Raw genomic sequence first — 143993 nt, 5'->3', positions numbered from 1 at the left:
AAAAAAAAAAAAAAAAAAAAAAAAAAAGACACAAGATGATGGAAAGCACCTGAACTGGAGGAGTGGCAGGAAGAACAAGAACAGGTTGATATATATAGGAGGCCCGGGTGGATGGCCCTGAAGCTAATGACAAGAGCATACAGAAGGATGGGTGATCACATTCCATGGCTGGGAAGGAGGAAAACAAACGTGCACGTGTTGAGTTGTGGGTGCCTTCTTTCTCCTCTTGCTGGTAAATTTAAGATCTTAGCCTATGGAAATCTATTTCATCTTGACAGTTTTATGGATTTTCCAAGGATGAAACGTTCTGATTTCAAGCAACAAGGATGTTATATTTTGATTCTTACCACCTTAGGTAACTCGTTCAACACGTGAAGCATCACAGACAACACAGTCGTGCTTTGACAATAGTTTAGAATCCTTCATTTTCAAATGCCATTGTGACATTACTCCAACATTGGCCAAATCATCAGCAAAAAGTTATCATGGTTTTGATATTGTCTCTGGAAAACTTTAGAGAGGCAAATGTACTAGAAGAAGAAGAAGAAAGGACCTAACAAAGAATTTGATACAAATGACTTTGTCCCAGGTTGATACTTTGTTTTAGAAGAGAACATGGCTACAACTTAGCTTTGATGCATTATGAATTAACTCCAACGGAAACATTTCTGAAAAACTATGCAGCAACAGTACACAAATACAAAGCAATGTTTGTTGTAGAACTGATGAGCAAACATCATCAGCATTTTTTTTTTTTTTGCGGTACGCAGGCCTCTCACTGCTGTGGCCTCTCCCGTTGCGCAGCACAGGCTCCGGACGCGCAGGATCAGCGGCCATGGCTCACGGGCCCAGCCGCTCCGCGGCATGTGGGATCCTCCCAGATCGGGCACAAACCCGTGTGCCCTGCATCGGCAGGCGGACTCTCAACCACTGCGCCACCAGGGAAGCCCCTCATCAGCATTTTTAATGTACTATATGGAGTGAATCTTTTAAAAGGAGATTCAGCTCCTAAATAAACTTTTCATGGTAAGCAACCCAGGAAGTTAGACTTTGTTATCCTCTTTTCCTGTTCTTCTCAGTGGCCCAGATCATTTAAACTGATAAACAGCAGGGGAACTACACAAAAAGCTCCTGATGAACAGCAGCTAAGGGAGGGCAAGAAAGTAGCAAAATTCAACTATGCTGACACAGATCTTGATGAAAATCCAAAGACTGGCATATGTGGTAGCAACAGTGCCGCAAATGACACAGAAAAGCATTTGCCCAATCCCTTGAGTATATTTTTTGAACACTAATGTTACAAGAATGTATAAAGGATTCCATTTCCTGCCTGATACATTTTTTTCCCAGTTTCTTGCAGGGCCAAATGAAGATCTGGAGACTCTTCATATAATCACATGAGAGGAAGAAGCAAACTAAGGAAGTGGGGTAGGGAGGGGAGAGGGAGATTAAGAGCAATTTGTTCTGGGTTAAAATATTATACATGGGGTAGGATAAGGGTGTCCACATTTCTTAGGCATCCCTTGATTAATGGCATCTGCATTTCATTCTTGGTTGCCAATGCAAATTGCTTCACTTCTCTAAGAAACATTGTCCTCATCAGTCAAACGGAATCAGCACCATTCTGTGAGTAGAGGCTATACTGGTGTCTAATTTGACTGTTTTAGAAATACCTCTATAGCAGTGCCACTCTAAGAACAGTCCACGAAGCAGTAGCATCAATATACATCATCCAGAATTTGTTAGAAATTCTGAATGACAAGCTCTACCCTAGATTTACTGAATGTATCAGAATCTGCATTTTAACAAGATATTCAAGTGAAGTTGATGGTTGATGCACTGCCCTAGAACCAAGCCACTGCTCTGCAAGCTGCCTGTTCCTAGTCCACTACTAGGTAAGTACAAGAATTAGATGCAAGGATTTAAAACTTTCATAGTCATGCGACATTGACACTGACATGTGGCCACATCCAAGGAGCAGTGGACTCATGTCCTTCAAAAGGAATGAGCCAGTGTAGGGTTTCAGCATTTGTGTGGAGAGTTGCATGTGGCACAAGCTGCTACCAGTCATGGACAGAAGATGACAACATCATCATGATGAATTTTAAGAAAGAAAAACTAGTTCTTTGTCACAGAGTCTGAAAAAGGTCAGCAAACTTTTTCTATAGAGGGCCAGATAGTTAATATCTCAAGCTCTGTAGGTTATAAAGTCTCTGTAGCAACTACTTAACTGTCATTTTAAAGCAAAAGCAGCAATGGATGATGCGTAAGCAAATGAGCATGGCTGTGTTCCAATAAAACTTTATTTACCAAAACGGGTGGAAGGAAGATTGGGCCAACAGGCTATATCCTGTGCCAACTCCTATTCTAAAGGATGACTATTGGCCAAATATAATGCCACCAGAAGATTATGCTGAATCCACTTGACACAATACAACCCTCACTTTTAAAAACTGAGGAGGTGATGACACAAATGGCCACTGCCCATTACTTATAATAGGGATTTACCCTACTTGCAGTGGCCATAGAAACAGAACCTGCCCTTCCCCTTTTGTTCCTATAATAGTGGGAAATCCATGAGGACAAGGCCAAATACATCTGGACAACCCTCAGCTGCTACCCTAGCAAAACAAGAGGATCAAAAAGGAAACATCCGGGCTTCCCTGGTGGCGCAGTGGTTGAGAGTCTGCCTGCCGATGCAGGTGACGCGGGTTCGTGCCCCGGTCCGGGAAGATCCCACATGCCGCGGAATGGCTGGGCCCGTGGGCCATGGCCGCTGAGCCCGCGCGTCCAGAGCCTGTGCTCCGCAACGGGAGAGGCCACAGTAGTGAGAGGCCCGCGTACCGCAAAAAAAAAAAAAAAGGAAACATCCGCAGCAGAGAAGGAAAAGTTAAGTCTCCATTCCCCTGTTCAGGGGTCTACAAACTATAGCCATTGATGAATGTCATCTGCCAAATCCAGCTTGCCATCTGGTTTTTGTTCTTTTGTTTTTTTTATTTTGTCTGCGTTGGGTCTTTGTTGCTGCACATGGGCTTTCTCTAGTTGTGGCAAGCAGGGGTCACTCCTCATTGCAGTGCACGGGCCTCTCATCGCGGTGGCTTCCTTTGTTGCGGAGCACGGGTTCTAGGTGCACGGGCCTCAGCAGTTGTGGCTCTCGGGCTCAGTAGCTGTGGCTCGCGGGCTCCAGAGCTCAGGCTCAGCAGCCGTGGCACACGGGCTTAGTTGCTCCGCGGCACGCGGGATCCTCCCAGACCAGAGATCGAGCCCATGTCCCTCACGTTGGAAGGCGGACTCCCATCCACCTGTGCCACCAGGGAAGTCCCTTGCCATCTGTTTTAGTAAATAAAGTTTTATTGGAACAAAGCCATGCCCACTCAATTACATACTAGGCTGCTTTTGAGCTACAGTGTCAGAGCAGAGCAGCAGCAACTGAGACCTAACGGCCCACAAAGCCTAAAATATTCACTATTTAGATCCTTACAGAAAAATTGGAATCTCTGCTGTAGTTCCTGTCATAACTGGCAGCTCCTTGTTCCAGAATGCTCCGAGCAAATGGAGAAGAGGATGGGTTTCTATGTTGCCATTACTAGGATGGCTGCCAATTACTTTCTCTGAAAAACCTTCCTTTGCTAAACAAAGTAGAATAGTCAGGGAGGCTTCTTGCTGAGTTTCTCCCAACTTTCTTGGTGGCTTTCAAGTTCCTTTTAAGTAAGTTCTTTTCCTATTAAAAATATATAGACAGAGTTACTTATTCATGAGGCAGTCTACCAGTCATGTTAAAGGCAGCATTAACTTGGTGCCATTTTACATTAAACTCACACAAAGAATATTAAAAGCCTTGACAGCAAAAAGCTTGACAGGACAGACAATAACAACCTTGCAGCTAGACCTCTGGAACATTTCCAAAGTGGACGAACAGTTGCTAAACAAATGGGTTCTCTCATTTCCCAGAGAACTGGGGGCTGTTTTTGTCAAAACTTCAAAGAATAGAAAGCATCATAAATACATAGAGCAAATTTCCACAAACAAAACCTTCCGGTCTTTGAATTCATTGTAAGTAACACTCCTAACACAGCAGGAAAGTAGGCTGCAACGGTTTGGGTAAAAGCAGAAACCCACCAAAAAAGCTCTGTGTAACATGGTGTTAACAAAACACAGTTGTGTCACTTTTAGCCAGTTGGAAGGAAGCAAGCGCTCCATCAGTTACCTCATGTTTCTCCAGTGGCAACCTTGTAAGTACTACTAGTGCCACCTTATGGTCATCTGGTACTATTGCATGCCCCTAGTCACATGTTGGCCTCATTTTCCCCAAGCCAGTGAATAATGTGTATTGTACAATAGAATCATGGACTCCTGGACTCCTAGAAAAAGACCTCCAAAGATCTCTAGAGCTCTTCACAGGTTACAGAGATCCCAGACCAAGTTGCCTTTGAACTAACTTTTAATACTGCAAATGCTTCTTTGAGACCAGATTAGCCACACTGGAAAGACCAGGATTGCATCTAACTCCACTTCTTGGCTTCAAAAGCTTGAGACTTCTCTGTCAGCAAGAGAGAGAGATGACTGTACTACTAATATCCCACTCACTTGCAGTTCTCCCCCCACCCAAAAGACAGTCAGGCAAAGGGCAGTCATTAGAGAACACAAGACGTACATTACTATTTGGAACCACTTTCCCCTGTTAAAGAGGAAAGGAACTCAGGTTTGGGACAAGACTGCCATGCTCCCATGGCATTAGGGGTCAAATACTGGTTGGACAAGTAGTTGTCCTTGTGTTTTGTAACTCTTGCTGTAGAAATTAGATTAAGTAAATAGAGGGAGTACCCAGCACCTGCTGGGAAAAAAAGCCCACCTACACAACCACAAGAATAGAACTGGTCTCGCTCTTCACACACAGGATGTCTCTGCCTTTCCTGCCTCCATCCTCAATCACACTCCGGATACAGAACAGAGTAGGGCTTAGCCAAGAGGTCTCAAGAAGGAAGATCAGGAAGGGAAGGTTTAAAGCATGACAGGGAGATGAGGCCCAGTGGGAAATATATCAGGGCCTATGGGGAAAACGAGAGTTTCATTGGCTCTTTCTTGACAAAGATGTGGGCCTGGCCTACCTGTGCTAAATCTTTTGCTTCTGATTTGAAAAACATTTGGCTTCCTGAAAAGTAAAAACGATTAGAGGACTTTTCTTAATCCATCTTGTACGTCCTCAGAATTGACATCAACAAGTCACAAAGGGAGCTTCTACCAGTCCTCCCTGGGCAGAGTAATGATAGCAGTGACGCAGGGCCAGTGTGGCCCAGGATCCCCAAGGGGAGGGAGCGGAAGGATGTTCATAGGTATCCTGGGCTCTGTCAGGAAGAGGGAGAAATGCATCCCTCTGAGGAAAAAAAAAAGGCATTTGTCTCAGAGAAAAATGGTTGCACTGGGGGGGAAATGTCATACTTAATGAAGCCAACCAATGGTAAAAGAAGCAAGCTGTAACCTCCTCGGAATGTTAGAAAAACAGTGTTTGTACTGAGAAGATACTGTTATGATTTACATGTATAGCTGTCATTTATTGATGAACACTGTTTTTCTTTAATCATACAGGCATCTATTACCCCTGTTGTACAGACGATGAAACTGAGGTTCAGGAAAGTTCAGTAACTTTTCCAGGGTCAATAGGGAGTCAGTAGGAATAAACCCAGTTCTGTCTCCAAGCGTATGCTCTGTCCACTCTGCCCCCTGTTTCCATGATGATAGAGGTTGGTTTGCTCTCGCAAATAAAGCCTGCACATGAGCACTTGTATTGAAATCCTCACATTTCTGAAACTGAATACCTGAAACACAGATTTCCACGTTGAGATCACAGACCTGCCAAAGCGCTCCTCTACAGCTCTCTCCCCACCCCCAAACTCCCAGCTGAGATGGACCAGAGGGCCCGAGGCTGACTTGAGCAACAGCTCGACCTGCAGCCTGAGCCATGGTAGCTATGCCGACTCTTGCCAAGTCAACAGCCTGAAATGCTGGGCTTCCCTAGTGGCGCAGTGGTTAAGAATCCGCCTGCCAATGCAGGGGACACGGGTTGGAGCCCTGGTCCGGGAAGATCCCACATACCATGGAAAAACTAAATCTTTGCACCACAGCTACTGAGGCCCGCGTGCCTAGAGTCCATGCTCGCAACAAGAGAAGCCACCGCAATGAGAAGCCCACACGCTGCAACAAAGAGTAGCCCCTGCTCGCCACAACTAGAGAAAGCCCGCGCACAGCAACGAAGACCCAACGCAGCCAAAAATAAATAAATTTAAAACAACAGCAAAAAAATATATCAGAAAAGTATTTTTTTTTAAAAAGGAAAAAAAAAGCCTGAAATGCATGGCCCATTCTTAACCCCACACAGTCATCATCTCACTGTCATCTTTTCTGTCTCCTGCACTTTTTACCTGGACTCTTCAGGGCGAGAAAATGGGCTACAACTTACAGCAGGTAGACATTTTACACTGAGCTTTGCCAAAGACTCAGCAGCAGACGCCAGCAGGACCCTCAATGATCGAGAGATAAGGAACATCTCCACAATGACTGGAGAAGATCCCAAAGACAGCACAAAGACCCTGAAAAGGACTAACTACCCTACAATGGTTTCCTTGAGGCCCCCCTCACTGATACCCATATAGCACCCTAGGGAGCAGGAAGCAGAGGGGCAAATCTTTGAAAGGAGGGGAATATCCTTTTCTGGCAGAAGTTTGAATTCTGAATTTGAATAAATATTTATCCAAAAGACATTGAGCTCACCTAACAGACTATTTAAAAACAGAAGAAACTCAATTACCAAGTAAGTTTTAGATTTATTTTTCCTGCTCCCAAATGGAATATAGGATTGAGGACAAGGTGAGATCACTTATGGAAAATAAAGAATACTACTTTTTTTGCACACTTAAGTTGTAATGTGTAAATGTTGTCCCACATGTGCTTGTGTGTTTGTGTTATGTTTTATATCAAATAATCCAATTTCCTTTTTGACGTGGTAAATCCATGCAAAGATTTCAGTAAGGCATTTTTATAAAGTCTCCTATGATATCTTTGTGAACAAGATGGAGAAATGTGGGCTGGATGATAATACGCTTATGTGAATTCTCATGCTGCCTATATTTGTTCCTTTTTGGACACCAAATTTTCAGTGAGACATTGACAAAGTGGATTTTCCTGTAAGAAAATGGTCAGAATGACAAAAAATCTGGTAATCCTATCCTAGGAGGGATGAAATGTTTTATCTTTGAAAAATGAAGACTCTGGGGGAAGCGGGAAGGGGTACGCATCTCTGATGGAATGGAATGAGTATACTCTGCAAGGCAACCGAGGTTCAAATCATGAATCTTCCTTTACTACAAAATGCTTTGTGTCATCCACATGCACTTACCATGCTCTGTATTGTAACTCCACCGTTTGCAACAATGTCTGCAGGGCAGAGTGGGCAATGCAGGACAGTGGGAGACAGAGAGCCAGAGCTAGAGAGAAGGGGGTAAAAAAATGAGAAAACCTGGGAGAAGAATCCACAGCCCCAAGGAGATATTAATATTCACAAAGTAAGTTCATATTATAGATATGGCATTTCTGGAACAATTCCAGATGGAAGGCAACAGGGTTCTATCACAAAGCAGAGGGAATATGGCTTCAGAATGGTCAAGTGGGGTGGAAATGGTAGGAGGACCAAATCTGGAATAGGGCTGTATCCAAGGGAGGTCCTTCTAAGAATTGGTGGGAATGATTACAAATGGGCCAAACCTGGATGTACACCTGGTGAGAAAAGAGCTGGAAAGTAATCCCTTGCCACTCTGGCTATAAGGGAGGATTTCTCAAAAACTCTCCTGAAGGAGAGAGATGTGAAGAAAGTCCAGGAAGAAGGGGATTTGTCTGTCCCAGAGGAGACAGAGAAAGCTGCCCCCTTTCTAGACCAACTGGACCATAGACTTGCCTGAAATTCCTCTTTAGGATGATCATTCCGTTGCCTTAAATGTAAATGTGCCTTAAGAGTTTCTTATCAAAATGCCAGTAACCTTGGGAGAAATAATATATTAAGCATTACAGTGCATTAAGACCTTAATGAGGCTTAGTTCCAGTAGTGACACTCATCTCCAGTAGTGGCAGCAAACTGGGATCCAGACGGCAAGTTTAGGAATCTGCTCTGTCTAGTTTAGATAACTGGTTGGAAGACCAGACGAGGGCATGATGCGTTGCCTGGAGTTGGAGGGTCTTGGCAGGCAGAGCAGCCTGAGAGCCCTGCATATCTAGAAGCAAGGACAGTTGGAGAATGAGGTCCAGGAAACAGGAGAAGGACAACAGAGGGGATGTGTGAGGGTTCCTGAGTCAAACCTCACCCACATCATGGTCCAGCTAAGGGCCATGCCTACCTATTGCTGCTTTATTTCACATCTTTTTGCCAACAGCAAAATGAACATACACTCACTCAGTGAGTTTCTTCCATTATTTGAAAATATTATTATTAATAGAATAACTGAAATAAAACCATTTGTTCATTTATAAAGCATGAAGTCGCTAAGATTAGATGGTTTTATCGATGTCCTTCAAAGCAAAAATTAGACATTTGTCTTTTGCAAAATGCAAAGACTCAGTTTCTCCTTACCTTTTTTTTCACTCCCAGAACCCAGAAAATACTAGAAGAGAGAGAAAGGAGACACCCAGGAAGCCAAACTAAATGCTCCAAAATAAGTGCATTAAAAGCATGCATTTCAACTACATGCTACATGCAAGCCATTTCAGTTCTCCTCATCTTAGAAAATAAGAGGGAAGCCCAGTGGTCTCCTAAAATCAGCTATATCGATAGTTCTCTGAAGAGACAGCTATCAGAAACAGAGAAACACCAAAACTAAGAAAGCTCAACAACCTGGAGTCATCTGCACAGAAAGAACTCTAGTTCTTTCCATGAGGACACTGGAATGTTAAAGTTTACAATTAAAGCAAGGTTATTAAGATAAGATAGAATAGGATTAAATTATTTTAGGAATACCTGCCTTCAGCTAAGTTTCACAACCTTTATTATCTGCATTCTATATTGGTGTCCTTCTAATAATTGAAATTATTTAATATCTTAAATGCATCCCTAGGCATAGAAGAGTTAATAAAGATCAAACAGCCACTGAATTCTCAAGTCTTGGACTGATGAGAGGCAAGTAATCACAGATATGGGGTTGTGGTCGGGAAAAAAAATGTGGAAAGGGTTAATGTGTTACATAAGATCAGACGTGAATGGGACTCAAGTATCTTGCAACAAACACGAAGAAACACAGAGACTTGTAGAGATAACATGATACAAAAAGACTCCAGAGAGAACAGATTAGAGATTCACCAAGCCAACCTATCTGAGACGGCCCCTCACTTCTAACACCAAGGGGTGGAGTGTGAGAGCCCAGAGGCTCCTGAATAAATCAGGTGGCAGGGGCCACTGGATAGGGTCTTCTCATTCCAACTCACCTGCCTAGATCTGACCCTGACTTAGTTACATTCCCATGGGTATTACTCCTATAGAGAATAATCTATAGTCTATCTGAAAAGAGTTCACTCCACCCCACCCAGGGGGGTTGCATCAAAAATACACACTAGCTCATGGAGCGCAATTTGTGAGAGATTCACTGGTATTTCTAGGACTGAGATGGGGAGGACATAGGATATAAAGGATATAAATTCCTATTTAGTCCACACCTTCTCAATAAACATTTTTAGGAAAGCCTATATGAGGAAGATATTAAATATGATTAGCCTCACACAAGTCAGCATGGAAATTCGAAAATCTATCAATTACTAAAAACAGGAAATTTTATTCACCAGGTAGCACTTTCACAAAATACTGTTTTTAAAAATAAACTATTTAACTAGACAAGAAAATTATATGTTTTTAAACAAGATACATTTTGTTAGATGTGATAGACACTTACCGTTGCCTTTCCAGCTTCCATTACACCTTCTTATGCCCTTAATTTTCAGAATTTACCCCTTGCTCTCTTTCAATCCACTGGACTGTTCAGGGCTCCTCAGGCCCCAGAGGAAGTCAGAGACTCAGGCCTAAGGCAACCAGTGCATAGTATTTCCCTACATTATATTGATGGTTGACGAGGGGGTGGGCATGTGATCTAAATCAGTTCAATCAGAGTGAATCCCAGAGGTTTTCCAGGATCACCTGGAAAAGAGGCAGAGGGTAGTGAAGCTCTGAGGCTGGAACAGGTGCAGCAATGCTGCTGCCCACGCAGGGAAGACAATCTGGAAGAAGCAGAAATGGAGAGATGGAGAGAAATGGAGTCCTGGTGATGTAATCTGAGCCCCTTCATCAAACAGCCCTTACTTAATACCTTTCACTTTTGACAGCCATTAAATTCCCCTTTTGCTTAAGCCCATTTGTGTTGGTTTTCTGTTAATAACCACTAAAATCACTGGCTGTAATGATTTCATATAAATGAGATGCTACCCTATGGAAATGTGTATTTATAGAGCCAATATGACTGTGCATCAGTTAACATTTTTCCCTCTTTCTCTAGATTCTGTTTTCCTCTTATGCTAAACCTCAGGAATTGCAAATTCTTCCAGATCATAGGCCTCTCAGCTTTTCCAGCTATAATCTAACACACAATGGAATATTTCTTCTCGCTTTCTTATAACCCCAAAATCAGAATTATTTATTTTCACTGAATTTTCCTTAATTTTTTTCTCACTAAAGTTTTCTTATTTTTTTCTTAAACTTTTCTTAACTTTTTTTCACTGAAATCTACTACAAAACATTTCCTCTAGAATAAAAGTTTTCCCTGAAAACTGCAATGACAGAGAACAATGGGTTTGAAATGGTAGATAATTCAAAAATTCCTCTTACGGATTATTCTCAAAGATAATTATTACATTTGGCCTATATAACATTAAGTTGTATGTAAAATATATAGAAACAGTTTAAAAGGGAAGTAGGGCCCCAATCTAAAACAAGCAAAAAAACAAAAACAAAAAAACCCTGCCTATGAGTAAAAGAGTCAAATGTATTTCAGACATGAGTCCAGCACAAAGGGTTACTCTAAACCAACCACATATTAGGTTGCCAGCTTCAAACCCAAGTCACCCTCCCACCAACCTCAGAGCCAGTTCTGGGATCCCTCAGCAAGGTTAGCCTAATTCCTCTTGGCTCAGCCTGAGCTGGCTCTCTCTCTGCACAGCAGTGTTCACATGCCCTGCGATGGAGAGAGCGAGCCTTCAAAGTGTTTCTTTTTGAACAGGCATAAAGTGCCTATTGAAGCCCAGAAAGCCGCCTCATTGTGGGGCTGACCTCGCCATGCTGCTCACATTCCCCAGAGGTATGGACAGTAGTTAGAGCTGAGGAAATGTCATTCAGCAGTTTTGTGCAAATGAAATTTGAGAAATTTGCACGATACATGTGGAGCCCATTGTTCATATCTAAGCTTGTTAGCTGTTTTCCTCCTGGGAGCACAAAAGCGTTACTGAGAGTAAAAAAGAAATCCCACTGGATGAGGGGAAACCTGAGGGGCCCCCCGAAGGACCCTTCACTGCAGGCCTCATTTCATGCCAAACGACTTCTGCAGAGGCCCACTGAAAGGAGGTCACAGGTATTTACCTTTCTTTCCCGTCTGTTTCAATCAGTTTTACAGAGAAGGAGCGAAAATGCCAATACTCTCCTCATTCTTGAGCCCTCAGTGCATTCATTTTGCAGATTTCTTATGGAAGAGTAGACTTTTAAAACAAGAAAATGTCATTGGAACAAACTTAAGCTTTATCTACAGATACACTGATTTCTTACCTTAGCTACACTGGATTACATCCACCAGTCCTGTCATTTCTTACAAGTGATACTATGTCAGAACAGAATAGTGATTGCATTTATGGCCTAACACACACTTAAACATCACCCACCTCTAATAACACTGCAACAATGCTCACACAGAGAATTGTACAGGGGATGAGAAGAAGACAGAATAATAGTTTATAAGTACAGTTATTTGATTATTCGGTTAACATATGTAAAGAAAAGTATAAATAATCCAAAAGAGTGGATATTCCAAAATCTGTCTATATTTGCCCTTGTATATATGGTTAACTATGTCTGGTAATTAACCTCAATTAATATATTTGTTTTCTTAAATGTTAATTAAATACATACTTTATGCCAGGTACTGTGCTAAGTGCTAAAAAATGAAAAAGAAGTATCTGCTTTCAAAGGTTCTTCCCTGTGGTAAGAAAAACAAGAAAATGGACGAGATTCTATAAAGTTTAAGTAAATAATGTAGAGTATTAAGGGAAATGAACACACATTCAGGTGCAAGTGTTAACAGAACAGGCCACATGGCAAACTGCCAAGAAGCTTCTCAGGATGGACTTACCTTGCTAAATTTGCAGGTACGCGGCCTGGCCTCCTCCCTGGAAAGCTCAGAAATCTGATTTTGTCAGCACACCAAGCATGAATCTGTCTCTGTAACGTTAACTTATATTAACTGAGCTTAACAATACTAATGCATAACCCAGAATTCTAACTAACTAGTTTATAATGAAACTTGCACTGTCACGAGGATTAGGGACAGAGGGCTTGTGATGACACAGCATGTTCATTCTGCTTCTGAAGACAGATCTACCTACACATTCTCAACCTCACTTATATGCAGAAAAATACCTAGATAATTACAGAGTCAAAACTAGGGAAATTACTTGAATGCAACACACATTTGATGACTTCAGGCTATGACACCATGAAGAATCCAACTCCACACTAGTGAGACCTGCTGAGAATACCTGAACAGTAAAGACAGTCACCCTACCCCTGGCCAAGGCAACAGCATGCTTTCCCTGATGACCAACCTACTTCCTCATTAACTCATTTTTTTAATATACTTAATTTTAATGTATGTACATATTTTTATGACTACAGAAAAACTGAGAACAAAATTTAAATTAGCTGTAATCACCTCCTAGATATTGGAATGCATTTCCCCCCAATCTTTATTACATTTGCATAGATAGACAGATAGATGATGAATGTATGTATATATGCACATACATATACATATATATGTATATGTATCCCATGGTAAGCTGGGGGCTCTGGAATGTCATGTCAGCATGGTGTCATACCCAAAGGTATTTCAGTTCAGCATCTAAAATAATTGAAGAGTAACTTAAGTATTTGCAAAAGTCCCTCGCAAAATAAAAGAAAAAGCAGGAGTATATCTAGCAGAAATTCTTAAAAACCCTTTTACCTCATTTGATTTATTCTCTCTCAATTCTCTCCCACCCCAAAAATATATTTAACCCCTTCAAAATTCACCCAGTCTTTTCAAACCAACAAGCTTTCTTGCTTGCTCCTTTTTCTTCTTGGTCTTTCCATTTCCAGTGTAAATATGGCTATTACCCCATCAGCATCAACGCCATTCAGCAACAATTTTCCCCACTAATCTGTAAGCAGAGTAAGGGAAGTAAACATGTCTTTCTTCTTTCCAGATAAGCCCTAGTGCCAAACAGAGTGTGTTAATACGTTTGTGATCACTGACGATACACACACACACACACACACCCATACACACTCACACACACAGGGTTTTACAGAATTGAATTAATCCTCTATATACCTTTGAATCACTTACATTTTACATTGTGAGCAATTTCCAAAGTCATAACAATTTCTTCCTATAGACTTCTTATCAGTTGCATAATATTCCATTACATAACTGTTCCATAATGTCATCATTTCCCAATTTGGATTTTTTCCCCTTTTCTCTGTATAAATAATGCCTCACTAAACATCTTTGCACAAAGCTGTCTCTGATTATTCCCTTAGAATGATTTTCTAGAAGTGGAATCACTGGACTTGACTCAATATGAACTTAAGGTCTCAATACAGACTGCCAAATGGCTTTACAGAACAGTTGCAATTCCAATCCCACAGTACATAAGAGTGCCCTTCTCCCTGAACCCTTATCAGCACAGAGTACTGGGTTTTTTTGCCTTTATCTTTTCAAAACTGAAATTTGGAAAATTTCTTTTAGATATATGGATACCTTCAGTAAAGACTGACTTGAACTTGGAGTCGATATGTATTAAATCTTACATATTACACAGTTAAAGTTTCCAAGGTGACCCTACGTCCTCTATTTCCAAGTTGCTGCCTTAAATTTTTCTGGAACAAGGTGAAGTATAAATGAATAACATTCTCTAAGTTCTGCTTGAGCACCTCACTGCTGCTCCCAGGCAAGATAACTGAGGACTATGAGCAATAGAAACATGTAAGAAAAGCTTTAGGGGGTCATTGAAGGCTTTTTAGAGGAGAAAAATGATCAAAGGGAGTTTTGAACAAAAGCTCTTTAACAGCTAGACCATGGAGGTAAGTGCACATCCTGAATTGTTACATTAGTGGCCCCCAGTGAACCATGTGTCCTGGCATCCAGGTCCTTGTAGAGTCCTTTCCCACACTGACTCTGAACTCAGCCACATGACCTGCTTTGGTCAGGGGAATATCAGCAAATATGACACCATGGAGGCTTTATAAGCACCCATTCATTAGGACTAGCCCGCCATCATGTGAAGAAGCCCAGATGAAAGATCACAAAGAGAGAGAGGATCAGTCATCCCAACTATTCCAACTGAGGCACCAGACACATGAGGAAGGCCATATGAGATCCTCTTATCCCCAGTCAAGCTGCCAGCTAACTGCAGCCGCATGAGTGAGCTCAAGTGAGACCAAAGAAAAAATGTGCAAACAAATCAGAGTTGCTTTCATCCATACATCTAGGGATTTATGCAGCGATTGACAACTGATGCAACACATTCTAGGCATAGTAAATAGCATTCATTCAACATGTATTGAGCACTTGGAGTGCACAGTCCTAAAAGAGAGACTTGCATGTTAATAAAATAACTACACAGTGTGACAAAGGCTGTAATACTTGATAGGTATTACAAACGATAATAAAGGAAGGAGTTCTCTACCCTACTTTGGTTAGTCAGCAGTTTCACAGGAAAAAAGAAAAATACATCAACTTTGTCTTGAAAAATGACCATGCAGACTCAGAAGAAAAAGATAATCATGGGTAGGGGAAATGACAGTGTAGAGATGAAAAATAAAACAGGATGTTCAGGAACCTGCACATTACTTCATCTAGTAAGAGTACAGGTACGTGTTGGAGAGAAGAAAAAGATGAAGGTCTTCAGGCTCAGATGAGAACTAAATAAATTCTTAGTAGCTCCATTTTACAAATATTACGTGGGACAGTCAAAATAGGAGTAAGTTTGTACTCTTAAGCCTACACTAACCTGCCTTTCTAGAATGTCCAGCTTGTTTGGATCTAAATGCATCACTCTTTATACATGTCGCATTTCAGTTTGAGCTTAGGTGATAAGGTATCAAGTTGGGGAGAAGTATTCCGCAGTGATGAATCATATCCCACTCTGGATAGCTCATTCAGCAATAAGGTTATTCCAGTGAATTCCTCATTCTATGTCCAATATCTAACATATAATTCAGCTTGATTTTAGAAATTTTGTCTTAAAATTATAGACATCTGATATGACTTCACCCAACAAACAAATTTTAGACAATTTAGGGAATGGATATAGAGACCCAAATGATATCCAACAAATAACATGAAACCAGCAGCATTAGACTTTGAGTATACTAATTGTCTATACTAATTAAAGAATTAGGTCAAGTTTGTTGTTTTAAACAAGCCACTAAAATTTTTGATACAAAGAAGCTGAGAGTAAAATGAAATAGCATGAGCTAATCCTTAGCTGGGAAGAATTAATTTATTGAGTCTCTAAACTCCATTTCCACGTAAAGGCAGGATTTTATATTAGTAAGAATATAACATAAGAACCAAAAGAATAAAGTAAAGACAAAGTCAAATTCTAATTTGTAAATATATATACTGGGACTGGTTGTCCAATAACTGTTTTATGTGTAAAAGAGAGAGCTATAACTCGCGACCTGGTCTAAGAAAATGTGTTAGGTACAAGCTCAAGAATGGCCCTCCACACAGACACACACTATGAAGATCCATCCCAGAATAGATAGTGCCCCCCTAACCTCATCAGTTGTTGATATGTACAGAGGAGCCTCCCTCTCACTCCAGATAAGGCATGACAGACCAGGCAACAAAATTAGTGAGGGTCAATATAATAAGAGTCAGCAGTTAATCGATTGCAGAAGGAAAGCTTCACTGAAAGGAGCCAGACCTCTGTTTTCTCAGGATAATCAAATGCCTGACTCATGCAGACTCATAAAATTGACTTGTTTTTTTCTCGGTCTAATTGACTGATGCCTGGGTATTACATAAACCTTAGGTGTCCTCAGGATAAGACTTAATACTATACTACTAAAGCCAGACATCTAATTACTTTCATTCCACATGAAAGATAGCCCAGTGAAATGGATGGATATTTTTCCCACCAAGACAAGACCTTTCTTTCAAAGTGTCAGTGAGCTGTGCATAAGCCCTACTGAGGAACATCTTCTGTAAGTCATGCCAATCAGATAAATCTTTAGCTATAAATAGTAAAGATGAAGTTATAACTACGAAACATATTATACGCGTAACTATTACTCTGCATTCTGTTTTGCTTATTCAAAACTGACCCTAATATAGTATTTTACCACTTTAAATCTGATTTTTATAAATCATAGAATATTAGACTTAGGAGGAACTTTAGAACTTTTCTAGCCTAATAAATCACCAAAAAGCAAAACCTCATGTACAATATCTCTGGAAAGCTATACAACTGAACTTTATTATGTTTTTCTCTTGCAAAATTTTTAGTATTTCTGATTTAAGAAATCCTCAGATCAACTCCTATCTTTATATTCAAATATTTTTCAAAAATTTAACTATATATCTTTAAAATAAGTAGTTTCTAAATGTGGTTCTTATCCAATATCTCCAGCAGTTAATATTTTGAGCACATTTTCAAATATATATGTATAAATTACACACATGTGTTTCTTTACTATTAAATCAGTAAAATACATACATCAATATGAATTTTTAATTAAATCATTTAGAAAAATAAAGAGTTCTGTATGACCCATTAAACATAGTAGATTATACATGCACATTTATCACTACTTTGTCCCAACCCCACAAAAGTGACAGTAAAAGATTTAGAGATGACAGAAACCTGAAATCTTGCAAGTAATGGGGGCAGGGGTGGGGGCCTGAGAGAAGTAAAGTGACTAGAAAGTTCAATTCACAATACAGATTTCTTCTAGAAGCACTTAGAAACTAGAGGCACTGTGTAGAAGTTTGGGTTGGAACATGAGGACTGGTTGGAAGATCCCATCTCCACTTTACATAGCTAAATGACTCCCCTCACACCTCACCGCAACCTACACATTCCAGCAAAAGACAGTAAGTTTACTTTCTAGAAAGCTTTGCATGGTTGAGTGAGGCACTGTACTGAGAATGATTAAGTTAAATTCTACACACAGAAAGATGAGCCCTCCAGTCCCCTTCCTTTATTCAGCTACCAGAATGCTAGAAGTCAAGTTTATTCTATCCATGCATGAAACTAGAGATTCCTCTGAGGAAATGGAACTGGTAAACGAACAGCTACACTATTTGGCCATTCCAAAGCGAAAAACCCTGCTCATTGCCTTTCTACCCTATTATGAAGCTCCCCAATAGATAAGCCTCAATTGTACATACAGAAATTTCATTAAGCTATTTAGTGTCTCATTCATTAATATGAACAAAGAGCCAAAGATCACCAGAAATTTGAGAAAGGTCTCTAGCATGAAAAATAGAGATCAAAACTAATAGAGAAAAATAGGCACTCAGAAGAAATAGAGCACAGGTTAAAAACAACAAACTATAGTCAGAGCTCTAACAGAAGCTATCATAACTCTGAAACAAGAATAATGTGTTATAGTCAAAGAATAAACATAGAAAAAGAAAGACTTCTTGGAGATAAAAATGTTAGCCAAAAAATAGTTCAATATAAGGATTGGGAGATAAGAATGACAAAATATACCAGAAAGTAGGACCAAAAAACAGATGGAAAACAGGAAAGAAATAAGAAAATTAAAATCAACATAGAAGTTCCCATATCTAATTAATAGGAGTTCTAAAAAGAGAAAAAGGAAGTAACTAAAACAAAAATAATACAAGAAAAAGTTTTCAGAACTAAAGGATATGAGTGTCTAGATTGAAAGGAACCAAGTACACTGCACAATAAATGAAGAAATATCTACAATAAGACATATAATTGTGAAATTTCAGATCACTGGATGAGAAAGGAACTTTTATAGAAGTTCCCAGAGAAAAACAAAGCATCAGAAATCAACATGACATTGAATTTCTTGATAGCAACTTTGGAACTTGGAAGCAGAGGAAATAATGCCTTATGAAGAAAAAAAAATATTTTTAAACTACAACACTATCTTCATCAAAACTATCAATCAAGGCACTTCAGACATGCAAATTCTTGAAAAGTTTATCTCCCACATGCCTTCTACCAGGAAGTCACTGGAGAATGGGATCCATCAAAATCAGGGAGAAAAGCAACAAAAAGGAAAACATGAGACAAAACAAACTAAGAAATCAACAAAGAAAAGAGGCAAAGGAATTCCAGGATAGTGAAGAAAAGTCAAAGGATGATAGCTATGTAGTAGATCTAGAAAGCAATCAATCCATTGTAATAATAATGTAAATACTGAATGTTAAAGAAAAATTTTACATAATCATACTGAGACAATGGCAGTAAGGCAAGAGTATGAGTAAGCAGAATACAGGAGAACAAAATCCTCATCTTTCCCAACAGAAGTCAACAGGCAATGTCTACAATAGAAAAATCAAGAAATAGTAGTATGGGTGTACTATTTAGAAACATAAAGGTAAGTGGCAAAGGAAAGAGCCTCTGGGGAAAAGGAATAAGGGTAGCAATGGGTGTAACTGGGAAACACTATTTTTCTGTTATAAACTTTTTAATGTTTAAGCTTTGTACATGTATTTCATTCACAAGAAATTAAGTTACAAAGGAAAATTAATAATTCTAATATATTCTTCCTGGAAGTGAGAGGATTATAGACTCTGAGTATGCACATTCCACTTTGGAGACCATCATTTCATACAATAAAACAAATAAGACCTTATTTCAATATAGCAAGTCTTCCTAGGAGCTCTGCAAATGACAAGAGATCACAGAAAAATATAAAATTCAGAGAGAAGGCTCTAGCCTATCTCAAATAATCTATAAACAACATTTCATGTAAAACCAGGTAGCCTATCTAGACTAAGTCAGTTCTAGACATCCAGAAGCCCAGTTCCCTTTCTCTGTACAAAGCAATGATTCTGGTTCCATATTGATTGGAAAAACCACCTGGAGGAACACTAGTTTAAAATGCAAACTCCACAGTCTACATGGCTCCATGGGTTTTTATTTAGTAGAAAGTATAGCACTGGAACCCAGGAATCTGAATTTTTACAATTGCCACAGGTGATTTTATGTCACTGATGCCCAGATCTTAAGAAAGAACATCAAGGTGTTCTTCCTAAATTCCGTATTTTAAGGGTAGGGATTGGCAAACTTCTGTAAGGGACCAGAAAGTTCATATTTTAGGCTTAACCAACCATACAGTTCTACTGCAAGTACTCATCTCCACTGTTGTCGTGTGACAGCAGCCATAGACGATATGTAAACAAATGAATGTGGCTATGTGCCAATAACAATGTAGTTGTGGACACCAAAATTTGGATTTTATACAATTTTGACCTGTTACTAAATATTATTCTTCCTCTGCTTTTTCTCAACCATTTAAAAATGTAAAAGCCATTCTCAATTCCGGGGCCTTACAAAAACAAGTGGAAGACCTGATTTGGCCCTCAAACAGTAGTTCCCTGACCCCAGCTTCAGGGCACTCCACAACCACTAAATGAGCAGTAACACCAAGAGGAGTCCATGTGAGGAAGGAAGCTCCAGAAACCAGAGTCAGAAAAGATCTGTTATTTGACATAAATCAACCATAAAACCTCTAATACAAACAAAGCAAACAGCAAAATTGGTGCTTCCTCCCCTCCACATGTATCCTATTAGGGAGAATAATTTATGACTTCCTCCCACTCCCTGCAGTCTTACCCCATTCTTCCAGAAGCATTCTTTGATGATTATATTAATCTGATTTCACCCAAATAAAAAATACTAGGTGGGAAAGGTGAGCACACAGAGTGATTTCCTCAAAGTCCTTTCTTCTTCCATGATTAGGACTCCCTTCAAGAATCAGGCTTTCAGAGGGATTTCACACTGTCTTCTTAGTTTAACCATATGAATTTTTAGGTTATCTAAGCAAATCAGAGTTTTGGGCATCCAATAATATGCTTAAATTTTAAAGTTCTCTGAATAACCAGCTACCATAATACTGAACAAGGATCTTAGCATCTAAATAAATCATTCATCTTGTCATTAACTTAATATTTATTGTGTGACAATATAGGATGCACAAGTTAATAAGATTATATCATTAAACTAGGAGGTGGCTTACAGAAATTGGTCCCTAAAATTCATTATGGGTTTATAACCCTGATAAATTCTACATCAGTTTATAGGGTTTCAGAAGCTTTTTTTTGACCAGAACATTAAATGATTCTTCTCTCAGGTTTCAGGCTTCCACTAAGATGATCTGGCACCTGTGAGGCTTTCTCTGTCTCACATTTTTTTCCTTTCAAGCACCCACATTTAAATTAACAACAATTTCAATTAAAGACTAGCTTGGAAACATCTGATTTAAGGTTCCCGCCCTTAATGTTTAGTATAAAAATACACAGACCATGCTGACATATATAGCATTACACTGTTTATCATTAATGTATTGTTATTTTAGATTTTTTTTGACTGACTAAATAAGCTTATTAGTGTACGTTTATATCTTCAAGTTATAAATGAGAGTGTTTTGCAGGAATATAATCATTTAAACTTTTCATAAATAAAATTTGCATATTAAGATCTCAAATTACATCTTTGATTTCATCATGAGAGGCAACTGATGATTCCAAAACGTAGTGCAATTTTTGTTTGGTTTGTTATAAGTTGAAAATAAAAAGGAAACGGATACTTCTGCAGTGTTTGCAGGCCTTGGCCAATACTGAAATAATTGCATGGCCTTGGAAATGAACTGTCTACAATCTGCTAGCAGCTCTGCCCCATTTGCCTCTTAGATGCCACTTCACATTCAGATCAAGAGTTTTCTAAAAGTCAATGAAACTGTGATTTACCCCATCTTTTGAGTAATTCTTACTGATTTGATCAATTACTCCACCTTAAAATTCCTTAAGACTCAAAAAATGCTAATGTCAGTACCAGCCAGGAGAGCAGATGTGTAGAAAAGTAAGCAAGAGAAGGCACTGGCATTTCAACTCTATATTCAGTTGCATCTCAGAGGTGCCCAGAATTGTTTCCAATTCAGTGTAAATTCTTCCCTGAAATCCTACAGTCCTACATATTACATACACACATGGGCATTCTCTCCCCTTCCTTCTCTATCCCTCCCTCCCTCTCCCCATTTTCTCTCTTCTTCATTTACTGCTCCACACCCACCCTACTCTTGATGCTCTCCAGAAAAGCTAGCCACTTCAACAGTTTTACATTCACCTAACAAAATGAAAATACTTCCTCAGGTGCACATTCTATAACATATGCTTTTAACATCTTGTCTCAACTTAGGAGTAAAAATTAAAATAAAGCAGAGCATCAAGATCTTACATAAAAACTCTTTAGATTTACATGAAAGCAACAGAAACATAAACACTTTTGCTTTAGTCTCTGGTATGCATCTTCAACATGCCCTACTCCCCCCCGCCCCCGCCGCCAGATATAAACATTCTAGGAAGGTGTAGAGAACAGTGGAAGGTGAGCAGCCTCTGAATCTGTGATCAGTTAGATCCAGTGCCTTGTAGGGCTCCATTAACCCACTGTCTCGTGCTTGTCACTTATGTTCAAGACAGACACTATTCCTTCAAAGCAATTTGCTCATTATTCCTATACAATGAAATTTTTACTCAAGTACTCTAGTTGGAATCAAAATTGTGTAAAATGTTTCAAGTGCAGACAGAAGCAGGAATCAAAATTGTGTAAAATGTTTCAAGTGCAGACAGAAGCAGCAGAATATGTCCTCACTAACCCTGCCTCCACCCCAAGGAACAAAGATTTTGAACAAGCAACTCAGTTCATATAGAAATATGATTGTTTTCCACCAGAAAGCTTATACTAACGCTTCTGGCAAATGTCCATGTCTACAGTAAAAACTGAAAAATCTTAGAAACAATATTCTTGTCACTGTTAATCTGTTCCATTTTTGTACCTTTAGATTAGACAGACATGATGGGAGCAATATATCAGCAGCTATACCTACAGTGGGATTCGAAAACAAAAGGTAGAGGCTCAAATGACCACAGGAGCCAGGCAAGTAACACATGTGACTGTGCTGGGCCAGGGAAAAGTGGAAACTGAAGAATACCTGTCCAAAGGTATGGAGGTCAGGCAACACTGAACTCCATCTGACTGTTGCCACGGAGGAATATAAGCTCCAGGAGGCAAAATCTTTTAATTTTTTGAAAGAAAACAGAAATCTGAATTCTTGAGATTTCCAATATGAAATGCCAGCAACTATTTTTTTTTAATTAAACAATGTGCTGGCTGTAGAAACATTTTATTTCACAGGCGACCAGTCTGTCATATCTATATATCTAAAACAAATTGTTCATCACAACATCTCCAACTCTACCATCAGGAAGCAACTCTCTTGAATGTCTGTAACAAACCTGAGGCAAGAAGTACCACAGAATGATGTCCCACTCACCATCTCCCTTAGGACTAGTGACTGGATGCTTTGGTAAGAGGAACACAAGGTCATGATTAGAAGTGGACTAAGGCAATGTTTGCTCTCTTCTATCAATGGCCACCTTAGTGTGTGAGATAAAGTTGAACTAGGTTGAGAATGCAGGGAAGCTCCACAGAACAGTGGTTAGCCTTCTGTAGAGAGATGATTTAGCAAATACCGAGGGGACAGAACAAGTCCAGATTCTACTGTGTTACACAGCTGTAACCCTAAGGCTTGGATCCCAGCTCCTGATGATGCCAGGGGAAGGGCTGATACATCCTCCAATAATTCATCTTCAAGATCCTACATTCCAAGGGCTGGGGCCCTTGTCCAGAGCCTTTATTTAGCACTGTCACATCTTTGTGCTGTGCTCCAGAAGGTGAAGGTCAATGAGGAACTGAATTCTCCTATTGCTCCTCCCCTCTCTAGGTTTTCTTCAATAGATGCTGTTACAGGCTGGAGTGTACTGTCCAGTCACCCACTCTTTCGATGCCTTTAAATGGACCTAGATGAGGTTTTAGGGAGAAAGCAAGGTCTAGACTTTAGGTGAGAAAGATGAAAAGAAAGCCTTTGAGGTTTAAATATGATCAAGCCCAACTCCCTGGGGTTGAAAGTAAAATGGGGGTTTAGGCAGGACAGAAATCTTGCCACAAATGCAATTAATAACAATTCCCCTTCATCAGAACTCTCAGTAATCAGTAACAGAACAGGGTCCAGTGAAAGCAAGCAAGCTGGGATTCACAACCAACAATGGGAAGTTAATTATTGTTGTTATAGAAAAGAAGACTGATAAAAGCAGAAAATACTGTAACATTACAACTTGCAGCTACATATTCGATATCAGCCAAGATCAGCTAGTAAAGTCTTGATATTGCTCTTGTACATTCCTGCTGTTTCAGGTCAGCATAAAAGTGACTGGTTATAATACTGATCAAAAAATAAGTTTTTGTTGAAAGATATTTTGACCTGTTAAAAGCTTATACAGATGAAGTTATGTTAAGGTACAAAGGTTTGGGCTCCCCAAAAGTTTTAAAGTAAAAGAAAAGATATCCACAATTCTATATGAAGAAATGTTACCTAATTACCTGTAAGATCCATGAAAATTTCAAATGAAAATGTTCATTAAGGTAGATTGGATTATTGGAAGTCAAATTTAGATGAAAGAAAGATGACTGTAAAATAAAATTAACATGAAAAAACGTTAGCAATTATTTTGTCATAGACTTTGAGTAAAAAATTAAGATGATTTTTGGGGGGCCAAAAAATTTAATATTACAGAAAATATTAATCAGTAACTAAACAAATCAGAAGAGATCCCCAACACTCTGAAGCCTTACAATGTCCAAGTGTCCGATGCAAAAGTAATATAAATGTTGACTTTCTTTCAAATCAATGGACACCTTCATGAAGGATTTATACTACAAGAGCAATTAGGCTTGATGTACAAAAATGGTGAAGTGTTTGGGTTTTCTTTTTAACTCAAAAGGAACAAACTACAATTTCTTCACCATATTTTCACAGTAAAACTAGGTCAATTTCCACTTTCATATTCTGCACTGAAGTATTTGAATAATAAATAAACAATCAAGAGATAATTTTCTTACCTTTAAAAATATGAAAAAAATTGATCCATGTTGTGGATGCAATTCCAGATAGATTCCTAAAATATTGTGGAATATATGTATAACATCCTGACCCAATTATTCTGATGGGGATAGTGCTCCTTGGGATATATATATGCAGGTATATTTTTAAAGAAATAACTTCAATAATTTTATAAAAATTTTCTACTGTATTTCATAAAGGAATCTTTGTGACCAGGGGAGGGACTTACTGTTCTCAAGACTGATGGCTACACAAGCCTCTTAGATAGCCTCATCCACCAGAGGGCAGACAGCAGAAGAAAGAAGAACTACAATTCTGCAGGCTGTGGAACAAAAACCACATTCACAGAAAGAGAGACAAGATGAAAAGGCAGAGGGCTATGTATCAGATGAAGGAAGAAGGTAAAATCCCAGAAAAACAACTAAATGAAGTGGAGATAGGCAACCTTCCAGAAAAAGAATTCACAATAATGATAGTGAAGATGATCCAGGACATCGGAAAAAGAATGGAGGCAATGATGGAGAAGATGCAAGAAATGTTTAACAAACATCCAGAAGAATTAGATAACAAACAGATGAACAACAAAATAATTGATATGAAAAATACACTAGAAGGAATCAATAGCAAAATAACTGAGGCAAAAGAACGGATAAGTGACCTGGAAGACAGAATGGTGGAATTCACTGCTGCAGAACAGAATAAAGAAAAAAGAATGAAAAGAAATGAAGACAGCCTAAGAGACCTCTGGGACAACATTAAACACAACAACATTAACATTATAGGGGTCCCAGAACAAGAAGAGAGAGAGAAAGGACCCAAGAAAATATTTGAAGAGGTTATAGTAGAAAATTTCCCTAATATGGGAAAGGAAATAGCCACCCAAGTCCAGGAAGTGTAGAGAGTCCCATACAGGATAAACCCAAGGAGAAACACGCCAAGACACACAGTAATCAAATTGGCAAAAATTAAAGACAAAGAAAAATTATTGAAAGCAGCAAGGAAAAAATGACAAATAACATACAAGGGAACTCCCATAAGGTTAACAGCTGATTTCTCAGCAGAAACTCTACAAGTTAGAAGGGAGTGGCATGATATACTTAAAGTAATGAAAGGGAAGAACCTATAACCAAGATTACTCTACCTGGCAAGGATCTCATTCAGATTCGATGAAGAAATCAAAAGCTTTACAGACCAGCAAAAGCTAAGAGAATTCAGCACCACCAAACCAGCTCTACAACAAATGCTAAAGGAACTTCTCTAAGTGGGAAACACAAGAGAAGAAAAGGACCTAAAAAAAAACAAACCCAAAACAATTAAGAAAATGGTCATAGGAACATACATATCGATAATTATCTTAAACGTGAATGGATTAAATGCTCCAACCAAAAGACACAGGCTTGCTGAATGGATAAAAACACAAGACCCATATATAAGCTGTCTACAAGAGACCCACTTCAGACCTAGGGACACATACAGACTGAAAGTAAGGGAATGGAAAAAGATATTCCATGCAAATGGAAATCAAAAGAAAGCTGCAGTAGCATTATTCATATCAGATAAAATACATTTTAAAATAATGTTACAAGAGACATGGAAGGACACTACATAATGATCAAGGGATCAATCCAAGAAGAAGATATAACAATTATAAATATATATGCACCCAACATAGGAGCACCTCAATATATAAGGCAACTGCTAACAGCTGTAAAAGAGGAAACTGACAGTAACACAATAATAGTGGGGGATTTTAACACCTCACTTACACTAATAGACAGATCATCCAAACAGAAAATGAATAAGGAAACACAAGCTTTAAATGACACAACAGACCAGATATATTTACTTCATATTTACAGGACATTCCATCCCAAAACAGCAGATTACACTTTCTTCTCAAGTGTGTATGGAACATTCTCCAGGATAGATCACATCTTGGGTCACAAATCAATCCTCAGTAAATTTAAGAAATTGAAATCATATCAAGCATCTTTTCTGACCACAACACCATGAGATTAGAAATCAAGTAACAGGGAAAAAAATGTAAGAAATACAAATACATGGAGGCTAAACAATACGTTACTAAATAACCAAGAGATCACTGAAGAAATCAAAGAGGAAATCAAAGAATACCTAGAGAAGAATGATGATGAAAACATGACGATCCAAAATCTATGGAATGCAGCAAAAGCAGTTCTAAGAGGGAAGTTTATAGCTATACAAGCCTACCTCAAGAAACAAGAAAAATCTCAAATAAACAATCTAACCTTACACCTAAAGGAACTAGAGAAAGAAGAACAAACAAAACCCAAAGTTAGCAGAAGGAAAGAAATCATTAAGACCAGAGCAGAAATAAATGAAAAGGAAACAAAGAAAACAATAGCAAAGATCAATGAAATTAAAACGTGGTTCTTTGAGACGATAAACAAAATTGATAAAGCATTAGGCAGACTCATCAAGAAAAAGAGGGAGAACTCAAATCAATAAAATTAGAAATGAAAAAGGAGAAGTTACAACAGACACCGCAGAAATACAAGGGATCCTAAGAGACTACTACAAGCAACTCTATGCCAATAAAATGGACAGCCTGGAAGAAATGGACAAATTCTCAGAAAGGTATAACCTTCCAAGAATGAACCAGGAAGACATACAAAATATGAACAGATCGATCACAAGTATTGAAATTGAAATTGTGATTTAAAATTTCCAACAAACAAAAGTCCAGGACCAGATTGCTTCACAGGTGAATGTTACCAAACATTTAAAGAGCTAACACCCATCCTTCTCAAACTCTTCCAAAAACTGCAGAGGAAGGAACACTCCATAACTCTTTCTACGAGGCCACCATCACCCTGCTACCAAAACCAGACAAAGATACCACAAAAAAAGAAAATTACAAACCAATATCACTGATGAATATAGATGCAAAAATCCTCAACAAAATACTAGCAAACAGAATCTAACAACACATTAAATGGATCAAACATCACGATCAAGTGGGACTTATCCCAGGGATGCAAGGATTCTTCAATATATGCAAATCAATAAATGTGATACACCATATGAACAAATTGAAGAATAAAAACCGTATGATCATCTCAATAGACGCTGAAAATGCTTTTGACAAAATTCAATACCATTTATGATAAAAACTCTCCAGAAAGTGTGCATAGAGGGAAGCTACCTCAACATAATAAAGGCCATATATGACAAACCCACAGCAAACATCATTCTCAATGGTGAAAAACTGAAAGCATTTCCTCTAAGATCAGGAACAAGACAAGGATGTCCACTCTCACCACTATTATTCAACACAGTTGTGGAAGTCCTAGCCATGGCAATCAGAGACGATAAAGAAATAAAAGGAATACAAATTGGAAAAGAAGAAGTAAAGCTGTCACTGTTTGCAGATGACTTGATACAATACATAGAGAATCCTAAAGATGCCACTAGAAAACTACTAGAGCCAATCAATGAATCTGGTAAAGTTGCAGGATACAAAATTAATGCACAGAAATCTCTTCCATTCCTATACACTAATTATGAAAAATCTGAAAGAGAAATTAAGGAAACACTCACATTTACAATTGCCAAACAAAGAATAAAATACCTAGGAAAAAACCTACCTAGGGAGACAAAAGACCTGAATGCAGAAAAGTTTAAGACACTGTTAAAAGAAATTAAATACGATACCAACAGATGGAGAGATATACTATTTCTCAGATGGAAAGAATCAGTATTGCAAAAGTGACTCTACTACCGAAAGCAATCTACAGATTCAGTGCAATCCCTATCATATTACAGAACGAGAAGAAAAAATCTTAAAGTATGTATGGAGACACAAAGGACCCTGAATAGCCAAAGCAGTCTTGAGGGAAGAAAACGGAGCTGGAGGAATCAGACACCCTGACTTCAGCCTATACTACAAAGCTACAGTAATCAAGACAATATGGTACTGGCACAAAAACAGAAATACAGATCAATGGAACTGGGTAGAAAGCCCAAAGATAAACCCATGCACCTATGGTCAACTAATCTATGACAAAGGAGGCAAGGATATACAATGGAGAAAAGATAGTCTCTTCAATAAGTGGGGCTGGGAAAACTGTACCGCTACATGTAAAAGAATGAAATTAGAACACTCCCTAACACCATACACAAAAATAAGCTCAAAATATATTAGAGACCTAAATGTAAGACTGGACACTATAAAACTCTTAGAGGAAAACATAGGAAGAACACTCTTTGATATAAATCACAGCAAGATATTTTTTGATCCACCTCCTAGAGTAATGGAAATAAAAACAAACAAATGGGACCTAATGAAACTTAAAAGCTTTTGCAAAGCCAAGGAAACTACAAACAAGACCAAAATACAACCCTCAGAATGGGAGAAAATATCTGCAAATGAATCAACAAAGGATTAATCTCCAAAATATATAAAGAGCCCATGCTGCTCAGTATTAAGAAAACAAACAACCCAATCCAAAAATAGGCAGAAGACCTAAATAGACATTTCTCCAAAGAGGATGGACAGATAGCCAAGAAGTACATGAAAAGTTGCTCAACACCACTAATTATTAGAGAAATGCAAATCAAAACTACAATGAGGTATCACCTCACACCAGTCAGAATGGCCATTATCACAAAATCTACAAAAAACAAATGCTGGAAAGGGTGTGGAGAAAAGGGAACCATCTTGCACTGTTGGTGGGAATGTAAATTGATACAGCTACCATGGAGAACAGTATGGAGGTTCCTTAAAAAACTAAAAATAGAATTACCACATGACCCAGCAATCCCACTACTGGGCTTATACGCAGAGAAAACCATAATTCAAAAAGACATATGCGGGCTTCCCTGGCGCAGTGGTTGAGCGTCTGCCTACCGATGCAGGGGACACAGGTTCGTGCCCCGGTCCAGGAAGATCCCACATGCCGCGGGGCGGCTGGGCCCGTGAGCCATGGCCGCTGAGTCTGCGCATCCAGAACCTGTGCTCCGCAACGGGAGAGGGCACGGCAGTGAGAGGCCCACGTACCTCAAAAAAAAAAAAAAAAAAAAGACACATGCGAGGCAAGCTTCAAGATGGTGGACGAGCAAGGCGTGGAGATCACCTTTCTCCCCACAGATACATCAGAAATACATCTACATGTGGAACAACACCTACAGAAAACCTACTGAAGGCTGGCAGAAGACCTCAGACCTCCCAAAAGGCAAGAAACTCCCCACATACCTGGGTAGGCCAAAAGAAAAAAGAAAAAACAGAGACAAAAGAATAGGAAAGGGACCTGCACCAGTGGGAGGGAGCTGTGAAGGAGGAAAGGTTTCCACACACTAGGAAGCCCCCTCGCGGCCGGAGAGTACAGGTGGTGGAGCGGGGGAAGCTTCGGAGCTACGGAGGAGAGCACAGCAACAGGGGTGCAGAGGGCACAGCGGAGAGATTCCCGCACAGAGGATCCGTACCCAACATCACTCACCAGCCAGAGAGGCTTGTCTGCTCACCCGCAGGGACGTGTGGGGGATGGGAGCTGAGGCTCCGGCTTCCTAGATCGGATCACAGGGAGAAGACTGGGGTTGGCTGCGTGAACACAGCTTGAAGGGGGCTAGTGCACCACAGCTAACTGGGAGGAAGTCCAGGAAAAAGTCCGGAGCTGCCGAAGAGGCAAGAGATTTTTTCTTGCCTCTCTCTTGCGCGAGGAGAGGGATTAAGAGTACCGCTTAATGGAGCTCCAGAGATGGGCGCGAGCTGCGGCTATCAGTGCAGACCCCAGAGACAGGCATGAGACGCTAAGGCTGCTCCTGCACCCACCAAGAAGCCTGTGTGTGAGCACAGGTCACTATCCACACCTCCCCTCCCGGGAGCCTGTGCAGCCCGTCACTGCCAGGGTCCCGTGATCCAGGGACAACTTCCCCGGGAGAACGAACAGCGCGCCTCAGGCTGGTGCAACGTCATGCCAGGCTCTGCCACGGCAGGATCGCTCCGCACTCCGTACCATTTCCTCCCCCCAGCCTGAGTGAGCCAGAGCCCCCGAATCAGCTGCTTTTTAACCCTGTCCTGTCTGAGCAGGAACAGACGCCCTCAGGCGAACTACATGCAAAGGCGGGGCCAAATCCAAAGCTGAACCACAGGAGATGTTCGAACAAAGAAGAGAAAGGGAAATCTCTCCCAGCAGCCTCAGAAGCAGCAGATTAAATCTCCACAGTCAACTTGATGTATCCTGCATCTGTGGAATACCTGAAACGACAACGAATCATCCCAAATTGAGGAGGTGGACTTTGGGAGCAACGATATATATATATTTTTTTTCCCTTTTTCTCTTTTTGTGAGAGTGTATGTGTATGTTTCTGTGTGTGATTTTCTGTGTATAGCTTTGCTCTTACCATTTGACCTAGGGTTCGGGCTGTCCATTATTTTTTTTTTTTTTAAGTACAGTTTTTAGCTCTTGTTATCATTGCTGGATTTGTTTTTTGGTTTGGTTGCTCTCTCCTTTCCTTTTCTTTCTTTCCTTCTTTTTTCCTTTCTTTTTTCCTTAAAATTTTTTTGATAATTATTTTAATAACTTATTATTTCCTCCCTCCCTCCCTCCCTTCTTTCCTTTCCTTCCTTCCTTCCTTTCTTTCTTTCTTTCTTTTTCCTTCCTTCCTTCCTTCCTTCCTTTCTTCCTTTCTTCCTTTCTTTCTTCTTTTCCTCCCTTTTATTCTGACCCGTGTGGATGGCAGGCTCTTGCGGCTCCACCCAGGCATCAGGGCTGTGCCTCTGAGCTGGGAGAGCCAAGTTCAGGAAACTGGTACACAACAGGCCTCCCAACTCCACGTAATATCAAATATCAAATATCTGAGCTGGGAGAGCCAAGTTCAGGAAACTGGTACACAACAGACCTCCCAACTCCACGTAATATCCCAACTCCAGAAAATCTCCCAGAGATCGCCCTCTCAAAGCCAAGACCCAGTTCCACTAAATGACCAGCAATCTACAGTGCAGGACACCCTATGCCAAACAACTAGCAAGAGAGGAACAAAATCCCACCCATTAGCACAGAGGCTGCGTAAAATCATAAGAAGGCCACAGACAGAACAAAACACACCACCAGACGTGGACCTGCCCACCAGAAAGACAAGATCCAGCCTCATCCACCAGAACACAGGCACAAGTCCCTTCCACCAGGAAGCCTACACAACCCACTGAACCAACCTTAGCCACGGGGGACAGATACCAAAAATAATGGAAACTATGAATCTGCAGCCTACAAAAAGGAGACCCCAAAAACAGTAAGTTAAGCAAAATGAGAAGACACAAAACACACAGCAGATGAAAGAGCAAGATAAAAACCCACCAGACTTAGAAAAAGAGGAGGAAATAGGCAGTCTACCTGAAAAAGAATTCAGAATAATTATAGTAAAGATGATATAAAAGCTTGGAAATAGAATGGAGAAAATACAAGAAATGTTTAACAAGGACCTAGAAGAACTAAAGAGCAAACAAAGAGATGAACAACACAATAAATGAAATTAAAAATTCTCTAGAAGGGATCAATAGCAGAATAACTGAGGAAGAAGAACGGATAAGTGACCTGGAAGATAAAAGAGTGGAAATAACTACTGCAGAGCAGAATAAAGAAAAAAGAATGAAAAGAATTGAGGACTGTTTCAGAGACCTCTGGGACAACACTAAATGCACCAACATTCGAATTATAGGGGTTGCAGGAGAAGAAGAGAAAAAGAAAGGGACTGAGAAAATATTTGAAGAGAGTATAGTTGAAAACTTCCCTAATACGGGAAAGGAAATAGTTAATCAAGTCCAGGAAGCACAGAGAGTCCCATACAGGATAAATCCAAGGAGAAACATGCCAAGACAAATATTTATCAAACTATCAAAACTTAAATACAAAGAAAAAGTATTAAAAGCAGCAAGGGAAAAAGAACAAATAACATACAATGGAATCCCCACAAGGTTAACAGCTGATCTTTCAGCAGAAATTCTGCAAGCCAGAAAAGAGGGGCAGGACATATTTAACGTGAGGAAGGGGAAAAACCTACAACCAAGATTACTCTACCCAGCAAGGATCTCATTCAGATTTGATGGAGAAATTAAAACCTTTGCAGGCAAGCAAACGCTGAGAGAATTCAGCACCACCAAACCAGCCTTAAAACAAATGCTAAAGGAACTTCTGTAGGCAGGAAAAACAAGAGAAGGAAAAGACCTACAATAACAAACCCAAAACGATTAAGAAAATGGTCATAGGAACATATGTATCGATAATTACCTTAAATTTAAATGGATTAAATGCTCCAACCAAAAGACATAGATTGGCTGAATGGATACAAAAACAAGACCCGTATATATGCTGTCTACAAGAGACCCACTTCAGACCTAGGAACACATACAGACTGAACGTGAGGGGATGGAAAAAGATATTCCATGCAAATGGAAATCAGAAGAAAGCTGGAGTAGCAATTCTCATATCAAACAAAATAGACTTTAAAATAAAGACTATTACAAGGGACAAAGAAGGACAGTACATAATGATCAAGGGATCAATCCAAGAAGATATAACAATTGTAAATATTTATGCACCCAACATAGGAGCACCGCAATACATAAGGCAAATGTTAACAGCCATAAATGGGGAAATCAACAGTAATATAATCAGAGTAGGGGACTTTAACACCCCACTTTCACCAATGAACAGATCATCCAAGATGATAATAAATAAGGAAACATAAGCTTTAAATGATACATTAAACAAGATGGACATAACTGCTATTTATAGGACATTCCATCAAAAAATAACAGAATACACTTTCTTCTCAAGTGCTCATGGAACAATCTCCATGATAGATCATACCTCGGGTCACAAATCAAGCCTTGGTAAATTTAAGAAAATTGAAATTGTATCAAGTATCTTTTCCAACCACAACGCTATGAGACTAAATATCAATTACAGGGGAAAAATCTGTAAAAAATACCAACACGTGGAGGCTAAACAATACACTACTTAATAACCAAGAGATCACTGAGGAAATCAAAAATTACCTAGAAACAAATGACAATGAAAACACAACGACCCAAAACCTATCGGGTGCAGCAAAAGCAGTTCTAAGAGGGAAGTTTACAGCAACAAAATCCGACCTTAAGAAACAAGAAACAGGGGCTTCCCTGGTGGCGCAGTGGTTGAGAGTCCGCCTGCCGATGCAGGGGACACAGGTTCATGCCCCGGTCCGGGAAGATCCCACGTACCACGGAGCGGCTAGGCTGTGAGCCATGGCCACTGAGCTTGCGCGTCCGGAGCCTGTGCTCTGCAACGGGAGAGGCCACAACAGTGGCCCGTGTACTGCAAAAAAAAAAAAAAAAAAAAAAAAAAAAAAAAAAAAAAAAAAAAAACAAGAAACATCTGAAATAAACAACCTAACCTTTACACCTAAAGCAATTAGAGAAAGAAGAACAAAAAAACCCCAAAGTTAGCAGAAGGAAAGAAATCATAAAGATCAGATCAGAAATAAATGAAAAATAAATGAAGGAAATGATTGCTTATTGAAGCAAAGATCAATTAAACTAAAAGCTGGTTCTTTGAGAAGATAAACAAAATTGATAAACCATTAGCCAGACTCATCAAGAAAAAAGGGAGAAGACTGAAATCAACAGAGTTAGAAATGAAAAAGGAGAAGTAACAACTGACACTGCAGAAATACAAAGGATCATGAGAGATTACTATAAGTAACTCTATGCCAATAAAATGGACAACCTGGAAGAAATGGACAAATTCTTAGAAATTCACAACCTTCCGAGACTGAAGCAGGAAGGAATATAAAATGTGAGCAGACCAATCACAAGTACTGAAATTGAAACTGTGATGAAAAATATTCCAACAAACAAAAGCCAAGGACCAGATGGCTTGCTTCACAGGCGAATTCTATCAAACATTTAGAGAGGGGCTAACACCTATCCTTCTCAAACTCTTCCAAAATATAGCAGAGGGAGGAACACTCCCAAACTCATTCTACAAGGCCACCATTACCCTGATACCAAAACCAGACATACATGTCACAAACAAAGAAAACTACAGGCCAATATCACTGATGAACATAGATGCAAAAATCCTCAACAAAATACTAGCAAACAGAATCCAACAGCATATTAAAAGGATCATACACCATGATCAAGTGGGGTTTACCCCAGGAATGCAAGGATTCTTCTATATATGCAAATCAATCAATGTGATACACCATATTAACAAATTGAAGGATAAAAACCATATGATCATCTCAATAGATGCAGAGAAAACTTCTGACAAAATTCAACACCCATTTATGATAAGAACGCTTCAGAAAGTAGGCATAGAGGGAACTTACCTCAACATAATGAAGGCCATATATGACAAACCCACAGCCAACATCATCCTCAATGGTAAAAAACTGAAACCATTTCCACTAAGATCAGGACAAGACATGGTTGCTCACTCTCACCACTATTATTCAACATAGTTTTGGAAGTGTTAGCCACAGCAGTCAGAGACGAAAAAGAAATAAAAGAAATCCAAATCAGAAAAGAAGGAGTAAAACTGTCACTGTTTACAGATGACATGATACTATACATAGAGAATCCTAAAGATCCTACCAGAAAACTACTAGAGCTAGTCAGTGAGTTTGCTAAAGTAGCAGGATACAAAATTAATGCACAGAAATCTCTTGCATTCCTATAAACGAATGATGAAAAATCTGAAAGTGAAATTAAGATAACACTCCCATTTACCATTGCAACAGAAAGAATAAAATACCTAGGAATAAACCTACTTAAGGAGACAAAAGACCTGTATGCAGAAATCTATAAGACACTGATGAAAAGAATTAAAGATGATACAAATAGATGGAGAGATATACCATGTTCTTGGATTGGAAGAATCAACATTGTGAAAATGACTATTCTACCCAAAGCAATCTACAAATTTAATGCAATCCCTATCAAACTACCAATGGCATTTTTCACAGAAGTAGAACAAAAAATTTCACAATTTGTATGGAAACACAAAAGACCCCGAAGTGCCAAAGCAATCTTGAGAAAGAAAAACGGAGCTGGAGGAATCAGGCTCCCTGACTTCAGACTATACTACAAAGCTACAGTAATTAAGACAGTATGGTACTGGCACAAAAACAGAAATATAGATCAATGGAACAGGATAGAAAGCCCAGAGATAAACCCACACACATATGGTTACCTTATCTTTGATAAAGGAGGCAAGAATATACAATGGAGAAAAGACAGCCTCTTCAATAAGTGGTGCTGGGAAAACTGGACAGCTGCATGTAAAAGAATGAAATTAGAACACTCCCTAACACCATACACAAAAATCAACTCCAAATGGATTAAACACCTAAATGTAAGGCCAGACACTATCAAACTCTTAGAGGAAAACATAGGCAGAACACTCTATGACATAAATCACAGCAAGATCCTTTTTGACCCACCTCCTAGAGAAATGGAAAAAAAACAAAAATAAACAAATGGGACCTAATGAAACTTAAAAGCTTTTGCACAGCAAAGGAAAACCTAAATAAGATGAAAAGACAACCCTCAGAATGGGAGAAAATATTTGCAAATGAAGCAACTGACAAAGGATTAATCTCCAAAATTTACAAGTAGTTCATGCAGCTCATATCTAAAAAAACAAACATCCCAATCCAAACATGGGCAGAAGAACTAAATAGAAATTTCTGCAAAGAAGATATACAGATTGCCAACAAACACATGAAAGAATGCTCAACATCATTAATCATTAGAGAAATGCAAATCAAAACTACAATGAGATATCATCTCACACCAGTCAGAATGGCCATCATCAAAAACTCTAGAAACAATAAATGCTTGACAGGGTGGGGAGAAAAGGGAACCCTCTTGCACTGTTGGTGGGAATGTAAACTGATACAGCCACTATGGAGAACAGTATGGAGGTTCCTTCAAAAACTAAAAATAGAACTACCATACGACCCAGAAATCCTACTACTGGGCATATACCCTGAGAAAACCACAATTCAAAATGAGTCATGTCCCAGAATGTTCATTGCAGCTCTATTTACAATAGACAGGACATGGAAGTAACCTAAGTGTCCATCATGGGATGAATGGATAAAGAAGATGTGGCACATATATACAATGGAATATTACTCAGGCATAAAAAGAAACGAAATTGAGTTATTTGTAGTGAGGTGGATGGACCTGGAGTGTGTCATACAGAGTGAAGCAAGTTCAGAAAGAGAAAAACAAATACCGTATGCTAACACATATATATGGAAGCTAAAAAACAAACAAAAAATGGTCATGAAGAGTGTAGGAGCAAGATGGGAATAAAGTCGCAGACCTACTAGAGAATGGACTTGAGGATAAGGGGAGGGGGAAGGGTAAGCTGGGACAAAGTGACAGACTGGCGTGGACATATATACAGTACCAAATGTAAAATAGATAGCTACTGGGAAGCAGCCGCATAGCACAGGGAGATCAGCTTGGTGCTTTTTGACCACCTAGAGGGGTGGGATATGGAGGGCGGGAGGGAAGGAGGTGCAATAGGGAAGAGATATGGGGATATATGTATATGCGTAACTGATTCACTTTGTTATAAAGCAGAAACTAACACACCATTGTAAAGCAATTATACTCCAATAAAGATGTAAAAAAAAAAGACTCAGTCACCCCCATTGTTCACTGCAGCACTATTTACCATAGCTAGGTCATGGAAGCAACCTAAATGCCCATCAGCAGACGAATGGATAAAGGAGATGTGGTACATATATACAGTGGAATTATTAGCCATAAAAAGGAACGAAATTGGGTCATTTGTAGAGACGTGGATGAATCTAGAGACTGTCATACAGAGTGAAATAAGTCAGAAAGAGAAAAACAAATATCGCATATTAACGCATATATGTGGAACCTAGAAAAATGGTACAGATGTACCGGTTTGCAGGGCAGAAATTGAGACACAGATGTAGAGAACAAACGTATGGACACCAAGGGGGGAAAGTAGCGGGTGTGTGAGGGTGGTGGTTGTGTGATGAATTGGGAGATTGGATTGACGTGTATACACTGATGTGTATAAAATGGATGACTAATAAGAACCTGCTGTATAAAAAAATAAAATTAAAAAAAATTTTTTTAAATCTCTATTTTTGCGTTCAGATAATTTAAAAAAAAAAAAAAAGACTGATGGCTACAGCTACAGCATTTAGGGAGCTTGAACTCCCCCTCCTCTGAACTAACCTTGTGTCCCTCTTCTCTTCCTGCTACTTCTAATTTATAAATGGAACTGCCAAGTGCCCTTAAGGGCTCTTCTTCTGCCAGTCCTGAGAGTTTCACTCTAACAGTTCTCCTCAGTACAGTTGACTCCCTGCACTCTAATGCAATGACGAACCATAGCTGGCCCACCTTGAGCACTCAGCTGGAGACAACCACAATACAAAGTCTAGGGGGACTTAACTGGGGAGTGAACAGTAAGGCTTTAAGCATAAAACCCTTAAACAACAAATTTAGCCTTTCCTTCAAAAGGCAGCATACACATTTTTAAATTTCACATACTGCAGGGACCAATGTTTCTCTTTGCTCTTCCTGACTTTTGAGCAAGTCAGGCAGTTTGAGAGCAGAACACCTGATACTATGGTATAGACTTTATCATTCATTTCCTACTTAAAATGAGTGGGAAGATCCACCACTGACATTATATTTGAGATGCTGCTGCAGAGTCTGTCACAGAATTTCTATCAGAATTTTTAAATCTGACAATCAGGAACCTGGCTTATAATAATATCAGGCTAAGTCACTCTAAGAATACAAAGAGAGAGAAGTTTTCTAGATTTTTTTTTTTAATATATGGGCAAATAAGTTGAAAGAGGAGCAAAAAGTTGATGCAAGAACTGTATCTTGTAAAATAATGCAATTCTGTATGGCTGATTGGTGGATTTCTAGCAATACATAATGAGAATTTTATTTGTGAATTAGGAAACAGATTTCAGATTTTGATCATTTAAAAAAAGTTTTGCAAAAGTAAAGATTAGGGATTGATGAGCCATTTATTACCTTACTTCATTTGCTCTATGCAGTCCTAAGATAATAAATTAAAAGCAGTTCTAACAGATGTATGATGTCCATTAATGAACAATTATTTTAGGATTCTTCATACACTGCCCTATTTTCTATTCCATATTATAACAGCATATTTGAGGCCTCTTTATTCCATAAGTTAATTTCAGAAATGTTTACCTACATGTTTCTTCATAGATTTTTTTTTGCTTATTCATATATATCTAAATAATTAAATAAAAATATCTCACCATATCCTTGAAAAATACATTTCTTCCTTTGGTGCATGTTATGGGTAGTGCTGTACTTATAATCAGAAAGTATTTTTTTAGCCTCATCTTTTGTGGAAACTCTGTATTCACATCAAGTAATGCTAGTACAACTCCAGACAACAAGCACTCAAGCTCTTTCTGGTTCTATTTTTAAAAAGATTGTTTTGACAGCTCTAATTGTGGCATACAGAAATACCAGTCAGGTAGCTGAACTTGTGTTTCAAAGACTATCCTTCAGGGCTGGATTCATTAAATATTAAATATGAGCATTAAGAATATCATACATTTTACATGGAATATTTTGCTTTCAACATGATTTCCTCACTGAAATTGTTGGTCAGTCCAATCCCTTGCTACTATCTTACCTGAATTATGCACTAGGCAAGGCATTTTCTTGTAGAAATCAGCAAGTCAACTAGAACATCCTCTCTGCAGGAAGGCCCTGTCAACATATATTACAATAGTTTTTCTGCGTTATATTCTGATGATAATAAAGTGAAGTAGGTTAAGAAAAGAAAATTAATTTTCTTTATAAGAAACATCTAATGAAGCTTTTATTCATTTCTGACAGGGATTCACCCCATGTTGAGAATAACATCCCGGGCTCAAGAGGAAAAATCAGATTCCACTCCCCATTCAAAAAGGAAGTAGATGCAACATGGTTACTAAAGTAATAAATTAAAGAATTAATGACTAGATCACAAGGATTGAAACAACTATTTGAATCAAACAAGTATATATAGGGTTTCCCTGGTGGTGCAGTGGTTGAGAGTCCGCCTGCCGATGCGGGGGACACGGGTTCGTGCCCTGGTCGGGGAGGATCCCACGTGCCGCGGAGCAGCTGGGCCCGTGAGCCATGGCCGCTGAGCCTGCGCGTCCGGAGCCTGTGCTCCGCGACGGGAGAGGCCACAAAGGTGGGAGGCCCGCGTACCGCAGAGAAAAAAAAAAAAACAAAAACAAGTATATATAAAATATTACTGTTGTTATAGCCTTCCTTATAAAGATCCAGGCAGGATTAAAGTATTTACTAAAGACTACTGATGCCTACCACTGTGGTTAAAAGTATTCTATTTTTTTTTCTGGTAGACATTTATAACCGCAAAAAGAATTAACTGGACAGTCGGGATGAGCGAGTTGGCTTTCTTCTTTTAAGAACAAGACATTTTTAGGAACGAACATTTATATGAAAGTGCCCTACCATTTTCAAATTTTCCTATCTAAACTTCAAAATAATGGAAAATCCAAATAGCTAGATTTTTTTACATACAATATTGTACTAAAGACGGTGCCTGACACCTACTAGATGATAAACATATACATGTTGAATGAATGATAAATAAAATGGATTAGAAAATGAAAAAAGTCAAGGTCTGCATGGTATACCTCTTTCCATTCTATTGTCTTTAACCTTATCTTTACATTTAAAGTGTCTGGTGCATCTTATAACATGTTTACAGTTGGGTCTTACTCCACTAATTATCACTATTCATCAGAGAAATGAAAGTCAAACCCATAATTATGCAGTCACTATGGAGAACAGTATGGAAGTTCCTTCAAAAACTAAAAATAGAATTAACATATGATCCTGCAATCCCACTCCTGGGCATATATCCAGAGAAAACTATAATTTGAAAAGATACATGCTCCCCAATGTTTACTGCAGCACTATTTACAAAAGCCAAGACATGGAAGCAACCTAAATGTCCATCAATAGATAAATGGATATAGAAGATGTAGTGTATATATAAAATGGAATATTACTCAGAAATAAAAAAGAATGAAATAATGCCATTTGCAGCAACATGGATGGACCTAGAGATTGTCATACTGAGGGAAGTAAGCCAGACAGAGGAAGACAAATATCATATGATATCGCTTATATGTAGAATCTAAAAAAAAAAAAAAAATACAAATGAACTTATTTACAAAACATAAACAGACTCACAGACATAGAAAACAAACTTATGGTTACCAAAGGGGAAAGTGGGGGGAGGGATAAATTAGGAGGTTGGAATTAACATATACACACTACTATATATAAAACAGATCACCAATAAAGACCTACTATGTAGCACGGTGAGCTATACTCAGTATTCTGTAATAACCTATAATGGAAAAGAATCTGAAAAAGAATATACATATATATACACGCATACATATATATAATTGAATCACTGTGCTGTACACCTGAAATTAACACAACATGGTAAATCAATTATACTTCAATAAAAAAATAAAAAATTTTAAAAACCACAATGAGATAGCACCTCATACCTATTAGAATAGCTATCATCAAGAACATGAGAGGTAACAAATGTTGTCAAGAATGTTGAGAAAAGGGAACCCTTATACACTGCAGGTAAGAATGTAAAATGGTACAGCCACTATGGAAAACATTATGGAGTTTCCTCAAAAAATAAAAAATAGAACCACCATATGATCCAGCAATCCCACTTCTGGGTATTTATCTGAAGGAAGTGAGATCAGAATCTTTAAGAGAAATCTGCACCCCCATGTTGTTGCAGCATCTTTCACAATAGCCAAGATACGAAAACCACCTAAAAGTACTTCAATGGATCAACAGATAAAAGAAAATGTTACACACACACATCACAATGGAGTATTATTCAGCCGTAAAAAAAGAAGTAAATCCTGCCATTTGCAACAACATGGATGTATCTGGAGGGCACTATGCTAAGTAAAATAAGCCAGAAAGAGAAAGACAAATACTAAATAGTATCACTTACGTGTGGAATCTTAAAAAAAAAAAAAAAAAAGCTGACTTCATTGGAACATAGAATGGTGGTTGCCAGGGGCTAGGGGTAGGGGGAAATAAGGTGATATAGGGCAATGGGTACAAATTTTCAGTTATAAGAAGAATAAGTTCTGAGGGTCTAATATATAGCATGGTGACTATGGTTAATAATATTTGAAAGTCACTAAGAAAGTAAATCTTAAAAGTTCTCATAACAAGCAAAAAAATTGTAACTATGTATGGTTACGGCTATTAACTAGACTTACTGTGGTGATAATTTTGCAGTATACGCAAATATCAAGTCACTATGTTGTACATTAGATCCTAAGCATTCTCACCACATACACACACAAAAGAGTTACCGATGTAAACTATGTGAGGTGATGGATATGTTAATTATCTCGATCTTGGTAATCATTTTACAATGTATATGTACATCAACTCATCACATTGTACTGTACACTTTAAATATATACAATTATATTTGTCAATTATTCCTCTATAATGATAAAAAATCATTTTTAGGATTTAAAGATTTACTGCATGTTCTGACCTCAGGATGAATCCCATCATACTTTACATGTCCAGTCATTTCAATTAGAAATACAAACTTCCCGTTTGAATAAAAAAAATTTTTTTAATTTAAAAATTTTTAAAAAAGAAATACAAACTTCCCAGATTATCTATCATCCTATAGACTCACCATTAGGCATCTCTAATAATCCCATTTTCTACTCTTCCCATCCTTACAAACTGTGATACTGTGATTTATAACAAGAAATATATATTTCTTCTTCCCCATTTCTGGCACAGAGCTCCTAAACCCCTTGGAATTTCCTAAGTGATAAGAGCAATAAAGGTGTCTTGACGTTCATAACCACCCCCTTTCAAACACACCTGAGTTTATGTTAACAACGTGACTTTTGGAAAGCACCTGAGGATGGGGGCTTGTTGCCAGGAGAACCAACCACATGACTGGAGGGTTGGAAATTTCAGTCCCCCCATGTTACTGCAGGATTATTCACAATAGCCAAAATATGGTAATAACCTAAATGTCCTTCAATGGATGAATGGATAAAGAAAATGTGGTGTACATAAAATGGAATATTATTCAGTGGTTTTAAAAAAGGAAATTCTGCCATTTGCAACAACATGGATGATTCTGGAGGTCATAACTCTAAGTGAAATAAGCCATAATTAGAAAGACCATGGAGAGCAGAGGGCTGGAGGCTGAATCAATAGCCAATGGTCATTGATTTAATCAATCATACCTATATAATGAAGCTTCCATAAAAATCCAAAAGGACAGGGTTCAGAGAGCTTCCAGGTTGGTGAAAACATGGAGATTCAGGGACAGTGACGAGCCTAGAGAGGACATGGAAGCTCCAAGACCCTTCCCACACACCTTGCCCTATGCAATCTCTTCCATCTGGCTATTCTTGAGTTCCAGCCTTTAATAATAAACTGGTAATCTAGTAAGTAAAATGTTTCTCCAAGTTTTGTGAGCCATTTATTATATAAATGAGGACATTGCTTCCCCTGTGGCTCTCCCAAGCAGAGGCTGCTTTTCCTCTCATATCCCTCATACCTCAGAGCCTGGAGACAGTATAGTTCTCTTCGATGGTCATTGTCACTTTCCATCCAACTCACTTGGTCTTTCCTCCTTCTTCATTAAAAACCTCTTGCACCTCTGATATGCATTGCCAGACTCTATTACCCCTTACCCTCCTTGTTGGCATTATCTATTAACTCCCGGTCACTTCCCCTCATTCGCTGATGAATTCAGCGCCTACTTTCCACCATTACTCTTATTATTCTTGGGGACTTCCACACCCCAAAACTCGGCCATCCAATTCCACAGCCTCTTGATTCTTGACCTAACTCTAAACATCTAGTCCTCTACCAAACTTTAGCATCATTTCTAACGTCACACATTGGGAACTGTTATCAGTAATAACTGTACTACCTTTGAAATCTCAATTTCAAACTTCCTGTTCTCTGACCCTCACCTTCCAGCTTATTTATCTAGAATACCCATTCCAATAATTCTATGACCTCATTAAGATTCTCAACCAATGACCATACCAATTTTTCACTATCCATGGTCCAGATGCCCTTCTCTCCTTAACAGTCCAGATTCTACGGTCTAGTATTATTACACAGTACCCCAATCCCTTACCCTCTATCCTTCTCTTGTGCTCATTGAACAGCACCCCAATCCAATTATCCGCTTACTCTAGGACTAGGCACCACAACAGAATGTGGAGCATGCCCACATACACAACTCACATAAGCATGCTAAACAGATCTGCTTCAAATTTATACTCATATATCTGAAAGGGGCACACAACAATGCCAAACAATCCTAGTCCTTGCCCCAGTAAACCCACTCTCCAGGTAAATACTTCATGTCCTCATCCTCTCTCTCCATAAACGTATCTCAATATCCCCCTGCATACTTAGTTGATAACTTTACCACTTTCTTCACTGAAAAAATACAATCAGATAAAAAACATGTCAAATTTTTTCTTCAGCAAGTCTACCAATCTACCCAGATAGCTATCCTTAATATCACGTATCTCGAAAAAAAAATTCCTGTCCTTTGATCCCTCTGAACTACTATTTCTCTGAAAAATTCCTTAAGATTATTTACGTGCTGCATCCTTCTCATCATTTAGCACAAAACTGAAAAGTCACCTCTTCCAACAAGGCCTTTCCCAACTACTATGACTGGACTCTCATACGCTGCTACAGGACCCTTTCCCATAACAGTTATCAATACCTGAAATTATTTTATTACATCTGTCTCCAACCATCAAACTTCAAGTTCTTGGACACAGGGATTCTGTCTTCAACATCACTGTATTCTCTAGTACCTAAAGTAGTGCCTGACACATACTAAGAGCTAAATAAAAATATCTACCAAATAAATGGTTTATTGGAATGATTACTGAGAAACACTAAGTAGACCAAGATCTATCTACTAATAGACATAAAAGACAGACCTCACAGACACTTTTACTATATACTGAAACCTGGTATTTTATGGATACCCAAGCCTATTTCACTAGTAACATCATGTCCAATTATCCAAAATAATGGTAGATGCATGGAGAGATATATTACCTAACAGACTTTGTTCTTTGATGCTAAATACTAGGAATCATTCATATATTTCAAATTAAATATTTATGATATTTTAATAATAATGTTATTGAGAATCACCACAAAACATAAACAATTCTATTTTTTAAAATAATTCAAATAACTTACAACAAAAATTAGTAGAAGCATTATACAAAGTAAATATTAAGTCATTAGTAATTTAACTATTTCTTTTAAGATGGAAATTAAGTTTAATATTGTATTAATAATTTACTGAATATTAGATATTACAAATCACAAATGTTTAGTTCTAAGTAAAAACTATTACTATACCCCATAAACATAGACATTAGTAAATTTTAAGCTAAAAAGAAGACCGGTACCCTTAAAAGTAATGAAATCAATTCCCATAAATTAAAAATCAAAAAGTGACATCATAAATTCCCTGGCAGTCCAGTAGTTAGGACTCCACGCTCTCACTGCCAAGGGCCCAGGTTCAATCCCTGGTCGGGGAACTAAGATCCCACAAGCCACGCGGTGTGGCCAAAAAAAAAAAAAAAAATTCAATGGCCTAATCCCAGGCCTACAATCCCCATTTAATCTATACTTCTCATCACCAATGATCTGAAAATAAAGGAGATCATTTACATTGGTATACTGATATTATTGAATTTACCAAATTCTTTTCCATACAGAAGTTTCCAGGACCTTTATGAGCAAATAAAACCATCCAAAGATATGAATAAGTTAACTATCTAATTGCCAGAATGCAGGAGTCCTTTATCAAAAAGGTACCTTTCAGATCAAGAAATCAGAAGCCTTGTTTTATATGTTGAATCTGCTCGTAGATATTAGAAGAAAGAAAGGGACATAATTTTGTTTCCTGGACAGAGTCACAGTAAGATCTTGCAAAGATGAGAAAGAAGTCCAATTTCTCCAAAAAAGACATACAGATGGCCAAAAGGCACATGAAAAGATGCTCAACATCATTAATTATTAGAGAAATACAAATCAAAACTACAATGAGGTTTCACCTCATACTGGTCAGAATAGCCATGATCAAAAAATCTACAAACAATAAATGCTGGAGAACGTGTGGAGAAAAGGGAACCATCCTACACTGTTGGAAGGAATGTAAAATGGTACAACCACTATGAAGAACAGTATAGATGTTCCTTAAAAAACTAAAAATAGAACTACCATATGATTCAGCAATCCCACTCCTGGGCATATATCTGCAGAAAACCATAATTTGAAAAGATACATGCACCCCAATGTTCACTGCAGCACTATTTACAATAGCAAAGACATGGAAGCTACCTAAATGTCCATCAACAGAGGAATGGATAAAGATGTTGTACATATATACAATGGAATATTACCCAGCCATAAAAAAGAATGAAATAATGTCGTCTGCAGCAACACGGATGGACCTAGAAATTATCATACTAAGTGAAGTAAGTCAGAGAAAGACAAATATCATATGATATCACTCGTATGTGGAATCTAAATTAAAAACTGATACAAATGAACTTATTTACAAAACAGAAACAGACTTACAGATATCAAAAACAAACTTATAGTTACCAAAGGGGAAATGCGTCAGGTGGAGAGGGATAAATCAGGAGCTTGGGATGAACATGTCACACACTACTATATATAAGATAGATAACCAACAAGGATCTACTGTATAGCACAGGGAACTCTACTCAATATTGTGTGATAATCCATATGAGAAAAGAATCCGAAAAAGAATAAATAGATGTATATGTGTAACTGAATCACTTTGCTGTACATCTGAAACTAATACATTGTAAATCAACTATACTCCAATTAAATTAAAAAGAAAAAGTGACATCATAATCCATTTTCCCTACTTTAACCTACTGAATGAACACTTTATGAATTAAAGGAAGAGCCAATTTGTTAATGTATTTTGCCTGAAAGATATTCATTATTTCTACTAATCTTTACTTTTCCCTTATTCACTAAATGGATATTTTTCTTTTATAGAAAACTATATGCCATGGGTAAAAGTATCTGTCATTGTCTGCCCCATAGAATTTGAATTTGCAAGAGTTCTGAGAGTTACTAAACAATAACTATTAAATGTGATGTTAAAACATTGGTTTCATTTCTATAATTGTAGATAATCCAGAGACGTGAAAAGGCAAGCTTACATTTTAGATCCAAAATCAAGGTTTTTTATATACATTTTTAACTGTTTCTTCATTGATTCTATTAAGAAAGAAGCAACTTTAGATATAAAATTATTTAATAAAGCCAAAAAAAACTCAGATTTATAAAATCTGATTTTTTCACATTGTAAATTACTGCCTTTTTCATATCAATTATGTTTCCCATAAAATTAAATATATACCAAAAATATAATAAGAGATTTTTTACCTTGTAAATAACATATTTAGAGACAGAAATGGATAAATGCTTTTAGCATACAAAATCAATGAAGAGTACATCTGTGAAAATAATCTCGAGGCAGTTGTACTTTCTAAAATGTTTTAATGCCTTAATTCCTTAATACTTTTAAATAACAATAACAGTAAATTATAATTTCTTACTCAAAGGCCATCTATTTCGGTTTTTTTAATTCCTTACACTAAAAAATTTCTTTGAAAAATAATTCTTATGTTGTTAGTTCAAGTGAACAATTATTAAAGACTAATAAACAATTACTTGTTTGTCTAATATGTTTTTTTAAATAGACTAAAGGAGCCAAGTCATCTGCACAGAGTAAGTCATGGAGCACTGATTTCCTGCACAAATTTTAAACATAAAATTATAATCTATTAAGACCACTACAGGATCTTTTGTAAAGAAAAATACTTATGTAAGAATACATGAATAATTTGTAAAAAATTTTCCTACAAACTAGCACACAGGCTAAGGATAGTAGAAAAGGATAGAGGACAATGAGGGGAATGAGAGAGGGAGAGGAAGAGCCTAGGAAAGAAGAAGCAAGTGTGAAAAGAAAGGAGGGAGGATATGGTGACTATTGTTGATTAACACTGAATTGTATGACTGAAATTTGCTAAGAGAACTTAAATGTTATCACCAAAAAAGAAGTAAATATGTGAGGTGATGGATGTGTTATTACTTCACAGGGAAGAAACCTTTCACAATGTATATCAAATCATCATGTTGTACATTTTAAATATCTTAAAATTTTATTTGTCAATGATACCTCCATAAAGCTGAAAAAAAGAGAAAGGAGGGAGAATATGCTAAGCAAAGCCAGTAAATAAAAATTTAGTCAAAAAAATTAAGGGGCAGTGATTTATTCTATGCTATAGGACAGAATTAGATGCAAAGTTTCATTACATCTAAAACACAGTCTACTTATCTATAAAAATATCCACTCATACCTATTTTTAAGGAATAAATCTACATAGCAAAAATCCAGTTATATAAAACTTTTGAGTTCACTAAGTCAAAGCTAATTTTTTACTTAGAGCATCAATAACATTTACTTCTACACCAATGAAGTTGTATCCATGATCAACAACTTACCTTCCTGAAATTCAGTATCATTCAACAGAAAGGATTCTCTATTAGCATGACCACATTTTTAAACAGGCAATTTAGGGCAATAAATGGGGATATGTGATGAAGAAAGCTATACAGAAGTGCTCTTCTACATAATTCACTAACAGTGGTGGTGGTGAGGAACTTGCTCCTTCCAAAATCTTAGGGAGAAGACCGTAACACTGTAATGGTCACAGCTAAGAAAAGTTGGTTTGGAGTCTTAAAGTGGAGGAAAATAATTTTTGTTAACGTAACTCTCATGTTCCACATGAGAAATCTTATAATCCAAGCTATAGAAAGTTTCCAAGCACTGTGACTTGTTTCATATACTGTAGTTCTCAACCCTTTATACTCACATGTGCATAAAATTCTCAAAATACCATCACTCACTACACAGTGATTTTTTAACACACCACAAAAAGGCTGACTAAACACATGGTCACCTTATATATAAAGGAATACTCTCTGAGTTACATGGTTTAAATAACAATTCACAAAACAATCTACCCCACATCAAAGTGTAGAGTATACATGTAAAGCCTGTATGTATACTCTACAGCTACAAATCCACAAAACCTAGAATTAATCCAGGCAACTCAACCAGATACAAAGCATCTGAAGTTAAAAGTCAACTAATATAATAAAAAAGTAACGACTTTTAAAAACCAGATTAAGTTAAATCCTCACATAATACTACACATTTTGAAAAATTTTAGTAACTAAAAATATTAATAATAGTTTTTAAAATGTATTTAAAAATGCTTAAAGAGAATAAGTGACTAAAAAAGCTCTGTATACTAGAAAAAATTAAATGTGTGTGTGTGTGTGTGTGTGTGTGTGTGTGTGTGTGTGTGTATAAAGCTTACTTTTAAATCTAATGTTTAGTTTTTCCTTACAATTTAAAACTACATACAGGAAACTCTAGAAGTCATAAAGAAAAAAAAAACAAAGTCCCCTCTTCTTGCTGAAATGTGTACATAACTGCAGTAGATGTAAGTTAGATATAAATATATACTACATGTATGTCTCTTATTCTATATAGAAATCTCCTTAAATATTTTCCCAAGGGAGTGGGAAAAATTTATTCTCTCAAATTGAAAGTTTTTGTCCACTAAAAATATTTATATTTGTTCTCAAAATTATAGCTGTCTTATATGCTACAGTTATTTCCATGTGAAAACTTCAATGTAAGTAGTTTATCACAGTGAATAAACTTGTTCAATGAATACTGAGAAATCTAAACTTATCCAGATTGCATACAAATGAAAATGTGTGCTATTTCAAAATTACATGCACCTTTTTAAAAATTAGGGCTCTATCAAAGGCAATCTACAGATTCAATGCTATATCTATCAAAATTCCAATAGCATTTTTCATAGAAATAGAACAAATAATCCTAAAATGTGTATGAAACCAAAAAAGACCATGAATAGCCAAGGCAATCTTGAGAAAGAAGAACAAAGCTGGAGGTATCATGCTTCCTGATTTCAAACTATATTACAAAGCTACAGTAATCAAACAGTATGGTACTAGCACAGAAACAGACACATAGATCAATGAAACAGAGAGCCAAGAAACAAACCCACACTTATATGGTCAACTAATCTACCACAAAGGAGGCAAGAATATACAATGGAGAAAAGACAGTCTCTTCAATAAATGATGTTGGGAAAACTGAACAGCCACATGTAGCCGCATGCAAAAGAAGGAAACTGGACCACTATCTTACACCATACACAAAGATCAACTCAAAATGGATTTAAGAACTAAAATGTAAGACCTAAAACCGTAAAACTTCCAGAAGAAAACATAAGCAGTAAGCTCTATGACATAGGTCTTGGCAATGCTTTTTTGAATCTGACACCAGAAGCAAAGGCAGGCAATAAATGCAAAAATAAACAAATGGGAGTACATCAAACTGAAGAACTTCTGCACAGCAAAGGAAACCATCAACAAAATGAAAAAGCACCCTACTTAATGAGAGAAAATATTTGCAAATCATATATCTAATAAGGGGTTACTATCCAAAATATATAAAGAACTATTACAATTAAATATCAAAAAACAGGGCTTCCCTGGTGGCGCAGTGGTTGAGAGTCCGCCTGCCAATGCAGGGGACACGGGTTCATGCCCCGGTCCGGGAAGATCCCACATGCTTGGAGCGGCTGGGCCCGTGAGCCATGGCCGCTGAGCCTGCGCGTCCGGAGCCTGTGCTCCGCAACGGGAGAGGCCACAGCAGTGAGAGGCCCGCGTACTGCAAAAAAAAAAAAAAAAAAATCAAAAAAACAAACAATCCAATTTAAAAATGGGCAGAGGATCTGAATAGACATCTTTCCAAAGAAGACATATAGATGGCCAACAGGTACATGAGAAGATGCTCAGCATCACTAATCATCAGGGAAATGCAAATCAAAACCAAAATGAGTCACCACCTCACACCTGTCAGAATGGCTGTCATCAAAAAGACAATAAATAACAAATGCTGGCAAGGATGTGGAGAAAAGGGAACCCTTGTGCACTGTTGGTGGGAATATAAATTGATGCAGCCACTATGGAAGGCAGCATGGAGGTTCCTCAAACATTGAAAACAGAATTACTATATGATCCAGTGACTCCACTTCTGGGTATTTATCCAAAGAAAACACTAACTCGAAAAGATATCTGCACCACCATGTTCATTACAGCATTATTTACAACAGCCAAGATATGGAAACAACCTAAGCGTCCCATCAATGGATGAATGGATAAAGAAAATGTGATACACACATGCACGCACACGCATCTATATAGTGTTTTATTTGTATACATATGTATATATATATATATATATATATATATAAAGGAGTATTATTCATCTATAAAAAAATAATGAAATCTTGCCATTTGCAACAACATGGATGGACCTTTAGGGCATTACGCTAAGTGAAGTAAGTCAGACAAAGAAATGGTATCACTTAAATGTGGAATCTGAAAAAAAAAAAAAAAAGCTTATAGACAGACAAGCTCTAAGATAAAGAAAATAGACTGGTGTTTACCAGAGGCAGGGGTGGAGGTGAGGGTGGGAGTGAAATGGGTGAAGAGGGTCAAAAGGGCCGTTTTTAAACAAGTAAGTCATGGGAATGTAATATACAGCATGGTGACTATAGTTAGTAATACTGTATTGTATATTTTAAAGTTGCTAAGAGAGTAGATCTTAAAACTTCTCATCACAAGAAAAAAATTTGTTCTAATTATGTAAGATGACAGATTTTAACTAGACTTATTGTAGTGATCATTTTGCAACGTATACAAATACCAAATCATTATGTTGTACACCTGAAAATAATGTTAGACAGTGAATATACTTTTTCTAATTAAACTTTAACTTTAAAAATATGGGCAATTAATCGCACACTTAAATCACATTGGCTGAATTCAATTTTAGTCCCTAAAGAATACTTATTTATGAAATAAATAAATTCAACCTAGATTACTTGATTATTATTTTCTTTTGTTACTTATTTCAAACTATAATGTTCATGTGCAAGATTATCCTCTATTATAGGTCTACACCTAATTATCTATAAATACTAACAGAAACAATACTGAACCAGTCAGGCACATCAATTTCCTTCCATTCCCTTTTATTAGTAAGTACTTCTAACCCAGCTCAACAACTAATCACATTTCAAATTACTGACTTGAAAAAATGTATTAGAGGCACATTTTAAAAACAAATACAGTACAAAATCTTGCTTTTCACTGAATCACTGAATTTTGTTTGTTTTTTGGCTATTTGGATTACTTTCTTCTTCTGGGTAAGTTTAGTATGTAACTCTCATTCTTTAGACAAAAACCCACAGACTTAAAATGTATAAAAAGTTAACTCATTATTGTCAGCTGAAGACAACAAAACTAGCACCATAAGAACAACTGTACTAAATTTTAATGCTGTTCATTAATAGTTCCATTTTCCTGAGTTTGCGTTTGTTCTTTGGCATCGGCTTAGGATATAATCCATTTTTCAGAAGGTGTTCCTTGCTGAGGCGAATTTGAGCACCATGCTGAAGCTGGAAAGAGCATAAAGCTTGAAGAGGGCGAAGCAAAGTCTGTTAAGATAAAAAAAAAGATACTAAAAAAAGTGTGACAAATCATGATATTCTATCTAAATTTTTTCTTTAGAAACAGGGATTATTATTTTATTATTAGCTTTTAACTATGAAAAGCAATAGGCAATCAAATATATGATAACTTCTAAATAAATAATTCATTTAAATTCATACCTTACATACCACTAAGGAATTCCAGTAAGACACAAATACTAATTTTCCATATAGGTGATAAAGTCTAAATTTAGTTTTATACTTTAATATATTCAAACACTACAAAAATTGTTGCCATTATAATAACTAATCTGTAACAGCAGACTAAAAGAGACATTTAGGTACAAATTAGTTAATTCAGTTCAATCACACACTAACACAAGCTTCCCTCTACTTGCTAACAAACGGATGATGGCAGCAATGGGTAAGTTTACTAATTCTCTCACACTACTCCATGACCCACATACAAGTTAGATAACCAGGTGTGGGTGCATTCGAAATAACTGTAACTGTATACATACCTGTCTGAACTCAAATACCTATAGGGCCAGACATATAATATAAACATGTGACCTAGGTGGACCTATAAGGTAACAGAGAATGGTGGAGGTTGTCAAACAACTGAGCATATGTCCTTCTTAAAGTTATTCAAATTCAAAAATTAGGAAAAAAAACACAAAACATTAAGCTAGTGTTTTAAACATATTTGAGTCAGAGTCTTTCCCTGGGCCTGAGTTCCCTGATCTAACACTTTTAAATAACAAACTTGATGGTGCAGATTGTATAAAAAGAAAATAAAAGGAACAAAGATAGATTTAACTACAAAAATTTCACAATGTCTATGTGAAAATGTATTCCCCCACATATACAACAAAAGTGGCAGCAAAGGGCTTAACAGCTTTAATTTACAATGAACTCTTACAAATATGTGGCAGTCACTGGTAGTTGCTCTCCATATCCATTCTTTTCTTCCTTATTAAAAAAAATCTAAAATTTTATTCAAGGTGGCAATGTGTCCAGCTAATAGTACTACATTGACTAATGACAGTTTATCCAACAAGATGTAAGTGGAAGGCCTTGGGTTGGGACAGACCTGGCAGGCATAGGCTTTTGCCTTTTCTTCTTGCCTGGAACGTGATTGCCACATGTGGGATGACCACTATGTGACTACAGGACAATAAACATGAAGATTAAAGCCAAATACATACAGTGATGGACAGAAAGATAGAAGGAATCTGGGTCTCTGATGTCCTCTTCAGCTGCATCCCCAGCCATAGAACACTAATTTCAGCATTGCTTAATACAGGAGAAAAATAAACTCATATATGGCTCAACCACTGCAGTAAGGGCTCTGTTACATGTAACTAAATGTAACTCCTAACTGAGACACACCAGTAAGAAAAAGACAGACGTCTTGGAAAAGCTCTGCCTGACATTATTGTAGAGAGTCTCTTAGGTATGTTCTCATAATTTCTTTTCGTATCTTCAATTCTTCAAACAAGAGAAGAAATATAGAAATGACTATAATTACTTTACAGAGTCAACATAAGGAAGTGATTGAATCCTGAAACATCATACCTAGGAAACATACCTTGGACCATATACAGACTGAGACAATTGTTATTTTATGACATTTATTAGATTCTTCATAGATAGAAGAGTATTAATACTCCTCTGATTAAAAGCCTCCAACTTTTACTTCCTGAAGATAAGATTCTATCAATTTTCTGAGTAATTAAGACAATGAATTTTGGAGATAGATCTGTGGTAGTCACTAGGGCTGTTCACAAATACATCAGTCCTCTTTCATGACACATGATCAGACTGCATTTTCTAGCCCCTCTGAAGTTAGGCATGGCCATATAACTTGACTTGGTTAATGAAATGTGAGCACAAATAATGTGTGTCACCTCTGGGCAGATGCTTTAAAAGTGGTGTATGATTCCCCACCTCTCTTTATTCCTTCCTTAATAAAAGTAGAGTGATGTGTCTAGATGGTGTATCCATCAGCCTGGATCCCTAAGTGACTATAATTAGCAGCGGTCCCCCTGGCAATCCCACTGTACAGACAGTGTGTTATGCCATTCTGATTTTGGGGTTTTAAGTGACTGATGCAATTACTTACTAGCTATGTGTTCCCAGATAAGTTAACCTCTCTTTGCCTCATTTTCTTCATCTGTAAAGTGAGGAATATTATGTCCATCTTATAAGGTTATTATTGTGGTGCACTCACATGATACATTTAAAGTGCTTAGCATATAACTTGATTGATAATAAATGATAATGTTTCTCTCTACATTCATAACATTATATCTGGGGCAATGTGAAACTATATGAGAGGTTTACTGGTTCAGAAGAACAAAGAAAATCCTCTACTTACAAAATTAGTTTCTAAAAGTTTATTTGGGGGAAAATCAGTGTTCTGTAAATCCTCTGTCTATAGATGCAACGTGACAGTTTCAAAAGACCGTTATTAACAACTACTGGTGATGAGTAGAGCTAAGACATTTAGGTTACAGCACAAAGCTTTGCCACGTCTAGTTACAAAAGTTCTTAAGGCTTCCAAGGTATGAGTAACCCTGGTACATATTATAATGGCAAAGTGAAAATCACCAACTTTCAGTTCAATTTTTCTGTCAATCTATAGACAAGAATCAGAGGCGAGGAAAGGCAAAAAGATGAACTCTTCTTGAGAGCCTGGTGTCAGGCAATTAACATACACTATCCCATTCGATTCTCATAACAATATTATGAGGTAACTATTTTTTGTATATTGCAGATAAGAAAACAAAAACAAAGAGATTACATGAATTGTCTTTTGGCAAAAACTGCTGATGATAAGTGATAAAGTTTTAACTCAAACTTGCTTCAAAACTCATATCATGCTATCTCCAAGTGACTGAAAACTGCTCAAGAATAAAGGAAGAGAATGAATCAACAGACTAAGAAGGCCATTCTATGCCAAGTTCTTTATTTTGAGGAGCCCTACCTCTACAGAATGAAGCCAGCTGAAAAATTACTACTCTCCCCATCCTCTTAAGGTTTTATTAGGATGTCCCTAATAAAAGGTTATTGGGGGGAAAAGGCATGTTATAGCTTTCCTCCCCAGGAAGGAAAGAAAACACCTATTTCAGAGCAGATGTTCAGAAGAATGTACTAATTTTTTTATTGTAGCTAGATTTAAACAAGCTGGACTTGGTGTTCCCCCACTAAGAAAGCTAATTGTTTGCCAGATGTAATAATAAGCAACTTGGGATGTTTCATATGCTTTTTTTCTGCTCATGTTCCTGCGACCATCTTATCAGCACCTCCCAAATCACATGTCTGATTACCAAACATCCTTCTTCTACTCCTGGTCACTATAGTATAACCACTCCTGGTGACCAAAGCAAAAAGAATGAGAACTCTAGGACCCCACTTTTGCTTTGGGATTTTATGTTCAACTTGATCCACAGAAAAAAATAAAAGCTCCAAAAGCTGAAGAGATGATAGATCCTTATATCCTTCTGTCTCTTAAACTCTGCCTGTTGTAAGATATTATACTAAAAACATAAGACAGGTTTCCTGCTATGACAGTACACTAATTAATATCAGAATAATATATCTTATAAAGCTGGAAAGGGGGGAGCAGTAGCAGCATTTGTAGTAGTAGTAGAAACCCTATGCCAAACCCTAGCCCTAATATACTATAACTACTACTACTAAAACACCACTGTTACCAACATTAAACCTTCTGTTTAGGAATGCAGTAAAGATCCAATTCCAATTGTGGGAATAATAAATATAAATCCATAGAAGATTCTTTTTATAAACCAAAAGAAGAAGAGGAAAGAAAATTTAAATTTATAGCCAAAGACCATTATATTTTTCCCTCAAGATTTAAACTTTTAATGAGGCCTATGTCTGATGTTGGCTGATCCTAGGATTTTACATCAACAAAAAGGAAAATACAGAGACTGTACAGAAAGCAAGCTTAAACAACAGCCTTGGGTTCCATCTTTCCTTTAAGACACCTAAAAATAATGTTGTTTTCTGCTGAAGAACATACACAGATGATGGTTAATAAACAAAACAGAGAGACAAGTATAGGGGTATATTAAGTGTTATATTGATGGAAGATACATGGGAGTAGGTGCTAAAGTCAGAGGGGAGAAAAAAAAGTCTGAGAACACTCCCTGGCTATTTGGAGGAAGGATTTAGGATCCCTCACGCATTTTTTCCCTCAAAAGAGAGAAAGAGAAATTGCCTAGACCCAAAACTAAGTCTACTCACACAGATACACACAAAAATAGCCTACTCATGAAAGCCTACTTCTTTCAAAAGAAGAAAGTCTCCAACTCTGACACATACCATGGCTTAAGGTAGGGGAGAGGAAAAGGGCAATTCAATGCTTCTTCTGGCATTCTTTAACTCCCCTTGCTTTGGAGGTCTTTTGTTCTTTTTCTTGGTAACTAATCCACTTATCCAGTTACTCTGACCTAAGCTTTTATCCATTATTGGAATTTCCCTCATGGCTAAGGCACACTTTTATAATAGAAACCATGGTGTATAATGAGAAAGACAGAAAGAAGGCAGGAAAGAGCACATTTTGTGCGTGTGCATGTGCGTGTGTGTGTGTGTGTGTGTGTGTGTGTTAGAGGAGGGAGTTATAAAACTCCATTTAGTTTGCTATTTTTTTCTCTTGTCATAAATGGAAAGTTTCTTACATGTTCTAAAAGGTTGAGATGTTGGTGAGCTCACTGAAACATTATTATTTACTAATGATTATGAATTATATATGAAATCATCAGGCTTTCATGGAAATTAAATAAAATGTTGATTGCAGGTTATAACCTTTTCATATTCTGTAGGCTTTTTTCTCAAGAAAAATTATATCTTTTTATACCCTAAGCAAGGTTAATAAGATAAATAGGAAGTTGGTATATCTCCTTGAATAAAAGCACCAATGGAAAAAATCTTGCTGTAAAATGTTCTTTTAAATAAAAAGAAAAAAGTCTAGTACAAGAGAACAAAAGACTAAAACAGAAATACAGACTACTGAAAGACATATCTAGCCCCAAAAAACTATATTTAATGTTATGCTACTTAAAAACGATTTAGCATATTACAAATGCTGTTTGCACAGCTTAGAATGAATATTTAAATAATGCAATCTGGAACGTTAAACTAACAGAGAAACACCAGAGGGGAAAGGAAGGTTATAAAAGTGCACAAATTTCTATCACAGATACAGTCTACTTGTCACTTAAGTTACAAATTTAACAAGTTATGCATTTTTAAATTTTCTAGACAAAAATCTAACCAAACTCCTACTTTCAAAAACTATATAACTTTCCAAAGACATACCTCTTGTATGTAATTATTTTTCTCCAAGATAGAAAGAGCAACAGCTGCACACTCCAGTGTAGAAAGGCACCTATTAGTTGGTTGCGCCCGAATTACATACTGACTAGAAATGCTGGTTTTTAATTGCACCTGAAATCAAAAACAGAATAGAATGTAATTTTTCTTTTAAGTTTAAAACTATAAGGTCTGTTTTTTATTTTATTTTATTTTATTTTTGCAGTACAGGGGCCTCTCACTGTTGTGGCCTCTCCCGTTGCGGAGCACAGGCTCTGGACGCGCAGGCTCAGCGGCCGTGGCTCACAGGCCCAGCCGCTTCGTGGCATGTGGGATCTTCCTGGACCAGGGCACGAACCCATGTCCCCTCCATCGGCAGGCGGACTCTCAACCACTGTGCCACCAGGGAAGCCCCTAAGGTCTGTATTTTAAATACTAATTACTCTAATTTCCTTCCAAAATTGTCAGTTTATAAATATTAAATGTATCAATATCTTCTATACATAATATTCTTTTATTATTGTTTTGTTAAATAGAAGCAAGAGGATAGTTACACATCTGACAAAGAAAATGTATTCAAAATATATACAAATTCCTACAAATCAAAAATAAAAAGACTAATAACTCCCTCCCAGTGGGCAAAAAGAGTGAACAGACACTTCACAAAAGAAGATATACAAGTAGCAAACAGGTACATGTAAAAGGGCTCAACATGATTTAATGTAAATTAAAATCACAATGAGGGGCTTCCCTGGTGGCGCAGTGGTTGAGAATCCACCTGCCAATGCAGGGGACATGGGTTCGAGCCCTGGTCTGGGAAGATCTCACATGCCACGGAGCAACTAAGCCCGTGCGCCACAACTACTGAGCCTGCGCTCTAGAGTCCGTGAGCCACAGCTACTGAAGCCCGTGCACCTAGAGCCCATGCTCTGCAACAAGAGAAGCCACCTGAATGAGAAGACCTCACACCGCAATGAAGAGTAGCCCCCGCTCACCGCAACTAGAGAAAGCCCGTGTGCAGCAACAAAGACCCAACACAATCAAAAAGAAATAAAAATAAAATAAAATAAAATCATAAGGAGATAACATTTCACTCATTAGAACAGTTAACATCGAAAAGACTAACACCATCAAATGAGGATAGAGTAAATGAAACTCTCATACATTGAAGTGGAAGTGAAAATGGTTTAATCACTTTGGAGAACTGACGATTGGGATATTTTATTTTCTGGTTTATTCCTCCATTATTTCTTAAACTGATAAGCATATGTCTGTGTGGGTGTAAATCTATATAAACACACAGAGATACACACACATACCAATACACACACACACACACAGACACACACACACATATATCCTCTTTTTAGATAAAAGTAGCATACTACAGATACTTTTCTCCATCGAGATAATATTTTAGCTGAGATAGAGTCAGACATGAGAAAGGCAATAGAAAACTGAATGTCAGCATTTTGGCCCTTTGATTCCTACTTTAATTAAATGAAACTCAAGTAATCTTACACTCATAAAGCCCACACTCTGACCAAAATCACATTTAAGGATATGTGATGGGAAATATGGTTTTTCCACTCTGATTGCTTTTTGTTCAAAAAATTATCCTCTACAACTTGTTTCCTTTCCTTCCTCAAAAAGAGATGAGGGGGCTTCCCTGGTGGTGCAGTGGTTGAGAGTCCGCCTGCCGACGCAGGGGACATGGGTTCGTGCCCCAGTCTGGGAAGATCCCACATGCCGCGGAGTGGCTGGGCCTGTGAGCCATGGCCGCTGGGCCTGCGCGTCCGGAGCCTGTGCTCCGCAACGGGAAAGGCCGCAACAGTGAGAGGCCCGTGTACCGCAAAAAAAAAAAAAAGAGATGAGGGGAGAAGGGGGAGGGAGAGAGAGAGGGAAACAAAGTGGGCATCATAAAAGATTCACTATAGAATGTATTGCCCTATATATGATTTTGGAATATATTCTTTAAAGCATATTTGACTAATTATATTTTAGATATCATATTTAAATTACTCTGCATTTCTACCAATGGACAAGATGAAAAATAGATGCAGGGAGAGAAAGAGATGGAAGAAAACGGTTGAGAAACATGTATAATGATAAAAGAAAGCCTATGTTTAAATAACTGTAAGAATAATTCATGATGTTGATTAATTGTAATTACTAAAAGCTTTGATATTTCATCAGGTCAACTAGTAGAACAGAGTACAGACAACTACTGCTTTCAATACTTGATTCCAAGTCATCACTGGAGGAATTTATAACAAGCATCTGATTAAAACAAAACCTTTGGAAAACATGCAAAATTCACAGTGGATTTTGTTTATTGGAATTAATTTGATTTTTAAAAGAAATTTGTTATTTCGGGAGGGTGTTTTATTTCTTACTGTGGCTCACGTGGCTGTATGAAAACAGAATTTGAAATATATCATTTGTTAAAAGACTTCAAAATATGCTTCACAAATCATCTCTCTGGGAGTTACCTAGTAACTGGATATATTAAAAGAGTATATATAACTAAGATCTGTCATATTATTAGGATACCTGTTATTAAAGCATGCTAATGTGATCTCACGGCACCTCCTTTTACGCTTACGTGCTATATCACCTTCATCACACACTTAATTCAGTGAGTAAATGAGCAAGACTAAAAAGAAACCCTGTTGATCCATCTTCTTGAGAAGTCACAAGCATCATAATAATTTTTCAGAAACTGCCTCATCTTCATGAATAAGTGTTCAAGAAAATCCAAGGCAAAATTAACTATTATAAGAAATGAAAAAAATTAACATATTATGAAAGTATGGTATGTAGAAAGAGGAACTACTGAAAGACCAATATTATTATATCAAAGTTGACAATAATTAATCACTTAATTTCAGTCATTTAGTTTCTCAGTTCCTGCTCACTTGATAAAAATCAGAGAGCTGGACCTGATGGTATTAAAACCTATTTTTTAGTGATCAATCCCAAGATCATATAATGTATATGTAATTTTAATGCTACATTAATTATATATCATTATTAATAATATATTATGTATAATTATTATATACAATCTTCATTTCCAATTTTTGGAAGCCATGCTGATGCAAAGAATGCTTCAATAATTTTGATCTTCTTGGAAGTTGGTTCTCCATGGGTAGAAGTTGTCTGAGTGCTCTTAATGTGACTTCTTTAGGAACAGGAGTATCATTGGTTGGTTCAGAATTCTACTGGTATAGGTTGTAAGCCTATAATATAACTCCCATTTTAGAAACAGCCAACTCATCCAAATTTTACTTCTAGACTGAGCTTCAGATCTTTTCCACTGATTCTCTGGATTGGCTAAAATTTGAATTCCTTAAAATTCTTTTGTTGTTAATGCCTTCCTTTATTTTCTTCCATTAAATATTAAATATATATTTAACATATAAGAATACCAGATAACAGTTTGACAGCTATGATCACTGTTCAGATGCTTTTTAAAAGGGTTTTTCCAAATGTCTCCTTCCTAGATAGACCTTTAGCTATTTTTGTGATTTGTGTCATTAATAGTGTGGAAGTCATTGCATGTTCAGTGGTTTAGTAATGACCTTTAGGACTCAAAAAACTATCCAAAGGATTAACATGCCATGGCTTATGTTTGCATAACATATGTCTTTAAAATAATTTACTATAATATAGTTAATTCTTTTGTCAAGAAAAATAAACTAAAAAAGACCTCAAAATTAAAATTTTAATCATCTCCACACACACACCCCCCCCCAACAAATGCTGTATTTTTATAATTTGATGGTGATTACGTGCTATCTGTTCTCAGGCTCTTTTAAGACAAGTTTCATTATTACATAAAACTATTGTGCTCCTCACTTAATTATTAAGAGTCACAAGACATTCTAATCAGTTGATCAGCTTCCTTAAAGGTTTCTAGGAAAATCAATCTATTTTGCAGGCTTTCTGAAACAACCCTAGTCTAGAACAAGCTAAAAAAATTCTTTTTACTAACATTCTGAATTCCTTACCAGTGGAAGACACACATAAAAACCCTCCTTTCTGAAGCACCCTTTTTTCTATGATCTTTCACAAACAAGAATCAGTATCTGAGCTTATGAGCTGCCCTTTGAAGGAGAGGTACTAAATCTTTTCTTCTAGCCCCATCCCTCGATCCACTTCATTCCTTTAATTTCCTCAGTTTAGTTCAACACTATGATCTAATAGTGATAAGAGTCCAGCTTTGGCATCAGACAGTTGCCAGTTTGAACAGAGACTTAACCACTTATATGCAAAGTCTCATGCACTTGGACAGTAAGTGCTATTCTAGAAAATGTACATATATTGTCTCATTTAATTCTCGCAAAGAACCTATGAAGTACTATTATCTCCATTTTACAGATGAGGAAACCAAAGTACAGAGAGGTGAAGTAACTTACCCAACGTTCCAAAATCAATCATGGTAAAGCAGATAAATGAATTTATAGTCTTCTTTGAGAGCTTGAGCTCTTCATAACTAGGCTAATAATTAAATGGATGAATTCTTAAGCAAATCCCAACATGTTAAACAAATAAAACAAAGCTATTCTGCTAGAAAGCAAGGCTGAGGGACTCCTGAATAATTTTAGGGGTCTTATGAACACAGTGTAAAAAAAAAATGATAAAGGGGGAGGAGTCTTCTCAAGAATGAAAGTTTCTCACACATATCAATATCTATGTCTTGCTCCCATCTTCCCACACTGTGAAGCCTGTAAAGTTTTTATAGAAAGTTAAGATTCCAGGATTAATGTTGAAACTCAGAAAATTTGATAAAAATAAGGTTAAAGGGGGCATTAGTTATAGATAAAATGATAATATTGTGCTACTTCCAAAACACATTATTGTTTAAATTTTTTTTTTCTGAGTTGACCTGAGAAACTTCATTTCATAACAGTTTCTATGGTAAAGCACAATTCCAAAATTACCAAAGAACTTGTAGAACGAACACATTGGGTTTAAAATTTAGTACTTTCTTACACATTAAAATGATAATTAAAGTTACACATTGCTTTTCCAACACACAAAAACTTTGATGTTAAAAATGCAAACATACAATTCAGAAGCCTAAAAATTATGCACTTACAAATTTCAAATTTAAGCAAATCTAAATAATGATACAAAATTAAAATTCTGTTGAGTGACATATTTAATCAAATATCTTGACTAGTGTTTTTTCCTACTAATAAAAATATTTAATCTACCACATAACTCCAAGTAGTGCATATCTGAAGTCACTGAGAACTATGGGTATGGAAATATCTAGAGAAGGAAAGTAAAAACACATAGATTCATGAGATCACAAAATTGGAAGTTATCTTTATAAGTCAAATAGTAATCTCCACGTTCCCAGGCATAATTATTCTTTTAAAAAGTTTAGAATGACAGAATTAAAGTTTAAAATAATATTGAAATATAATAATTTCTCTTAAATAAAAAAAGTTTTATCTGAGTTTTTAAGCTTCCTCTTTAAAAAAAAAAAAAGAATAGAGACATGAAAACAAAAATTCCTTAAGATTATTGGCTACCACCCCTGGTGGCGCAGTGGTTAAGAATCTGCCTGCCAATGCAGAGGACACGGCTTCGAGCCCTGGTCCGGGAAGATCCCACATGCCGCGGACCAACTAAATCCATGTGCCACAACTACTGAGCCTGTGCTCTGGAGCCCGCGAACCACAACTACTGAGCCCACGTGCCACAACTACTGAAGCCCACGCACCTAGAGCCCGTGCTGCACAACAAGAGAAGCCACCGCAATGAGAAGCCTGCGCACCGCAACAGAGTAGCCCCCACTCGCTGCAACTAGAGAAAGACCGCACGCAGCAACGAAGACCCAACGCAGCCAAAAAAGTTTAAAAAACAAAAAAACATTATTGCCTATAATAACTTCAGAGTGATTTCAGTAAATTAACAAAACATTACACCATTAAACAAGCCAGAAAGAAGAATGTGACTATAGATTACACGTCTTGGCATTACTTTCTGCTGCTATTTTTCTCAGCAATACTTAATGGAGACGAGTCTCTGTTGAATAATGCTATAGAAACTAACTTTTGTGATATCTCCTGAAATTGAAATTGTCCAAACTAAGCATGTCTACATGTATGCATTTATTCATACTGGGCTTACATCAATTTATATCCTTTATTAGGAAACTTAGAACAGAAACTGACTTAGGATATTAGAAATTGATTTACTAGTCTCACCTAAGTAATAACCAATTTTATAATGTCTTGCTAGTGAAACATTTTCTCACCAAAGATAAATTTCATTTAACAATTATCATTTCTACTCATTTCAAAAGCTGTCATGGCTTTATAAACAGCTATTGGAAAATAAATCATAAATTAGCCTAGGTGTGAAATAAAGCACACATTAAACAATTACTTCATAAGTTCAATTTGTCACATAAAATTTTTATTTTAAAATTTACTGAGTTAAATTGTACACTCTTTTACTTTATTAACAACACTTTTCTATAACCTTGAATTAAAATAATGTGCATGAATTGGGAGACAGAAAAGCACAGTAACTAAAAGCATAAGAAAGGAAATTATTAACTCTACATAATAGTAGTATGACCTCAAACAAGATTTAAACTCTCAGAGCCTAAAACATTAACAACCTTAAAGAATGATTGTGCTCGGGCTTCCCTGGGGGCGCAGTGGTTGAGTGTCCGCCTGCCGATGCAAGGAACGCGGGTTCGTGCCCCGGTCAGGGAGGATCCCACCTGCCGCAGAGCGGCTGGTCTCGTGAGTCATGGCCGCTGAGCCTGAGCGTCCAGAGCCTGTGCTCCGCAACGGGAGAGGCCACAACAGTGAGAGGCCCGCGTACCGCAAAAAAAAAAAGAATGATTGTGCTTTAAGATGCTAATATATGTGAAGTGCTCAGCAATGCCTGCCATACAGTAAGCAGGCAATACAGGCAAAGATGTTGATGAGGGTGGTACTGATGCTACTGATGTTAACCAGGATAGTGCTAGTGATGATTTACAATGCTTTCTTCACAATCTAATGAATAAGTGTGAAGCAACTTAGCTTTATCGCAATAAAGCCAGATGAGTAGCCTGACCAAGAGTGTGGGATAAGATAAAACTTAGAGCTAGAAGAATGTCAAATTTTACAGGATGGAAGAAGAAAAGCTATTGAACAGGTAGAGAAAAAGCAGTCTTAGAAGCAGGAGAAAGAACCAGAAAGGAGTTTCACTGAATAACAGAGAACAAGTTACATTGCCAGATAAATAAAATATTCCTAACAGTAAGAATCCTGAAAAAGGCAGAAATATTTTCATTAAAGATATAATTTATATACAAGGAAACTATTCATATTTTACTCTTTTGCCCTTTAAGTACATGATCTAAGCATTATTAAAATGTGCAATAATTCCCAAAGTACTGAATCTTGTATCTAAATCTTTGATATTTCTTTAAAACATTCCCAAATAACACTATGTAACAGAAGAGACAGACCAAGAATTTATAATGATTTTTGAAAATACTTTTAAAATGAAATTTTTTCATTTCTTGAATGACCTTGCATGACTCTTTTATCTGCCTAATATTTTCAATATATTTTCTCATCTTCTTCTACCTCTGCACATGTGTAACTTATCTGTAATGTTTAATTGATTTTATGACAGTAAAACTGGCAGACGGACATAAAAAAGAATTGGCTAACAATAGGGTGCTATGTTCCTTTGAAGAATACAGAGTACAGAATACTTAAATGATAAGAAATTATGAGTTGCAGAATATCACAATTTTTTTAACTGAAGTATAATTAACTTACCATGTTAAATAGTTTCAGGTGTACAACATAGTGATTTGATATTTTTATACCTTTTATTACCTTTGATCATTTTACACCAAAATGATCACCAGGATAAGGATAGTTAACATCTGTCACCATACAAAGTTATTATAATATTATTGACAATATTCCCTATGTTATACATTATATCTCCATAACTTTGTTATTTCATAGCTGGAAGTTTGTACCTCTTAATCTTCTTCACTTATTTTGCCCATCCCTTTACCCACCTCCCCTCTGGCAATCACCAGTTAGTTCTCTGTATCTATGAGTCTGTTTCTATTTTATTATGTTTGTTTTGTTTTTTAGATTCACACAGGGGAATTCCCTGGCGGTCCAGTGGTTAGGACTCAGCACTTTCACTGCCATGGCCCAGGTTCAATCCCTGCTTGGGGAACTAAGATCCCGCTAGCCACACAGAGTGGCCGAAAATAAAAATAAAAAAGTGATATCACACAGTATTGGTCTTTCTCTGTCTTATTTCACTTAGCATAATACCCTCTAGGTCCATCCATTTTGTCACAAATGGCAAGATTTTGTTCTTTTTATGGTTAAGTAATATTCCATTGTGTATATATACCACATATTCTTTATCCATTCATCTTTTCACAGACAATTAGGTTGCTTCCATATCTTGGCTATTGTAAATAATGTTACAATGAACACTGGTATGCATATATCTTCTTTAATTAGTGCTTTTGTTATTTTCAGTTAAATACCCAGAAGTGAAACTGCTGAGCCATACGGCAGTTCCATTTTTTAATTTTTTGTTTTCCATAGCATCCGTACCAATGTACAATCCTATCAACATTGTACCAGGGTTCCCTTTTCTCCACATGCTTGCCAACGCTTTTTATTACTTGTCTTCTTGAAAACAGCCACTCTGAAAGGTGTGAGGTAATGATTTCATTTTGGTTTGGATTGCATTTCCCTGATGACTAGAGAAGTTGAGCATCTTTTCATGTGCCTGTTAGCTATTTGTACATCTTCTTTGAAAAAATATCTATTTATGTCTTCTGCCCATTTTTAAATTAAATTGTTTGGGTTTTTTGATATTGAGTTGTATGAGTTTTTTTTAACCTATTTTGTGTATTAACCCCTTATTGAACTTGTCATTTGAAAATGTCTTCTCCCATTCAGTAAGGGGCTTTTTCATTCAGTTGATAGTTACCTTCACTATGCAAAAGGTTTTCAGTTTGATGTAGTCCCACTTGTTTACTTTTGCTTTTGTTGCTCTTGCTTAAGGAGACAGATCCAAAAAAATATTGTTGAGACCTATGTCAAAGAGCATACTGCCTATGCTTTCTTTTAGGAGTTTTATGCTTTCAGGTCCTACATTTAGACTTTAATCCACTTGACTTTATTTTTTATAGATGGTGTAAGACAGTGGCTTAAGTTTCGTTCTTTTGCACATAGCTGTCCAGTTTTGCCAACATCACTTACTGAAGAGTTTGTCTTTACCCCCATTGTATATTGTTGCTCCCTTTGTCATAGATTAATTGACCATATAAGTGTGGGTTTATTTCTGGTTTGTCTATTCTGTTCCTTTGATCTATGTGTCTGTTTTTGTGCCAGCACGATATTATTTTGATTACTACAGCTTTGTAGTACAGTTTGAAATCAGAGTGCATGATGCCTCCATGTCTGTTAATTATTTTCTTAGACTATTTAATAGAGCTAGTGAAATCCAAAAAGTGAATTGGCCTTTCTTAAATAAATCCATTCAAACACAATTTGGACAACATAAAGTACCCTGCATAATAGCCATTAATGATATAATATATTCCCCTCAGAAATATAACATAATTCTGTCAACTTTGTAGCATGAAGAATATGTGCATAAATGTCAGATACTGAATTTGACAAGTGAATTAGTTTTTAGTGACACAAATAAGGCTGAAAAATTACCACCCAAAAAAAGGGATGAAAGACTGATAACTGCAATGAAGAGTAAAAATAATATGGGAAAAGAACACAAGGTAAAGAATTCTTTAAAAATTACAGGAATTTCTTTTCTATTCAGTAGGAAAAGATCTGATTTCAAATTAAAACTTAATTTCCCCAAAGCTTATCGTTCACTTTTCAAATGACTTAAAGGAAAATTCTATTAGATGGTTAATCAAAACACTGGCATGGGCTCTTCGGTGGGGCTAATGGTGGACTCTGGGAGGGCTCATGCCAAGGAGTACTTTGCAGAACTTCTGCTGCCAGTGTCCTAGTCTCCACGGTGAGCCACAGCCACCGCCCGCCTCCACAAGAGACCCTCCAACACTAGCAGCTGAGTGGCTGACAGGGTCTTGGTGCTCTGGACGGGTGTCAGGCCTGAGCCTCTGAGGTGGGAGAGCTGAGTTCGGGACATTGGTCAAACAGAGACCTCTGGGGCCGACGTAACATCAAACGGCGAAAGCTCTCCCAGAGATCTCCATCTCAATGCTAAGACCAGCTCCACTCAACAACCAGCAAGCTACATTGCTGGACACCCTATGCAAACAACTAGCAAGAGAGGAACACAACCCCACCGATTAGCAGAGAGGCTGCCTAAAATCATTATGAGGTGACAGACACCCCAAAACACACCACCAGATGTGGACCTGCCCATCAGAAAGAGAAGATCCAGCCTCATCCGCCAGAACACAGGCACCACTCCTCTCTACCAGGAAGCCTAAACAAACCACTGAACCAACCTTACCCATTGGAGGCAGACACCAAAAAAAAACGGGAACTACGAACTTGCAGTCTGCATAAAGGAGACCCAAACACTGTAAGTTAAGCAAAGTGAGAAGACAGGGAAACACACAGCAGATGAAACAGCAAGGTAAAAATGCACCAGACCAAACAAATGAAGAGGAAATAGGCAGTCAATCTGCAAAATAATTCAGAGTAATGACAGTAAAAATGATCCAAAATCTTCGCAATACAATGGAGAAATGCTTAAAAACAATCTAGAAGAACTAAAGGGAATAAAAACAATGATGAACAGCACAATAAATGAAATTTAAAATTCTCTAGAAGGAATAAGTAGCAGAATAACTGAGGCAGAAGAATGGATAAGTGACCTGGAAGATAAAATAGTGGAAATAAATACTGCAGAGCAGAATAAAGAAAAAAGGATGAAAAGAATTGAGGACACTCTCAGAGACCTCTGGGACAACATTAAACACACCAACATTCGAACTATAAAGGTCCCAGAAAAAGAAGAGAAAGAAAAAGGGACTGATAAAATATATGAAGAGATTATAGTTGAAACCTTCCTTAATATGGGAAGAGAAATAGTCAATCAAGACCAAGAAACACAGAGAGTCCCATACAGGATAAATCCAAGGAGGAACACGCCAAGACACATATTAATCAAACTAGCAAAAATTAAATGCAAAGAAAAAATATTAAAAGTAGCATGGGGAAAACAACAAATAACGTACAAGGGAATCCCCATAAAGTTAACAGCTGAACTTTCAGCAGAAATTCTGCAAGCCAGAAGGGAGTGGCAGGACATATTTACAGTTATGAGAGGGAAAACCTACAACCAAGATTACTCTACCCAGCAAGGATCTCATTCAGCTTCGACGAAGAAATTAAAACCTTTACAGACAAGCAAAAGCTAAGAGAATTCAGCACCACCAAACCAGCTCTACAACAAATGCTAAAGGAACTTCTCTAGGCAGGAAACACAAGAGAAGGAAAAGACCTACAACAACAAACCCAAAACAATTAAGAAAATGGTAACAGGAACATATATATTGATAACTACCTTAAATGTAAATGGATTAAACACTACAACCAAAAGACACAGACTGGCTGAATGGATACAAAAACAAGACCCATATATATGCTGTCTACAAGAGACCCACTTCAGACCTAGGGACACATACAGACTCAAAGTGAGGGGATGGATAAAGATATTCCATGCAAATGGAAATCAGAAGAAAGCTGGAGTAGCAATTCTCATATCAAACAAAATAGACTTTAAAATAAAGACTATTACAAGAGACAAAGGACACTATATAATGATCAAGGGATCAATCTAAGAAGAAGATATAACAAGTGTAAATATTTATGCACCCAACACAGGAGCACCTCAATACATAAGGTAAATGCTAACAGCCATAAAAAGGGAAATCAACAGTAACACAATCATAGTAGGGGACTTTAACACCCCACTTTCATCCAATGGACAGATCATCGAAAATGAAAATAAATAAGGAAACACAAGCTTTAAATGATACATTAAACAAGATGGACTTAACTGATATTTATAGGACATGCCATCCAAAAACAACAGAATACACTTTCTTCTCAAGTGCTCATGGAACATTCTCCAGGACAGATCATATCTTGGGTCACAAATCAAGCCTTGGTAAACTTAAGAAAATTGAAACTGTATCAAGTTTCTTTTCCAACCACAACACTATGAGACTAGATATCAATTACAGGAAAAAATGTATAAACAATACAAACACATGGAGGCTAAACAATACATGTCTAAATAGCCAAGAGAACACTGAGGAAATCAAAAAGTACCTAGAAACAAATGACAAGGAAAACACGATGACCTAAAACCTATGGGATGCAGCAAAAGCAGATCTAAGAGGGAAGTTTATAGAAATACAATCCTACCTCAAGAAACAAGAAACATGTCAAATAAACAACCCTTATATCTAAAGCAATTAGAGAATGAAGAACAAAAAAACCCCAAAGTTAGCAGAAGGGGAGAAATCATAAAGATCAGATCAGAAATAAATGAAAAAGAAATGAAGGAAATGACTGCTTATTGAAGCAAAGATCAATAAAACTAAAAGCTGGTTCTTTGAGAAGATAAACAAAATTGATAAACCATTAGCCAGACTCATCAAGAAAAAAAGGGAGAAGACTCAAACCAATAGAATTAGAAATGAAAAAGGAAAAGTAACAAGTGACACTGCAGAAATAGAAAGGATCATGAGAGATTATTAGAAGCAACTATATGCCAATAAAATGGACAACCTGGAAGAAATGGACAAAGGCTTAGAAAAGCACAACCTTCTGAGACTGAACCAAGAAAAAATAGAAAATATAAACAGACCAATCACAAGCAGAGAAATTGAAACTGTGATTAAAAGTCTTCCAACAAACAAAAGCCCAGGACCAGATGGCTTCACAGACGAATTCTATCAAACATTTAGAGAAGAGCTAACACCCATCCTTCTCAAACTCTTCCAAAGTATAGCAGAGGGAGGAACACTCCCAAACTCATTCTATGAGGCCACCATCACCTTGATACCAAAACCAAAGATGCCACAAAGAAAGAAAACTACAGGCCAATATCACTGATAAACATAGAATCAAAAATCCTCAACAAAATACAAGCAAACAGAATCCAACAGCACATTAAAAGGATCATACACCGTGATAAAGTGGGGTTTATCCCAGGAATAAAAAGATTCTTCAATATACGCAAATCTATCAATGTGATACACGCAATTAACAAACTGAAGGGTAAAAACCATATGATAATCTCAATAAATGCAGAAAAAGCTTTTGAGAAAACTCAACACCCATTTATGATAAAAACCCTCCCAAAAGTAGGCACAGAGGGAACTTACTTCAATATAATAAAGGCCATATATGGCAAAACCCCAGTCAACATCGTCCTCAATGTTGAAAAACTGAAACCATTTTCACTAAGATCAGAAACAAGACAAGGTTGCCCACTCTCACCACTATTATTCAACATAGTTTTGGAAGTGTTAGCCACAGCAGTCAGAGACAAAAAAGAAATAATGGAATCCAAATAGGAAAACAAGTAAAGCTGTCACTGTTTGCATATGACATGATACTATATATAGAGAATCCTAAAGATGCTACCAGAAAACTACTAGAGTTAATCAATGAATTTGGTAAAGTAGCAGGATACAAAATTAATGCACAGAAATCTCTGGCATTCCTGTACACTAATGATGAAAAAGCTGAAAGAGAAATTTAGGAAACACTCCCATTTACCATTGCAACGAAAAGAATAAAATACCTAGGAATAAACCTACCTAAGGAGACAAAAGACCTGTATGCAGAAAACTATAAGACGCTGATGAAAGAAATTAAAGATGATACAAAAAGATGGAGAGATATACCATGTTCTTAGATTAGAAGAATCAACACTGTGAAAATGACTCTACTACCCAAAGCAATCTACAGATTCAATGCAATCCCTATCAAACTACCAATGGCATTTTTCACAGAAGTATAACAAAAAATTTCACAATTTGTATGGAAACACAAAAGACCCCAAAGTGACAAAGCAATCTTGAGAAAGAAAAATGGAGCTGGAGGAATCAGGATCCCTGACTTCAGAGTATACTACAAAGCTACAGTAATCAAGACAGTATGTGGCACAAAAACAGAAATATAGATCAATGGAACAGGATAGAAAGCCCAGGTGTAAACCCATGCACATATGGTCACCTTATCTTTGACAAAGGAGGCAAGAATATACAATGGAGAAGAGACAGCCTCTTCAATAAGTGGTACTGGGAAAACTAGACAGCTACATGTAAAAGAATGAAATTAGAACATTCCATAACACCATACAGAAAAATAAACTCAAAATGGATTAAAGACCTAAATGTAAGGCCAGACACTATAAAACTCTTAGAGGAAGACATAGGCAGAACGCTGTATGACATAAATAACAGCAAGATCCTTTTTGACCCACCTCCTAGAGATACAGAAATAAAAACAAAAGTAAACAAATGGGACCTAACGAAACAAAAGTTTTCACAGCAAAGGAAACCATAAACAAGACGAAAAGACAACCTCAGAATGGGAGAAAATATTTGCAAATGAAGCAACTGACAAAGGATTAATCTCCAAAATATACAAGCAGCTCATGCAGCTCATATCAAAAAAACAAAAAACCCAATCCAAAAAAGGGCAGAAGACCTAAACAGACATTTCTCCAAGAAGATATACAAATTGCCAACAAACACATGAAAGGATGCTCAACATCACTAATCATTAGAGAAATGCAAATCCAAACTACAATGAGGTATCACCTCATACCAGTCAGAACGGCCATTATCAAAAAATCTACAAACAATAAATGCTGATGAGGGTGTGGAGAAAAGGGAACCCTCTTGCACTTTGGTGTAAAGTGATACAGCCACTATGGAGAACAGTATAGAGGTTCCTTAAAAAACTAAAAGTAGAACTACCATATGACCCAGCAATCCCACTACTGGGCATATACCTTGAGAAAACCATAATTCAAAAAGAGTCATGTACCAAAATGTTCATTGCAGCTCTATTTACAATAGCCCAGAGATGGAAACAACCTAAGTGTCCATCATTGGATGAATGGATAAAGAAGATGTGGCACATATATACAATGGAATATTACTCAGCCATTAAAAGAAACGAAATTGAGCTATTTGTAATGAGGTGGATAGATCTAGTGTCTGTCATACAGAATGACGTAAGTCAGAAAGAGAAAGACAAATACTGTATGCTAACACATATATATGGAATCTAAAAAATAGGTTCTGAAGAACCTAGAGGCAGAACAGCAATAAAGAGGCAGATGTAGAGAATGGACTTGAGGACATGGGGAGGGGGAAGGGTAAGCTGGAACAAAGTGAGAGAGTGTCATGGACATATATACACTACCAAATGTAAAACAGATAGCTAGTGGGAAGCAGCCATGTGGCACAGGGAGATCAGCTCGGTGCTTTGTGGTCACCTAGAGGGGTGGGATAGGGAGGGTGGGAGGGAAACGCAAGAGGGAGGAGAAATGGGGATATATGTATATGTATAGCTGATTCACTTTGTTATACAGCAGAAACTAACACACCATTGCAAAGCAATTATACTCCAATAAAGATGTATAAAAAAAAAATTCAGGGCTTCCCTGGTGGCGCGGTGGTTGGGAGTCCGCCTGCCGATGCAGGGCACACGGGTTCGTGCCCCGGTCCGGGAAGAACCCATATGCCGCGGAGCGGCTGGGCCCGTGAGCCATGGCTGCCGAGCCTGCGTGTCCGGAGCCTGTGCTCCGCAACGGGAGAGGCCACAACAGCGAGAGTCCCTCGTACCGCAAAAATAAATAAATAAATAAAAAAATTCAACACCTCTGTACATTTTTAAAAGTTTAAAAATAAATAAATAAAAGACAGATCATCCTCATAAATAAATAAATAAACAGATAAAACATTGGCATGTTAATTCCACGCTTCTTATGGAAAGCATTAATTACCATAAAAGTATCACTATGATGATATACAATATTTAACAAATTGTGGTTTACTGTTATGTTGCTTTTCACCATCTGCTTAATGAAAGGTTCTGTACTTTAGCTTACTATTATTTTATTAAGATTCCCATCAATTCCTTAATCCATATAAAAGCTATTTGCATGTATTTAATTTATTGGCAATATCTACAGCCTAATTCCATCTATCTGTATTAATTAGTTCTTTTTCTACTAGACAAGGTTAACAGTCTCAGCCAGAGACACAAACACATAAGTCTTTGTAACTATTAGCATGACTTTTATTTTTTAATAACATTCTTTCCAACAACAGTACTCAATTCCAAGTCAATATCCTTTCTAGACTGAATCTCTGCAAATGCCTATCTGGACATCTTGCTTCCACTTCAATCTTCTTATAAATCCTTCTATATGTATCAACCAAGTGAATTTCTAAAAAACAAACTGATCACATTATTACTCATATTAAAATCCTTAGCTTGCCACTAGGCAAAATCCTTACCATGGTCTATAAACTATCCATTTCATGAAGAACACTCTTTCCCCACCTCCCTCACTACATAGCCAGACAAAGTATAAAAAAGTATTTACCTTTTCTTTGCCTGGCTAACTATTACTATCCTTCAGTTCTCAAATGCTAAAGAGGTCTTCATGAATTCCCAACTTCAATCAAATTGCCGTTTTAAAGCACCCCCTATATGCCATTCACAGAATTTAATTTGTAATTATATACTGACCTAAGTGGCTATTTCCACACAAAGTAAGCTCCATTAAGGCATGGATTATTTTACTTACAACTTACTGCATTCTAGTGTCAATAACAGTGCCCATAGTGGCTGGTATTCAATAAATACTGGTTGAATGAATGAACGCTGATGATAATCATTAGAAAAGAAAAAAACTATAGCTATGAATTCAAACCCAGCAGTTAAATACTTAAATTTATGGGTTTTTGGTAACTTTGCTGGGCAAGGAGATGTGGAAATGAGAGGTGGAGAAAGGATTTGTATAAAGACATTAGGGTTCTCTGTCTGAATTTAAACTTATGAAGTTGAGGGAATTCCCTGGGTGGTCCAGTGGTTAGGACTTGGCGCTTTCACTGCCAGGGCCTGCGTTCGATCCCTGGTCGAGGAACTAAAAACCCGCAAGCTGCACAGCATAGGCCAAAAAAATAAATAAGTAAAATAAACTTACAAAGTTGATAAACAACTGCTTTAGTAAACAACTTAGTCAAGTTGTTTAGTCAACAACTTTAGTCAATTATTAAATTTTATATAGAAAAGGTGGAAATGGGAAACAAATATTATTAGTCATAATTTATCTCTTTTGAGGGACTTCAGTAAGTTGTGTTTTAATTTTTTGTTTTTTGTTTTTTAGGTAAGACGTGGATTTATTTAGAAATACACATTCCATAGACAGAATGCAGACCGTCTCAAAAGGCAAGAGTGGCCCCAGGGCATGGGGTCACCTTGGAAAGTGAGAGCGGCCAAGGGAGAAACACCCTCCACAGACAGAGTTCGGGCCATCTCAGAAGGTGAGAGGCCTAGTAAGTTTATTAAGCAGGGAGAGCCCACTGACATCACACAAATCCTTTAAGAACTAGAAATTTAGCCAGTTGTTCATACTACAGGAAAAGAAATGCAATTCCTTTTAAGCTGAGAAATTTGTAAAAAAAAATTGGACTTTGTGAAGCAAATATGAACTGTTTAATGAAAATATATATATATGTATATATATAAGGTGCACATCAAATCCTCTTGTAGGAATTTTAAAGGATTACCTTCTTTTATTCTATGCAATTCTAACATTGTTTTCTATAATGCAAAATCTGAAAACTTTATATCTAAATATTTTCAGCAATTTCTTTTGAGATACTGGAAAAATTCAACCAGAGCAAAACTCAGCATGTTATTGAAATCTACATCAAGAACATAAATAAGTTATCTTTTCCAAACACTATGCTTTAATTCAAAGTGACATTTTTAGAGCACCTATTTGGAGAAAAAATTCTAAAGGGAATAAATGTCATGCAATTTTTTAAATTATAAAATCTTATAAGGAAAGTAAGTCACAAAAACTTTTTCTATAATTATATTTGTCTAATCACATATATATGTACATAAACACATGCATAATTATTCTACCATAAAAATGGAGATACCAAAAGCTTCTAAATTGTCAACTCAAGAATATGTATAAACTTGATACCATGGGAAGCCAGTGTTTCATGGTCAATTACATTATATCATTCATATGTTTCTAAGACATTTAACATTCTGTATAAAGTTGGAATTTTTTAAAAGATTTTCAAATAATCACAGAGACTCACTTTTAGTAACCACATCATTTCTATTTTCTTCCCTTAAAATAAAAATGTTTATAATCTTTTGCCCCAACTTCTCATAATAACATATTTACATTTAGTTACAGGTGCTAAAAGAAATTATAAAAAGATGAAGTACCATGCAGAGGATATTTGTTGAAAAACTTATAAAATAAAATTTATTTATAATGAATGGTTTTGGAATTGTTTAATAGTATTGCATACAAGTGGATACTTAAGTACTGTATCTGTAACAATGTAACATATATTAGTGGTCTTTTGACCACTCAAACATCAGCTTTAGTTTTAAATTTAGATATACTTTATATCAGTGCAGAAAACACTGACCCAAATTTGGACTTATTAAAATTCTGGTGAAAGATAAATATGCTTATCTGAAAGTCTCAAGTGAGAGTAAATGCTGGGCTTGGTGATTTTCAAAAACAAATATCCTTAGTATTAAGTCCAACATGACAGCTTTGTAGACTAGCATATAACTCAAGGTTAACATCTCATTAGCAAAATATTAGAAAAAACTTTGAATTTGTGCTTTTACTTTCAATAGTCATCTACGTCTTTTCTAGATATTAAAATTTCATGTCAATTATAAAAGACCTATAAGATTTAGAAATGCATAATATAAAAAGTGAGAGTACCCTGAAATGTCACCACCAAGAAAAAATGACTACCATACAGTATTATTTCTTCTAACACCTTAGTTTTTAATACATAATTATAAAATTTTTAATATCTACAAAAGAAAATATGCAATATTTGAGTCATGAAGAATGACTAAAACTGGCATCCCTGAATCTTTTAGTAACTATTTAAGAAATACAATAGAAATAACCAAAATGATTAACACTCTCAGGATACCCTTCCCAGTATGCTCCACACACTCACAGAAATACAGAGAAATAGACAGACAGATAGATAGATAGATAGATCCATCTATACATCTAATTTCATTTAAGAATGTCCTTAGTGCAGCCACTGTGGAAAATGGTATGGAGGTTCCTCAAAAAACTAAAAACAGAATTACTGTATGATCCGGCAATTCTACTCCTGGGTATACAGCCGAAGAAAACAAAAACATTAGTTCAAAAAGATACATGCACTCCGATGTTCATAGCTGCACTATTTACAATAGTCTAGATATGAATGCAACCTAAGTGCCCATCAACAGGTGAATGGATAAAGAAGATGTGAGATTATATATATATGGTATACACACACACACACACACACACACGGAATACTACTCAGCCATAAAAAAGAAGGAAATTTTGCCATTTGCAATAACATGGATGGACTTGGAAGGTATTATGCTTAGTGAAGTTAAGTCAAACAGAGAGAGACAAATGCTGTGGGATATTACTTATATGTGGAATCTAAAAAATAAAACAAACTAGTGAATACAACGAAAAAGAAACAGACTCACAGATAAAGAGAACAAACTAGTGGTTACCAGTGGGAAGCAGGAAGGAGAGAGGGACAAGATGGGGTATGGTAAAAGATACAAACTACTATGTATAAAATAAATAAGCTACAAGGATATATTGTACAACAAAGAGAATATAGTCAATATTTTATAATAACTATATATGGAGTATGATATTTTAAAATTGTGACTATGATATATACCTGAAATTACATAATACTGTAAATCAACTATACCTCAGTTTAAAAAATGAAACAAAAAGAATATCCTTAGTAAAACAGTGAAAGCTCTCCTAATAAACTTGACCTCCTCCAAGATAACCACTAGTCTTAATTTTTTATTATTCTCTTAGTTCTGGGTATCCTAAATAACACATTGTTCAATTTTGCCTTTTTGAACTTTATAAAAAAGGTTTATATTCTTCTGTGACTTGTCTTTTTAACAACATTATATTTCAGGATTCATCCATCCATATTTATTCCTATAGCTGCAGTTCATTCATTTTCATTTCTGTCTTACAGTATCCCTGTATGTGAATTTGCCACAGTTTACATATTCACTGAAACATTTGAGCTGTTTAGAGTTGTTTGCTATTATAGGCAAACTAATAAAAATTTGTGTGTCCTAGTACAGAAGTGCAGGTGTTTCACCAGAGTACGTATCTAGGAGTAAAACTGATATCAAAGTATTGGGTTATGCTTTCCTCATGAAATAATGGCAAACTGTGTTCCAAAGTAGTAATATTTTATACACCCTTCAGCAGCGAATAACAGTTCCACTTGTTCCATTTCATCTCCAACGTTTGATATCATCAGACATTTTTAAATGTTTGTTAATCTGATGGGAATAAAGCGTTTCTCATTGTGGATATTTTGTATTTTTCCTTTCATCTACTTACAAAAGAAGAAATGTGGATGCGTATCTTAAATGGGACATCTTTAAAAGACCCAAAAGAAATACGTGTATATAAGAAGCTTAGAGACCTCTGAAGAAAAAACAATAAACTACCCAAAAGGAAAGAAAATAGACACAAGCATGGTCCAGAAACAGAACTTCGGAGTTGTAAGGAAGAATTACATCTGGGTAGCTGATTACACTGTTTCCAGAGCTCACGTAGAACACCATTTGAGTATTTTCAGCAATCGCCAATGGTGGAGGATTTACTGGTGACCATGGTCAGACCCTATGAGGCAGGAGCAGGAACCAGTGAAACAAAGGTGATTGCTACTATGAATGACCTCAATTTCAACACCAGCCTAGGATTCTGGAGGAATCTTGGTTTAGTAATTTCTACTACTCGCCTGTCACACCATTGAAGGTGGGCTGACTTGTATCTCAACATCCTAAGAATCTGACATTATCTTGAACATAAGAGGTTTATGAATGTTTTTGGAAAGATATCCATGTGAAGTAGAAAAGGCATTAGATTGGGCACGAGAAGGTAAGAGTTGTAACGCTAGGGTCACCAAATACATCTTTATGACTCTGGCCAAGCCACATAACTTCTGTGAGTCTTAGTTTTCTATAATATCTGTTGTGGCTTGGTACAGATATGAGAAAGATCAAATGAACATGAGTATGGTAAATCACTCTGTAAACTGCTTTACAAATATAGAGTTAATAACATTTTTAATGCTGATAACGTTCAAACTTGCACATCTATGCTGTGCAATTTGTAATTTCAAAAGCCAGAAAGTTGACTAAGCTACAAGTAAAACAAAAGTTTTTAAAAATTTAAGTTACCTCAATAGTAGTCTCTACTCTGACCCTAACTAGGTGAGTGACTTTTCCAATTCGTGTGTGTGTGTGAGCTTTAAGCTTTTTTTTTTTTCACTTAAGTAAAACCTATGTGTATGTGTTGGCTCCAATTTTTATAATATTGGGTTTTCTGCCTCTTTCTTAGTGATTTGTACTATTTTTTATATTATGTATTACAAACATCTTCTAACAGTAAAGTACATTTTTAACTCTACTAATGTCTTTTAATGACTAGACATTCTTAAAATCAATGAAATATCATTTATCAACCTTTTACTTTATGGTTATTGCTTTTCATACTATGTTTAAGGAATATTAGACACCAAAGTCATCTAAAAAGAAAAGTGACAATGGTACCTGCAGACACACAGGGTTGGGTATGGGCCTGTTCCCACCAGTCAGACTAGAAAATCTCATGATTCATAGGTTATTGAGCAGAGTACACAGAAAGGTCTTTCCTCTATAGTGGGGAATACGCAGCCCTAGACTGAGCACTTGAAAAGTGCTCATACAATTATACTCGCTTGCTTCCTTTTACACATCTGCCATCATCATGAGAGTATGACTGGGATAACCTACAGTAGAATGAGAAGTGGAAGAGCTTAATCATGTCGGTGACCATCCAACAGCCAGTCTACACCAGTTATAAGAGTGAGCCCAGCCAAGACCAGCAGAGTTGCCTAGCCAACACCCACCTGACTCTGTAAGCAATAAACTTACTTTATACTACTAAGATTATGTGCTACTAAAATGCTTCTGGTTGGTTGTTACACAGAATTATTGTGGCAACATGTAATGGAAACACTGTGTAAACTTCAACTTTGATCTTAAGGGAATCACAGAGCTTTGTATATTTCAAAATGAGATCTTCTTCTGCCATCTAAAATAATAAGATATGGGCTTCCCTAGTGGCGCAGTGGTTGAGAGTCTGCCTGCCGATGGAGGGGACAAGGGTTCGTGCCCTGGTCCGGGAAGATCCCACATGCCACGGAGCGGCTAGGCCCGTGAGCGATGGCCGCTGAGCCTGTGCGTCCGGAGCCTGTGCTCCGCAACGGAAGAGGCCATAACAGTGAGAGGGCCGTGTACCACAAAAAAATAAATTAATTAATTAAAAATAAAATAAAATAATAAGATAGTTGAACACTTGAAAATGTACACTTAAAATGGTTATAATGGTAAATATTATGTCATATGTATTTTAACACAGTAAAAAATGGAAAGGATCTTTCCATTATATAATGCCAGGCATTAATACCAAGGATGGCATTAAATACTCATCCCCAATCTAGGCCCTATCTTACTCACTTTCTTGCCCTTAACTACTTGCACCTTATTTTCTAAGGATCCTGATCATCCTTACATACATGATGCTTTTTCTCTTGAGACTGTGCTCCCACTTTCCCCTTTACAAAAGCGTCCTTCCTTCTCTTTCCTGCTCTCTCTGGGTGACTCAACACATTCCTTAGGTGGGTTAACACCTCTTCTACAGGAAACATTCCATAACTTCCCCTGCCAGGACACATGATATTTCTCTTCTTCCAAAATACCTACTATCAAGTTCTTGACACACTGTACTGTAATTATATTTATGTATTTATCTCCTCCAATTCAACTGTGCAACTAGAGAAAAGAAACCTTGCTTTTTCCTCATACTTGTGTTTATGGTACCTAAGAAAGGCCTTGGCACATAAGAGGTGCTGAATATAATTTTGCTTTATAAATACATATGCAAGTAAACAAGCAGACAAGCCAACCAGTCACACTCCCCTCCCAGGGCAGAAAGGAGGAGCTTTACCTTCTAATTCCTTCTATCCCTTTTTCCTCACCACTAAGGAAAGTACCCTGGAATAGGATCTCATTAACTGAAAGAAAAGTACCTAAGATTTATGAAGAAGACAGTAAATAGAAAAGCAGTTTCTGTACTCAGATACTTAGTGATAGTTATGAAAAAAGAAAAATTTTATACAGTAGCACAGCTCTCTGTAAGTACTCTGAATCACAAAATACTGCACAGCTCCAAATATGTTTCCTGTCTCTATAACGGGAGCTACTTTTAAAAGTAAGAAAAGGATAAGGAATCTGGTCCCCTAACAACAGTTCAGTAAATATTAAAATGCAACTTCAGGAAGGAGATTCGCTTAAAAATGAGTTAGCATGACAGCAATAGAATTTTTTTAAGTAAAACTACTAAACAAGTAAACTAAAGGACAAACCTGTTTCCCACACTGATATTCAATGATATTCCAGAGTTTATATTTCATACGCAAATTTTTATTTGCTGTTGAAAATACCACTTTAAATAAACAGAAATATATATAAAGTAAAGAAATTAGATTTTGGTTAAGAGACTGATGAATGAACTTCTGTGACTTATTTAGATTTGGCTCACTTTTTAATAAACCTTCAGCAGGAACACTATGAGATTTTCAAAACTATAGAACAATGAAGCTAAACAAAATTCCCTAGCTGGATTAGGAAATGACTTCCCATTAATTAAAAATATGAACAAACAGAACACTGTGTAACTTCATTATTCTTCTAACTTGTTTTTCTTACCCTTAGCTTTTACTAATAATATTCCCTCATTCATGATAGGCTAGCAAAGATTAAATAAGGTAAAATGAACAAATAAATAAACAGAATAGATTCCTTCATCCTTATAGTTCTATAAACCAATGAAATAATAATCTTATCTAATTATATTATTTTCCTATCTTAGAAAAAAAATTATTACAATTGGTTGTATCTGAACTTTTAAATGTATTAAAGATAATATGTATGAGAAAATAATTCCATTTTAAAGAAAACTACTCAGAAAAACAAAATGAATATCCATATTTCCTTGAAATCTTTTTCATCATGGATCTATGTTAAAATATTATTTGAAATAAAAGCTACAAAAGGTTCCTTATCTATTTATTTTTCTGCCAATATGTCAGGTTACCATACAATATATCATTATTTTATGCACCCCCAAATTTTAATAATGATTAAAAGTGATACAAAGTTAATGCACAGAAATCTCTTGCATTCCTATACACTAACGATGAAAAATCTAAAAGAGAAATTAAGGAAACACTCCCACTTACAATTGCAACAAAAAGAATAAAATCCTAGGAATAAACCTACCTAAGGAGACAAAAGACCTGTATGCAGAAAACTGTAAGACACTGATGAAAGAAATTATAGATGATACAAACAGATGGAGAGAGATACCATGTTCTTGGATTGGAAGAATCAACATTGTGAAAATGACTCTACTACCCAAAGCAATCTACAAATTTAATTCAATCCCTGTCAAACTACCAATGGCATTTTTCACAGAACTAGAACAAAAAATTTCACAATTTGTATGGAAACACAAAAGACTCCGAATAGCCAAAGCAATCTTGAGAAAGAAAAATGGAGCTGGAGGAATCAGGCTCCCTGACTTCAGACTATACTACAAAGCTACAGTAATCAAGACAGTATGGTACTGGCACTAAAATAGAAATATAGATCAATGGAACAGGATAGAAAGCTCAGAGATAAACCCATGCACATATGTTCACCTTATCTTTGACAAAGCAGGCAAGAATATTCAATGGTAAAAAGACAGCCTCTTCAAAAGCAGTGCTGGGGAAACTGGATAGCTACATGTAAAAGAGTGAAATTAGAACACTCCCTAACACCATACTCAAAAAAAACTCAAAATGGGTTAAAGACCTAAATGTAAGGCCAGACACTATAAAGCTCTTAGAGGAAAAAATAGGCAGAACACTCTATGACATAAATCACAGCAAGATCCTTTTGGGCCCACCTCCTAGAGATATGGAAATAAAAACAAAAATAAACAAATGGGACCTAATGAAACTTAAAAGCTTTTGCACAGCAAAGGAAACCATAAACAGGACCAAAAGACAACCTCAGAATGGGAGAAAATATTTGCAAATGAAGCAACTGACAAAGGATTAATCTCCAAAATATACAAGCAGCTCATGCAGCTCAGTATCAAAAAAAAAAAAACACCAATCCAAAAATGGGCAGAAGACCTAAATAGACATTTCTCCAAAGAGGATATACAGATTGCCAACAAACACATGAAAGAATGCTCAACATCACTAATCCTTAGAGAAATTCACATCAATACTACAGTGAGGTATCACTTCACACTGGTCAGAATGGCCATCATCAAAAAATCTACAAACAATAAATGCTGGAGAGGGTGTGGAGAAAAGGGAACCCTCTTGTACTGTTGGTGGGAATGTAAATTGATACAGCCACTATGGAGAACAGTATGGAGGGTCCTTAAAAAACTAAAAATAGGGGCTTCCCTGGTGGCGCAGTGGTTGGGGGTCCGCCTGCCGATGCAGGGGACACGGGTTCATGCCCCGGTCCGGGAGGATCCCACATGCCGCGGAGCGGCTGGGCCCTGTGAGCCATGGCCGCTGAGCCTGCGCGTCCGGAGCCTGTGCTCCGCAACGGAAGAGGCCACAACAGTGAGAGGCCCGCATACCGCAAAAAAAAAAAAAAACAACTAAAAACAACTACCATATGACCCAGCAATCCCACTACTAGGCATATACCCTGAGAAAACCATAATTCAAAAAGAGTCACGTACCACAATGTTCACTGCAGCTCTATTTACAATAGCCAAGGCATGGAAACAACCTAAGTGTCCATCAACAGATGAATGGATAAAGAAAATGCGGCACATATATACAATGGAATATTTCTCAGCCATAAAAAGAAACTAAATTGAGTTATCTGTAGTGAATTGGATGGACCTAGAGCCTGCAATACAGAGTGAAGTCAGAAAGAGACAAACAAATACTGTATGCTAACACATATATATGGAATCTAAAAAAAAAAAAAAATGGTTCTGAAGAACCTAGAGGCAGGACAGGAATAAAGAGGCAGATGTAGAGAATGGACTTGAGGACATGGGGAGGGGGAAGGGTAAGCTGGGACAAAGTGAGAGAGTGGCATGGACATATATACACTATAAAATGTAAAACAGATAGCTAGTGGGAAGCAGCCGCATAGCACAGGGAGATCAGCTCGGTGCTTTGTGACCACCTAGACGGATGGGATAGGGAGGGTGGGAGGGAGACGGAAGAGTGAGGAGATATGGGGATATATGTATGTGTATAGCTGATTCACTTTGTTATACAAGAGCAACTAACACAACAATGTAAAGCAATTATACCTCAATAAAGATGTTTAAAAAATTAATTTAAAAAATGATTAAAAGTGATATAAAATAATATCCCTGAAGATGATGAGAAAAAATAAAACTGACCTAAGTAACTTTGGAAAACGGTATTTTAACTTGCTACTATTGAGCTGAAGATGAAAAGAACTGTACATAAACATAGTAGCCTTGTTGGTGTGTTTTCTTATGGGGACGGAAGTTAATAACTCTGAAACTAGTTTACATGCACTGAATTCAGGTTGAACAAATAGACAAACTGTAGTAATGGAAAGGAGGTTCCTCAAGGTCAGAGAACAAATTTACAAATAAGCAAGGGAGAAAGGCTGGAATGAACCCTTTGGTGCTGGATTACAGCTGGAGACACCAGTACAAACTCATTTGCTTTAATATGTATGCAGATACAGAATAGCTAGATGCGGAAATAATTAGAGATGTATGTACACATACATTTTCTAGGACTGTCAACTGAGAGGCCCTATCAAAGTGACACCCCAGTAGCAGCAAGCATACCTATAGCCCACAGTTTAGTTTCTAAATATAATTTTTTTTTTTTTTTGCGGTACGCGGGCCTCTCACTGCTGTGGCCTCTCCCATTGCGGAGCACAGGCTCCGGACGCGCAGGCTCAGCGGCCATGGCTCACGGGCCCACCGCTCTGCGGCATGTGGGATCCTCCCAGACCAGGGCACGAACCCGTGTCCCCTGCATCGGCAGGAGGACTCTCAACCACTGCGCCACCAGGGAAGCCCTCTAAATATAATTTGTCAATGGAAGGAACCAGGGATCACTGGAGAAATGGCTGAGCTGGAGAAATTTTAGGACTGGAGCAGGAAAAATAGAAGATGAGCCTGGAGTACATTATAGTGACAGAAGGTAAGGAAGTACTTGAGAGAGAGGGGAAAAAAGGCTGAAGCATGTCAGAAGGACACAGGAACCAATCTGAAAGAACTCCCAATGGCCAAAGCCAATATGGCAGCTTTATAGTTTCTATCAAAATTTGAAACATCAATACTCTTTGACACAGCCATTTTACTTCCTGTTATCCACCAGATAAATACACATGTATACACATGTATTAGGATGTTTACTGCAGCACTGCTTATATAACAGCAAAGAGCTGGACACAAACTAAATATACAGCAGTAGGGAAATGGTTAAATAAACTACAGCACATCTATTCAATGGAATGCCATGAAGCACAGTTTTTTGGTTTGGGGTTTTTTTTTGTATATCTTAGGTATTGACAAAGATTTCTACAGGTGAGGCACTGTATTTTAGTGGCTGAAAGAATTCTAAAGCCAGACTAGAACTCAATTCACATCTAGACTGTTAACCACTTTTTATAACTTTAGACAAGTTCTTCTACCTTGTTGTGCTTGTAAACAATAACCTTGTATTTTACTGATTCTTAGACACGCATTTTCTCTCCACATTTCAACATCTCTAAAATTAGAATATGTCTTATAATAGAATTTTAGGTTCCTAAACTTCAGAAACAAACTGTTTTAAAAGTTCATTAACTCAAAAACACTCATCATAATCAAGTGGTAACAGTTGGGATTCTCTTCTGACTTTTTAAAAATCTCTTAAAAACACACTGCCTAATTTTCAACTGGAATGGGTTTTTTCATTAGGTTCCAGACACAACTAACTTGTTATTATTTTTCCTTGTTTCTTTTTTAAAAATACATCTCAGTTTTTTTTCCATTCCCATATTATTTCAATTCTCATATATCTGTTAGGCTTTGAGACCTCTATAAACTCACACTACTGGCAAATATCAAGTACTAAAATGCATTCAAACTTATATATGAACCAAGACCTAAACTCTCTAATTTAAGTAAGTATTTTGCTTTGGGATTTTCCTTAACAACTAAGGTAAGTATGCTCTTTGGTATTTTCATATGGCTTACTGAAGCACACTGAAAATCATTTCAATCACCTTAAAATTCTGATGCTATCAGCAAAACATTACATGCAAATGATCTGATCATCCTGATTAGTAACTTTGTACAACAGAATTAATCTCACAGTTTTAATGTTTTATATCAGATTTTGAATGCATTCTAATATACATCTATTTTGGAATATACATTTTATTTCTCCAACAAAACATTTAACAAGAACACTACCTTGTATTTATCATATGTTCAAATTCACACAGAAAAAGCAAACAGTGAAGGTCTAAATACCAATCTTTAACATATCTATTAAGTGACATGAATCTTACAAGAACATGATCCAAATGCTATCTTTGCTTTCTTTTTTACCAGATTCCTATGACTCTAAATACCATGATCTAAGATTTTTTTTTAAACCTCCATTGCTTACTTGAAAAAATGAGATTTGAGATTTTGAAAGTTCATGAACCTAAGAAACAACATGGTTTATAAGAGTATTATCAATTGAAAATATCATTTCCTTCTAATGACTACCAACATTATTTGAAACTCATTTTTCTAGAACATCAACAATTCTCTCAAAAAATAGAGGAAAATCAAACACTACTCATCTTAGAGGGTAAAATTACTTCAAAAAATAAACAGCAGGCAAAAATGACACTTGAAAATGGTGGTGCTATGAGTTCGACAAATATTTATATTTTTGTACCTAATGAATAGAAGAGACAGAATAGTATAGTTCAAGATAGACATCAGATTTTTGTAAATTTACAAGGGTTCTTCTTCTGTAGATACAACTTTGCAGCTATCAAATGAGAAACGAACAGGCAAAGAGAAACATGGAAACTATAATGAACATTCCCCATCTCTGTTGAACCATATATAGAATATTGCTAATAAAAATTTTCAAGAAGCATTAAAATTTAAGAGAAATGTACACTTCTTACTCCATGAAGAAGTTTTTGCATGGACACTTACTTTCATTTCTCTTGCATAAATACCCAGGAGTGGAATGACTGGACCATATGTTACGCGCATGTTTAACTTTTTAAGAAACTGACAAACTATTGTCTAAAGTGGCTGCATCATTTTACATTGCCACTAGGAGTGTATGAGAGTTTCAGTTACTCGACAGCTCTGCCAATACATGGTGTGAACAGTCTTTTTTAATTTTAGCCATTTTAATAGGTGTGTAATAGTATCTCATCGTGGTTTTATTCGTATTTCTCTAATGACTAATGATATTAAGCATCTGTTCATGTGCATATTTGCCATTCATCTATCTTCTTTGGTAAAAGTGTTCAAAACTTTAGCCCATCCATTTTTTTAATGAGATGTTTGTTTTCCTATTACTGAAAACTGAAAGTTCTTTACATATTATGAATACAAGTCTTTTCTTCAACCTATTCTTTACAAATAATTTATCTCAGTCTGTGGCTTTTCTTTTCATTCTCTTAACAGTGACTTTTGAAAAGCAGACGTTTTTATTCTGATGAAAGTCCAAGTCAATTTGTTCTCTTACAGATGGTGCTTTGGGTGAAATCTTGAACAAACCTAAGATAACAAAGAAAACTCCTCCTGGGGCTCTGGTCCTTCTCTCACAGGTACTTCCTTGCATTAACAGGCCTCAAATAAAAATGAGTAAGCAAAAAAAGAAAAAAGAAACAAACACAGGATCCATACAAAGCTATTACCAGAAAATTAAGGAGAAAAATGAATAGGAAAAACAAATGACAAAGGAAGAATAATTTAACATCAAGCAATAAATTACAGTACATCCATACATGAGATACAAGGCAGCTAAAAATGAATAAGGAACCTCTTTACATACAGACACAGACAGGTCCTAAAATAAATTGTTAAATGAAAAAGGCAAGGAACAGAGGAGCAGGTATCTACCACATATCTAGGAAAGGGGGGATTTAACTGAATATAAATAAAATAATCTGGAAAAATACATAAGAACTTGACATATTGGTTACGTCTGGGAACGGGAAATGGGTACGTGGGGTATAGAGGCGAGAAGAAGACTTTTCACTCTATACTCTTTCATATCTTTTAAATTTTCAGCCATGTGAATATCTCACTTTTATTAAAAATTAAATTCAAAAAAACTGAATGATACTTATGGTCTTTTCAACAATTATTTAATTATTGTGATGCAAGAAAAAGATTAAGTCATTGCTTTCTGAGACTAAAATGTATCCCTTAAAAAATACAGTTTTTCAGGAAAGAATGAAGAACTTTACTCAGTTTTCTATTGAAACTCAAGACCCTCTAGCTTCAGAAATATATACTACATTCTGTTACTATTTGGTAATATGAAGTAAAGTACAATTTATTAACTAAGAAAAAAGTAAATGAATTAGGCAAGCCTCAGTTAGCCAACGACATTATATACATTAGAAGTAAATAATACTTAGTGGGTACACACTATGAGCCAGGAGCTATGCTAAATACTTTGCCTGTATTATCACATTTGAATGTCACAATAATCTATTAAGTAAATGCTATCATTATTTCTATTTTCCAAATGAAGAATCTAAGAGCAGAGGTAACTTGCCATGTCAAACAGCAAGTAAGTTGTGGAGCCAGGTATAAAGCGAGGCAGTCTGACATCAGGGCCTGGGCCGACACTCATTAGGCCATGAGGCCTGTCCTACACATTCCATTAAATAAGGTACAATAAAGTTCTAGGCAGATAATCTTGTATATACTCTTCAGTAATTCATATTTTATAAACTCTGAAGTTCTTAGATTTTGAATTAATTCATTTAAATTTCTGTGTATCGGACTTCACTGGTGGCGCAGTGGTTAAGAATCTGCCTGCCAATTCAGGGGACACGGGTTCGAGCCCTGGTCCAGGAAGATGCTGCAGAGCAACTAAGCCCGTGCACCACAACTGCTGAGCCCACACGCCTAGAGCCTGAGCTCCACAACAAGAAAAGCCACCCCAATGAGAAGCCTGCACAACCCAACGAAGAGCAGCCCCCACTCGCCTCAACTAGAGAAAGCTCATGCACAGCAAAGAAGACCCACCGAAGCCAAAAATAAATTAATTAATTAAAAAATTTTTTCTATGTATCTTTTTTTTTAACATCTTTATTGGAGTATAATTGCTTTACAATGGTGTGTTAGTTTCTGCTTTATAACAAATTGAATCAGTTATACATATACATATGTTCCCACATCTCTTCCTTCTTGTGTCTCCTTCTCTCCCACCCTCCCTATCCCACCCCTCTAGATGGTCACAAAGCACCGAGCTGATCCCCCTGTGCTATGTGGCTGCTTCCCACTAGCTATGTATTTTACGTTTGGTAGTGTATATATGTCCATGCCACTCTCTCACTTTGTCCCAGCTTACCCTTCCCCCTCCCCATATCCTCAAGTCCATGCTCTAGTAGGTCTGTGTCTTTATTCCCATGTTGCCCCTAGGTTCTTCATGACCTTTTCTTTCTTTTTTTTTTCTTAGACTCCATATATATGTGTTAGCATATGGTATTTGTTTTTCTCTTTCTGAGTTACTTCACTCTGTATGACAGACTCTAGGTCCATCCACCTCACTACAAATAACTTAATTTCATTTCTTTTATGGCTGAGTAATATTCCTTTGTATATATGTGCCACATCTTCTTTATCCATTCATCCCATGATGGACACTTAGGTTGTTTCCATCTCCGGGCTATTGTAAATAGAGCTGCAATGAACATTTTGGTACATGACTCTTTTTGAATTATGGTTTTCTCAGGGTATATGCCCAGTAGTGGGATTGCTGGGTCGTATGGTAGTTCTATTTTTAGTTTTTTAAGGAACCTCCATACTGTTCTCCATAGTGGCTGTATCAATTTACATTCCCACCAACAGTGCAAGAGGGTTCCCTTTTCTCCACCCCCTCTCCAGCATTTATTGTTTGTAGATTTTTTGATGATGGCCATTCTGACCAGTGTGAGATGATATCTCATTGTAGTTTTGATTTGCCTTTCTCTAATGATTAATGATGTTGAGCACCCTTTCATGTGTTTGTTGGCAATCTGTATATCTTCTTCAGAGAAATGTCTAGGTCTTCTGCCCATTTTCTGATTGGGTTTTTTGGTTTTCTGATATTGAGCTGCATGAGCTGCTTGTAAATTTTGGAGATTAATCCTTTGTCAGTTGCTTCATTTGCAAATATTTTCTCCCATTCTGAGGGTTGTCTTTTGGTCTTGTTTAGGTTTCCTTTGCTGTGCAAAAGCTTTTAAGTTTCATTAGCTCCCATTTGCTTATTTTTGTTTTTATTTCCATTTCTCTGGGATCTATGTATCTTTGAAAACTGGTGGACCTTACTTTTTAGATAGAATGCAATCCTTAGGATATAAATTACAGCAAGTCACCAAAAGGCAAAATCCTAGTTTCACAAGTTTTGTGCTTTAATTACATGAATTACCTTCTTTAATTCAGATGTCTAATGAAGGCAGAGGCAGAAAGTGTTTTTTAAAATGTATATAGTGCATTATTATTAATCAGGTAAAAGAACAGAACAAAAATACATGGAGGGGGCTTCCCTGGTGGCGCAGTGGTTGAGAGTCCTCCTGCCGATGCAGGGGACACGGGTTCGTGCCCCGGTCCGGGAAGATCCCACATGCCGCGGAGCGGCTGGGCCCGTGAGCCATGGCCGCTGAGCCTGTGCGTCCGGAGCCTGTGCTCCGCAACGGGAGAGGCCAAAACAGTGAGAAACCCAAAAACCGAAAAAAAAAAAAAAAAAAAAAAAAAAAAAATACATGGAGGGCTAAGTGTGAAATTTTGCAGGGTGACATTCTAACATATTTATATAACAATTTTATCAAAAATGAGATTTCATTAGTAACCTCTAGATGCAATAAAAGAGATATTTTAGTATGTCTTCTTTTTTCTGACTAAATTTGGCTACATTTTTCCATTTGTATTCAGGTTGTTTCCCGAAACTATAAGAATTCTCCTGATTCTTTTTTAAAAAATTATTTTCATTATTAGTATATCAAAGTATTAGAAGGTCAAGTATTTTTTAGCCATCTGTTCCAACTACAGCATCCACATCACTTCATAAACAGAGGCAGTTTTATCGACCATGCCCTGTAAGTGAGGCACATAATCATACCAGCTGCCCAACTAGTCCAAGCATGCCTGCTGTGCAAACAGCTCTTCTTTCTCTGAAATAATTGTGTCCACTGGGCCAATTTAATGCCGTGCTTCTCCAGCATTCCCTCTGCCAACTGTGACAGCTGTTGCAAGAAAGTCTACAGTGCATCCACTGCCACTCACATCCCACCCTAAACTGGGTGCAAAACATCTCTGAATAATGTACTCCTCTGAAAGAATGCAGTCAATTAGAGGCTTAAACGCCGTCAGTATCATAATATGGCTCACAAGAAGTTACAGTAATTAATATATACAAACACAAATTCATTTCACATTACTACTTTCACATATCACAACCCAGTAAGATCCATTGGATCAAACCATTAATATTTAATAAATAAAATGCATTACAAACCTTATAACAGTCATTGAAGTGACCAGGATAACCAAGGAATTACTACTGATTGAATTAAGACCAAACAGCTCTTATCTTAAACTTCTCTTAACCTCAAGCATCCAGAAGACACTCACAAACTGTTATGCAAGCAAGACAATAAAATAATCTAGCTCAATGTTGTCTAATAAAAACATATTGCAACATACGTATGTAATTTTAAATTTTCTAATAGCTGAATTTTTAGAACGAAAGGGAAAAGGTGAAATTAATTCTAATAATATATTTTATTTAACCAAAAAGATCAAAAATAAAATATTTTAACATATAATCACTATAAAAGTTAAGAGATTTTATATTCTTTTCTTAAAACCAAGTCCTTGAAATCCATTGTATATTTTATATATACATAACATCTTAATTAAGGGGCTAAATATCAAACATAAATTTTTTAATCTGTATTTAGATTTCATCAGAGTTTAAAAAGTAGTTCATGTATCTAAGTTGTTCAAAATATACTTCAGTTTTCCAATAACACATTCATGTACCACATAAACACATGCCTTCAATATTTTCATACACATTGACAAAATTGGTTCATCTTTTTTTAATTTTTTATATCTTTATTGGAGTATAATTGTGTTACAATGTTGTGTTAGTTTCTGCTGTACAACAAAGTGAATCAGCTATATGTATACATATATCCCCATATCCCCTCCCTCTTGAGCCTCCCTCCTACCCTCCCTATCCCACCTCTCTAGGTCACCACAAAGCACCTAGCTGATCTCCCTGTGCTATGCAGCAGCTTCACACCACCCATGCATTTTACATTTGGTAGTGTATATATATCAATGCTACTCTCTCACTTCGCCCCAGCTTCCGTTTCACCCCCACCGTGTCCTCAAGTCCGTTTTCTATGTCTACGTCTTTATTCTGCTCCTGCCACTAGGTTCATCAGTACCGCTTTTTTAGATTCCATATATGTGCATTAGCATATGGTATTTCTGTTTCTCTTTCTGACTTACTTCACTCTGTATGACAGACTCTGGGTCCATTTACCTCCTTACAAATAACTCAGTTTTGTTCCTTTGTATTGCTGATTAATATTCCATTGTATATATGTGCCACATCTTTATCCACTCATCTGTCTAGGGACATTTAGGTTGCTTCCATGTCCTGGCTATTGTAAATAGTGCTTCAGTGAACGTTGTGGTAAATGTCTCTTTTTGAATTATGGTTTCTCAGGGTATATGGCCAGTAGTGGGATTGCTGGGTCATACGGTAGTTCTAATTTTAGTTTTTTTAAGGAACCTCCATATTGTTCTCCATAGTGGTTGTATTAATTTAAATTCCCACCAACAGTGCAAGAGGGTTCCCTTTCCTCCACACCCTCTCCAGTATTTATTGTTTGTAGATTTTTTCATGACGGCCATTCTGACTGGTGTGAGGTGATACCTCATTGTAGTTTTGATTTGCATTTCTCTAATAATTAGTGATGCTGAGCACCCTTTCATGCGTTTGTTGGCAATCTGTATATCCTCTTTGGAGAAATGTCTATTTATTCTTCTGCCCATTTTTGGATTGGGTTGTTTGTTTTTTTGATATTGAGCTGCATGAGCTCCTTGTAAATTTTGGAGATTAATCCTGTGTCAGTTGCTTCGTTTGCAAATATTTTCTCCCATTCTGAGGGCTGCTTTTCGTCTTCTATATGGTTTCCTTTCCTGTGCAAAAGCTTTTAAGTTTCATTAGGTCCCATTTGTTTATTTTTGTTTTTATTTTCATTTTTCTAGGAGGTGGGTCAAAAATGATCTTGCTGTGATGTACATCATACAGTGTTCTGCCTATGTTTTCCTCTAAGAGTTTTATAGTGTCTGGCCTTACATTTAGGTCTTTAATCCATTTGGAGTTGATTTTTGTGTATGGTGTTAGGGAGTGTTCTAATTTCATTCTTTTACATGTACCTGTCCAGTTTTCCCAGCACCACTTATTGAAGAGGCTGTCTTTTCTCCACTGTATATTCTTGCCTCCTTTATCAAAGATAAAGTGACCATATGTGTGTGGGTTTATCTCTGGGCTTTCTATCCTGTTCCATTGATCTATATTTCTATTTTTGTGCCAGTACCATACTCTCTTGATTACTGTAGCTTTGTAGTATAGTCTGAAGTCAGGGAGCCTGATTCCTCCAGCTCCATTTTTCTTTCTCAAGATTGTTTTGGCTATTCAGGGTCTTTTGTGTTTCCATACAAATTGTGAAATTTTTTGTTATAGTTCTGTGAAAAATGCCATTGGTAGTTTGATAGGGATTGCACTGAATCTGTAGATTGCTTTGGGTAGTAGAGTCATTTTCACAACGTTGATTCTTCCAATCCAAGAACATGGTATCTCTCTCCATCTATTTGTATCATCTTTAATTTCTTTCATCAGTGTCTTATAGATTTCTGCATACAGGTCTTTGTCTCCTTAGGTAGGCTGATTCCTAGGCATTTTATTCTTTTTGTTGCAGTGGTAAATGGGAATGTGTACTTAATTTCTCTTTCTGATTTTTCATTAGCGTCTACAAATGCAAGGGATTTCTGTGCATTAATTTTGTATCCTGCTACTTTACCAAATTCATTTATTAGCTATAGTAGTTAGCTATAGTAGTAGCTATAGCAGTTTTCTGGTAGAAAACTACTGGTTTTCTGGTAGAATCTTTAGGATCCTCTATGTATAGTATCATGTCACCTGCAAACAGTGACAGCTTCACTTCTTTTTCGATTTGGATTCCTTTTATTTCTTTTTCGTCTCTGATTGCTGCGGCTAAAACTTCCAAAACTATGTTGAATAATAGTGGTGAGAGTGGGCAACCTTGTCTTGTTCCTGATCTTAGCAGAAATGCTTCAGTATTTCACCACTGAGAACGATGTTGGCTGCTACTCAGCTTTCTTTTGATTTCCATTTACATGGAATATCTCTTTCCATCCTCACTTTCAGTCTGTATGTGTCCCTAGGTCTGAAGTGGGTCTCTTGTAGACGGCACATATACATATCTTGTTTTTGTATCCATTCAGCCAGTCCATGTTTTTTGGTTGGAGCATTTAATCCATTTACATTTAAGGTAATCATTGATATGTATGTTCCTATTACCATTTTCTTAATTGTCTGGGGCTTTTTATTGTAGGTCTCTCCTTCCTTTGTGTTTCCTGCCTAGAGAAGTTCCTTTAGCATTTGTTGTAAAGCTGGTTTGGTGGTGCTGAATTCTCTTAGCTTTTGCTTGTCTGTAAAGGTTTTAATTTCTTTGTCATATCTGAATGAGATCCTTGCTGGGTAGAGTAATCTTGGTTGTAGGTTTTTCCCTTTCATAACTTTAAATATGTCCTGCCACTCCCTTCTGGCTTGCAGAGTTTCTGCTGAAAGATCAGCTGTTAACCTTATGGGGATTCCCTTGTGTGTTATTTGTTGTTTTTCCCTTGCTGCTTTTAATATGTTTTCTTTCATTTTTGATAGTTTGATTAATATGTGTCTTGGCATGTTTCTCCTTGGATTTATCCTACATGGGACTCTCTGCACTTCCTGGAATTGATTGATTATTTTTTCCCATATTAGGGAAGTTTTCAACTATAATCTCTTCAAATATTTTCTCAGTCCCTTTCTTTCTCTCTTCTTCTTCTGGGACCAATATAGTTCCAATGTTCGTGCATTTAATATTGTCCCAGAGGTCTTGAGACTGTCCTCAGTTCTTTCCATTCTTTTTTCTTTGTTCTGCTCTGTGGTAGTTATTTCCACTATTTTATCTTCCAGGTCACTTATCCGTTCTTCCGCCTCAGTTATTCTGCTATTGATCCCTTCTAGAGAATTTTTAATTTCATTTATTCTGTTGTTCATCAGTTTGTTTGCTCTTTAGTTCTTCTAGGTCCTTTTAAACGTTTCTTGTATTTTCTCCATTCTATTTCCAATATTTTGTATCATCTTTACTATCATTATTCTGAATTATTTTTCAGGTAGATTGCCTATTTCCTCTTCATTTGTTAGGTCTGGTGGGTTTTTGCCTTGCTCCTTCATCTGCTGTGTGTTTCTCTGTCCTCTCATTTTGCTTAACTTACTGTGTTTGGTTCGTAGTTCGCATTATTTTTGGTATCTGCCCCCAGTGGCTAAGGTTGGTTCAGTGGGTTGTGCAGGCTTCCTGGTGGAGGGGACTGGTGCCTGTGTTCTGGTGGGTGGGGCTGAATCTTGTCTTTCTGGTGGGCAGGGCCACGTCTGGTGGTGTGTTTTGGGGTTTCTGTAAACTTAGTATGATTTTAGGCAGCCTCTCTGCTAATGGGTGGGGTTGTGTTCCTGTCTTGCTAGTTGTTTGGCATGGGGCATCCAGCACTGGAGTCTGCTGGTCATTGGGTGGAGCTGGGTCTTAGTGTTGAGACAGAGATCTCTGGGAGAGCTCTCACCAATTGATATTACGTGGGGCCAGGAGGTCGCTGGTGGTCCAATGTCCTGAACTCGCCTCTCCCACCTCAGAGGCTCAAGCCTGACACCAGGCCAGAGCACCAAAAGCCTGTCATCCAAACGGCTCAGATGAAAAGGGAGAAAAGAAGAAAATAAATACAATAAAAAAAATAATAAATTTTTTAAAAATTATTAAAATTAAAAAAAATTAATAATAAAAAAATAGGAGAGCAACTAAACCAATAAACAAATCCACCAATGATAACAGGCACTAAAAACTATACTAAGAAAAACTTCAAAATCAGAAACAAATCAGTCACAGACAACAAACCCCAAGTCTACAGTTGCTCCCAAAGTCCACTGCCTCAATTTTGGGATGATTCATTTTCTATTCAGGTATTCCACAGATGCAGGGTACATCAAGTTGATTGTGGGGATTTAATCCGCTGCTCCTGAGGCTGCATGAAGCTCCTGGGCTTCAGCTTTGGTTTTGGCCCCACTGCTGGGTGTAGGTCGCCCTCAGGCATCTATTCCCACCCAGACAGGATGGGGTTAAAGCAGCGGCTGATTAGGGGGCTCTGGCTCACCTATGCCAGGGGGAGGGAGGAGTATAGGTAGCTATAACTGGATTGTGGAGTGTGTCTGTGGTGGCAGAGACCCATGTGACATTGCAACAGCCTGAGGCATGCCGTGTGTTCTCCTGGAGAGGTTGTCCCTGGATCATGAGACCCTGGCAGTGGCTTACCCAAAGCCACCTTCTTCCTACATTTGAGCTTACCAAATTATTTTTTACCCAAAGTATTAATTGGACTGTGTCTCTTTTATCACACGACTCATATAAACTAAATGAAAGTACATGCAAGTTTTCAAATTTTGAATCAACTGATCTTTGCTATTGTGGGAAAGATCTTACATCCTATGAGCTACTGTACAGTGCCTTAAGTGAAAATCTTATATTTTTTGTATTCTCCTAAGTTTTTAACAAAATTTCCACAACATAATCATCTTTTTTACCACCTCACCATCTAAAAATGACTTACATGTGATCACGTAAGTTTTTAAAAACCTAAGAAATCTATTAAAAACCTACTGCCAATAATAAGCAAATTTTAAAAGGTCTCGAAAAACAAGGTCAATATACAAAACTGAACTGTATTCCAATATATTACAACAAACAATTAGAAAATTAAATCAACAAAATATAATGTCAATATAATAGCATCAAAAAACATGAAACACTTAGAGATAGATTTAACAAAATATGTGCTAGACCTAAATGCTGAAAGCCACAAATTTGTTAAAACAAATTAAGGAAGAAAAATTAATAGAAAGATATACCATGTTCACGTTTATGGACTGACAGACTCAATTGTGTTAAGATGTCAATTTTCTCAAAACTGATCTAAAGATTTAAGGTAATCCAAATCAAAATTACAGCAGGCATTTTGGCAGAAACTGACAAGAAGATTCTAAAATTTACATGAAAATGCAAATGATTGAGAATTAGTCAAATCAATTTTTAAAAAGAACAAAATTGAATGACTTTATAATACCAGACTTCAAGGTGGTCTATAAAGAAAGCTACAGTATTCAGGACAGAGTATTATCACTATAAGGAAAGGCACAGATCAATGGAACTGAATATAGCATGCAGAAATTGATCTACCCATACATATTCAATTGATGTTTTTAAAGATGTTAAAGTAATTCAATGAAAAAAAAAGATAATTTTTTCAATAAATGGTGGATAGTCACTGGGAAAAAAATAAACCTCAACCCTTAAGTCACACTTACCAAAATTAACTCAAAATTGACCACCATAAAAGCAAAACTACAAATGGGGCTTCCCTAGTGGCTCAGTGGTTAAGAATCTGCCTGCCAAAGCAGGGCACACAGGTTCGAGCCCTGGTCCAGGAAGATCCCACATGCCGCAGAGCAACTAAGCCCGTGCACCACAACTACTGAGCCTGTGCTCTAGAGCTCACGAGCCACGACTACTGAAGCCTGTGTGCCTAGAGCCCATGCTCCGCAACAAGAGAGGCCACCACAGTTAAGAAGCCCACACACCGCAACAAAGAGTAGCCCCCGCTCACTGCAACTAGAGAAAACCCACACACAGCAACAAAGATCCATTGCAGCCAAAAATAAAATAAAAAATAAAATAAATAATTTTTTTAAAAAAGCTACAAATGTTCTAGAAGAAAGCATAAAAGAAATAGTTGTGATTTGGAGGGAGGTAATTTCTTAGGATATGAAAAACATGAAACATAGAAGAAAAAAATTATAAGTTGGACTTCATCAAAATTATAAACTTCTGCTCTGTGAAAGGCATTATTTAGAAAATGAAGAGATAAACCACAATGTGGAAGAAAATCCACTGCATATATCTGACAATATACTGATATCCAGAATATTTACAACTCATTCATAAAAAGATAACTTAATAATAAGAAGATACATAAATGGTCAACAGTCAAACTAAAACCATAGTTACATACCACTAGTCATCCATTAGAGTGGCTAAAACTAAAAACATAGGCTATACCAAATGTTATAAAGGATGTGAAGCAACTGGCTCTCAAACACTATTGGTGGGAATATAAAATGATATATATTTAGAAAACAGTTTGATAGCTTCCTATAATGTAAAACATACACTTACTGGCAATTTCACTCCCAGGTATCTACCCAAGAGAAATGAAAATATATGTCCACACAAAAACCTGTATAAGAATTTTCACAGCAGTTTTATTAATAATAGTAAAGACTGGAAAGGACCCAAATATCTATCAATAAGTAAACAGATAAACAATTACCCATACAATGAAATACCACTGAGTAAAAAAAATGAATAAATTATGCACATGCTTACATGGATGACTCTCAAGAGCATTTTGCTAATCAAAAGACATCAGACATAAAACAGTACATACTATACGATTACATTTATTTAAAATTCCAAAAGGCAGGGGGCAGGGAATCTATTGAGACAGAATTCATATCAGTGATTGTCTGGGGCTGGGATGAAGGATGGAGAAATTGAGCACAAAAAGGACAAGGAACCTCTAAGGGATGATGGAAACATTCTACATCTTGATTGTTGTGGTGGTTACATGATTATGCATTTGTCAAAAATCATCAACTGTATATTTTAAATAAATTCATTTTACTTCCTATAAATTATACCTCAGTAAAGTTAGTTTTTTAAAACTATAATGAGATACCATTTCTCACCTATCCAATTGACAAAATTCAAAAGCCTGACAACAAATTTGTTGAAAAGGCTGTTCGGAAGCAGGCACTCTCAAACATTACTGATAGGTACGTAAAATGAGAGAAAATAGTTGGAAAGGAATTTGATAATATTTATAAAACTACATAAGTATTTACCCTCTGATCTACCAATCCCATGTCGAGGAATTTACCCCAAAGAAGCACCTACACAATCATGAAACAACATATATACAACATTATTTGTCAGAGTAAACACTGGAAATAATCTATGCCTTTCTATGGAAACTGGATGAATAAAGCATAGTTCATCTATTTAAAGGATATAAGGAGTACAGGTACTATAGTACAGGTACTATAAGCAAAAGAATAAGGAAGATCTCTATAAACTGATATGGAGTGATTTCAATGATAATGGTGTTAAGTTAAAAAACATGCAAAAGAATATGTATAGTAAGAGAGTTTTGTGTAAAAAACATAGAAATGAGACTATGAATATATGTATATATCTGCTTGCTTCTTGAAAAATGCTATAAGAATAAACAAGAAGTTAGTAAAAGTTATTACCCATGGAGAATATGTGGAAACGAGGAAGAAGGGATATGAAAAAGAGTGAGACTTCTGAGTATAGTTTTTATACAGTTTTCATTTTTGTAGATGTAACTAAATTACAGATCTTGATATAGGAAGACACTCTTGAATTATATGGGTGGGTCCAATCTAATCACATGAGCCTCTAAAATCAGAGAACCTTTCCCAGCTGGTCAGAGAGATAGGACTGAAGGGAAAAAAAGAAGAAGAAGAAGAAAAAAAGGATGCATGAGAGGATCTCAACCTGCTATTGCTGGATTTGAACATGGATGATGAGTACCACTAACCAAGGAAGGTGGACAGCCTCCAGAAGCTAGGAACAGCATTTGGCCAACAGCCATCAAAAAATCAGGGATCTCAGACATACAAGCACAGGAATGGAATCCTTCCAACAACCCAAAGGAGCAGGAAACAGATTTTCCCTAAGGTCCTCCAGAAAGCAACACAGGAGAAAAAAACATAGGAGATCAACACCTTGATTTTAGTCCAGGAACTGTACCAGACTTCTGATCTTCAGAACTATAAAATAATAAATTTGTGTTGTTGTAAGCCACTAAATTCATGGTAATTTGTTAGGGCAGCAATAGAAAACTGATAGAGGTTTCAAAAGTATGTACTTGCACCAATGTCTTTCTTCTAGTCTTCACCATCTATCACCTGGACTATAAGTTGTTCTGTCTCCAATCCTACTCTCTTTTAATGCACTCCTGCACTCTGTCAGAAGAGTGACCTTTCTAAAATGTAAATCTGATTGGAAAAGGTCATTTCACTTTTTCTACCCATCCTCACTTGGGATTCAATACAATCCCACTCCCACTTATTTTATATTGGAAAATAAAAAACAGATGCTAAAAGGTATACAGAAATGCAAAGGAAATCCAAAACAATTTTCACAAAAAAAATTTAAAAAAGGAAAAGAATAGAGTTGGTTGGCTTACACTATGTGATTTTAAGACTTACCACAAAGCTACAATAATCAAGGCAGAATGGTATTGACATTAAAGATAAACACATACATAAGTGGAACAGAAACAGAACCATAGATGGTCAAGGTATTTTCAACAAATGAATCACAGTAATTCATTAGAGGAATGACAAATCTTACCCACAAAAGGTACTGGAACAACTACATAGCCATATCTTTTTAATGAAATTTTACTTTCTTCACACCACACACAAAAAATTAACTTAAATCAAAAATATCAGCTAAAAATGTATCACTCAAATAAAAATATATGACTTCTAAAAGAAAAAGTAGGAGAAAATCTTTGTAACCTGTGGGTAGACAAATATTTCTTAGGATATAAAATATACAAACCATTTTTTAAAAACTGATAAACTGGACTTGATTGAAATTAAAAGCTTCTGCTCTTCAAAATCAACATTAAGAAATGCAAAGGCAAAACATAGATCAGAACAAAATATCTGCTACACATATGTCTGAGAAAGAACTATTCTGCAGAATATATTTAAAACTCCTGTAATTCAATAATAAAACAATCAATCCCCCCAAAATAGGAAAGGACACTTCACTAAATAAAAAATATGATGGTCAACTAAAAACATGCAAAGATGCTCAACATCATTAATCACCAGGAAAATGCAAATCAAAACCACAATGAGATACCACTACTCTGCCCTTAGATTAGCTAAAATTGAAAACACTAACAAGCGTTGGCAAGAATGTGGAACAACTGAAACTCTCATACAATGCTGATGAGGAAGTAAAATGGATAACTGGCCATTCCTTATAAAGTTAAACAAAAGACACAGGAATTCCACTCCTAGGTATTTACTGAAGAGAAATAAAAGCATGCAACACAAAAAGACTTGTAAAAGATCATTCAAAGCAGCTTTATGCAGCCTTTTTGCTTCCTCAGAAACATAATATACTATCAAACATCCTTTCTTTCTGTGACACACTTGACCTCTCCCTCTCAACTAAATCCTTCCCACTGTTTTTTAATTATACTTAAGTCTCCCCTACTTGAAATATATAATAAATGAAAACATCTTCCACCAACTTCACAATTCCCTTGTTTCTACCTCACTTCTCTTCTTACCAAACTACTTAAGATAGTTTTCTATACCAACTGGATCCATTTCTTCACCTCTACTTGCCACTTAAGCCTGACTGCCTGGTTTCCATCCTATCACTCCACTGTAACACTCTGACTAAAATAAACAATAACCGTCATGTCACTAAAACTAATGGATACTTCTCAGTACTCACTTAACCGATCTCTCAGGAGCATTCAACTTTGCTAACACTCTTCTTCCTTTGTTCTCAAGACACCACATTCCTTTAGTTTTCTTTCTACCCATCTGGCTACACATTCTTTGTCTCCTTTGTGGTTTCAACCTTCTCTCCTGGTTATTAAATACTCAAGTTTCTCAAGGTCCAATCTTAAATACTTGTTTTTAACTCCATATTCTCATTCTAGATAATATCATCCATAACCTGGTTTCACTTGCCACCTAAGTGGAAATGACTCACAAATGTATATACCTCAGTCTTTAACCACTCCCGTAAACTTTAGATTGAAAATTATTACTTTAAAGGGATTCTAAATTCTCAAGTTCATTTTACTGGGAATAGTTCAGAAGATATATATATATATATATATATATATATATATATATACATATATACACGAAAACATGGTAAGTGCAGAGATTCAATATCTAATTAATAGTTTAGGATTATCCTAAGGAAGTAGTATACCCTGATGGAAAAAACCTGAAAGTCCCTACTATTTCAACTTCAATATATATATGCTAGTGAGAAAAAGGAAGAAAGTAGATATGAGTGAGTCCACACTGTGGGGCTGCCCCCCCCAAAGAGAGTGACCAACAGTGCAAACATCCATATCTTTAGTGACACTGAAATGGTGGTCAAATAGCCAAAAGCACTCTAACTTGTGAGTGAGACAAGGTCAGAAGAGTCAGGTGGATGGTACCACCATGATCCTATCTTTGGAACAAGATTCTAGTCAGTGGGTGGAACTTCTGTGGTCCAGTTTCTAGGAGCAAGAACTAAGGAGGTGGGGATTTAAGGCAGAGTTCAGTCCCACTGGGGGAAATGGAATGATAAGTCAGAAATCAAGGCTGAAATTCAATCACCTAACTGAGCACTCTAAGTGCACTAAAGCAGAGGGGAGACTCACTGTGATCATGAGTGTCCAGGGTTCACCTCAGGTATCCAAATATCAATCTCAGAACATCCCTGATGCAAGTGGACTGCATAATATCTTGCCTGCCTTGATCAACATTAACAACAACAACAATCATCTAAACACCAGGACTCAGGATGGTAGTGTGGTGCCCCTAAAACTGAACAGATGCCCATGAGCAGTGGGATTTGGAGTCATAAGATCTCCATTCTCACTCTAGTTCTTCTATTTTCAAACTTAAAAAATCACTCTAAGCCTCAGGTTTCTCATCTATGAAGTGGGATAATTAAAAATACTATTCAAATCCACAGGAAGATGGAGAAGAAAGGAAATGACCAAAATGCTAACTATGATTATTTATGGATAGTAGGATTTCAAGCAATTTTTATTTTCCTCTTTGAAATTTCCTGCTCAATGTAGAAAATTTTCAAAATAAGTACAAGGAGGATAATGAAAAACCTCTTGTGTCCCTAGTACCCAGAGTTTTGAGCTTCCTTCTAAGTCTATCATTCTAATTTAGAGATTATTTTTATTTGAATCTCAAAAACAGAAAAAAATAGTATTGTAAATAATTGGAGTAAGCTATGAAAAGAGACAACTTCTTAAAATGAGAGCCACATAATATTCACAAATATGAACTATTACAATCCATGGCATATACAGAATGCCAAATTAACTGCTACTATAAAACATTATGATTCAATTTTTAAAAAATACTTATTCAAACCATCTAACAATTTGCTTAAAGAATGAAATTATATAATGCATGCTAAAATTTTCTAACATGCAATATTATCCAACAGAGATGTCATTTATTGTTAATACCAAAAAATAAACATGATTGCTGAATACAAATAAATTAGGATTGAATAACATTCACTCAGGAGTCCTGAAGGAACTCAAATGTGAAGCTATCAAACTATGAGCTAAAATTTGTAAAAGCCGCTGAAAGATTTCAAGAATTTTTCATGATATTCATTTAAAAAAAGGCTCCAAGGGCTCTCAAGGAACGACAAACTGGTGAGTAAAAAAGAAATATTTCTAATCACAGGTTTGAAAATTTTCCACTTAAGTAAGAATAATTTCTAGCCATAAAAAGTAATAATATTTTCTGCAAAGGGAACTCATGCCTCCATGGTTCTTCTGGAGGAAAAAAATATATATGGTGCATCTCAGCCTATCATATTGCATATAGGTCAGATTTTTCATTTTCAAATGAAAAAATGAACCTGGACACAGTTAAGATAAAAATAACTAGAATAGTCACTCTCTAAAGAGGATATAATAAAAACATTCTCTTCTTAGAAATATGAAAGCCAAAAGAAGATGTTACATGTTAATAAAATCACAAAGAGTACAGATAACATGAACACAGAATTATTCAGCAGAACAAAAAGATATCCCTTAACACTCAAAGGGAAGGTAGTTTGGGGAAAACAAAAGGAATTAATAACCACACATTACAAAATATGTGGTAATACAGGGAATTCAGAACTCCAATTATTCCAGCTAAAAATAATAATATAAGCTATTTCAGCAGTATAAAATAAATAAATGATCGGTCTATTCAGGATAGTCTGATTCTTAATTGGCATTTTAGGGCTGTAATACAGGAGAGGACGTATGTAGGCAGTCCAGTCAACAGTCCCAGCTGAGCACAGCCTTCCATCCATCGCTGCCAAAGTGCCAGATTCATGGAGAAAGCTCTTGGACCCACCAGACCAAACCAACTATTAGATGAAAATCACCAAGTGACCTCTGACAACAAGTCAAACTGAATTCTTGACCAACAAAATCGTGAGATACAATAATATGGCTGTTTTAAGATACTATGTTTTGCAGAATTTTGTTACGCAGTTTGTCATGGGTTCCCAAGACTACTCACAGGTCTAGTGATTCACTAGGACTCACAGAACTCAGCATCTAGTTCAACGTATGACTAAGACTTATTACAGCAAAAGAACACAAAGCAAAATTACCAAAGGGAGAAGACACATGTCCAAATGAAATCAGGCTCAAGCTTCCAAGAGTCCTCTCCCAGTGAGGTCGAAGAGGATGCACTTAAATCCTCCAGCATTACACTGTGACAACCTGTGTTAAGTGCTGCCTACCAGAGAAGCTCATTAGAGACACAGGGCCCAAGGTCTTTACTGGAGATTAGTTACATAGACACCCTCTGCCTGGCACGCACCAAAATTTCAGACTCCTACAGAAAAGCAAGTATTCATTGTACACCACATTGTTTGTACAACAGTGAGCCACTCATCCTTTAGGGAAAGTTTATATCTGTGCAGCAAACTGTTTACCATTCACATTCTCAGATGCCAAAGGCCGTTCTTGCAAGAATGTTTCTAAGGGGCTTCCCTGGTGGCGCAGCGGTTGGGAGTCCGCCTGCCGACGCAGGGGACGCGGGTTCGTGCCCCGGTCCGGGAGGATCCCGCATGCCACGGAGAGAAGCCACTGCAATGAGAAGCCTGCACACTGCAACAAAGAGTACCCCCCGCTCACCACAATTAGAGAAAGCCTGTGTGCAGCAACAAAGACCCAACACAGCCAAACATAAATAAATAAAATAAATTTAAAAAGAAGAAAATGTAGGAATAACGTCATTAAAAGCACACAAATAGAAGCTTTCCATATACCTTTTTCAATATAAAATAGCCCGGGCATGCCAAAAATAACAGCATAAAGTAAAACCACAATAACAAACTAAAAAAATGTAAACACTTTCATTGTTAAATAGAGAAGGTAAATTTTTTATATTCATAGAACATGCACAAAAATTTGCCATGTACTTACCCTGATAAAAATCATAAAATTATTCACAATATTGTTGGCAATGTTATTTTATCATGATCCAACAAAATAAAAATAAAAATAGCTACAAAAATGTTATAACACTTGAGAATTAAGAACTCTGATAATCCATGGGTAGAAAGAAATCAAAACAAATTACAAATTATATCAATGGTATAGATACAAAAACACATCAATCCAAAACTATAGGATACAATGACAATTATACTAAGAAGAAACATTACAGTCTTCTTTCCTTTTATTATTAAAGAAGAAACTCACTAATCTTAATAAAGAAACATAGTACTTATAGCACAAATCTTACAATCAGAAAAAATAATTTAGCTGAAAAAGGTAAAATAAATTGATCAAGCTAAAAGTTCAAATTGATGAAGTAAGAATAAAGTTTAATAGCCATTAAAACAATCTAAAGGCTAATACTTCTAAAAGCTCAATAAACAAGGAAATCCCTCTTGAGTCTGTTCATGGGGGAGAAAAGTGTGTGTGTGTGTGTGTGTGTGTGTTTATGATTAGGAAAAAAAAAAGGGAAACATCCAGAAGAAATTAAAATAAGTACTTAAGACTATATAGGTATATGGCAAATAATCTGTTAACCCAAGGGAAAGGAATAATTCCCTAGAAAAGATAAACTATTAAAAATGAAGCAAATAGAAGTAGAAAGCTTGAATAATTTTCATGAAAGAGTTTGAAAGAAGGGTTTTAAAGTTACCATTTTAAAGAGACCAGTATCAGGTGGCTTCACCATAGAGCTCCATGTAATTTTTAAGGAGCAAAACTATTTTTTTTTTCTTCATTCACAATTTTTATTTCTTGCAGTGAACTTTTTATATCTTCAAAGTCAATTTGTCTTTAAAAAAATTAATACTTCTTATTCATGGTACAATCCATCTCCCCCTCCCCCAAGGAAAACAAATTCAGGGACGGAGTCATTTGGGGGAAGTTGAAATAGGTACTATAGGTTCGTGACAAAGGCTTCCCAGCCCACCGTCCTGTACATATACAACAAAATGGCAGCACCTCAAGTTCACCTAAATGAAGTTAGGTTAACTATTATTTAAACTATCCCAAGTCACAGAAAAATATTAAAATCTCTCCTATTTATTTGGTGAAGTTACCATTATCTTAGTACCCAAATATTATAATAAAAGTACATAAGATATATAAATTATAATTTAAAGCCATTAAATAAAATATAAGCTTCTGTAATATATCAAAAGGGTAGTACAATATGACCCAGTAGAGTTCATTCTAATAATACAAGAACAGTCCCACATTAGGAAATGTATCATCATCAATTACATCAACAAATTGAAGGATAAACCATATGATTATAATCATGAATGACAAAAAAAAGTATTTCATAAAAACTCAGTCATGCCTAATAAGAACAAAGTAATTTAGTATTCCAAAAATATTTAAACATAACACTTCTTAACAAAAACATTAATACACATAGAAATAAATAATCCTTACACTGCTCTGATTAAATGTCTGAGAAACTTTTATTACAGCTAAATGCCTAAACTATGGTGAAATCTGATGGTAGGAACTGACAAAGAAGGACAAATTTGAAATTTTCTGCTTACATATAAAACATACACACAAGCATATACATACCTCTGTACATAACATTTGCATATCTAAACACCATCAAATTCATATATAAACGCATATGTGTGTCCTCTCACAGAAAATATATACATGTATAACTATACATTTGTATTTACTCTATGTTAAAATACTAGTTTACCTGTTTAGGCAGTCGGAACAAGGAATTCTTGTAGAAAATGTCCTTAGCCTGGCTCCATGTACCATCGATGATGATGATTGTGGAAGGATAAATAGGAGAATCTAATATAAATTCTTCCAAATTAGCAGCTTCAGCCCCTGGATATAATATTAATGTATCAGACTTCCGACAAACAGTTGAAAGTTCAGGATCTCTAAAAGTTTAAAATAAAAGTCTTTATTAGCCTGGCGGGGGTGTGGAGTTTTATTATTCTTATTGAACTTCATTCAAAAATACATGTCAAAGCATTTTGTCACTAGAGATATAATAAAGAATGACACAGCCTCTGTCTGCAAGCAACAAAACAAACTTGAGGGGGAAGGAGACAAGTTAAAAGCCAATTAAAGACAATAAATGGTATAATCTTCAAACTATAATAATAAGTAGCATTTACAAAAATATACAGCCAATACCAGCTCTAACAACGTCCTTTTAGACTGGTATCAAGGTAAAGATAGGGGCTTTTGCCACTCATAATACACATTGTACTGAAGGTCCCAGTTACTACAATAAGGCAAGAAAAAGAAATAAAAGGCATAAACATCAGAAAGGAAGAAATATAAATGACCCTATCTGCAGATAATCCTACTTACATTGAAAGTTCTAGGGAATCTACAAAACAATTTCTACAACTAACAAATACATTTAGAAAGTCATAGTATACAGGGTTAATATACAAAGCCCAACTGTTTTCTTATATACTAGTGGCAAAAAACTGAAAATAAGTATTTTTAAATTCCATTTACAAAGGATACTAAAAGTAATAAGTCTCTTAATCATTCCCCCATGGTTACATCACATACTCTAACAAAAAACTAAATCAATCATTCAGGACTTCGCTGGTGGTGCAGTGGTTAAGAATCCACTTGCCACTGCAGGGGACATGGGTTCGAGCCCTGGTCAGGGAAGATCCCACATGCTGTGGAGAACTAAGCCCGTGCGCCACAACTACTGAGCCTGCGCTCTAGAGCCCGTGAGCCACAACTACTGAGTCCACGTGCCACAACTACTGAAGCCCTCACGCCTAGAGCCTATGCTCCACAACAAGAGAAGCCACTGCAGTGAGAAGCCTGTGCACCTCAACAAAGAGTAGCCCCCACTCGCCACAACTAGAGAAAGCCCGCACGCAGCAACAAAGACCCAAATGCAGGCAAAAATAAATAAATAAAATAAATTTATAAAAATAAATAAATAAATCATTCAATTACCAGATTAATATTAAATCAATAATCTTAGTCAGCTTTAGTTTAAAATCCATACGTGAATAATAATTTACTGAGTAAGCACTATATTTGGTACCATCAAAAATACTGAGCTTAGGGCTTCCCTGGTGGCGCAGTGGCTGAGAGTCCGCCTGCCGATGCAGGGGACATGGGTTCGTGCCCCAGTCGGGGAAGATCCCACATGTCGTGGAGCGGCTAGGCCCGTGAGCCATGGCCACTGAGCCTGCACGTCGGGAGCCTGTGCTCCGCAACGGGAGAGGCCACAGCAGTGAGAGGCCCGAGTACCGCAAAAAAATAAATAAAAATTTAAAAAAATAATAATACTGAGCTTAATATCATAGGCTCAAAATGGGATAGGCTATTTAGAAAAATATCAAGTTTCTCATCCCCATGCACATCTGTGGAAGGGTTACAGAGCCAAATGTCAGGGATGACCCAGATGGTTTCCACTTCTACCACCATAGATGCTCACCATTTTTGCAATAAAATAACCAAGATCCAAGCTGGCAGATTATATATCCACATCTATCCAAGAATTATAAAGAAACTATCATTATAAAGAGCCTCTGTGTGAAAGAAGTGTCACAGTGTAAATTATGTGGTTGCTCCCCATGTGAAGGGCTCTGGATGGTGCTTCCACTCCCAACAAAATGGCAGAATCTGCAACAGCAGCACCAAGCCCAGAGCAAAGCTCACCTCTGGGGGACAAGGCAATGCAAACTGTGCAAAAGAAAAATCTATATGAGAAAAGAATGCCTAACCAATAGTTTCAGAGAAAGGAAAAAAATGATTTTATAAAGTTCTAACATGATGTTTTCATAATATAAAGCTAAAATAATAAAGGAAGGAAAAAGTTTGGTCAATTCCTTGGGCTTGGTGCTGCCACTAGTCTTACTTAGCATTTTCATAAGTGAACTGAAAAAGAAATCTAAAAATATATTTAACTGTGTAGATAGGATCAAAGTAATTTGTGAAGGCTCTGAATAGGTAGAAAAGCAACAAATATGCTTCAAAGGTAAGAAACAACTTGTAGAAAAATTTCAATATACATACAGTATATTATATATATTTATAATAATGGGTTCTGTAATACAGTGTAAAATAAGATCCAAGAATATTACAGAACTGTCTGTGAAGATACCAACTAACAAACTGCTGCACATACTGGGCCTCATCAAAAAAAAATATTTTAAACACAACAAGAGAAGGCATTCTATCACTTTTTTAAAATATGGATGTGCCTATAACTGGAACACTAAATATAGTTCTAGTCAATGTACCTTAGGAAAGCCTTCATGGGCTAGAAATGAATATATGTTTATATAAATGTATATCATATATAATTGTAAAAAAAAAGAAAGAAAAACATTAACTAAATCTAATACAAGTACACTAACATCTTGAAATAAAATATCTTAACAAAAATGAAATAAACAGGAAATATACATGCCTTTTAGGCTCAACATATATACCATGGAATTTAGATAATGCTATAATTTGTTTATTCCATTTTGGTCTGTTTTTGTTTATGTTTATGTTTTGCTTATCTTGTATTATTTTGAGAGAGAAGGCAGAAATTAAATTTTTTAACCATTTCCAATGTACCATGTTCTAGGTCTAATAGGTAACTTGAAGGAAACCATTTTTAAAGTAAAAAAAGAATTCATTTAAATTGCCCTTAAAGTTAATTTACCTTTCCTCACTGAAGCGACGACCAATCTTGACTTTACACTTATCTTGGGGGAGACATGCTGCTAGCAGAGGAACTGTCCGCAACACCTTGTTTTCCTGTAATTAAATAATTAATTAAAATGTAGATTCTAATTAGATAAACACGCTTTTAAAACTTTTTGATGAACATCTGATTCACAGCATTATGTATAATTTTCACAAGTCTTTTACTACAGGCCACAGTTTAATAAAAAGAGGTACAGTTTCTCTGACTTATCAGTATTAAATATAATACAAGTGTATATTTTTATTCTATTTGGGTGTATTTACATGTTCACTGATCAAAAAAGATAACATTATTCTAAATAATAAAGATTATGAAAAATGTAAATCTGTGTTTAACTAAATTGAATTCATTTATTCTGACAAACTTTTTATTTCACTAGTAATTACATTTTGTAGTATGTCAACTTGAAGATAACTGCCTAGATATTTATGCCCCAAAAGCAAGGAAGTGCTCAAAAAAAAACAAAACAATAGGGCATATCAAAGGGACACAGAAGCCAATCTTAAAGAGCACCCAATGGAACAACTTGAGCAACAAAATAACAGTATTTGGATTATAACCCAAAGTATAAAATAAATACAGAGTCTAGACTGATATAAATAAATGATTGAATAAATAAATGGGAGAGAAGTGACAAATCTTCCTCATAGAAGAATTCCAAGTAATAAACATAAACTCTCCCCTCTCCAGGAGGTGGAGTTTAATCTCTCCCTCCTACTTGAGTGTGGGCTGGATTTATGGCCTTCCTTCCAAGGAATAAAGTATGGAAAAAGAAAAAAATTATAACTTTAGTGTGAAAAAAGCTGGTGACCATTTCTGTAAATTGCATTAACTATCATCATAGATAATGTTCACCATAAATCAGTGGGTTTTTTTCAACGTCCTAACTTCCAACACTAAAAACCACCTTTCTGGTTGCCACAAGAATTCCATTCTTAACCCTTAGTAAAGTCAGGTGCTTAGCTATTCTGCTTTAGCCTCATACTTTTCTTGGTTATTTTGGTCTATAGTGCTCAGTCACTGCCTGGCTCTTCTCCAATGGCCCATCTCGGAATGTCATGCTTGATCAAATAAGTGACAGAGGCTCTCTCTAATCAGTTTACTTACATAGAGCCCAATGTTAGCTCTACCAGTTTATATAATCCTGCATATACATATCCTCACAGTGAATAACTTGTGTCTATAAAAAAGACAATGTTCTAAAGGAATATCAAATATTACTTACTTTCCTTTAGGAATATCAGTTATTTAGTAAATATACAAAATAATAAAGTTATATATGAATTTATAAAAGTAATTAAAAATAAATTTATAATTACATTATTTACGTTTAAACAGAAACCAAAAGTATTGTAGTAACAGTATTCAACAACCACAAACAGACACATAGATATACCCTCAGGGACATTTTTGTGTTTACCTCTTTCACCCCTGGGTCTTGGAAGTATTGATTAAAATAGCATGTAAAAGGTAAATTTACAGATGCTGAGAGTAGTTAAACTGATCTACCTAATATAAAGTTCAAAAAGGAAACAGAAGAGTCAGAATTTGCTGGGATTTTAACTAAAAAGAACATGTAGCAGGCTGGCACTCTGAGGAAGCCTGAAAACAAGTTGGAGCAGCTCCTATGATGAATGGAACTAGCAGGAGATAGGTGAGAGGGAAGTTTCAGGACATTTTCCAGCGTCTCATACTGTTTTCCTCCCTCCTTACCATCACTATTGAGACTTCGACACATAATTAAATCACTTTCCAAACTTTTGTCAAAGTAACACATGTAAAATAGTCAAATTAAATGGTGCCTAAAGATTTGTAATGTTCCCAGATACACTCCCCAATACTACTTCCTAGAGGCAATCACTTTAACTCTTCTATTTCTTCCAGTAGTTATGTCCATATTTCTATAATGTCTTGCTATTTCTTATCAATTTTAGATATTATCTAAAAACTACCATTTATTATAATAGCTAACTTTAACGTATATAATTCTAAGTGCATTTTATATATTATTCATTTACTATGCACCACAAACAAGTAATGAAGTATATTTTTTATTATGTCCATTTCACTAATGACAAAACTGAAGCACAGAGAGGTTAATTATCTTGCCCAGGGTTACAGAGTTTACAGAGCTGTTAAGGATTTAAACTCCTGAGCCTTACTCTTAACTACAGCATTCTATAACTACAGCCTCTCGTAATAAATGAAAATTTAGCTTTCTTACAACACTCCTTACCCTTACATCTTCTAATATTTTTAGTTAAATCAATAAACAGTATTTACATCATTAATGCCTACATATACGTAGTTCACAAAATGCCAAGCAATTTAACACAACGTTTCTTTCTTGTAAAGTATTTTTGTTATTCTTGAGATAACTGTTTTGTTTTTATCCTTAAGTAATTTTCTATATGCATATACCTACTCTTTGAAATGCTCCATCATATCACCTCCATTTTATCCACTCCATCAAGTCTTCTTTTCTCAAAGCCCCCTCCTAGAGCCTATCCAAATGGTTTTCAATCATTTTTTAGGGGAAGTCATCAAATTGGCCTATTCTTTTATTGAAAACAGTATGCTGAGATTAAGCACAAGGCAGCCAAGTATGACTGACTTAGATTGAGATTGTAAAGTTCCTTGGAACTTTAAGGAAAAACAATATGTATGTACTTGTACATACATAAAATACATTTATAGCACACACAATTATGGATGAATCATCTAAACTGTGAATTAACTATGAAGGAAGGAAGGAAGGGAAGGAGGGAGAGAAGGAGGAGAAAGTGGGGGGGCGGGTGTAGAGGACAAGAGAGGAATGAAGAAAAAAAGGAACAAATAAGAGATATGAAAACATTAAAACTGCCACAAATCTATGAAAACACCTACATTTTAAAAGCCATCTTATGTCTGGAACCATACAACAATGAAAAGGCCCCATACTATGTATATGGCAAAATGAAAACAGCACTCAACATCAAAAGTCAAGTTTTAGCCACAACTGTTATGGCCAGTAAGCTATCATTTTATGTAAATTTGAGCTGCACCGTGTTGTATGTTTAAACGCAGTAAAATAATGCTAGTGATTAAAGTGTCACAATCCTGACAAAAGCATGTTGTTAACACTGAAAAAGAAAAAAAGGCTGCCCAACAAATGAAATATTTAACAATTTGCAATAAAAGAATAATTGCTTCATCATTTGGAAAAGGAAAGTGACAGATTAATATACTTTAATGTCTTTGTTAAAGTCTTCAAGTGGTATACACCTCAGAAATTTGAGAAAAAATTATTCCTCCTTCAAAAGCCTGGAAGAGTTTTAACTTCAGTTTACAGTAAACCCATTTTTGTACCATGCATCAACTAGTTTGGTATTGATGATAATTTCTGGTTTTCTATGATCTCCTTCGCTCCTCTCTTCATTACTGCAGTTAATCAAGAGTTACTAACATACATACACACTAGGACATGCATAATTCTCACCAACATATGAAATTATTAACTAAAAAGTCTTTCTATACAACACGTACACATATTTTTATATATTTATTTTTATATATACATGTAAAACATACATATTTGTTCTATTCACTTAAAGAAGTAAAAAATTTATTTTACGCATTCATTTTATAACACTAAAATGCTGAGCATTATCTCTGCCTTAATAAGAAAAGACATCAAAGGATACAAGCTATGACCAGAATTTAAAAAGCAATAATTTCTTAGCTCTCTACTCACAAAATCTTTTTTTCCTCTATACAAAATTGTTGGAGTTCTAAACTTCTATATATTCAATATTCATTATACAATTCAGTAATGTACTTTCTATGAAATAAAACCATTTTATAAAATAACACATTTTTTGTCTGTCTATAAAGCATATGATACTATACTATCATATAATATATAAAAGAAACTATTTTTTTCCCAAAGAGAGCATTTATCATCAATTTATTTTCAAAAATGCTGAAGAGCTGAAAGGGATGAGTATGTTCATCTGTATGCTTCCTCTTGTATCCTAATATTCTATCTGAAATTGTGTATTTTATAACATCTTACCTCTGCTGGATGCTGAATTATGTACAAGTGGGTAGAGATGTGTAGAGGATGCACTGGTAGAAACGGACACAAACACACTTTCTGAGGTCGGCTAAAGGGCAGAAAAAAAATGAAAACCTGTATGTTTAAAATAAAATTATATACCAATAACCTAAAATTTGAACATAATCTCACTTCATTATATAGATTTGCTAAAGCTGCATTCTTTAAAATGATACCAAGAATGAATTTAATCAATCATATTTTCAATATGAGAATTTGAAAAAAGACTCAAGTAAATTTTTTACCATCCACATAGATCAAAGTACCTCAAAAAATCTTGCCTTAATTATCTTCAATGGAAGAATACTCATAAGTCACCACCATGGTCTTTTTATTCATGAAGAAACACTTCTAATAATTTGCATTCCAAATCAAGAACAGATCTCATGTCAAAGAGAAACCTGGCAATTGATCTAAATCATCTGAAGTTGGAGAGAACAAAATGATGATAAAATATTAGAATATAATTACCACCTAGAAGAGAGTTCTAATCAAACTTAGCCATCAGTCAACATGGAGAGCTTACCAATTGTGAGAAGAAACCCAAACGGGCCACCAAAATATTTTTGGCTAGAATTATATCCACAGAACGCCAGTCTATCCATTTGTTTTCCCTTTTGTTATTGTTTACTTTGTTGTTTTTGTTTTAGTTACTTTTTAGTGCTTTACTATTGTTTCAAAAATACTTATTACAAAATTCAGATGGAATAAAAGGGTATACTTCCCATCTCAGTCCTCCAGTCTGGTGCATTCTCTTCCCTAAGGACAACCAGTGCTTAGTTTCTTGTGTGTCCTTCCAAAGGTATTGAAGGAATATACATGGATAGTTTACTATTATATCCTATATTTAATATGTGTGTTTATAATATGAAATTCAACAAACGGCCAGATACAGTATATGATGGAAGTAAATTTTCACAATGGATCACTATTATAGGCAGATGTTACATGCCATTACAATAGTACACAAGTGAATGTTATATTAAAGGGAATTCCCAACAGCATACTTACTACTAGAAAACTGATCACTATCAACTGTTTCCTCAATTTTACTTATGTTGAGTTATAGCCTAAGGTAAGAAATACTTATATTAATAAAACACAGTGCAAGTAAATTGGTTCAATTATATCTACCACCTCATTCTACAAGAAACTGTCAAACCTTTGCTCCTGCTGAAGAAATCATCTAGACAATATCTTACGCAAAGGTAGAAATGTATTGTACAACATGACCCCACTTGCCCTCTCCACCAATGAACCCAGAGTGGATGATTAACCAAAGGAAAATCAATATACTTGTTTTCCAGTGATGTCTGAAATGATTCCGTGTGACTACTCAGTCCTACAATGGGTTCCTTCTCAGGAATGTGAGATTTATAGGAATGGAGAGTCTTTCAGCGGTCCCAAGAAGACCACTTAAACATAAGTAAACACCGGAGCAGTGACTGATGGAACTACGTATACTGACAAACAGATCAAGGGCTGCAATTAGAAAGGATTTCCCATTCAATAGGAGGAGGAAGAGAATGAGATACATTAGAATTCTAAAAGTTTAAGTTTCTGATTTTTTTTAAAGATTTTTTTGATGTGGACCATTTTTTTTAAAGTCTTTATTGAATTTGTTACAACACTGCTTCTGCTTTATGTTCTGGTCCCTTGGCCCCGAGGCACGTGGGATCTTAGCTCCCCAACCAGGGATTGAACCCACAACCCCTGCATTGGAAGGCAAAGTCTCAACCACTGGACTGTCAGGGAAGTCCCTAAGTTTCTGATATTTTTATATGAAACTCTGCATATGACTGCAATGCATGATCAGATGTCAGTAAAATTCTTTTATAAAATGTAATTTAAGATCAGATGAAGCCATTTTTTAAAAATCAGAATTTAACTGGATATCAACTTACATATTTATAAATTATATGATTCTAAGAATATGAAAGAATGCAAAAATGTCATATGTCTTATGCAGGAAGCATCTACATATCAGCAGGGCCAAAGAACTGCAAAATCCAACAAGTAAACAAGCTGAGTGAAAGCTGTAGATTTCTGTGGGTAGCAGAAAACTAGGTAAAATAAACAGTTAAAATAACATCTTTAGTTCATGACATATATAGTAATTATAAAGGTCCTTAGTATGACAGTTAGGATAGTGCAAAGAACTGCTTTAGCTATTGATAGCTCTGGGTTTCATGTCTGACCAAAACCTCTGTTCATGGGGGGAAAAAAAGTTACCTGGGATAGTAATTTCTTTACTGGAAGGACATGTTTGATCTTTAGGAAGATTTAGAATTAAGTAGTAATTTCTTTACTGGAAGGACATGTTTGATCTTTAGGAAGATTTAGAATTAAATAGTTTGGAGAGTTCTGCTTCCAGGATAACAGGGAAAGTTGCTTCAGAGACCCACACTCCAGTGAAACAAGCAAAACTGACAAATATTGTTTTATAAAACCACCATTTAAAGTCTCTGGAGGGACTTCCCTGGTGGACAAGTGGTAAAGAAGCCGCCTTCCAATGCAGGGGACGCGGGTTCAATCCCTGGTCAGGGAACTAAGATCCCACATGCCACGGGGCAACTAAGCCCACATGCCACAACTGCTGCGCTCGTGTGCCTCAACTAGAGGGCCTGTGTGCCACAAACCACAGAGCCCACGCACTCTGGAACCCGCGTGCCACAACTAGAGAAGAGTAAACCCACACGCCACAACTAGAGAGAAGCCCACGCACCACAACAAGAGAGAAACCCGCACGCCACAACAAAGAGCCCGCACGCCACAAACAGAAGATTCCACGTGCCTCAACGAAGTTCCCACGTGCTGCAACTAAGACCCAACACAGCCAAAACTAAATAAAATAAACAAATAAATAATAAATAAATCTTTTTTAAAAAAACTTAAAACAATAAAGTCTCTGGAAATTGTCCTAAGGGCATATTCAAATGAAGAAACATTATTCAAGAAAATCTATGAAAACTTGGTATTGGGATAGTTTGTGGCATTTGAGCCATAACCCATTTACTACCTTGCCCCAGTTTAGGTTGACAGAAACTCCACTCCAGGTAAGTGTGGCCAAGAGAACAGAGCTTCCTCTCAGCTTTCAATCAAGACTTACCATATGTCACAGAGAAAGGTAGACCATCAGCATCTCTCATCCTTCCAACTCCAAATTGAAGAAAATAAATTCCTGGTGAGTGTGGCCAACAGAGCAGTCTCCCTTCCTCCACCCAGCCTCCACTTAAAAAACAGAAGCTGTACCACAGTGCAGTAGGCTGAAAATGCTGGGACCCCAACTGTTCTCACCCCAGTTCACTCGTAGGACAGAAGTTCAACACCAGAAGCAGCAAGTCAGAGGCTACTGACTAGACCTGTGCCCAGAACAGTGACTCAGAGAATCCACGTTGGAGGAGAGGCAGACTATAAGAGAGCTCTGAAGCTCTCCCTAAAGTAACTGACTTTATTTGAAATGGAGTGTGAGAAGTTCAAGCCTAAGGGTGCTCTCAAAAACAATAACTCTTCTTAATTAAGAGCAACGGCTAAATCATAGGCCAGCTAGTTCATCAGAAAGAACCATGGAAAGAGACGGCTAAGAAGAACACACATGCAGTCAGAAAAAAACTCAGAGTGGCCTCAAAAACTACTCCTCTCCAAATTTAACTGGATCAGACTGCTGAGCAATTTATTCTCCAGGGCACTGTATCGAAATGATAAAATGATCAACTGATAATTAGTGGAGCCTACTGGACAGGATGCAATACCAAAAGAAGAAGGCAGCTTAAAAGAAAGATGTTGTAAAGAGATACTCAAAGATAATCTACTAAAATCATTGTAATACTGGTGGTGTTTGCACAACTTTGCTAATATTACAGAAAACCTCTAAATTATACACTTTAGTAGGATAAATGTCATGGTCTGTGAATCGTATCTTAATAAAGCTGGTTTTTTAAAAAATATAAAAATGCAATGAAAAAAGAACGTTCAACCTAATTAGTAAGAAAGAGGCATTTTACCACTATTTGACATCATGTTATGTTAAGGTGGGTTTCCTTCTCTACAATGTAAGCTACCTAAGAGCCAAGGACTTGACCTACTTTCTTCACTTTTATATCCCAGCACCTAGCATAGTAAGCTATCAATAAATACTGTTGAATACATGAGGGAATACCTTTGCATTCCCTCTTACCTTGACCTTGAAATTCCTTTCTCCTCCTACACAATTTCTTATCCTATCCTTTCATTTTCTTACATATCAAATACTGATCTCTCCTTCACTTCCTCTCTAGTACTAAAGCAATTAGTTTGTATTATAAATGAAATTCAGAGTCCCAGATCTTCCTTTGACATTTTTGTTGTTTCGTTTCCTTTTGGCCAAAACGTCCAGCTTGCAGGACCTTAGTCCCCCAACCAGGGATCAAACCTGGGCCCTGGCAGTGAAAGCTCCAAGTCCTAACCACTGGACCACTAGGGAATTCCCTCAGATCTTCCTTTGTTATCATTTGTGATCTTTCTGGTAAGCAATAGCATATAGGGAGAAAAAGTATTTACTGAAGAAAATATTTACTTAAAAAAAAAACAGCTAAGCACTTTATGTACAAACATTGTTAACTGTGATTTAAGCTAAACCTAATTGTTTTGGTTTATGCTTTAACATGCTCATAAAATATCACTACCCATTTATTTTAAAGCATGTCCCCTTTATTAACCCCCTTATTAATTAATTAAGAATTTTGCTTATTTGTTATTAACAGCAATTTTTCTCATACTTTCCTACTCCACAATTGTCTGCATGTACTATGCTGGTGACTAGCTATCCAAATGTTAAACCATCTCTTACCAAACTAGTGAATAAGTGCAGAGAAATTGCTCTCCTCAATTTAAAATCTTTTTCCAAAAGAATAAAATACCTAGGAATAAACTTAACAAAGGAGGTGAAAGATCTGTATGTTGAAAACTACAAGACATTAATGAAAGGAAATGCAGAACACACAAATAAATGGAAAGATATTCTGTACTCGTGGATTGGAAGAATTAACATTTTTTAAATGTCCATACTACCCAAAGCAATCTACAGATTCAATGCAAACCCTATCAAAATTCCAATGACATTTTTCACAGGAATAGGACCAAAATTCCTTAAATTTGTATGGAACCATTAAACCAAACAGCCAAAGCAATCTTGAGAAAGACAAATAAAGCTAGAGGCATCGTGCGCCTTGATTTCAAACTATACTAACAAAGCCCTAGTATTTAAACAGTATTATACTGACATAAAAACAGACATAGATCAACAGGACAGAACACAGAGCCTAGAAATATACCCATGCATGTATGGTCAATTAATTAACAACAAAGGAGCCAAGAATATACAATGGGGAAAGGACAGTCTCTTCTAAATGGTGTTAGGAAGGTTGGACATACAGATGAATGAAAATGGACTACTATCTTATACCATACACAAAAATCAATTCAAAATGGTTTAAAGACTTGAGTGTAAGGCTGGAAACCATAAAACTCCTAGAAGAAAATATAGGCAGTAAGCTCCTTGACTTAGGTCTTGGTAATGATTTTTTTAATCTGACACCAAAAGCAAAAGCAAAAGCAGAAATAAACAAGTGGGACTACATCAAACTAAAAAGCTTCTGCACAGAAACAGAAACTATCAACAAAATGAAACGACAACCGACACACTGGGAGAAAATATTTGAAAATCATATATCTCATAAGGGGATATAAAGAACTCATACAACTCAAGAGTAAAAAAAAAAAACAATCCAATTGAAAACTGGGCATAAAATCTGAACAGACATTTTTCTAAAGAAGATATACAGATGGCCAACGGGTACATGTAAAGATGCTCTACATCATTAATCATCAGGGAAATGCAAACCAAAACCACAATGAGATATCACCTCACATCTGTTAGAATGGCTACTGTCAAGGAGAATAGCAATAAATGCTGGAGAAGGTGTGGAGATAAGGGAACCCTCCTACACTGTTGGTTCAAATATGAATTGGTGCAGCCACTATGGAAAACAGTATGGAGATTCCTTAAAAAAATAAAAATAGAACCGCTATATGATCCAGCAATTCCCCTTCTGGATATTTATCTAAAGAAAATGAAAACACTAAATCAAAAAGATATCTGCATTACCATGTTGAGTGCAGAATTATTTACAATAGCCAAGATATGGAAACAAAGTGTCCATCAGTAGGTGAATGGATAAAGAAATTGTGATATATATACAATGGAATATTATTCAGCCATAAAAAAAGAATGAAATCTTGCCATTTGTGACAACATGGATGGACCTCCAGGGCATTATGCTAAGTGAAATAAGTCAGACAGAGAAAGATTAATACCATATGATCTCTCTTTATATATGGAATCTTTAAAAAAAACATAACAAAACAAAAAAACCTAAGCTCATAGATACAGAGAAAAGATTGGTGGCTGCCAGAGGCAGGGGATGGAAGGGGGAGAAATGGATGAACTGCTTTTGTATTTTTTAGTTTAAAAAAATTGAACAAAAAAGTAAGTAAAATTTTTAAATAAAAATAAAATATTTTTCCAAAGAAAAAAAAAATCTCCCTACATTCAAACTTAATCCTTGAAGGCTTAAATATTTCAAGTCAATAATGGATTAAATAATTTATAAATCCAACAAAATTTTATTCAAACATTTACTGTACATCTTAACTATGTACCAGACATTAAGCACTTGGGACAATAAAAGAGAGAAAGATTACTGCCCTTATTGAATGTGTATGTTTTCACTGTGCCAGAAAAAAATTTTTTAAAAGTTCCTTGCTTCCTATGAACTATTATGGATGATAGGAAAAAAACAGATCAGATAACTACACATCGAACCTTATTATTTATCATTATTTATAAATAATGAACATTCATCTTAAAATAAAAATCAAACTACTTTTACAATTTATATAGATCTAAGGAAGAAAATTTAATATCTGAATAAATATCAACAGGTAAATTGGGTATAGGTTTAGGGAATAACTATTAAGATATGTCACTGACAATATCATTGTCTTGCTATGTGATCCTGACTGTGTCAGAGGTTTTCAATTTCCTTCTTCATAGAACTAGTAATAAGATACCAAGAAAGTTCTGGTGAATAACTACTGAATCACAGGCAAATGTAATAAAAATGTAATTTTTCAACTAACTTATAACAGAATGACCAAAGTAAGAGCTGAGATTTTTTTCCCTCTTCAACACCTACAACACATTGAAAATGTATTGTAAATACTGTTCTCTATCACTGGGGTTTATCTTCTTTAAAATCTATACAACCAATTAATGTTCATTATATTCTTAACATATAAATGGAATTTTCAAATAATTTCCCTGAACAAATTTTATGAAATAAGCTTTTTCTTCTTCTCTCAATAAGGTTGTAGAAATAAATACGTAGGCTTCCTGTCAGACTAGGACTGACTGGCTTCTGAAGTGAATGCTGTAAAACAGGGGTAATCTGTCACTCTGGGTATGCTATCTTTGACAGCCTGTAGGGAAATAAAATTATATCTGACATATGACTAGAGATGCTAAAACCTACAAAAACATCTTCCAAAAGTTTAATTAATATTTAAAAGTTTAATTAATTTCTAACATAATATTCACTGAAAGCTATTTTTCTCATAGTAATAATAAGGCATACTTTAAAGATTAGTGAATACGGGACTTCCCTGGTGGCGCAGTAGATAAGAATCCGCCTGCCAATGCAGGAGACACGGGTTTGATCCCTGGTCGGGGAAGATCCCACATGCCGCGGAGCAACTAAGCCCATGCGCCACAACTACTGAGCCTGTGCTCTAGAGCCCACATGCCACAACTACTGAGCCCATGTGCTGCAACTGCTGAAGCCCACGCGTCTAGAGCCCGTGCTCCACAATAAGAGAAGCCACTGCAAAGATAAACCCACACAATGCAACAAAGCGTAGACACCACTTGCCACAACTAGAGAAAGCCCGCACGCAGCAACAAAGACCCAACATAGCCAAAGTAAATAAAATTAAATCTTAAAAAAAAAAAGATCAGTGAATAGATTTACAAGAATCACTATCTTTAAAAGAATTTCTTTTACCCACTACACAAAAGCAAATGTAGAGCCCAGAAAGATAACGCACCTCAAGTTTTCCAACACTCAACAAAAAATTTTTAGTCCCATAGACTGAAAAAGCAAAGAACAAAGAGTTTCATCACTTTTCAATAGATCAGTTGAATAGATACACTGCATTACACATAAAAATGGCAACAACTTTCTAATTTTAAAACAGACTTTGAAAAACGAAATGCCACAGTGCCCTCTACTGTCACTTTAAAGAAACTTAAATAATCTGTAAAATAAACTCTAGGTTTTACATTTTTGAAACTATATCCAATATAATCAATGAAAGAAGAAACAGCTTTTCGTTATTAATATAATATTATAATAAAATTTCATCTCATAAAGAGAAGCAATCTCAACCATGTATGATTGCTTCAAGTGTAAAAGAAATGATATTCTCATAACCCCTTAAATCTGTTTTTTATCACTACATTATTTTATTTTATAAATGCCTTCAGGAGTAGAGGAACAACAGACTTAGAAAAAAAATCACTGTTATAGGAGAGGAAGTAACTCTCTAAAGATAATAAATACCTTTAAATGAGACATATTGACCTAGGCACACTTAGAAGAGTGGTGTCCAAAGTGAGTTAAGTAAAATATCCCAATGGGGTGCAAAAAGATAGTATCAATATTATCACTTCTATTTATAATTAAACAACTAATATTTAGTACATAGAATAACACTCCCTCTGTGAGATGGTATATCACATGGTAATGTGTCAGGATATGCAGTATCCTAATAGAAAAGGAAGAGTTTCATAACATGAAGTGTTAACAACAGCACCCGCAAAGAAACTATATATACCCACAAAGAGTCTATACTGAAGAAATTCTAATTACATAATCACAAATAAATAAGTATATTTTTCATTAGAGTTAATAAATCTAATCAGATGACAATAACTTTAAAAAGTAGAAATTATAAAGATTATTTGAACTATGAAATCACATCTTACTATCAGTAAGTTACTATCATAAACCTTACTGTAAGTATATATTATGTCTCAAAAATACTAAATAATAAGACTAGGACCCCATCACAATTAGCAAAACATTTTTAAATAGTTTATTTCACCATTATCTCTTCCCTTTTTATCTATGTTTTTTTATGGTTTAAGAGGCAAGTCATACATTAATATATGATAAATGTATATTATCATAGATAAATATGTATACCTATTAGAACTACATCCTAAATATTTTAACCAACTGTGGTATGTATTCAAAATAATTTAGAGATCACTGGCCTAGAGATAAGCTTGTTCCTACTATAAGATCTATAACTAGGAAAAATTTTAGTAAGTGTTATTATATTAAAGAAGCCTTCAGGGCTTCCCTGGTGGCGCAGGGGTTGAGAGTCCGCCTGCCGATGCAGGGGACATGGGTTCGTGCCCCAGTCCGGGAAGATCCCACGTGCCGCGGAGTGGCTGGGCCCGTAAGCCATGGCCGCTGAGCCTGCGCGTCCAGAGTCTGTGCTCCGCAACGGGAGAGGCCACAACAGTGAGAGGCCCTTGTACTGCAAAAAAAACAAAAAAAAAAAAAAAGAAGCCTTCAGAGGAGCCAGATGCTTGGAAAACAAAAGCCTTGTGTCCAGAGAGATGACTATATACAGCATCTATATAAAGCCCCTACTAGAGCTGCAATGACAAAGTGACAGGTCAACTGAGAATCTTGTCATAAAGTAATCATCTATAGTCAGTTATCCTATTATTTACTTTGTCTTCTTATATCAAAATAAAACAAATATAAAAAAATAAACATCTTTCTTAATAGCAAGTTAAGTAAATCACTCTTTGCTCTACAAACTCTTATTTTATACTTTCATAATTTGTCTTAAATATTTATTACATAGACATGTTTTCCCTCACATTCAATTCACTATGAATTCTAGAGGAAACAATTTCTTAATTGCTTTTCTATGACCCAAGCTGTGCCTTTACTGGATAATGAATTAATAATGATTGAATGAATAAAGACTACCCATATGATTCATCAAATTAAGCCTCCAGATCCATGTGCAGCAGAATTCTATGCTCCTTAGCCATTGGTCAACTAAAGGGGACAGCATGAATGGCCATCCTGACAAGCAAGGAGTCAGAGGTTAAATTGTTCCAAGGACCAGCTATATCTCAGTAGAGATATTTTACAAAGAATAGCATAGAATGAAGGGACCATGTTACTAGAAAACATCTTCATTTTCTTTATTCTTTCTTCTCCTTTCCCTTGCCTAAAAGCTGTCTATATTTTAAAATGCAGATTTGGAATACCTGATTTATTAAGGAAATATTCCTCCTAAATTTATATAAAGGTCCATTTCTTCAAAAGAGCAAAAGAGAATTGAGAACTTTCTTTGATATAAGAGACAAAAATATATAAGGTTTAAGATAGGCTTACTTTACTACATAAGAGAACACAAGAATGGTATGAATAAGCCACCGATTTTGATGTCCCTTAAAAAGTATTTTTCATCAATGGAATATTTATTTGTAGCTGGAAAGTGTGTATTTTAAAAGCCCTAGGATTATAAAATCTCCATCATGAGGCAATTTAATTATGGTGACCTGCAACATTAACACATGCAAAGTTATTTACTTGCCCTTAATCTCTGAATCTAGAAAAACTACCCAAACAGGGAAGAAGATGACTACAAAATAAACCAATTTTGTAAATAATAATAATGATAATTCATGGAGGAGAAAAAGAATGAGGGAGGAGGGAGAAAAATAGGGGAAGGAAGAGGAGGAAAGAGAAAAAGATAAGAGATGAGAACAAGGAGGAAAGGGAAAGAGGAAGAATTTAACAACTGCACAATTTTGTGCAAATGTGCATATGCTATAGGCACTATGCTAAACACTTTACCTTCATTTAATTCTTACAAAACCTGTCAAACGAAGGTAGTATTATTGCCCTAATTTACAGATGAAGAAACCAAGGCTATGAAAGGTTAAATAACTTTCTCAAGAGAAAACAGAGCTGGGGCTAGAACCCAGTTCTAATTCCAAAGTGTATGCCCTTAATCAATACATTTTGTTGATTCCATATAAGCATTTAATGTCAATAAAAAGTCTTAACATAACTCTGTAGTGCTTCCCTAGGTCCCAGAAGGCCTAGCACTAAAATTAAAATATTTGATGATAAATAAACCTAACAGGCTGAAAGAGACAAAGAAGAAGCAAAAAGTCAAAGTCAAAGAAAGGTCAAAGAAAGAACATTCCATCCAAAAGCAGGAGAATACACATTCTTTTCAAGTGCATATGGAACATTCTCCAGGATAAATCACATGCTAGGCCACAAAACAAGTCTCTACAAATTTAAGATGACTGAAACCATATCAAGCACCTTTTCTAAACACAAAGGTATGAGACTAAAAATCAAGTACAATAAAAAAAAAATTGCAGAAAACACAAACACATAGAAACTTAATATGCTACCAATGTGTCACTGAAGAAATCAAAGAGAAAAGCAAAAAATATCTGGAGACATATGAAAATGGAAAACACAACAATTCAAAATCTATGGGAAACAGCAAAAACAGTTCTAAAAGGAAGGTTTATAGCAATACAAGCCTACCTCAGGGAATAAGAAAAATCTCAAAAAATCAATCTAGCCTTACATCTAAAGGAAGTAGAAAAAGAACAACAAACAAAACCCAAAGTTAGATTCAGGAGAAGATGGTGGAAGAGTAGGATGCAGAGATCATCTTCCTCCCCACAGATACATCAGAAATACACCTACACATGGAACTGCTCCTACAGAACACCCACTGAATGCTGGCAGAAGACCCCAGACTTCCCAAAACGCAAGAAACTCCCCACGTACCTGGGTAGGGCAAAAGAAAAAAGAAAAAACAGAGACAAAAGAATAGGGACAGGACCTGCACTAGTGGGAGGGAGGTGTGAAGGAAGAAAGGTTTCCACACACTAGAAGCCCCTTCGCGGGCAAAGACTGCGGGTGGTGGACGGGGGAAGCTTCAGAGCCACGGAGGAGAACACAGCAACAGGGGTGCAGAGGGCAAAGCTGAGAGATTCCCACACAGAGGATCGGTGCCGACCGGCACTCACCAGCCCAAGAGACTTGTCTACTCACCTGCCAGGACGGGCGGGGGCTGGGAGCTGAGGCTTCGGCTCTGGAGTTTAGATCCCAGGGAGAGGACTAGGGTTGGCGGCGTGAACTCAGCCTGAAGGGGTTAGTGCGCCACGGCTAGCCGGGAGGGAGTCTGGGGAAAATCTGGAGCTGCCGAAGAGACGAGACCTTTTCTTGCCTCTTTGTTTCCTGGTGCGTGAGGAGAGGGTATTAAGAGCCCTGCTTAAAGGAGCTCCAGAGATGGGCGCGAGCCGCGGCTATCAGCGCGGACCCCAGAGACGGGCATGAGACGCTAAGGGTGCTGCTGCAGCCACCAAGAAGCCTGTGTGCAAACACAGGTCACTGTCCACATCTCCCCTCCTGGGAGCCTGTGCCTCCCGCCACTGCCAGGGTCCCGGGATCCAGGGACAACTTCCCCGGGAGAACACACGGTGCACCTCAGGCTGCTGCAACATCACGCTGGCCTCTGCTGCCACAGGCTCGCCCTGCATCCGTACCCCTCCCTCCCCCCGGCCTGAGTGAGCCAGAGCCCCTGAATCAGTGGCTCCCTTAACCCCGTTCTGTCTGAGCGAAGAACAGACGCCCTCTGGTGACCTACACGTAGAGGCGGGGCAAGATTCAAAGCTGAACCCTGGGAGCTGTGAGAACAAAGAAGAGAAAGGGAAATTTCTCCCAGAAGCCTCAAAAGCAGCGGATTAAAGCTCCACAATCAACTTGATGTACCCTGCATCTGTGGAATACATGAATAGACAACGAATCATCCCAAATTGAGGAGGAGGACTTTGGGAGCAAGATAGATTATATTTTCCCCTTTTCCTCTTTGTGTGTGTGTGTATGGTTATGCTTCTGTGTGAGATCTTGTCTGTATAGCTTTGCTTTCACCATTTGTCCTAGGGTTCTGTCCATCCGTTTTGTTTGTGTTGTTTTGTTTGTTTTGTTGTTCACTCTTCAAAATTTTTTTTCTTAATGATTATTTTTTATTTTAATAACTTTATTTTATTTTATCTTACTTTATTTTTTTATCTCCCTCCCTCCCTCCCTCCCTCCCTCCCTTCCTTCCTTTCTTTCTTTCTATTTATTCTCCCTTTTATCCTGAGCTGTGTGGAGGACAGTCTCTTGGTGCTCCAGCCAGGCGTCAGAGTTGTGCCAATGAGGTGGGACAGCCAGCTTCAGGACACTGGTCCAAAAGAGACCTCCCAGCTCCACGTAATATCAAACGGTGAAAATCTCCCAGAGATCCCCGTCTCAACACCAACAACCAGCTTCACTCAACGATGAGCAAGCTACAGTGCTGCACACCCTATGCCAAACAACTAGCAAGACAGGAACACAACCCCACCCGTTAGCAGAGAGGCTGCCTAAAACCATAAAAAGGCCACAGACACCCCAAAACACACCACCAGACGTGGACCTGCCCACCAGAAAGACAAGATCCAGCCTCATCCACCAGAACACAGGCACTAGTCCCCTCCACCAGGAAACCTACACAACCCACTGAACCAACCTTAGCCCCTGGGGACAGACACCAAAGAAAACGGGAACTACGAACCTGCAGCCTGCGAAAAGGAGACCCCAAACACAGTAAGATAAGCAAAATGAAAAGACAGAAAAACACACAGCAGATGAAGGAGCAAGGTAAAAACCCACCAGACCTAACAAATGAAGAGGAAATAGGCAGTCTACCTGAAAAAAAATTCAGAATAATGATAGTAAAGATGATCCAAAATCTTGGAAATAGAATAGAGAAAATGCAAGAAACATTTAACAAGGACATAGAAGAACTAAAGAGGAAACAAGCAATGATGAACAACACAATAAATGAAATTAAAAATACTCTAGAAGGGATCAATAGCAGAATAACTGAGGCAGAAGAACTGATAAGTGACCTGGAAGATAAAATAGTGGAAATAACTATCACAGAGCAGAATAAAGACAAAAAAATGAAAAGAACTGAGGACAGTCTCAGAGACCTCTGGGACAGCATTAAACACACCAACATTCGAATTATAAGGGTTCCAGAAGAAGAAGAGAAAAAGAAAGGGACTGAGAAAATATTTGAAGAGATTATAGTTGAAAACTTCCCTAATATGGGAAAGGAAATAGTTAATCAAGTCCAGGAAGCACAGAGAGTCCCATACAGGATAAATCCAAGGAGAAACATGCCAAGACACATATTAATCAAACTATCAAAACTTAAATACAAAGAAAACATATTAAAAGCAGCGAGGGAAAGACAACAAATAACACACAAGGGAATCCCCATAAGGTTAACAGCTGATCTTTCAGCAGAAACTCTGCAAGCCAGAAGGGAGGCATTTCATTTTGCTTATCTTACTGTGTTTGGGGTCTCCTTTTCGCAGGCTGCAGGTTCGTAGTTCCTGTTGTTTTTGGTATCTGTCCCCAGTGGCAGGACATGTTTAAAGTGATGAAGGAGAAAAACCTACAACCAAGATTACTCTACACAGCAAGGATCTCATTCAGACTTGATGGAGAAATTAAAACCTTTACAGACAAGCAAAAGCTGAGAGAGTTCAGCACCACCAAACCAGCTTTACAACAAATTCTAAAGGAACTTCCGTAGGTAAGAAACACAAGAGGAGGAAAAGACCTACAATAACAAACCCAACACAATTAAGAAAATGGGAATAGGAACATACATATCGATAATTACCTTAAGTGTAAATGGATTAAATGCTCCCACCAAAAGACACAGACTGGCTTAATGGATACAAAAACAAGACCCATATATATGCTGTCTACAAGAGACCCACTTCAGACCTAGAGACACATACAGACTGAAAGTGAGGGGATGGCAAAAGATATTCCACACAAATGGAAATCAGAAGAAAGCTGGAGTAGCAATTCTCATATCAGACAAAACAGACTTTAAAATAAAGACTATTACAAAAGACAAAGAAGGACACTACATAATGATCAAGGAATCGATCCAAGAAGAAGATATAACAATTGTAAATATTTATGCACCCAACATAGGAGCACCTCAATACATAAGGCAAATACTAACAGCCATAAAAGGGGAAATCAACAGTAACACAATCATAGTAGGGGACTTTAACACCCCACTTTCACCGATGGACAGATCATCCAAAATGAAAATAAGGAAACACAAGCTTTAAATGATACATTAAACAAGATGGACTTAATTGATATTTATAGAACATTCTATCCAAAAACAAAAGAATACACATTTTTCTCAAGTGCTCATGGAACATTCTCCAGGATAGATCATATCTTGGGTCACAAATCTAGTCTTGGTAAATTTAAGAAAATTGAAATCGTATCAAGTATCTTTTCAGACCACAACGCTATGAGACTAGATATCAATTACAGGAAAAGATCTGTAAAAAATACAAACACATGGAGGCTAAACAATACACTACTTAATAACGAAGTGATCACTGAAGAAATCAAAAAGGAAATCAAAAAATACCTAGAAACAAATGGCAATGGAGACACCATGACCCAAAACCTATGAGATGCAGCAAAAGCAGTTCTAAGAGGGAAGTTTATAGCAATACAATCCTACCTTAAGAAACAGTAAACATCTCAAATAAACAACCTAACCTTGCACCTAAAGCAATTAGAGAAAGAAGAACAAAAACACCCCAAAGTTAGCATAAGGAAAGAAATCATAAAGATCAGATCAGAAATAAACGAAAAAGAAAGGAAGGAAAGGGCAGCAAAGATCAATAAAACTAAAAGCTGCTTCTTTGAGAAGATAAACAAAATTGATAAACCATTAGACAGACTCATCAAGAAAAAAAGGGAGAAGACTCAAATCAATAGAATTAGAAATGAAAAAGGAGAAGTAACAACTAATACTGCAGAAATACAAAGTATCGTGAGAGATTACTACAAGCAACTCTATGCCAATAAAATGGACAACCTGGAAGAAATCGACAAATTCTTAGAAAGGCACAACCTGCCGAGACTGAACCAGGAAGAAATAGAAAATATGAACAGACCAATCACAAGCACTGAAATTGAGACTGTGATGAAAAATCTTCCAACAAACAAAATCCCAGGGCCAGATGGCTTCACAGGCGAATTCTATCAAACATTTAGAGCAGAGCTAACACCTATCCTTCTCAAACTCTTCCAAAATATAGCAGAGGGAGGAACACTCCCAAACTCCTTCTACGAGCCCACCATTACACTGATACCAGAACCAGACAAAGATGTCACAAAGAAAGAAAACTACAGGCCAATATCACTGATGAACATAGATGCAAAAATCCTCAACAAAATACTAGCAAACAGAATCCAACAGCACATTAAAAGGATCATACACCATGATCAAGCAGGGTTTATTCCAGGAATGCAAGGATTCTTCAATATATGCAAATCAATCAACGTGATACACCATATTAACAAATTGAAGGAGAAAAACTATATGATCATCTCAATAGATGCAGAGAAAGCTTTTGACAAAGTTCAACACCCATTTATGATTAAAAAAAACCTGCAGAAAGTGGGCATAGAGGGAACTTTCCTCAACATAATAAAGGCCATATATGACAAACCCACATCCAACATCGTCCTAAATGGTGAAAAACTGAAAGCATTTCCACTAATATCAGGAACAAGACAAGGCTGCCCACTCTCACCACTCTTATTCAACATAGTTTTGGAAGTTTAGCCACAGCAATCAGAGAAGAAAAGGAAATAAAAGGAATACAAATCAGAAAAGAAGAAGTAAAGCTGTCACTGTTTGCAGATGATATGATTCTATACATAGAGAATCCTAAAGATGCTACCAGAAAACTACTAGAGCTAATCAATGAATTTGGTAAAGTAGCAGGATACAAAATTAATGCACAGAAATCTCTGGCATTCTTATACACTAATGATGAAAAATCTGAAAGCGAAATTAAGAAAACACTCCCATTTACCATCGCAACAAAAAGAATAAAATATCTAGGAATAAACCTACCTAAGGAGACAAAAGACCTGTATGAAGAAAATTATAAGACATTGATGAAAGAAATTAAAGATGATACAAATAGATGGAGAGATATACCATGTTCTTGGATTGGAAGAATCAACATTGTGAAAATGACTCTACTACCCAAAGCAATCTACAGATTCAATGTAATCCCTATCAAACTACCACTGGCATTTTTCACAGAACTAAAACAAAAAATTTCACAATTTGTATGGAAACACAAAAGACCCCGAATAGCCAAAGCAATCTTGAGAAGGAAAAATGGAGCTGTCACCCAGGTTATTATAGTAAAAACATTATTGTAGTCAGAGATGGAAGGAAAAAGTTAGTGCACTTACCCTGAGGATCAGAGAGATGTATTACTGGCAGCGCTCATCATATTTAACTCATCAGTCTGAGCTGTGTATATCCAAGTGGAGATGACAATACCAAAAACTCAATTAGTAGGTTCAATTTTAGCTGCCATGCTAGATTTATCAGGGGCATGAAAGAAATATTAAGATAGCAGAAAGGGTTCTGTGGTCGAGGCAATGTGGATGGATATATAGAAAAATATTTGAAAATCTTTTTATCTCCTGTAAATGCCAGAGAGTATCTGTCACAGAAGAGGCACTATTCAACCAAGTAGGCAGAATGACTCAGCCAGTTTGCATCAACCGACCTCAGTAAACAGCTACACTGATGCTGTCATGATGGGCACCTGAACAGAATGACCGTAAGTAAGGAGGAAGGCCATGTATGAGCGCTACAAGTGAGGTGGATGGACCTAGAGTCTGTCATACAGAGTGAAGTAAGTCAGAAAGAGAAAAACAAATACCGTATGCTAACACATATAAATGGAATCTAAGGGAAAAAAAAGGGGTAAGACGGGAATAAAGTCACAGACCTACTAGAGCATGGACTTGAGGATATGGGGAGGGGGAAGGGTAAGCTGTGACAAAGTGAGAGAGTGGCATGGACATATATACACTACCAAACGTAAAATACATAGCTAGTGGGAAGTAGCCGCATAGCACAGCAAGATCCTTACTTATGATAATTGCTGCATTTTTTCAGTGATTTCTTTCTTTGAGGGTTTGTATTAAAGATTCAATTTCAAGTACATTAAGGGTGATATATATGCTTTGTTAACTACTCAGATAACTGTGTACCTTCAATTTTGTGGAAATTGGAACTCCTGTGCATTGCTGAGGGGAATGTAAAATGGTTGCAGCTGCTATGGAAAACAGTTTGGCAATTCCTCAAAAAGTTAAACACAGAACTACCATATGACCCAGCAATTCCACTCCTAGGTATATATCCAAAAGAATTAAAAGCAGGAACTAGAATAAATATTTGTATACCAACGTTCATGGCAACACTATTCACAATACCCAAAAAGTGGAAACAAACCAAGTGTCCATCAACAAAAGAATGGATAACAGATAAATTAAGATGGCATATACATACAATTCAGCCATAAAAATGAAATTTTGATATATGCTATAACATGGATGGACCTTGAAAGCATTATTCTTAGTGAAATGTCAGACAGAGAACAAATATTGTGTGATTATACAAAGTATCTAGAATAGGTAAATTCATAGAAACAGAAAGGAAAATAGAGATTACCAGGGGCTGGGGGGAGGAGGGGATGAGAAGATATTATTTAATGGGTACAGAGTTTATACTGGGGATGATGAAAATTTTCTGGGTATAGATAGTAGTGATAGTTACACAACATTATGAATGTATTTAATGTCACTGAATTGTACGCTTATAAATGGTTCAAGTGATAAATATGTTATATACATACTAACCTGATTTTTTTAATTGACCTGCCAAATAATAGATTTACATAAACAAGTAGATCATACACATCTCTTTTTTTTAAGATTTTTTTTTTACAGCTGTTTTAGATTCACAGCAAAATTGACGGGAAGCTACAGAGATTTTCTATATACCCCCTGCCCAAAGACATGCATAGCCTCTCCATTATCAATATCTCCCATCAGAGTGGTACATTTGTTACAAATGATGAACCTACAATGACATTTTGCATAGACTTTTAAAAATAATTTTGAACTCTCTATTGAGTCTCTGTTGAGTCACGGTCATTACATTTTTTTTCCTTTAATTCTTTGAACCTATTATAAGCGTTGCTTTGAAGTATTTTTCTACTATATCCAAAATCTGGATCCACTCAAAGACAGTTTCTATTTGCTGTTGTTTTCCCTGTATGTGAGTCACACTTTCCTGTTTCTTTGCATGTCTAGTAAGCTTTGGTTAAAAACTAGACGTTTTAGACAATGTAGTGTAGAAACTCTGGATTCTATTTAATTCTTCTGGATGCTGTTCTTTGGAAACTTGCCTGGACTTAACCTGCAGACTCCCTCCTCTTGTAGTGTGCAGTCACTGGTATGTCTGTTCAGTTTTCTTTTCTTTTTTTAATTCTTATTTTTATTTATTCCTAGGGGTCACACCTGTGAGATCAGACACATTTCTATCAGGTCAATCTCTCTAACTCTTTGCAAGGTCAGTAGAATCATTCCATACCTTTCTGTTTTTTTCCTTGATTAATCCTGGAACACTTCTACTTACTTCACTTCACTGCTCCCTTTTTCCCCACAACTTTTCCACTAGGCTTCCAGTAGACAAAAAACAAGAAACAAGCAAACTAAAAACTCAGCAGAGAAAAAAAAAAAAAAAATCCTATCAATCAATAATACCTTCAAATTTGCCTTTCTAACTGAAATGTGAAGAGCCACCAAGAGAAATGAGAGCTGACTATAGGCAGGTAAAGGATTCAGGAGGTAAAAGGTGGACCATAAAAAAGGCAATAATTAAAATTGCCCATCCCAAAATAATTAAAACTAGCCATGGACAAAGGAAAAGGAAAAGAATCTATGGATTAGAAGAAGGCAAAGGAACACCTCACTGGAAGTATATATTATATGCAATAGGAAAACAAAGAAAGTCATACTGTTCATTTTAGTATAATTCATTATTACGTGATGCAGTAATGAAAATATGAAAGTTAAAGCAGCTCTGCCTCTGCTACTCCCCTGACCTTAAGAATATATAAAAGAGAATAACTATTTAAATCACAAAGTTGTCTTATATAGTAAATAAAAACATACATGTAAGAAAGCACTTTGTAAGTCTTTTAAAATAATGCCAAATTTATTTAGATACAGAGAACAAACAGGTTGTTGCCAGAGGGGAGGTGGGTGAGAGGATAAGTGAAAAAGGTGAGGGAAATACAAGATGTACACACTTCCAGTTACAAAATAAATGTTACCTGTATGAAATGTACAGTGTGAGGAATACAGTCGATAATTATGTAATATCTTTGTATAGTGACAATGGTAACTAGACTTATCGTGGTGATCATTTTCTAATGTATAGAAGTATCGAATCATTATGTTGTACACCAAGAACTAACATAGTGCTGAAGGTCAATTATACTTCAAGAAACAAACTTAAAGAAAAAGGTGAGGAGTGGTGAGAGCGGGAGAATTGGATGAAGGTGGTCAAAAGGTACAAACTTCTAGTTGTAAAATAAATAAGTATCAGGGATATAATGTACAACATAATATAATTAACACTGTTGTACATTATAAATGAAAGTTGTTAATCAAGTAAATCTTGGGACTTCCCTGGTAGTCTAGTGGTTAGGATCCAGCACTTCCACTGCCGTGGCCCAGGTTCAATTCCCAGTCAGGGAACTGAGATCCCACAAGCCACACAGAGTGGCCTAAATAAATAAATAAATAAATAAAGTAAATCCTAGGAGTTCTCATCACAAGGAAAATTTTTTTTTCTTTTTCTTTTATTTTTTATCTACATAAGATGATAGATGTTCAATAAACTTAATCATTTCATGGTGCATGTAAGTCAAATCATTATATTGTACATCTTATACAGTGCTGTATGTCAATTATATCTCAATAAAACTGGAAGAAAAAAATAAAATATATTACACATTTTAAAAATAAATGAAAAAGACAAATTTTAGACTAGACTATTAAGGAATATATTCTCTCACTACATAAGCATTAACAGAGTTATGAATTATTAATTTGGGGCAAATGTAAACATACTTAAAAAATTAATGTCTTTTGATATTCTTTGAAGAAAACTTCTATCTATCAGAGGGTAATAATAATGTTCTTATTTTTCTTGGGGAAAATAAATCAAACATTTGGAAAGCTCTAAAGTGGTTTCTTAAAATTGGTCACTCCTCTTTGGAGACTTAATTAAGAAAAAAATTCCCTCTTGAGATATATCATCTTTGCTCAACTTTGAACATATTATTAGCTTGCACAGTAATTTGTAAATCAGTTAGCTTCCCACATATCTTAGGAACGAACTAGTTCAAAGAATAAACATATTTTCTGTATTAACAAGAAAGAACAAATTAACTTAGTTAATGCACAAAGAATTAAATTTGCACGCTATCAAAATTTTTACCCTAAAAATTACCATCAATAATCTAGTTTATTTTAAATTTACCAAAACAGTTGGTTTTCTAATTCTAAGTGTTGATACCAGTTCAACAATCTTAATTATTGTAAACTAATTGCTTTGGGAGTTACCATTTTTCACTTCTACCTACAAAACCTGCAGACTGATTTACCCTCCTGCTCAGGCTGACCAGCCCACAATGACGTACATGAGACCCAGATCAAAAAGCAAATGCCTATGAGAGGCAGGCAGTTAATCATAGTTGAATTAAGCAGGAATGACTGGGAGCAATGATGACCTGGACAGATCACACCCAATCTAAAGGCACAACCAATACTCCGCTCAGCCAACTATTTTGCTCAGGCAGTTGGCCCCCAAGCTGCTAGATCTTCCCATTCTCACAGAAAACAGAATTCTGGATTTTGATATAAAACACCTTCATTTTTAACTATTAGCAATTGGTAATTTAAAACTGGTAAAAATATAGTTTTAAACAAAACATCTGTGGGGCTGCCAGTTTGTGGCTCCTGTATTCTTCTTAAACACCTGCAACCTTCCCTGCTTTGCTTTCTCATTATTTTATCCCCAGCACCTTCTTCTCCAGAATAACCAAGCCTAAAGAATACAGAAAAGGTTAAGACATGGAATAAAGAAGCTAGACGTTGTTAAAGGGTACAAAGTTGGAACTAGAAGGGGAACAAATGCTGGAGATCTAATGCACAGCATTGTGATATAGTCAACAATACTGTCTAATATACTTCAAAGTTGCTAAGAGGCTACATCTTAAGTCTTCTCAGCACAAAAAAAGAAATAATTAGGTGACAACAGCTAACCACTACCAATGATAACCATACTGCAATACATAAATGTATCAAATCAACAGGATGTACACCTTAAACTTATACAAATTATACAACAAATATATCTTAATTTTTATTTTTAAAAAAAGGAGCTAAAGAATACCAAAGCTCAGGAATCCTGTTACTAAGCTTGAAGTAAACATACTTCAGCTTAAAAAGTATGAAAATCAGAGCTACTCCTGCAGCCTTAGTGGCTGCACTTCAACTAGTGACTACATCCACTCGGCAAACAAAATCATAAGGCTTCTTCAGCAAGCGTGGAGCGTAGAGCAAAGCCAAGCATTTGCAAGAGCTTAGAAGCCAAGTGGACTGGAGCTGGAGACCCAACTCTGCTACTTGATTGTTACCTCTATCTTCTTATCATTTAAAAGCTAATGAGGGCTTCCCTGGTGGCGCAGTGGTTGAGAGTCTGCCTGCCGATGCAGGGGACACGGGTTCGTGCCCCGGTCCGGGAAGATTCCACATGCTGCGGAGCGGCTGGGCCTGTGAGCCATGGCCGCTGAGCCTGCGCGTTCGGAGCCTGCGCTCCGCAACGGGAGAGGCCACAGCAGTGAGAGGCCCGCGTATGGCAAAAAAAAAAAAAAAAAAGCTAATGATATCATCAATTCTAGAATGCTGTTATGAGAAATAAATAAAATATTATACATAAAGCACCTAGGCTTGGTGAATAACCTGCAGATGACCAGTGCTTAATAAACGGGTGCTAAATATATTGATGTGGCTTATTATAATCCTTACAACTTTGTACTTTTGTAAGAAGAAAGCACTGGAGAGAGAAAATTTTCTGTCTCAGGGCCTATCTGTGTCAGTTTGTGTACATGTTCTCCCTGCTGTCTTCCTCCCTCAGACAAATTAAAAAATACTCTGTATTTAGACATTATTCCATTATTCTTATGATCAATGAATTTCAAGTGGTTTCTAACTCTTGTCCTCAGGCAGGAATATAAACAGAAGATATAAAAAAATAATTAAGATGTCTGGCATTTTACTGGAATAAGGCCCTAACTCTTCCCAGTCAAGCCTTTTACCATTGTATCACCATTCAGTTTGCATTTTTCTTAATATATAAAAGAGTACAAATTGTGATAAAAGCCACCTATAGAAGTCAAGTTGTAACCTCCATTCAAATATAAAAATACTTCAGTGGCTGTTTTGTTGGGTTCTAGTGCTTTAGGCTCAAACTCCCTAACAGTTTATTTGGCCCTTCCCAGTGCAACCACCATTAATCTCTGCAGCCTCGTCTCTCCTTCCTTTCTGCCAAGCTCTCCAAATACACTGTACTCTATACAATGTACTCCTGTACATGCTGTTCCTTCTAACAGGGACACACTTTTTATAAAATCTGTATCTTGCAATAACAAATTAGTTTGGGATCTTTTAAAGAATATTTCATTAATGTTTAAGATATGTTGTATTTCTAACGAGCAAGATTCTGCTGAGAAGTTAAACTGAGTTTGCACTTCCTGAACAAAACCAATCTCTAGAACTCCTTAGGCTGTGACAATTATAGTAATGTGTTTAGAGAAATGAATAGTGTTTTAAATAAATGGCCAAATAATTGTGACTTACTGATCACTCAAATCTAAGAATGCATTTTAATTTTAAAAACTATTATAAGCATAAGTGTAAACAAGTTCACTCAGGGAACTAATTAAAACCTTAACCGCCTAATAAAATAAAATATAAAGAGCTATAAATATTATACTGATAACACCTAAATATTCTCCATAATTCTAGAACTGCACTCTAACCAATTAAAACAAACAAAATGCACAGCATGCCAAGGGAAAGTCTTTAAAAGGTAGAAAATTTCACTAGAAAAAACAAAGTGCAGAAATGTCAGAATGAATTATAATGCTGAAGGATTAACTAAATGAAACTGAAAACAAGCTAAAATCCAGCAAGTCATTTTTACTTTTTAAACAGTAGATCAGGTTAGAGGGTAGAGAGGGAGGAAAAGGCAGAGCCAAGAGGACTTTTAGGGCGGTGAAAACAGTCTGTATGCTATCAATACTATAATAGTAGATATATGTTATTACAAATTTGTCCAAACTCAAAATATGTACAACACCAAGGGTGAACCCTAATGTAAACCATGGACTTTAAGTGGTGATAATGTGTCAATGGAGTCCATCAATTGTAACAAATGTACCACTCTGGTAGGGGATGTTGATAACTGGGAAGCTATGTATGTGTAGGGGCAGAGAGTATATGGGAAATCTCTGTACCTTCCTCTCAATTTTGCTGTCAATCTAAAAGTGCTCTAGGGCTTCCCTAGTGGCACAGTGGTTCAGAATCCGCCTGCCAATGCAGGGGACACGGGTTCGAGCCCCGGTCCGGGAAGATCCCACATGCCGCGGAGCAACTAAGCCCGTGCGACACAAGTACTGAGCCTGCGCTCTAGAGCCCACGAGCCACAACTACTGAAACCCGCGCGCCTAGAGCCCATGCTCCGCAACAAGAGAAGACACCACAATGAGAAGCCTGCACACCACAACTAGAGAAAGTAGGGCACAGCAACAAAGACCCAATGCAGCCAAAAATAAATAAATAAAATAAACAAATTTTTTTAAAAATAAAATAAAAGTGCTCTAAAAAATAAAGTCTATTAATGGGGCAGAGAGGAGGAGATAAGAAAAATTATAAATCTTTGCTAGCCATAGAAGACTAATTTTTAAACTATTATAACTAGCAGTTCTGAGTAGACTAAAAACTACATGAATAAAGCTAGCATAATTTAGCTCTGGATTTGTATTTGAAATACTTTTCTTTCCACCTCCTAGTGAGAGCCCTTCGAAGCATTTTTTTTTTCTTTGGGGGGCTGTGTGAGTCTTCGCTGCTGTGCACAGGCTTTCTCTAGTTGCGCGAGCGGGGGCTACTCTTCGTTGCAGTGCACGGGCTTCTCATTGCGGTGGCTTCTCTTGTTGCGGAGCACGGGCTCTAGGCGCATGGGCTTCAGTAGCTGTGGCTCGCGGGCACTAGAGCGCAGGCTCAGTAGTTGTCGGGCACGGCTTAGTTGCTCCGCAGCATGTGGGATCTTCCTGGACTGGGGCTCGAACCGGTGTCCCCTGCATTGGCAGGCAGATTCTCAACCACTGCGCCACCAGGGAAGCCCCGAAGCATTCTTAAGTGCTATCTCCTAACAACTTTAGACAACTTATTTAAATAAATTGTATTCACACACCCCGTCTGTTCCAACACACAGTTTCTTTTAGACACAGATTATTCACCCTTGTCAAAGGTCTACTGAGTATCTACTGCACATAGTACATTCAGAAAATATAAAGAGATCCTTACACTCAAGATCCTTCCTCTGAGGTCTTAGAATTCAGCTCTGGGAAAAGGTCAAAATGGCCCTGGTAAGAGACTCCAAGTATGCAAATGCTAAAGACAATCAACCAGCCAGTTCTTCTGTTCCCCTTCTTGGAACACTTCTCTCTTGGCTGAATCCTTCTTATCTTTCAAGTCTCAATATAAAGGCTACCTCTTCACAAATCTTTCCTGACACCATCCTGCTATTTTCTATGGCAGAATCCCACTTCTTTCATTGCTGTTCTTTTTTTTCCAATCTGTAATTACATATTTAGTTGCTTGTTTACTGGTTTATCATCTGTATCCAATCACAAACTGAACACTCTATGTGGACAAAGACTCCACCGTATTACCAGTAATTAGCAAAGCACTCAGTACTCAATGATTAAATGAATGCGTACATCTGGTGCTCAGGAGAAAGGTCTGAGCTAGAGAGACTGGAGTAGAGGTGATAACTTAGCCATGAAAACTGGTAAGATCACCTGTGAGAAGTGTATGGGGTTAGAAGAGAACCTAGAACCAAGACCTTGAGGTAGCCCAACATTTAGAGTTTTAATAGAACAGGCAAAGAAGACTAGGATACAGAAGTCAGATAAATCAAAGCAAAACCAAAGAGACAGTGTTTCAAGGAGTATTTCAACTGCAGAATTCTGCCAAGAGGTCCAGTAAAAAGTGAACAGAAAAGGATCCATTAGATTTCACCTCATTAAGGTTAATGGTGACTTTAGTGAGAGCCATTTCAGAGCACCTAGGATCTGAGGACAAATTACAGAGTGATTCCCAGGTGAGAAAGTAGAGACACTACCTAATTGTTAAAAGTGTGAAGGACAACAGAGAGGTAGTAACCAGGAGAAATGATCCTGAACACCCAGGAGGTAAATATAATAGTATATCTGTATAGCATGAGATTCAAACAAGCAGGGAAAGCAATCCTCACAATCCTGAAAGTACACCAGCATAATTCAAACGGTCAAATAATGTTAATTGTTGGTGTTGCTAGTTTAATAAATTGTCTCCCCATTAGACTATAAGTGACCCAGTGAGCGCAGAGATAACGTATGTTTTATCCATGCCTAGGTTTCTAGGAACCTAAAACAGTGCCTGCCACACAGTAGGTGCTCAATAAATATTTCTAAGTGAATTCATAATTCTGAATACAATGTCAACTACTGGAATAGCCACCTTGATTGTCTCCTCTGATCCATTTTTTCTTTTTTTTTTTACTGTGAGATGACTATGTCACATAAACATAAACGTGTTTTTACAAATATTACTGTCATTACGCCTTACTTCCCCTACCAGACACTCAAGCTTCTTGACAGCGGAACTTCTGTCTGCTCATCCCATGACCTGCTCAGTGTCTTGCAGGAAGAAGTAAGGCTAAATAATCCTGAACCTGGAGAAATGGCTTCTTACGAAAGAGCTGTGACAGGTATTTCACAGTGATTCCAAGGTCAACCAGTGGACCCTGCCGCCCCAAGCGCGGAGAGGCCAGAACCAGCGCTCCCCCGGCCTGGAACCGCAGCTGCCACCTCCCCGGCAGAGGGCGCGGCAGCCACCGCGATACACATCCCCCTCCAAGGCGGCCGCCGGTCTCGGTCCCCGCCCCCGCCCCCGCCCGGCGGTCACCTGCAGCGGCTGCACTCGGGCCTCCGCTCAGCCGGCTCCACTGGCAGTTCCCACAGGCCGTCCGCACTAGCCCCGTCCGCCTCCGCGTCCAAGGCAGTCGCCGCCGGGGCTGAGCCGCCCTCCCGCCGCTCCTCCTCGTCCGGCTTCTGAGACCTAGAGGCCCCGGGTAGCCGCGCGACGGGGTCCCTGGGTGTTCGCGCCTCTTTCTGCAGCTCCATGGCAGGCGCTCAGGTCCGACCGTCACATGGAAGCCCCGCTGCCGCCAGGGGTCGCCACAAGCTGGAGAAACCAGCCTCCGCCGCCCGGCGCCACGCACGCACGCCACGTACGAGGGGCGGGTCTCCGAAGCCCAGGCTGGAGACCCCGCCCCGCAGCGGACAAGGAATGAACCCATTGGTCTGTGCCCTGTGGGCTAGTTCACCTAGAACCCGGAAGGGAAGTGTGGATCGTCCTGGGGAGCAGGTGAGGTTAGGAAAGCGTCTCGGGGAGAAGTAAAGGAATGTCCTCTGAAAACACCTCAGGTGGCAAACTTGAATGTACTTTCCTTGTTTTCACCCCTTTAAAAGTGAAAATATAATGGAATTCTGCGTTTTCCCCCTTAGGATGGCAGTTTAAGAATTAGCTCCGTGACCGCGCGCAGTAACAAAGACCCAATGCAGCCAAAAATTAATTAGTTAATTAATGTAAAATTTTTTTAAATACAAATTTTAAAAAAGAATTAGCTGCACACAGCAGTCTCAGCATCTGATGTACTTGATCAGCTTGTGTACTTGTTTCAGGCCTACAAAGGAGAGGTTGTACCGATTGAAAGTTGAATTCACGGCTGGTCTGTTTCAGCGGCTTTCTTGCTCTAGAAGGGCAGGGACCTGTGTCCTGTGTCTTGTACTTGGTATTTCTACTCGTCATCAAGCATACTGTTTTACGCTAGACACTAAACATTTGTTGAAATGCGGTTTTTAAATTGTCCGAGGCCACTAAGATCAAAGTAAGAGAGCTGAGATTTCATGTATGAGGGGAAAAGTAAGCCACAGAAAGATAACTACCTTGCCCAACTTTTTACAGCTCTGGAAAACAGCAATATAGCCCGCAGTTTTTTAAAAGCCAGAATGAACTTTACGTCAGAATGAAAGTGGCACTACTTCTTGCCCTATATCGGTGCTGATTGTTTTCATTTAATACTTTGTTACTTCTACGAACATTCATCGTTTTAAACAAAAATATTAAGTTTTTACCAGTCATATGAGCTAAGTTTTGCAATCATAATTATCTTGATTCTAGAGCTATGAAAGTTTAAATAAAAAACAAAGTAGACTTATCACTAACAGTAATAGAGCAGTATTGTATTTCTTAAAATAAAGTGTTTATCTCACTATTAAGTTTTTAGTTATCTTAAAATCAAGCCTGTAGGGCTTCCCTGGTGGCGCAGTGGTTGAGAGTACGCCTGCCGATGCGGAGGACATGGGTTTGTGCCCAGGTCCGGGAAGATCCCACATGCCGCGGAGCAGCTAGGCCCGTGAGCCATGGCCGCTGAGCCTGCGCGTCCGGAGCCTGTGCTCCGCAACGGGAGAGGCCACAACAGTGAGAGGCCCGCGTTCCGCAAAAACAAACAAACAAAAACAAAAACAAAAAGTTCAAACCAGAGATTCCTTATAAAAATTCAAGCAATACAGATTTAAAGGATCCTATATGGTTAGTCACTACTCTTGCTAGACTTATACAAATAATCAGGTC

General features: G+C 36.8%; 1 protein-coding gene across 2 annotated transcripts; it reads right to left on the bottom strand.

Annotated features, from left to right (window-relative positions):
* Positions 1 to 51538: 51538 nt before the first annotated feature.
* DTWD2 (DTW motif tRNA-uridine aminocarboxypropyltransferase 2) lies at positions 51539 to 142933 on the bottom strand. 2 transcript variants are annotated; one of them, XR_003431265.1, is made up of 7 exons: positions 142263 to 142933; positions 114799 to 114889; positions 110700 to 110794; positions 107745 to 107937; positions 57608 to 57736; positions 53470 to 53557; positions 52155 to 52267 (listed from the first exon to the last, which is right to left on the bottom strand). XR_003431265.1 is itself a non-coding variant. In XM_027099612.1 (6 exons), exons 1-6 carry the CDS (start codon positions 142478 to 142480, stop codon positions 52097 to 52099), a joined length of 897 nt encoding a protein of 298 aa, XP_026955413.1. In that variant the 5' UTR covers positions 142481 to 142933; the 3' UTR covers positions 51539 to 52096. The 2 variants fall into 2 exon arrangements, 1 of the variants encoding a protein (XP_026955413.1); XM_027099612.1 differs by lacking the exon at positions 53470 to 53557 and having other exon boundaries at positions 51539 to 52267.
* Between the last annotated feature and the right edge of the window lie 1060 nt (positions 142934 to 143993).

Source organism: Aethalodelphis obliquidens, unplaced genomic scaffold (genome assembly GCF_003676395.1).
Source record: "Aethalodelphis obliquidens isolate GAN/ISIS:26980383/991018 unplaced genomic scaffold, ASM367639v1 scaffold4, whole genome shotgun sequence".
Classification (NCBI taxonomy): domain Eukaryota; kingdom Metazoa; phylum Chordata; class Mammalia; order Artiodactyla; family Delphinidae; genus Aethalodelphis; species Aethalodelphis obliquidens.
This window is presented reverse-complemented; position numbering and strand designations above follow the sequence as displayed.

Bases quoted from the DNA above. Each gene is read 5' to 3' on its own strand.
- DTWD2 (XM_027099612.1), bottom strand. From the start codon at position 142,480: ATGGAGCTGCAGAAAGAGGCGCGAACACCCAGGGACCCCGTCGCGCGG. The intron at 114,890-142,262 runs GTGACCGCCGGG...TCTGCCCTTTAG, and splicing joins CCCGAGTGCAGCCGCTGCAG to CCGACCTCAGAAAGTGTGTT. The intron at 107,938-110,699 runs GTAAATTAACTT...TTAAACTTTTAG, and splicing joins CGTCGCTTCAGTGAGGAAAG to AGATCCTGAACTTTCAACTG.